The sequence below is a fragment of the Neoarius graeffei genome, chromosome 1, assembly GCF_027579695.1.
Source record: "Neoarius graeffei isolate fNeoGra1 chromosome 1, fNeoGra1.pri, whole genome shotgun sequence".
Classification (NCBI taxonomy): domain Eukaryota; kingdom Metazoa; phylum Chordata; class Actinopteri; order Siluriformes; family Ariidae; genus Neoarius; species Neoarius graeffei.
The window spans coordinates 107823503-107953761 of NC_083569.1; the positions used below are offsets into that span (position 1 = coordinate 107823503).

The following is a 130259-nucleotide window of genomic DNA, read 5'->3' on the forward strand; positions in this document are numbered from 1 at the left end:
TGAATTCATCAGCTTATTTGTAGTTAAATTTAAAACAATAAAAAGCTCTTTTTATCCTAAAAAGTGTCCTCTTGTTCTTCTGCCCTGTCAACTGTGTTACTCCTGTCAACTGTGTTGCAAGTGTTTTTTGTGCTATAAATCTCTTATGTGTTTGATGAACTGTAAAATAAAAGATTGGGGATTACCTCTGGATAGGGAAGTCTTGTATAAGGAGGGAGAACAACTCTAAATTCGACGTAACAAGGATTTATGTTGAAAAAAGTGTCATTCTGCATCACAGTGAACCATAAAATCCTATTTATGAAGCTCAAAATTCATATTTTCCATAACAGTTGTACAGATTAATTAAAAACATCTTGTTAATGGACTTAAGCACTTTCAAACAAATGTGTTTTCAAATGTGTAGTATTTTTATATATATTTAAGATGACATAACATTTGTCCGTAACACGGTTGACAAAATAAACAATCAAATGTTCATTTTCATTAAAATATTTTAAAAGTAATTTAAGATTAAGCTTGGCAATTAATTTGTTTAGGAACTTGAGGGTATATACCATGGAAACATATAGGCTATTTATTGAAAAAGAATACTGATATTTTGAGATTTTGCTTTACATGAAATGTACCCCTAATTATAGAATGACTCATACAATTTCCAATAACCAATCAGGTGCGTTTATCTTACATTGACTAATTCCACAAGCAAGCAAGTGGTCCGTCAAGCTGACCTCCAATAAAATTGCAGAATACTGTTTTTACTGTGTAACTATGCACATCAGAACTGAGGGGGCAGAAAGTTAGAGAAGCAGCCTTGGGCTCAAAGCATTGCCGGCTTGATTCCCAGGACCAGCAGGATAAATGTGAGGGGAGTTGAGTGAATGAACAGCACTTTCCCCTTAAGCAAGGTCCCTAACCCCCAACTGCTCCCTGGGCTCTGTAGCATAGCTGCCCACTGCTCTGGGTTTGTGTGTGCTCATTGCTCACTTGTGTGTTCACTGCTTCAGATGGGTTAAATTCAGAGGAGGAATTTCACTGTGCTTGAGTGTACATGTGACGAATAATGGCTTCTTGCTCTTCTCTGAACTGGCCTGCCTACAGTCCTGATAGAGAATGTGTGGCGAATTTTGAAACAGAATAGATGCCGTCGCCGTACTGTTGCACACCTTAAGAATAATGTGAACTGTTTGCAGGAAGAACGTGACAAAATAACACCTGAACACTTCCCTAAACATCTTTTCAGTGTTGTGAGAAGGAACGGCAAAATTATAAATGAGTAAATGCTTTACCGTCCCCACTTTTTTTTTAATGTGCGGCATGAATTAAAATTGAAATGTGTTTATTTTGAAAATAAAATTCATAAGGTAAAACATCAAATAATTAACAGTTATTCCATGAAACTGCGTAGCACCAAGTTGGCTATAATCCATGTACAACGAGATTGAGTGGAATAACTATTTTATTCTATCCACATTCACTGGATTTTGAGAAACAGAGCATTTTCATTTATCTCATCTCATCTCATTATCTGTAGCCGCTTTATCCTGTTCTACAGGGTCGCAGGCAAGCTGGAGCCTATCCCAGCTGACTACAGGCGAAAGGCGGGGTACACCCTGGACAAGTCGCCAGGTCATCACAGGGCTGACACATAGACACAGACAACCATTCACACTCACATTCACACCTACGCTCAATTTAGAGTCACCAGTTAACCTAACCTGCATGTCTTTGGACTGTGGGGGAAACCGGAGCACCCGGAGGAAACCCACGCGGACACGGGGAGAACATGCAAACTCCGCACAGAAAGGCCCTCGCCGGCCACGGGGCTCGAACCCGGACCTTCTTGCTGTGAGGCGACAGCGCTAACCACTACACCACCGTGCCCATTTTCATCTATTTATTTATTTATTTATTTATTGCAAATTTGATAAATAAAAACTTTATACAAAACGTCCAACAAAATCATTTCAGCTCAGAATGTAAACAAACCGGTGAAATGACAAAAGCAATTTATGAAAAATGCGATAATAATAATTATTGAAAATTAAAAAAAAAAAAGATATGTTCCGCCCATCAAATACTTTCATTCCATATTTTGTTGCTTTTTTTGGGGGGGGGGTTTGTATTTTTGGGGTTTTGTTTTTGAGTAGGGTTTTTATTTCGTCTTCGGTTGGTTCAGCAACACGCTCCGCCATTTTGTTTTTCTCTACTCATGGTATATGAGCTGATATCCTAGAAATAGAGTGGCCAATCAGAGCACGTGATTGTTCATATCCAGTGAATGTAGATAGAATAATGTGCTGTTGTATTGTTTTGAGTGCAATACAGGTCAAATATTATTTATGAATAATAATAGAGCAGCGGCTACAATTATCGACAGTTCATAATCATCGACACCTTTTCAGATTTACCAATAAAAAACAATTTTACAAAGGTGAGTTTCAGTTCCAGCAGTTATTATTGGTCAATTAATCAACCGGAAGACCCGCCTCACCCTTTGATCTTGTCGTCTGATGACACAGCTCGTTACCTGAGATGGAAATTTTTTCATCACGATCAGCAATTTTTTGGAAAACCTGGACGTTATCATCGCAGGTAAGTATGATGATGGACATGCATCACGTTCACTGGTGTCCACCATTATCGACACCCTGTGGAATTAAGTGACATTTACAACTGTTATGGATCGATCTTTGTGTAACACTGTTGAAGTAGATGAAGTACTTTAAAAAATAAAAGTGCCGTGATTTATAATAATTTTTTTCTGATTCATAACAGAATGGAATGTTTAGAGTATTTGGAATCAGATTGCAACAAATAGAATTAGACCAGAAATAAATTCCTAGCATATAAAAAATTACATGCTTGAAATATTCAGATTTTTCTATTTAATATATATTGCTGTGGCGGCACGGTGGTGTAGTGGTTAGCGCTGTCGCCTCACAGCAAGAAGGTCCTGGGTTCGAGCCCCGGGGCCGGCGAGGGCCTTTCTGTGTGGAGTTTGCATGTTCTCCCCGTGTCCGTGTGGGTTTCCTCTGGGTGCTCCGGTTTCCCCCACAGTCCAAAGACATGCAGGTTAGGTTAACTGATGATTCTAAATTGACCGTAGGTGTGAATGTGAGTGTGAATGGTTGTCTGTGTCTATGTGTCAGCCCTGTGATGACCTGGCGACTTGTCCAGGGTGTACCCCGCCTTTCGCCCGTAGTCAGCTGGGATAGGCTCCAGCTTGCCTGCGACCCTGTAGAAGGATAAAGCGGCTAGAGATAATGAGATGAGATGAGATATATTGCTGTGAGGCTGCTACAATCACTAGGGTGAGAGCCGCCTGGGGCAAATTCAGGGAGCTGCTGCCTATACTGTCTTGCAAGAGCTTGTCATTTCAAACACGGGGTAGAGTGTATGGTAGCTGTGTTAGGGGTGCCATGCTGTATGCCAGTGAGTGCTGGGCCCCTAGGAAGATCGACATGGCAAGGCTGGAGAGAAACGAGCGGGTGATGCTAAGGTAGATGTGTGGTGTCAAACCTGATGATGCTACCAGCGTGAGTGACCTACGCGCAAGGCTCGAGATGGTTGACCTCATGACTGCTATCAGATTTAAGCGGCTGCGATGGTTTGGACATATAGAAAGGGCTGAGAACGGTATTAAAACCATAAAGAATATCCAGGTTGATGGGCAGAAAAGAAGGGCTAAGCCACGCAAAACATGATGTGAAGTGGTCACAAATGACTTAAAGGTGACCAACCTCACTGCAAATGACACAAGGGACCGAACAGCATGGAAAATGAGGGTGAAAGCCTATCATGCAACGTCACACCTGCCGGCTGGTGGAAACTGCATGTGTATATATATATATATATATATATATATATATATATATATATATATATTTGCAGTTTGTTGTAAATATCTACCATATATATTACAATATCAGTAGACACTTTATAATTTGGTTCGAGGAATGACATGCGACCTTTGACCTGGATTTTCCTGTGCTTACAATGTCAATTACCTGTTGACATTTACTGATAAACTACAAAACTAGAAATTAATACAAAACGAATGATGAACAAAATGTGATCTACGAAAATACTTAGAAAGTGGAACAAAAAGATTTTCTGACAGGTTAAATATTATCAATTCATTTGTTTGCAAACATTAGAATTACTTCTGGCGGCACGGTGGTGTAGTGGTTAGCGCTGTCGCCTCACAGCAAGAAGGTCCTGGGTTCGAGCCCCGTGGCCGGTGAGGGCCTTTCTGTGCGGAGTTTGCATGTTCTCCCCGTGTCCGCGTGGGTTTCCTCCGGGTGCTCCGGTTTCCCCCACAGTCCAAAGGCATGCAGGTTAGGTTAACTGGTGACTCTAAATTGACCGTAGGTGTGAATGTGAGTGTGAATGGTTGTCTGTGTCTATGTGTCGGCCCTGTGATGACCTGGCGACTTGTCCAGGGTGTACCCCGCCTTTCGCCCGTAGTCAGCTGGGATAGGCTCCAGGTTGCTTGCGACCCTGTAGAACAGGATAAAGCGGCTACAGATAATGAGATGAGAATGACTTCCTTATTTACATAAACACCAACACTGATATATTTATATAAAATATATTTTATACTAAATATAAGTCTGTTATGTTTTATGAACTTACTACCGCATACTGTTTATTTATTTATTTTTTTAATATAAATAATCTGGATGTCGATAATTGTGGACAAAAATGTCGATAATTGTGGAACAGTGTCAATAACTGTGGACAAAGGCATTGATAACTGTGGAACAGTGTCGATAACCGTGGACAAAGGTATCGATAATTATGGAATGGTGTCGATAACCATGGACAAAGGTATCGATAATTATGGAATGGTGTCGATAACCATGGACAAAGGTATCCATAATTGTGGAACGGTGTTGATAACCGTAGACAAAGGTGTCGATAATTGTGGGACAGTGTCGATAACCATGGACAAAGGTGTCGATAATTGTGGAACAGTGTCGATAAACGTGGACAAAGATGTCAATAATTGTGGAACAGTGTCAATAACCGTGGACAAAGATGTCGATAATTGTGGAACAGTGTCGATAACTGTGGACAAAGATGTCGATAATTGTGGAACAGTGTTGATAAACATGGAAAAAGGTGTCGATAATTGTGGAACGGTGTCGATAACCATGGACAAAGGTGTCGATAATTGTGGAACGGTGTCTTTAACCGTGGACAAAGACGTCGATAATTGTGAAACGGTGTAGATAACCGTGGACAAAGGTGTCGAAAATTGTGGAACGGTTTGAGTAATTATACATGCACAATTTACATATTGAAAGTCTTTTCTACTGTTGCAACGGACAAAAGATTGTTAAGGTGTGGATAATTGTGGAACAGTATCAATAAACGTGGAGAAAGATGTCAATAATTGTGGAACGGTGTCGATAACCATGGACAAAGGTGTTTATAATTGTTGAACGGTGTTGATAACAGTGGACAAAGATCTCGATAATTGTAGAATGGTGTCGATAACCATGGACAAAGATGTCGATAATTGTGGAATGGTGTAGATAACCATGGACAAAGGTGTCGATAATTGTGGAACGGTGTCGATAACCATGGACAAAGTTGTCAATAATTGTGGAACGGTGTTGATAACTGTGGACGAAGGCATTGATCACTGTGGAACGGTGTCGATAACCATGGACAAAGGTGTCGATAATTGTGGAATGGTGTATTTAACCATGGACAAAGGTGTCGATAATTGTGGAACAGTGTCCTTAACCGTGGACAAAAGTGTCAATAATTGTGGAACGGTGTCGATAATCGTGGGCAAAGTTGTCAATAATCATGGAACGGTGTCGATAACCATGGACAAAGGTGTCCATAATTGTGGAACAGTGTCGATAACTGTGGACAAAGATGTCGATAATTGTGGAACGGTGTTGATAAACATGGACAAAGGTGTCCATAATTGTGGAACGGTGTCGATAACCATGGACAAAGGTATCGATAATTGTGGAACAGTGTCTTTAACCATGGACAAAGGTGTCGATAATTGTGGAACGGTGTCTTTAACCGTGGACAAAGATGTCAATAATTGTGAAACGGTGTAGATAACCATGGACAAAGGTGTCGCTAATTGTGGAACGGTGTCGATAACCGTGCACAAAGATGTCGATAATTGTGGAACAGTGTTGATAAACATGGACAAAGGCATCAATAATTGTGGAACGGTGTCTTTAACCGTGGACAAAGGTGTCGATAATTGTGGAACAGTGTCTTTAACCATGGACAAAGATGTCAATAATTGTGAAACGGTGTAGATAACCGTGGACAAAGGTGTTGATAATTATGGAACAGTTTGAGTAATTATTCATGCACAATTTACATATTGAAAGTCTTTTCTACTTTTGCAATGGACAAAAGATTGTTAAGGTGTCGATAATTGTGGAATGGTGTCGATAAACGTGGACAAAGATGTCAATAATTGTGGAATGCTGTCGATAAGTGTGGACAAAGGTGTTTATAATTGTGGAACGGTGTCAATAACCATGGACAAAGATCTCGATAATTGTAGAATGGTGTAGATAACCGTGGCCAAAGATGTCGATAATTGAGGAACAGTGTAGATAACTGTGGACAAAGGTGTCGATAATTGTGGAATGGTGTCAATAACCGTGGACAAAGGTGTCGATAATTGTGGAACATTGTCGATAACCGTGGACAAAGATGTCGATAATTGTGGAACGGTGCCGATAACTGTGCACAAGGATGTCGATAATTGTGGAATGGTGTCGATAACCGTGGACAAAGATGTCGATAATTGTGGAACGGTGTCGATAACCGTGGACAAAGATGTCGATAATTGTGGAACGGTGCTGATAACCGTGCACAAGGATGTCGATAATTGTGGAATGGTGTCAATAACCGTGGACAAAGGTGTCGATAATTGTGGAACATTGTCGATAACCGTGGACAAAGATGTCGATAATTGTGGAACGGTGCCGATAACTGTGCACAAGGATGTCGATAATTGTGGAATGGTGTCGATAACCGTGGACAAAGATGTCGATAATTGTGGAACGGTGTTGATAACCGTGGACAAAGATGTCGATAATTGTGGAACGGTGCTGATAACCGTGCACAAGGATGTCGATAATTGTGGAATGGTGTCAATAACCGTGGACAAAGGTGTCGATAATTGTGGAACATTGTCGATAACCGTGGACAAAGATGTCGATAATTGTGGAACGGTGCCGATAACTGTGCACAAGGATGTCGATAATTGTGGAACAGTGTCGATTACCGTGGACAAAGATGTCGATAATTGTGGAACGGTGTAGATAACCGTGGACAAAGATGTCGATAATTGTGGAACAGTGTCGATAACCATGGACAAAGATGTCGATAATTGTGGAACAGTGTCGATAACCATGGACAAAGATGTCGATAATTGTGGAATGGTGTAAATAACCGTGGACAAAGGTGTCGATAATTGTGGAACGATTTGAATAATTATTCATGCACAATTTACATATTGAAAGTCTTTTCTACTTTTGCAATGGCCAAAAGATCGTCGATAAACGTGGACAAAGATGTCAACGGTGTCGATAACCGTGGACAAAGGTGTTGATAATTGTGGAACGGTGTCGATAACTGTGCACAAAGATGTCAATAATTGTGGAACAGTGTCGATAACCATGGACAAAGATGTCGATAATTGAGGAACAGTGTAGATAACTGTGGACAAAGGTGTCGATAATTGTGGAATGGTGTCAATAACCGTGGACAAAGATGTCGATAATTGTGGAACGGTGCCGATAACTGTGCACAAGGATGTCGATAATTGTGGAATGTTGTCGATAACCGTGGACAAAGATGTCGATAATTGTGGAACGGTGTCGATAACCGTGGACAAAGATGTCGATAATTGTGGAACGGTGCTGATAACCGTGGACAAAGATGTCGAAAATTGTGGAACGGTGTCGATAACCATGGACAAAGGTGTCAATAATTGTTGAATGGTGTCGATAAACATGGACAAAGATGTTGATAATTGTGGAACGGTGTCGATAACCATGGACAAAGGTGTCGATAATTGTTGAACGGTGTCGATAACCATGGACAAAGATGTCGATAATTGTGGAACAGTGTCGATTACCGTGGACAAAGATGTCGATAATTGTGGAACGGTGTAGATAACCGTGGACAAAGGTGTCGATAATTGTGGAACGGTGCAGATAACCGTGGACAAAGATGTCGATAATTGTGGAAAGGTGTCGATAACTGTGGACAAGGGTGTCGATAATTGTGGAACAGTGTCGATAACCGTGGACAAAGATGTCGATAATTGAGGAACAGTGTCGATAACTGTGGACAAAGGTGTCGATAATTGTGGAATGGTGTCAATAACCGTGGACAAAGGTGTCGATAATTCTGGAACGGTGTCGATAAACATGGACAAAGATGTCGATAATTGTGGAACGGTGTCGATAACCATGGACAAAGGTGTCGATAATTGTTGAACGGTGTCGATAACCGTGGACAAAGATGTCGATAATTGTGGAACAGTGTCGATAACCATGGACAAAGATGTCGATAATTGTGGAACAGTGTCGATAACCATGGACAAAGATGTCGATAATTTTGGAATGGTGTAAATAACCGTGGACAAAGGTGTCGATAATTGTGGAACGATTTGAATAATTATTCATGCACAATTTACATATTGAAAGTCTTTTCTACTTTTGCAATGGCCAAAAGATCATTAAGGTGTCAATATTGTGGAACGGTGTCGATAAACGTGGACAAATATTTCAATAATTGTGGAACGGTGTCGATAACCGTGGACAAAGGTGTTGATAATTGTGGAACGGTGTCGATAACAGTGCACAGAGACGTCGATAATTGTGGAACGGTGTTGATAACCGTGGACAAAGATGTCAATAATTGTGGAACAGTGTCGATAACTGTTGACAAAGGTGTCGATAATTGTGGAATGGTGTCGATAATTGTGGACAAAGGTGTCGATAATTGTGGAACGGTGTCTTTAATCGTGGACAAAGGTGTCGATAATTGTGGAACGGTGTCTTTAACCGTGGACAAAGGTGTCGATAATTGTGGAACGGTGTCTTTAACCATGGACAAAGATGTCAATAATTGTGAAATGGTGTAGATAACCGTGGACAAAGGTGTTGATAATTATGGAATAGTTTGAGTAATTATTCATTCACAATTTACATATTGAAAGTCTTTTCTACTTTTGCAATGACCAAAAGATCGTTACGGTGTCGATAATTGTGGAATGGTGTCAATAAACGTGGACAAAGATGTCAATAATTGTGGAACGGTGTCGATAACCTTGGACAAAAGTGTTGATAATTGTGGAACGGTGTCGATAACAGTGCACAAAGATGTCGATAATTGTGGAACGGTGTTGATAACCGTGGAGAAAGATGTTAATAATTGTGGAACAGTGTCGATAACCATGGATAAAGGTGTCGATAATTGTGGAATGGTGTCGATAATCGTGGACAAAGTTGTCGATAATTGTGGACCGGTTTGAGTAATTATTCATGCACAATTTACATATTGAAAGTCTTTTCTACTTTTGCAATGGCCAAAAGATCGTTAAGGTGTCGATAATTGTGGAACGGTGTCAATAAACGTGGACAAAGATGTCAATAATTGTGGAACGGTGTCGATAACTGTGGACAAAGGTGTTGATAATTGTGGTACGGTGTCGATAACAGTGCACAAAGATGTCGATAATTGTGGAAAGGTGTCGATAGCCGTGGACAAAGATGTCGATAATTGTGGAACGGTGTCGATAACCGTGGACAAAGGTGTTGATAATTGTGGAACGGTGTCAATAACAGTGCACAAAGATGTCGATAATTGTGGAACGGTGTTGATAATCGTGGACAAAGTTGTCGATAATTGTGGAACAGTTTGAGTAATTATTCATGCACAATTTACGTATTGAAAGTCTTTTCTACTTTTGCAATGGCCAAAAGATCATTAAGGTGTCAATAATTGTGGCCGCCGCTCTAATTGTTTTCAGTTTTCATTTCAAGTTCAACATACTATCCAAATCTTTTTCTGATTTGGTGCTGTAGTAGGGGCACCTATAGGGTAGTTTCACAAGATTTTTCACATTGAGATAATCATGAAACATTTGGAAACCAGAAGTGGGCCCTTTTAATTATTGACAAATAGTTATTTAACATCAAAATTATTATTTTATTTACATTTTATGCGTCATTCTTTAAATCCTACTCCAGCCATCAGCATGTTTAATATGTAATATATGATGAAATAAGGTGGTTTTCCTGATTTGGCCCTCACCCAGCCCTACCCGTGCGTCCTGCGCGGCCCCGCGGTGCGCACGACTGAGGCGCAGGTGGCGGAAGAAGGGGGTGGGTTTGTTTTCTCTCCCATTTCAGCCTATAGGATCGGTCAGGAAAGGCTTGTTTGCTCTGTGATTGGTCAGACTGCGTGTCAGTCACGGCACAGCGTCATGCGTCATCAGTGCGGCTGCGTTAAAGGGGCGATTAATGTGTCATTGGAGAATTACATAGTCTCAGGTTTGGGACGCGATGTCCCTCTGACGCGCAGATGCGCCCGCGGTTTAACCCGTTCCCAACAAACCCAGGGACAGGCCTTGATCAAATCCCACTGTAGCTGTCCATCTGCATCCTGCCTCATTCTGGAAACAGGATTAATCTTTGGGAATTAAGCGTGTGCGGTGCCGGAATAACGGTAAGGGGGTTGTTTTGTTTTGTTTGTTTGTTTGTTTTTTCTTGGATGTGGGATTATGTCGGATGCGCATCCATCCATCCTTGGGCATCCTTTGGCAATCAAATCGCAGAATATCCTTCTGATATTTCTTTTCAGTGCTAAGCATTTCAGGAATGGTTGTCGTTCGAATCGTCTGGTAGTGCATCCTTTATAATGATCCTGATTTCAATGCCCTTGAAAAAGGAGGAACAGTGTGAACTGACTGCGCAGTTACATCCTTCTGCGTCTTTCTCTTCCACAGCGGAATCGACGCTCACTGGCCTCTTGATGCGCAGAGGTCAGCATCAGCATCAACATCAGCATCCTCACTAGCCCACCATCACCTCATCCCTGCATCCCCAAATCTCTCTCTCTCTCTCTCTCCTCTGTGAGTGTGCACCATGGGGAACCGAGGCATGGAGGAGCTGATCCCGCTGGTGAACCGTTTACAGGATGCCTTCAGCAGCATCGGGCAAAGCTGTAACCTCGACCTGCCGCAGATCGCCGTAGTCGGAGGCCAGAGTGCTGGGAAGAGCTCCGTGCTGGAGAACTTCGTGGGAAAGTAAGCTGTATTCCAGCTCTGTTTCATGTATAAATAATCCTTTGAAAAAAATGTTGCAAGAACATCATGGGAAGGTCATAGAAGCTCTTTGCGCTCTGTCTGTCTTTAAAAAACGAATGAAACGGGTGGGGGGCGGCACGGTGGTGTAGTGGTTAGCGCTGTCGCCTCACAGCAAGAAGGTCCTGGGTTCGAGCCCCGGGGCCGGCGAGGGCCTTTCTGTGCGGAGTTTGCATGTTCTCCCCGTGTCCGCGTGGGTTTCCTCCGGGTGCTCCGGTTTCCCCCACAGTCCAAAGACATGCAGGTTAGGTTAATTGGTGACTCTAAATTGACCGTAGGTGTGAATGTGAGTGTGAATGGTTGTCTGTGTCTATGTGTCAGTCCTGTGATGACCTGGCGACTTGTCCAGGGTGTACCCCGCCTTTCGCCCATAGTCAGCTGGGATAGGCTCCAGCTTGCCTGCGACCCTGTAGAAGGATAAAGCGGCTAGAGATAATGAGATGAGATGAAACGGGTGGTGCAGTGGTCAGCACAACTCCTCAGGTTTCCTCCAGGTGCTCCGGTTTCCTCCTACAGGCCAAAGACATGCTGATAAGTCCAAAGATAACTGCCTACTCTGAGTTGTCTATAGGTGTGAATGTAAGTGTCTGTCTCTCTCACGCTAGAGTATAGGAGCCTGTCCAGGGTGTACCCTGCCTCTCACCCAATGTCAGCTGGGATCGGTTCCAGCTCACCGGCGACCCGTACTGAAATATCGAATGAAAGATTTATTTATTTATTTATTTCCTACACTGTCAGAAATAGAGCTACAGGAGTAGGAGTTCGTTTCTGTCCCCCAAGGTACAGTCTACACCAATGTACCCCCTAGGGCTCATTATTGGACCTCAAGGTAACTATGTGTATCTTTTTAGGGTCAAAAAGTGAAAATTCAATCCAAATTGCTTGAAACTGCTCTCACTGAATTCAGAATTGAATGCAGAACGGCATACTGTTTACAGAATTAAAATATCTTTATCCATTCTTGAGATATTACAATCAAAGTTTGGGGGGGGGGAGGCTTAATTTTTAGAAAATGGCCGTAATATTATGTATAAGGATCACATGGTCCAAAATGGGCCTCAATAACCAATGAGATCAAATGTGTTTATTTTTTTTCTTCATCACTTTTTTTTTTTATTATTCAAAATATTTACATGGAAATTGGCAGGCACATAGATGGTTGTATACTGAATACAAAGTTTAAAAATTAGTTAAAAAACAATTATGGAAATTAGTATTGAATTAGTACTAATTATGCTAATGAGGTAAATCCGTGCACTCACAGCTTTCAAGGCTAACCTTGAAAAAATTGTGTGAGCCACCTCCAGTAAACAATTCCAGTTAATTGAATTGAAATTGACACTTGCGTTTCTGACTTTTTTTTAAATATCATTCCAACCTCTAAGATCTCAATATTTTTCATTGAAACAACTCCAGTTATGGGCGGCGCGGTGGTGTAGTGGTTAGCGCTGTCACCTCACAGCAAGAAGGTCCGGGTTCAAGCCCCGTGGCCTGCGAGGGCCTTTCTTTGCGGAGTTTGCATGTTCTCCCCGTGTCCGCGTGGGTTTCCTCCGGGTGCTCCGGTTTCCCCCACAGTCCAAAGACATGCAGGTTAGGTTAACTGGTGACTCTAAATTGACCATAGGTGTGAATGTGAGTGTGAATGGTTGTCTGTGTCTATGTGTCAGCCCTGTGATGACCTGGCGACTTGTCCAGGGTGTACCCCGCCTTTCGCCTGTAGTCAGCTGGGATAGGCTTCAGCTTGCCTGCGACCCTGTAGAAGGATAAAGCGGCTAGAGATGATGAGATGAGAACTCCAGTTATATTCTAAAATGGTTATTTATTTACAGGAATCGGTCTGATTTGAAAAAATAAGTAGGTAAAGCTACGAAAACTCGCTTCAAAGTCTCCCGTGAATCAGAACATCAGAACTATCAGACAGAAAATTTTGCTGAATCAGAAACCGTGAGAGTGAGAGAACATCCCTATAAAAGTTATCTGACTGATATTGACGAGTAATCCAGTGGGAAACTGATCAGGGGAGAGAGAGAGAGAGAGCGAGCACCTGAGCGCTTTCCCGTGACTCAAAAAGAAAAGCACCGGCAGTTTCCCAACATCACGCGAGCAGAGTTTTTACTCTGTTGTACTGACTTCAAGGAGCGCAGGTGGCCAAGTGGTTAGAGCGCTTGACCGCTAAGCGAACGGTCCCTGGGTCGAGCCTCGGCTCGACGGGGATCTGGGGCTCACTCCCTGTCCACCCAGCAGTGAATGGGGACCTGGTGGAAACACTGGGGAAGTTAAAGGCGGCGAGGAAAGGAACTGGCCACCCTACCTCACTATGCCGATGGCCCAGGACAAGTGCGCTCTCTAACAGGCACTCCCCCAATGTACGAATCGTATATGGGACTCCCCTTTGCTTTTGCTTTACTGACTTCAATCTGCCGTTACTCCCAAAGTACTGAACAGATCTTAACCAGATACAATTCTTTGGAAAGCAGAGATTATAAGCTTTTTAATGATCGTATTCATGCTAGAAAATATTCAAGAGTTAAGCAATGACCAATTTGAAAACTTAGATAAGCGTCTGCATGGACAATTGTCACAGCACAGCCAGCGAGCGTCTGGTACACCTAATAAAGGGTACAAATGAGTACCTTAGAGGGTACTGATCCAGTGACGAGCCATTGTACCCCAAAAGGTACAATGATATACTTTATTTTCTGAGAGTGCAGTTAGAAGTTTATTTTCAAAAAAGTGTAGATCAGTCTATAATTTACATTTCTGTTTGGCTTATATGTTTATCCAGAGCGACACACAAACCCATTGAAGGTTAAAGTGGAAAAATCCATCACAGAAAATGTAACCGTTAAGAAAAGGTGCCCTTTTACATCGATTTTTCTTACACAGGTTGCCACAAAGGTTTGGCATCACCTTCTGTTTCCTTACAGAAAATTCAGAAGGACTTTACACACATGATTTTTCAACACATCACACTTTTTTTCACAGGTCCCCGTGTGAGAACTGATAAGTTATTAGAACGAGCGTATTGATATAAGCCTGTGGTTTGCAGCTGTGATTCGAGAAAATGAATAATACAAGCATTCAGCTACAGCGCTGTGTTTTGCGATGTGATGGACATCGAATTGAGAATTCAGTACTTGATTGGTTGGAAGGTGCTATTTATTTATTTATTTATTTATTTATTTTCCGTCGCAGCAGCTCTGACAAAACAGTGCAACTCAGAAATCACAGCTTTATATCAGTGTGCTACTTCTAATATGTTAAGAGACACTCTATATTAAAAACAAAACATATAATTGTTGAATTGATATGATGACGTTCTTTGTAAGGAGATTTACATTCACATCACATAATATCCATGGAAGAAGTCTCCAGTGTCAGCACTTTGTCAGAGGTCAAAGGTAAAGCTGTAACTTTGAGTCTAATTTTCCAATACAGACGTTTCCATAGCAGTAATAACACAATTCATGAAATAAATGCTGTAATAGGAAAATAATCAACGTCCGAGCAATAACCGTGAATCTGCTTCATCACCACCTCCTTTGTTGATTATTTTTCTGTAACAGAATGACATGCAGGGTTTAATTCCTTACCGACAAACCTGAGAACTTTTCGAATTACCTGGATGTATCTAAACAAGTGGGCAGCGTAATCGCAGTAACAGGCGACTGTCCTTAAAATATTTTCTAATTTGCCCACTGGTTTGTGTCAGTGGTGAGAAACTGTGCAGCTTCTGCTGTGATAAAATCTCACTTCATGTTTCACTGCTGATGGAAATTACACAGAATAGACCTCCTACTCATCACCACACTCAACACTCAGCAGACACACACACACACACACACACACAGAGAAGCCTGTGTGTGTGTGGGACAAGCTTTATTTCTTTTCTTTATAGTATATTATGTAAGGATGAAAACACTTGGGGGTGTTTTAAAGAACTTCAAACACGACACATCATACATTTAATGTCGGTTCATCTGCAAGACAAGTTCGTTCCTGTTCTCATGTATGTTATAGCAGCTGTAAACATTCGTCCGCTCATTAGCATCTCAAATTTCTCTCTTGATGTTAATGAGAAAAATCACAGCTTGTCACGTCACTACCGCGAGTTGGCCTTGTGGTTAGCGTGTCCGCCTGTTGATCAGGAGATTACAAGTTCTACTTACGGTCGGGTCATACCAAAAGGCCATCATAAAAATGGTACCTACTGCCATCTGGCGAGGCATGCTGCAATACAGATGCGAGTGGGGAGTCAAACTCTTGTGGTTACCAGAGGACCAGCCCCCTACTGTAACCCGAGGTGTATAGGCGAGAGGCCGAGGGCTATAGAAGCGGAGATCGGCACTGCCCAATGCATCTTAAGGCAGTGTTGTAGTCGAGTCACTAAACCTTGAGTCTGAGAACAAGACTCCAACCGTACCATTTGACAGTGGCTGTTGCTGCCTTTATGTGAAACTGTCTCTGCTACTCTGTTGGAATAGCGTTACTACTTGACTGCCCCATTGTAGTTAACAGGCTACAGATAAAAAGCTCATTCATCGCTCAATAAGCAAGCCCCACCCACTATCAACAGAGCAATGAACATAGCATGTCACTTCCTTCTCTGGGTGGAGTCTCGCCAAATGAAGATTGAAGTCCGAGGTTGCCCCCGTCGTCTCCTCGATAGTTCTTCTACATATGGAACACATAACAGTGCTTTTTTTTTTTTTTTTCCCCACTGCACAAGAAGTCTGTATAAGCAAAGCGGACAATCCTAGGGGCGTTCTCTCCAGGCATTTTGGTGCCATTAACGTTAGTTTGTTCCTGAACATGATGTATGAACAGGTGAATGTGCATTATCTTGCATGAAATTGGTGTAAAAATTAATGTAGATATAAATATCTTGTACCAAATTATTATGGCCTGTTGCAAAAAAAAAAAAGAAGAAAAAATCCAAGTCCTTGTCTCCAATTTACGAGTCTGAATGCTGTTAATGCATGAGTCCAAGTCTGAGTCATCAGTGCTCAAGTCCAAGTCAAGTTACGAGTCCTTAAAATTAGGGCACGAGTCGGACTCGAGCCCGAGTCCTGGACTCGAGTATTACAAGCTTGCCTTAAGGGCCTGGTTAGTACTGGGACAGGAGACTGCCTGGGAAGACCAGGTCCTGGCACAGGAAGGAGTTTGACTTGTCATGTCAGTCAGAAACTCCAGACGGTGGAAAACGTCTTTCTGCGACATGCACCGGGCCTGGTGCGATGGGCGAGCCTTTGGGGGCCGGGCCCGCCCATTTAGTCACGTGGGCCCGCCCGCCCTGTCATAGGCTAGGGCCAACAGCTTAACACAATATTTAAAATAAATAAATAAATAAATCGCAGGCTACTACAATTAAATGCTTTTTTTTTTTTTTAAAAAGGGCATAATATTGAAGAAAAAGTCCTTAATTTAAAATGTGTATACATGACACACTGTTTTCTTAACGTTTCGGCCTGTGCCCATCTCGTCAGCCCTGCGCTGTCATGCACTTGGCGTTTGATTTGCAAACTAAGCACTGGAGGTAAGAAACTGGTTTTGACGTTTCAGTTAACCGACAAAACACATCTGTATTAAAGATTAATGTTGTCATGCTTCACAAAACTAGATTTGAGACATAAAACTTTTAATGCGCATGGTTTCACTTAGAAGGGATTCAGTTACTGCAGTTAGGCTTTGTGCAGGGAGGATGAGTGTGGCACGGGGGTATGAGTGTGATGTAATCTTCTGTTGTGCACTCTTAATTGTAAATATCAATCTTAATTTGCTGTCAACATTGATCACAATCATCCGTTTGCGCATTCAGTGTTGGGTATTCGGAACGAGTTTACAACATGACTCGTGCGCAAACGGAATACTGCCAATATTCCGTATGAAACGGAATATTCCCTGCAAATGCGCTCAGTGACGGACAATATATAGCAGCAGAACAGGGTGTCTGAAGAGCTCAAAATACACCATTTTAGAGTGGTTTTTTTCAAAAATTTCTTCTGGGGGAGCATGCCCCCGGACCCCCCTAGTAAAATTGGGTTCGCCGATGCATGCCCACCCCCAACCAGTGCAATGTCCAGCTACTAGACCGCTTCTGCCGTTGGGTCTGCTCCTCCCACAAATCTTATCAAAACATCTCCAGACAGACCTGATTGTGATTTTATATTTCTTTGTTAATCAATAATACCACATTTAAAAATGAAATCTCTTCATTATAATCCAACTTTTGACCAATCAGAATTGAGAATTTAAAAACGTCCTGGTATAAAACTGATCTAAATGCTTTTGCCAAGTGAACAAGTTGCTTTGTTAGCTCAGTGGCTGTAGGGCGATGAGCTATTGCCATCACGCGATGTCCCTCCGTCCAGAATTCACAAAAATTGCTACTCCTCCCTGAGTTTTCAATGGATTTTGATTCTGATTGTTTGTTTTGTTTGGAAGATCTAATCAGTCTGCATAAAAGTTACTCCCTGGTTTTGTGATTTCTCATTAACAAGTTGCTAATTAGGCCGGTTAACGAACTTTGAGGAAAACCGCTACTCCTCCCTGAGTTTTCAATGGATTTTGATTCGGATTGTTTTGTTTGGAAGACCCGATTGTTCTGATTTGTTCTCATGAAGAGCAACTTGGCTAATTATAAACAAGTCTGGTTTCTCAACATATGGCTTTGTGAGCTACTGCATCGCTGATGCTCTGGTTTGTCTTTGATATCAAAAGAGCATCTAAAATTGACCTCCCTTCAGGAAGCTCCTCCACAGCGATGGTCCTCGTTCGGCTATCTCCAGCACTCACCTTAATGCCTTTCAAGTTCCTTTTTCATCTCGGCTAATTGCTTTGTAGCCGATCAATACCTACGGTCAGATAAAAGATACGTCTAGTCTGTGAGTTCATACGGAATAAACTCTGTCTCATCATTTAGCACCTGTTTGCTCGTTCTCATTTTCTTTACTGCTGAATTCATTCTAAATTGGTGTCATTTTCTTTCTATTTTTGAAGGGATTTTCTTCCCCGAGGCTCTGGAATCGTTACCCGCAGGCCTCTGGTGCTGCAGCTAATCAACTCTAACACAGGTGGGCAGCCTGGCCTACATAAAGACACACACACACACACACACACACACACACACACACACACACACACACTCTCTCTTCTGGAAAACACACATTTAGCTTACTGTTCAGATTTCTCTGATATATTAGTAACTTCAGGTAATATATTACCTTAATCTGTACTGTCTGTGTTTTTTTTATTTATTTTTTTTATTTTTTATTTTTTTTATTCCTGGACACAATATTAATCTTTGGTGAAAAGTCTTACTTTTACAGTCTTGGGCTATAAAGTTGGGCTCGCTATTAACCGGCATACACTCACCGGCCACTTTATTAGGAACACCCACCCATCCATCTGCTGTTTGATGCAGTTCTCTAATCAGCCGATCGCTTGATGCATAAAATCATGCAGATACAAATCAAGAGCTTCAGTTAATGTTCACTCGCATCAAACATCAGAATGGGAAAAATTGTGATCTCAGAGTGTGACTTTCTTTCACTGTGGCATGGGTGTTGGTTTGAGCCAGATGGACTGGTTTGAGTATTTCAGAAACTGCTGATCTCCTGGGGGTTTCACACACAACAGTCTCTAGAGTTTACACAGGATGGTACAAAAAACATCAAGTGAGTTACAGTTCTGTGGGTGGAAACAAACACCTTGTTGATAAGACAGGTCAGAGGAAAATGGACAGATTCATGGTTCGAGCTGACAGGAAGGAAATGTATAGTAACTCATATAATCACCCTTTACAACCGTGGTGAGCAGAAAAGCATCTCCGCATGCAACAGCAGGAGAACACATTGGGTTCCGTTCCTGCAGCCAAGAACAGGGATCTTAGAATCAAGAACAAGTTCCTATTAAAGTGGCTGGTAAGTGTATATTAACTAGAAGGGCACTCGGTAGAGCGTGTACCACATATTCGGATTTGTATCAAAACCTAATTGGTTGTTCCTTGGCCCATGACTCCTCCATCCATCCATTATCTATAGCCGCTTATCCTGTTCAGGGTCGCAGGCAAGCTGGAGCCTATCCCAGCTGACTATGGGCGAGAGGTGGGGTACACCCTGGACAAGTCGCCAGGTCATCACAGGGCTGACACATAGGCCAAGTTTACATTAGACCGTATCTGTCTCGTTTTCTTCGCAGATGCACTGTCCGTTTACATTAAAACGCCTGGAAACGCCGGGAAACGGGAATCCGCCAGGGTCCACGTATTCAATCCAGATCGTGTCTGGTCCGGTGCTGTGTAAACATTGAGAATACGCGGATACGCTGTGCTGAGCTCTAGCTGGCGTCGTCATTGGACAACGTCACTGTGACATCCACCTTCCTGATTCGCTGGCGTTGGTCATGTGACGCGACTGCTGAAAAACGGCACGGACTTCCGCCTTGTATCACCTTTCATTAAAGAGTATAAAAGTATGAAAATACTGCAAATACTGATGCAAATACTGCCCATTGTGTAGTTATGATTGTCTTTAGGCTTGCTATCCTTCCACTTGCAAGTGGTAAGTGACGCGCATGCCCGACATGCACTGAGATCACACACACAGCGGCTCAGTCCCGAATCACTGCTCGTGTGCTTCACTCGCGCGCTCTGTGAGCTGTGCAGGGCCAGAGTGCGCACCCTCCAGAGGGCACTCGCTGTTCAGGGCGGAGTGATTTGGAGTGCAGGATGCCTGCGGAGCCGAGCGTATCCGTGTATTGGCGTTGCTGTGTGCACGCTAATCGTTTTAAAAACGTTAATCTGATGATCCGCTGATACGGTCTAATGTAAACCCCACCATAGACACAGACAACCATTCACACCTACGGTCAATTTAGTCACCAGTTAACCTAACCTTCATGTCTTTGGACTGTGGGGGAAACCGGAGCACCCGGAGGAAACCCACGCAGACACTGGGAGAACATGCAAACTCCACACAGAAAGGCCCTCGCTGGCCACTGGGCTTGAACCCAGAACCTTCTTGCTGTGAGGCGACAGTGCTAACCACTACACCACCGTGCCGCCCCCCATGACTCATCTTTCCTCAAAATTTCATCAAAATCCGTTCACTCCTTTTTGAGTTACGTGGGGAACAGCCAAACAAACGGAGGCGAAAACATAACCTCCTCCAGCAAAGTTGGCAGAGGTAATAATCAAATGATTACACGTTTGAGTTAAGATTATAAAAAATATGCAAAATCATAGGCCTACGGGTACGTGTTCTAGCTAGCTAGTTTCAGTGCTCTAGTGCCACAAGTGGACAGATGAAAGCTACACATGAACCAGTGTAACACTGCAATCAGATATTTCTGAGGTGGTGTCAGAAAATGTCTTGAACATTGGAAATTGTGCCAAACAACCAAATAAATACAACAAATCAAGTTGTGTCGTCTTTTAAAATTGCACTGCAATTTTTTTTTCTTCCAATAATTACTTTGGAAAACATACTGTGAAATGTATTTCAGTGAAATGTTGACCAGGTTTTTATTTGGGACACTTTATAAAAGGTCATGTTGTGAATGGAGCTAGTTTATGCACTGAAGCACATGCAGTCTGCCTAAAGATGTCTAAAACCTAAGTGTGATTTCCTCACACAGTGCATGTCATACTTGAATGAAGTTGTTTTTTATCTATATAAGGTATTCAAAAGTCAAATTCCCTCCTGTGCTAGGCAGTCTCTCATCCCAGTACTAACCAGGCCCTTAAGGCGCATTGGGCGGCGCCAATCTCCACTTCTATAGCCCTCGGCCTCTCGCCTATACAACTAGGGTTACAGTGTGGGGCTGGTCCTCTGCTAACCGCGAGAGTTTGACTCCCCACTCACATCTGTATTACAGCGTGCCTTGCCAGATGGCAGTAGGTACCATTTTTATGATGGTCTTTGCTGTGACCCAACCGCGAGTAGAACTCGCAATCGAGAGGTGGACACACTAACCACTAGGCCAACTTGCGGTACATAAGGTATTGAAACAGACACAATCATAATAATTTCAGTTTGTAATCAGATATTTGTCATTGATATACAATCCCTTCTGAAAGTATTGGAACAGCAAGGCTAAGTCCTTTGTTTTTGCTACACGCTGAAGACATTTGGGTTTGAGATCTAAAGATGAATGAGACAGTAGATCAGAATTTTCTGATAGTTACATCTAGATGTATTAAACAACTTTAGAACATAGCACCTTTGGCAGACCACCCAATCGTTGAGTGAGCAAAAGTATGGAACAAATGGTTTTAACGTTAACATTTGGTTGCATATCTCTTGCTTGTAGTCACTGCATCATTGGGTCATTGTTTTGCTGTCTGATGAAGTTCTTCCCAATTAGACAGGATGCATTTCTCTGTAAATTGGCAGACAGAATGTTTCTATAGACTTCTAAATTCCTTTTTTGTTGCTACCCTAATGACCTAGTACATTGTCATTAAAGGTTAGTGAGCCCGTTTCAGAAGAAGTCATGCTTGACATGCATGACATGACACTTTCTCCACCATGCTTGACTGAAGAGCTGATACGTTTGGTACACTTTGACAGAGGTCAATCTTGGTTCCAGGATACTACTGTATTTCATTTTGCATTCCAATCTGGACATCGGAGTCTTATTGTTAATGAGTGGTATGGCCTCTATATTTCTGCTCTCGAAGATTTTGAATGGTGGATTGCGATACCTTCACCACTGCCCTATGGAGGTTGTTGGTGATGTCACTGACTGTTGTTTTTAGGTTTTTCTTCGCAATTTTCATGATGATTTTCATCATCTCTCTGGTTGTTAGTACACCAGAACTAACAGGACATTCCAAATTGTTGTATTGGCTATGCTCAATGCTTGTGTGATTGCTCTGATTGATTTCCCATCTTTTCTCAGCTTCAAAATGGCTTGGTTTTTTCCTCATAGACAGCTTTCTGGTTTTCATGTTGGTTTATCCTTTTTAACAACAAATGCAGCCTTCACAGGCAAAACCCAGGGCTTTAACCAAGGGTAGACAGTCATAGCTATTAATGGCTTAAACAATAAATCCAACAGGACACCAAGAAAAACCTGTCAGTCACTTGTTCCAGTATTTTTGAGCACTTGAAAAATGGGTGGGTTCAAACAAAAGGTGCCATGTTCTAAGTTGTTTAACACAGCTTGATGTAAATATCAGAAAAATGACAGCTGAAGTTCTGATCTATCATCTCAGATTCATCTTCTGATCTCAAACCCAAATGTCTTTAGTGTACAGCAAAAACAAAAGAATAAGCTTTGCTGTTTCAATACTTTTGGAGGGGACTGTGTATGACTTTGTTAAAATGTATGTTAGCGTGACACAACAGTTACTTCCACTAAGTTGCTTGGTCAAGTGGCTTTCTAAGAGTGCTCATATGTAAGAGTCATACTATGTATCACTTCTGCTTGTCTGTATTTGCCATACAAATTTCCAAATCGAGCAACAGTCCCACTGAAACGTTTACTACAGTAGAGTTAGCAAGATCATCAGTGAGCATGGGTCAAAATATGAAAGCTTGTCAAATGAAGGTGAAAAGGAAGAAGGGAAGCCAATTTCATCAGATGCACCTTTAACAGGAATCAACGTGAGTTATCCACCCAGCTACCTGACTAGCTATCAGTGAGGGTGGGTTCTTCATGATCTGTTTTCATTCGCAAGCAAAAAAATTAATTAATTTAAAAATTGACCATATTGTTTATCAAATGTCAAATAATTGATATAAGACCATGCTGTTATACTAAATATAGACAAGGCTGTGATTAGCTGCGGCTGATATTCAGTATAACCTGTCTTGGTCGTGCAGTATTGCTTCAGTGTTGTTTATTACTTGTGTTTCATGTTAGCAAAATTTTCTTTCCAGCTAGCTTGGGTTGTTTCGTTCATTCAATCTCAACTCGATGACAAATGTAATAGTAGAAATAAAGGCTTTGCACTGTCACGTGACCCCATAGCAATGGTAACTACGCCGCCATGACAGGAAGCACAATTGTAGTGCTTCATTCAGCCGAGCTAGTTGTCATTGATCGGTATGGGAAGGTTTTGCTGCGTTTTTGGATGTTCAGCTCCTTTTGAACGAAACAAAAAAATCTGGAATTCTTACCTTCGTGGAAATGAAATAGGCATACTTTTGGGGTTTTGACCTCTCCATACTATACCGAGTCCTGCCGAATGCCCCCCCCCCCATTTTCCCTTCTACGTTTAGAAATCTCTCTAGTTTTTCCCCCTGCTGATGAGTTACTTTTTGTAAATTAAAAAAATCTGATGTCTTCGTTTCGTTCAAAACGATTTGCACGTCCAAAAACACAGCAAAACCTTCCCATAACGATCAATAACAACTAACTCGTCTGAATGAAGCACGACAAACGTGCCCCCTGTCATGGCAGCCCAGTTACCGTTGCTATGGGGTCACGTGACGGTGCAAAGCCTCTGCACGTGGAAGTAGATACATGGCTGTAGGCCACTATAGATGAAAACCATGATGATCCAAGATGACCTTCGTTGACAGCCGTCACGGAAATTATTCTGGAAAAGTCTTTGAAAATGAAGCTGAAACTGTGTCTGTGCAGTGACTTTACAGTCTTCCAGTCCATGTTGCCTTTATCATGATATGACATGACAAGCCCTGTGTCCAAGTACTAATTTTAATGTTCCCTTGTCGAGTTCCTTTCATACCTACTGATTTCTAAGCTATTTTCGCCGTCCAGCTGTATGTAGAGTACATGGTAGTGAAATTCCCTTCAGCTATTATCTTTGAACAGAGTAGTTTCCTGCTTGATTTCTGTATAACGGACCATACCAGTGTCTTTAAACCCAAGAACTTGCCTTTCAAGATGAAAATTGGGGATAGAAAATGCAGACTGAAGAAGCAGTTCACTTTTTTCCTTTGCTGTGAAATGTAATGTTAAAGGAAGACTTGATTTAAAAATGAACAAGAACAAATTCTGCACTTGTACTGATCACATGAATCACTGCAGATTTGGTTTGATTTAACGATATGGCTTGCAAATTGTTAGAAAATAGCACTTGATTCAGCGCAACCTAAGGAAGCCGCGAGACATTAAACGGAGGTCATGAAATCGTAATGTAAATATGCAAAGGATGCAGGCTGTTTTATCATGCTTTTGAGTTGTTAAATTAATAAGCGTGTATATAGTTATGTGTTGATAAGAAGCTCATCTATTTATTCAGTTCTCAAGATAAGCAACATCTTTGATTAAAATGGTGTCCCTGCCATGCAAAGAAAAAAAGTTTTCATTGACTTTAGAAAAAGGTCAAAGTCCCTCCCAGGACCTGGTTTTTCCAGACAATCTCCCATCCCAGTACTAACCAGGCCCTTAAGGCACATTGGGCAGCACTGATCTCTGCTTCTAAAGCTCTCAGCGTCTCACCTATACAGCTAAGGTTACAGTAGGGGGCTAGCCCTCTGGTAACCGTGAGAGTTTGACTCCCTACTCGCATCTGTATTGCAGCATGCCTTGCCAGATGGCAGTAGGTACCATTTTTATGATGGTCTTTGGTATGACCCAATCACGAGTAGAACTCATGATCTCCCGATCAAGAGGCAGACACGTTAAGCACTAGGCCAACTCGCGATATTAACTTTAGAGGGAAAATAATATTATTTAATTAATTTGTAGTGTTATATATTTACTTAACCATGACCTCAAATTGTTTTCAGTATTTTTCTGAATGTATTTACAGCCTAATATGTGCATTTTAGATTAGATTATTTATGTTGAAAAAGAAATGCAAGCTTTCCAGTCTTTGTAAACTCTCGAGCAAAGTTCGCTTGAGCTGATTAATAAATGAGGCCATAAAATAGCAATTAAAATGAATTTCCCTGAGGGATAATGATAAACGACATTGACAAGGACTTTTCTGTTGACCTGCAATGCAGGGGATTTGTGCTTTACTCCACAAGGTAAAGTAAGTTCAAATATCCAGCGAATGCATCTTCTAAAACCTGTCGATTTTGCCCTTGTGTGGATTTGCAGAATGGGCCGAGTTTCTTCACTGCAAAGGAAAGAAGTTCACAGATTTTGATGAAGTGCGTCAGGAGATCGAGGCTGAGACGGACCGCGTCACTGGAGCCAATAAGGGCATCTCTCCAGTTCCTATCAACTTGAGGGTGTTCTCTCCAAATGGTACGTTCAACTCTTTACACACTTTAAAGTCTTACTGCTATTCCTGCTAATAAACAGTAAAGGATATGAGTATGATATTGCATGGTTGTCAAGACATGACGTCACACGTCAGAGACGTAAAACCTCTGCGCTAGCGAGCGAGTTCATACTTTATTAGCTATGCTTGTACATGTTATAGCTAATTGAGTAAATAACCTGTTGGGTAAATCATTTTAAAAAAAATGGTATAAAAAGATCTGAGAACTGAAAGAGAAGAATAAACGCAGGGAAGTATTTTGGAAAGTGGTGTGCCAGTTTGAAGAATACAGCTCTTGGCACTCTGCCCACATCACACTGGCTAAAATATAAACCCAGTCAGTACACTTCCTCCCATTTGCCACTGAACAAAACAGAAAATAACAGGGTTTATTTTAGGTAATGGAAGTCAGTTTCTTAAAGGTTATTTAATATCATGGGCCTCAGTGGAGGCGTCATGCTGTGTGGTGGGTGATCTGGCCAAAATACTGGATATGGTACCAAGATACTTGAAGATATTTTCACACATACAGTATATCATATTATTATAATACTTTATTCCACTTTTTCGATGGAATAAAAACATGTTCTATTCCCTTATAGTGAGTTTCATTCATTTGGTTCGATAGCGTGCAATATTGTTAGCATATCGCTTACACTACATGTATTACGTCACTCTACCCAATGGAGAATGAGCGTTGAATATGAGTATGATATTGCATGGTTGTCAAGACAACATGACGTCACACGCCAGAGACGTAAAACTTCTGCGCTAGCGAGCGACTGGGACAATTTGTAAGCAAACATGGCCGCCAGGTTTGCTGGCGGAAGATTTTGAGAGAATTTTGAAAGAGGACGACGCGTTGAACACCTGAAAGGAATGCATAATAATAATAATGGCTTTTTTTCATGGTCTATCAGGTGTATTCCATTCAGCTACTCGTCTTTGACTTGTTCAGTATCATGCTAGCTGAATGGAATATATCTGATATACCACTCAACACCAGCCAATATTATTTAAATATTTAGGATTGCTTACAAGGTAGTAGATTTAGATTTATAAATCTCATCTCATTATCTCTAGCCGCTTTATCCTTCTACAGGGTCGCAGGCAAGCTGGAGCCTATCCCAGCTGACTATGGGCGAAAGGCGGGGTACACCCTGGACAAGTCGCCAGGTCATCACAGGGCCGACACATAGACACAGACAACCATTCACACTCACATTCACACCTACGGTCAATTTAGAGTCACCAGTTAACCTAACCTGCATGTCTTTGGACTGTGGGGGAAACCGGAGCACCCGGAGGAAACCCACGCGGACACGGGGAGAACATGCAAACTCCACACAGAAAGGCCCTCGCCGGCCCCGGGGCTCGAACCCAGGACCTTCTTGCTGTGAGGTGACAGCGCTAACCACTACACCACCGTGCCGCCCAGATTTATAAATTATTCAATAAATAAATAAGGCTTGAATATTTCAATGGTATATGTTAGCAATCTGTATTATATTATGCCATTTTATAACACCATAATGTTACCTCAAATCCAGTTCAGGTTGTATAAATTTGCCAATGCCGATGCTTGTTTTACTCATCAGGTGTCCAGAGCCTAGACATCGGTTGTTGTGTTACACTGCTGAGTCAGAAAGCTGGTAAAATAAATGTAATTGGGTAATAAATTGAAATGAGGATCTCCTTTCATGTGTGCAGTGTTGAATCTGACTTTGATCGATCTGCCGGGGATCACCAAGGTGCCCGTGGGAGACCAGCCTCCAGACATCGAGCAGCAGATCCGTGACATGATCATGCAATTCATCAGCCGAGAGAGCTGCCTCATCCTTGCCGTCACACCCGCCAACACTGACCTGGCCAACTCCGACGCCCTCAAACTGGCTAAAGATGTGGATCCTCAGGGTGAGACAGCTACGACTGGAGACACACAGTACTGCGCAAAAGTCTTAGACACGTGAAGAAATGCTGTCGGCCAAAAATGGCTTAAAAATACTATAAACAGTAATCAGTAAGCCATTATAAATCAATATAATACAGTCAGTGTTTAGTGTAAGATGACCCTTTGTTTAAAAAAAAATTGTATAGTAGTCTCAGGTCCAATGAGTGCAGTTTTATGCGGAAATGAGCTGTAGGTTTTACTGAGCATCTTACAGAACCAGCCACAGATCTTCTGGACACCTTTGACTGTCGCATTTGCTTCTTCATTTTGCACCAAAACCCAGTAGCCTTCATTGTTTTCTTTTTTTAATCTGAAAAGTGGGCTCTTATGGAATATGCTGCTCAGATACAAACTTTTCTGTGATGAAAAAAACAAACAAAAAACCGAACGTTTGGAACTCTAAAATGATTTTGTAATGTCTTGACTTGATAATGTAGAAGTCGTAAAATATAAGTCAATAACAAAGTTTGCATGGAAAAAAATAGGTGGCTGAAGACTTTTGCACAGTACTGTATATTATTAATGAGCTCAATCTGTGGTGCATGTTAGATCTCACGACCTAAAAGAATGAGGAAATGCTCTTTTATATAAAATGTGAGTTTGCTTAATGGTTGCACCTGTAACATATTGACAACACTGACAACTGTCTGCCAGTTTGATGTAACCACATTATGTTACTGACGGTTTTCAAAAGGTTTTAAACCATCACTGTGTCTAATGGAGCAGGGTGTTCAGCTGACGAGCGGTTGAATGTGATCGATCAGACTTGTTTATTGTGGAAAAATGGCCACAAATGTCAAAACATATTGCCTCCAGTAATCCAAAATACATCTGGAATGTGAAATGCTGATGGTTTCCATAATAGTTAGCTCGTCTGTCTACGAGGCCGATTAGCTATTGCCATGGTATGGCGTCCGTCATACACGATTCAGTTAAATCGTATCTCCTCCATCAGTTTTCCACGGATTTCTGTTCTGATTGTTTTGTTTGAAAGAACTCATCACTACGCATAAAACTTGGTCATTGTTTTGTCAAATTTTTTGCTAACGAGTTAATAATTAGGCCAAATTAATGAATTTTCCAGACCTTACTACAATTTTATCTCCTCTATCATTTCTCATCTGATTCCAGTTCTTTTTTTTTTTTTTTGAACTTATGATCATAGACAGTCAGCACAAACATTCAGAAACACGAAATTGGAGTTACTAAAATGACAAGATGAAAAATCTACAGCATATATACTCACACACACATAAGACAGTAGTAAAACAAAACATGACAAAAAAAAGGGGAAGCGTAATCTGTGGTTGGTAGAAGAGAGCAACTGGACTTGCTTGAAAAGTCTTGAAGACGTTTCGCCTCTCGTCCGAAAGGCATCCTCAGTTCTGTCTGTCTAATAGGGAGTATCAAGTATTTATCCTCTCATGGATCATCATAGAATCCGAATCAGAATGCTGATTGCTGCATTGAAGGTGGCTGATAGAGGTCATAGACACCCACCTCTGTTCAGTGATGGTCGTTCCAGGTTGACAAAAATGAACGATCCTCTCTGGCTAAGATGTCTGCCAGTTTTCTGGAAGTCCTCTCATACTCCCGCACTAGTCGAAGGGAACTCATCCCAAAGTGCGTAGAAACATATCTGTGAAGATACTCAGTCGTCCAGGTACATAGTAATCTGTGGTTGGTAGAAGAGAGCAACTGGACTTGCTTCAAAAGTCTTGAAGACGTTTCGCCTCTTGTCCGAAAAAAAGGGGACGAGTGGGCAGGGGGATGACTTGCTCTCTTGTCTTAAAACATTATTCGCAAGACCGGGCTCCCTCTCTTCAAGAGTTTCTCCCTCTGGAGCCTCAATTTGTGAGTTATGTGTTCCATTCTATAAAGCTCCCATACCCACTCCTTCCACAACTAAAATGTTGGGACAGTGGGCTTCAGCCAATTTACAGTGATTCCCTTAATGGCTGCTGGATGACAGGAGGATTTGCAGAAAGTACATATCATCCCTATGCTCAAAGCTCTGAAGGGCAACTCCCAACAAAGCAACCAGTGGAGCTTGGGGGATCTCTATTCTAAAAATATCGACCAGTACTGAGTAAATATCATTCCAGTATTTCTTCAGTTTCTCACAAGACCAAACAGTATGAACAAAGTTTGAGTCAGTTTCTCCACAGTTCCTCCAACAATTACTGGTGGCTGATGTTCCATACGTTCCTGTTATGTGCGGTCTCCTGAAGTATCTATCATTTTCCATTTGAATTCTCTCCACTATTGGAGCAAGTCACCTTGTGTGTTTCAGAGCAAATTTCTGCCCAGGTTTCCAGAGAGATATCCTGTTTAAGCTCTGCTTCCCATTTTGTTTTAATGTACAGAGTATCATGTTTCTCCATACTCTGGAGACTATTGTAAAGACTAGAAATAGTCTTTCTCCCATAAATACCAAGTTGAACCCCAATGAAATACTGTTCTATTGCAGATGGTGAGCGAATTTTATCAATGACTTTATGCCATTTGATTGAACTAGCTGGTGGATGTAAAGAAGACCATATCTAGCCCAGTGTTTGAAGCCTGCGTCCAATTGTAGCAGTGTAAAATGGGAGTGAATTTAGTTGCCGTTAAGGCTGATATGGAGTTTGGTAGTTTGTGTTTTTTCTGTATTTCTATCCAAATTTGAGCTGTATTGGTGTTTTTGTCCATATATTTACCCTACAGGATCTCAATGATCTATTTGAGAATGATATCTGTTCTAGCTGGCGGCATGGTGGTGTAGTGGTTAGTACTGTCGCCTCACAGCAAGAAGGTCCTGGGTTTGAGCCCAGCGGCCGACAAGGGCCTTTCTGTGTGGTGTTTGCATGTTCTCCCCGTGTCCGCATGGGTTTGCTCCGGTTTTCCCCACAGTCCAAAGGCATGCAGGTTAGGCTAATTGGTGGCTCTAAATTGACCGTGAGTATGAATGGTTGTCTGTGTCAGCCCTGATGACCTGGCGACTTGTCCAGGGTGTACCCCACCTTTCGCTCGTAGTCAGTTGGAATAGGCTCCAGCTTGCCTGCGATCCTGTAGGACAGGATAAGTGGCTACAGATAATGGATGGATCTGTTCTAGCTGATTCCAGTTCTGATCAATGTTTTGGGTAGCTCTTCCCTTGAGGAACAAAACTCTGTTGTTTGTTAATTTTCTTGTTGTAAACGATTTGTTTACAACTTTGTTTATTTTCAGTTAAATTGTGCCTCCTCCCACAGTTCTGAATGGATTTCAGTTCTGGTTGTTTTATTTGAAAGAACTGGACCTTCTGCACAACACTTGGTCATTGTATTGTCAATTATTTTGCTAACAAATTAGTAATTAGGCCAACTTAACTAATTCTCTTCTGACTAGAATTGTATCATTTACCATGCGAATTCAGTTCTGATTGATTGTTTTGGGTTGATGTTCCCTGAGGGAAGAAAATTTAGTCCTTTTGTTGGTTTTCCTGTTGTAAACAATTTGTCGTGGAGGTTGGTCCTCTCTTGCATCGTCACATTTCAGTTCTGTTTGATGTTTTGGTCGTCATGGTTGTTTTGATGGCAGGCCAGATGAGCGACTATGCCCTTGACATTCTGATTTTCACAATTCTTCTGTACCTACTTCATCGCTAGTGACCTCACCTGACTCCACCCCTTCCTCCCTCCTCTTCCAATCATACACATACCTGTCATAAACATTAACAGTAAAACAATTTCCAGAAACATTAGTAAACAGTATAAATCACAATCTATATAAGAGCAATTCCAGCGTTATGGACGTGACACTTGAACTCAAAATGGCAACAAATGACCCAGTGCATGTTTTATTGTCTCCCAGTATTTAAACAGGTGTTGCATATTTTAAAGCTGTACCATACTGGAGAAGTGATAGAACAAGAACAATTCCCATAGTACATCTAGGGCATGCCAGAAAACGCCAATAAAAGATGCGTTATGGATGTGACAGAAAAAGTATCACTTTTCTTGGGTGACTGTACATTTTTATCAAACTCTGTGAAATTGTAAACCTAATGTCGAAATGGAGATATCCATTTGATAGAGGGGTCCAAGGTGAATATTAAAAAATCTTTGTTTAAAATATTTTGTATTTCATGCAGAGTTTCGGAAGGAAAAGTCAGCGTTATGGATGTGACGAAATTCCGTTATGGATGTGACGCGTCTGAAATAGACATGGCATATGTTTAGAAAATCAGCAATTTAACCACCATAACCCTTTGAAAAACTCTCTAAATATCAGCTAAAACTATCAAAGTTCTTAAATAATATTTAGGATGGCTATTGTTTTGCTGTTTTGTGGATTTTAGCATACATTTCTGTGGCTTGTGGCAATAATATAGAATTGTACATCATCAAAGTTGGTTTTAGCTTGGGTTTTACATTATAAGAAAGAAAGACTGACAGTGACATATTAGGTTGGTTACAAATTGGTTCAACTTATTCACATCTGTAAAATACAGGCCTAGGTGAGATCTCTGGGAGCGGTTTTGATGTATTACATGTTGCTTTAATTTTGCATGGTGAGGTTGACATTTACATGGAATTGCCCATAATAAGCAGCAAAGTTTGTTTGTCTTGAGCTAACGTTGCCATTTCTCAACGGATTTTCACCAAATTTGGCAAGTAGGTCCGGGTCTAAAGTCTTAATAATAATTAATAATTTCAATTTATATAGCGCCTTTCTCAAAACCCAAGGTCACTTTACAATAAAGTCCTTCCCGCACCATATGACGCATTAGGCAGCGCCGATCTCTGTTTCTATAGCCCTTGGCCTCTCGCCTATTACATAGCTAGGGTTACAGTGGGGGGCTGGTCCTCTGGTAACCACAAGAGTTTGGTTGTAGGTCCAGGGGTGACCTGGAATTTTGCAGATATAAACAAAATTCATGTATGGGCCCCAGGGAGCTCCCTGGGGGACACAACATCCACCCACCCCCTCCCTCAATGCCTTTCATGTGACATTTATCAACACAAACTCTTGACAGATCTTCATTAAACTTGGTACGTAGGTACAGGAGATGGCCACAATTTGGCAGAACTCAGAAATTCCATATTTGGGCCCCAAGGGGTCCCTGGTGGGCCCCTGGGTGGTGGATGTTTGGATTATTGTTTGTCTTGGGTTAACATCACCATTTCTTGATGGCGCTTCAACAAATTTGACATGGAAGTCTGGGGGCAACCAAGAATTTTGCAAAACCCGGGCAATGCCGGGTAACCTGCTAGTATAATGATAATTATGAACACTATGAGATGCATTATAATAATTTAGAGATGTTAGCATTTATATTAACAAATCATTACAGAAAAGTCCAGCATAACTATACATTTCCATTTTTAATACAAAAGTGGAATTTTCATAAAATGGTTGAAACATAGTAAAATCCATTTTAAGCTGTCAGTGCACTCACAAACACTGTGGAATACCATTCGAGGTCAATATTAAAGGTAGACTGCCTTTCAGATTTTTCAAGTGTAGGTCATAAAAATAATTTTCCCTGACACCCAGTTATTTTTGTTTAGTGGACCGAAAACTACTGAATTCGAATCACAGACTTCCAATTTTATTAGTTTTTTTTTTAACAGAACAATTAATGAGTTTAGAGCCATGTGGTCCTAAATTCGCCGCTATTTTTTCCTGCTGCACCATGACCCAATTCAAGCTACTACCTCATGCATCACATGCTGGGCTTTCCCTGTTTGCGCAAGGCATTGTGGGATACAAATTTGAAACAGGAGAGAAAAATGGAGGATGTGAGTGTGCGAATGAAACGTGAAAGAGTGACTGACTGCAGTAACGGAAAGCCAGAAGAAAAGACGTTATGTTATATACGAAGGAAAGGAAATGCAGGACGAAACTAATAAATATCGGTGGTCAGCGAGCACCTTGGTGTGATCAACTTTCGTTTAGCGACAGAATGATGGAACTGGGGGCAGCACGGTGGTGTAGTGATTAGCACTGTCGCCTCACAGCAAGAAGGTCCTGGATTTGAGCCCAGCGGCCAACGAGGGCCTTTCTGTGTGGAGTTTGCATGTTCTCCCCGTGTCTGCGTGGGTTTCCTCTGGGTGTTCCGGTGTCCCCCACAGTCCAGAGACATGCAGGTTAGGTTAATTGGTGGCTCTAAATTGACCGTAGGCGTGAATGGTTGTTTGTCTCTGTGTTAGCCCTGCGATGACCTGGCGACTTGTTCAGGGCTCTCGCCCATAGTCAGCTGGGATGGGCTCCAGCTTGCCTGCAACCCTGTAGAACAGAATAAGCAGCTACAGATAATGGATGGATGGATGGATGGATGGATGGATGGATGGATGGCTGATGGAACTGTCAGTGCATGGTCAAAGGTAAACCTGTAGATGGCAGTAATGTAACACTGTGGATGCCAGCTGCCATAAAACCCAAAAGAAAAATATGAAGGTAAACCTGCGCATGCACACACAGACTTCCTCTGTCAAGTCAAGTTTATTTGTATAGCGCTTTTAACAATAAACATTGTCGCAAAGCAGCTTTACAGAATTTGAACGACTTAAAATATGAACTAATTTTATCCCTAATCTGTCCCCAATGAGCAAGCCTGTGGCGACGGTGGCAAGGAAAAACTCCCTCAGACGACACGAGGAAGAAACCTCGAGAGGAACCAGACTCAAAAGGGAACCCATCCTCATTTGGGCAACAACAGACAACATGACTATAACATTAACAGTTTTAACATGAAGTCAGTTTCGTTGATGTTATAACTCTCTTCATTGATGGAAACTTGAATGTAAAACTGTTCATGACAACTGCAATCCTAAAGTTAGCAACTCAACTGTAGTCCTCAGCCATAAAAGCATTACTGTAAGTGTCCAGAGCGTCCTCCAGGTGTGACTTTCAACTGTCTACATGGGGCCGTCCTCCACAGGAGCGATGCGATGAGACTTCAACCAGACACAGGGCACCAGGATGGATCAGGCAGGTCCGAGGAGCAGAAGAGGTCAGCATCTCGATCTCAGGATTTACATGTAACTCAGACAGACAGATCTGGGGGAGAGAGAAAACACGGGTTGTTAGGTATGCCCAATGTCACCTGAATAAGTAGGAACAGTATACGTATTGTACTGAGTACAAGCAGGGACTCTGGCAACTAACTATGACAGCATAACTAAAAGGAGAGAGCCAGAGGGTAACACAGGCATGAGGGAGCCCCGGGACATAAAGTAGCCAGCCAATACACAGTCAACAAACTCGAGTGAGCAAGCGAGTGGGGACTGACAGCATCCATACATCCCAGTTTACCAAAACACTCTGTCTGAGAACCCTCCAGATCTACACCTTTACCTCATAAACACCATTAACAAAAGGCTTGACTAAACAGACTTAAACGCTGAGACTGTGTCTGATTCCCAAATACTACTTGGAAGGCTGTTCCATAACTGTGGGGCTTTGTAAGAAAAGACTCTGCCCCCTGATGTAGCCTTCACTATACGAGGTACCAGCAGATAGCCTGCGCCTTTTGATCTAAGTAGGCGTGGCGGGTCATAGAGGAGCAGAAGTTCGCTCAGGTACTGTGGTGCGAGACCATTCAGTGCTTTTAAAGGTCAATAATAGTATTTTATAATCAATACTAAATTTGATTGGGAGCCTATGCAGTGTGGATAAGACAGGGGTGATGGGGTCATATTTTCTAGTTCTAGTAAGGACTCTTGCTGCTGCATTTTGAACTAACTGGAGCTTGTTTATGCACTTATTGGAACATCCAGACACTAAGGCATTACAATAATCCAACCTGGACGTAACGAAAGCATGAACTAGTTTTTCTGCATCATGTAGTGACATTACATTTCTTATCTTAGCAATATTTCTGAGATGAAAGAAAGTTATCCGGGTAATGTTATTGATATGAGTTTCAAATGAAAGACTGGAGTCACTGATCACACCAAGGTCTTTTTCCTGCTGCATGTGAAGAAACAGAAAGGTCATTCAGAGTTACTGTGTAATCAGAAAATTTACTTCTAGCTGCATGTGGTCCGAGTACAAGTACTTCTGTCTTGTCAGAGTTAAGACTTAGACTTAGACTTTCTTTATTGTCATTCAGATTTGCATCAAACAATATGCATCAGAACGAGATTTCATTGCTTTGGCTCAGTGTAGTGCAGAACGAAACATGTATATATCATCTCATTATCTCTAGCCCCTTTATCCTGTTCTACAGGGTCGCAAGCTGGGCGAAAGGCGGGGTACACCCTGGACAAGTCGCCAGGTCATCACAGGGCTGACACATAGACACCGACAACCATTCACACTTGCATTCACACCTACGGTCAATTTAGTCACCAGTTAACCTAACCTGCATGTCTTTGGACTGTGGGGGAAACCGGAGCACCCGGAGGAAACCCGCCCTGATCAGATGCCAACAGTAGGTTGTTTACTACTTTAACCAGTGCTGTCTCTGTGCTATGATGAGGTCTAAATCCTGACTGATCCATTTCATGGATGTTATTCCAATGTAAATATGAGCGTAACTGCTGTGACACAGCTTTTTCAAGGATCTTGGAGATAAAGGGGAAGTTTGATATCTCATTATCTCTAGCCGCTTTATCCTTCTACAGGGTCGCAGGCAAGCTGGAGCCTATCCCAGCTGACTACGGGCGAAAGGCGGGGTACACCCTGGACAAGTCGCCAGGTCATCACAGGGCTGATACATAGACACAGACAACCATTCACACTCACATTCACACCTACGGTCAATTTAGAGTCACCAGTTAACCTAACCTGCATGTCTTTGGACTGTGGGGGAAACCAGAGCACCCGGAGGAAACCCACGCGGACACGGGGAGAACATGCAAACTCCACACAGAAAGGCCCTCGCCGGCCCCGGGGCTCGAACCCAGGACCTTCTTGCTGTGAGGCGACAGCGCTAACCACTACACCACCGTGCCGCCGAGGTTTGATATTGGCTGATAATTTGACAGCGATCAAGGTCAGGTTTTTTTTTTAAATCAGGGGTTTGATAACTGCTAGTTTAAAGGATTTGGGTACATACCCAATCCTAAGAGAAGAATTTATTATTTTTAGAAGCGGTTCAATTACTTCAGGTATTATTTGTTTTTGAATAGACGTGTAGGTAAGGGATCTAGTACACAAGTTGAGGCTTTTGATGCCGAGATTAATGAAAGTAATTCAGTTTCTCTAAGGGGAGTAAAACATTCTAATTGATGATCTGATACAGTTATATTGTTAACTACAGGGTCACTTACATTGTCTGACCTTAAATTAGTAGTTTGAATTTTTTATCAGATATTCTCAATTTTGTCATTTAAAAAAATTCATGAAGTCGTTGCTACTACTGTACATACTGCAGGTGTGCATGTGTCTATAGTGGACTTATTCCTGGTTAATTTTGCTACAGTATTAAATAGGAATCTAGGATTATTTTTGTTATCTTCTATTAGGGAGGCGAGATATGTTGATCTAGCAGCACTAAGAGCTTTTCTATACTTCAGGAAGCTCTCCTTCCACGCTAATTTGAACACTACCAATTTTGTTTGACGCCATTTACGTTCCAATTTGAGTGGTCTGTTTTAAAGTGCGAGTGTCATCATTATACCAGGGTGCTAATTTTTTTTTGTCTCTGACCATTTTCCTTTTAAGAGGAGCTACATTATCTAAGGTATGGCGGAATGTTGACTCTAAGCATTCAGTTGCCTGATCAAGTTCTGCCGGGGCTGACAGTGACCCAAAGTTGATAACTCTGGGAGATCATTTACAAAGCTCTGTGCAGTAGTTGACGTGAATGTACGTTTAATACAGTAGCGTGGTGAGGTGCATATATTATTACTCAGACGTATTTTGAATGAGATGGGATAATGATCTGAGGTAACTTCAGACTGTGGAACTATGACTATATTTTCTACGTTTAACCCAAATGTTAGTATTAGATTGAGGGTGTGACCACCATTATGGGTCGGTCCTATGACATTCTGATTTAACCTCTACTGAATCTAAAATGGACACAAACGCTGTTGTCAAAGGGTCTTCTGGGTTATCAAAGTGAATATTAAAATCTCCAACAACTAAAGCTTTGTCTAAGGAAATAACCAGGTCTGAAATAAAATCTGCAAATTCAGAAAGAAACTCAGAATATGGCCCCGGGGGCCTGTAAACAAGAAGTAATGGAATTAACTGGGTAGACCTATTTTTCGAAGCTACATACATTATATGAGTATGAAGAACTTCAGATGTATTAAATTTATATCTAGGTTTGTGTTACACCTAGATCAGGGGTTTTCAAAGTGTGGGAGAGTCAGCCCCCCCTCAGAGAGCAAATAAACAACAGCGCCCCCCCCCCTTACAGTTTTTGTTGTTGCTATACTTGATGTTCCATTCATATTTTAAAAAATGGTTGTTGTACACATTTTAATTTTTTTCTTTTACACATTTTAAACATCTGTGCTTTTTGAAAACATCTTTTTTTACACATTTAAAATGTATGAGCTTTATTAAAACATCTTTTTTTTTTTTACACATTTTAAACATCTGTGCTTTTTAAAAACCTCTTTTTTACACATTTTAAACATCTCATAGCATCGTTAGCTAGCACCTCTTGGCAGACAACACACTGTGGCAGTGGAGCATCTTCAGATCCAGTCCATGAAAATCCAAACTTTAAATAATCATGGTCATACTTCCTTCTTTTTTTACCTGGCCCAGACTCTGTCTCCTCACTCACTGTAGCTTTAGGTACTAAAAATCGATCCATTTTGTCTCTGGCAAAGGCTAGCTGAAGTTCGCTAAATGTCCGCAATAGTAACTTATTCTGGTTTATTTTTCCTCACGTTGCGCCCCCCCCCGAAGAACTCTGGCGCCCCCTAGGGGAGGCGCGCCCCACACTTTGAAAAGCCCTGACCTACCGGTAGATAATCATTATAAATAACCTCGACGCCTCCTCCTCTGCCAGTTAGACGAGGCTGGTGTGTATAACTGTATCGAGGAGGACTCGCTTCATTTAATGCTATATATATTCAGAAGAAGAAGAAACTTTTATTTGGTCACATGCACACTTCAAGCACAGTGAAATTCATCCTCTGCATTTAACCCATCTGAAGCAGTGAACGTGCACACACACACACACTCAGTGGGCAGCCACACCAGAGCACCCGGGGAGCAGTCAGGGGTCCAGTACCTTGCTCAAGGGCACTTCAGCCCAAGGCCGCCCCACGTTAACCAAACTCCATGTCTTTGGGTTGTGGGGGAAACCAGAGCACCCAGAGGAAACCCATGCAGACACGGGGAGAACATGCAAACTCCACACAGAAAGGCCCTCGCCAGCCACTGGGTTCAAACCTGGAACCTTCTTGCTGTGAGGCGACCATGCTAACCACTACACCACCGTGCTGCCCATTCATTTGGCTTAATCCATGTTTCAGTTAACCAAAGTACATTAAACTCCTGATCAGTAGTAAGTTCATTAACCATTAGCGCTTTAGATGTAAGAGATCTAATATTTAATAGCCTCACCTTTAGATCAAAGGTGCTGGCAGCAGCTGTACAGTCAGTATGATCTAATTTTATATTGATTAGGTTACTGGAACAAACTCTGAATATTTCTACTTTTTTGTTGAGCTCGGGGAACAGACAGTCTCGATATAGTGAACCCTGAGTGACGACTCTGTGCAGCTAGCAGACAGTCAGTTTAGCCTGTTCGTCTGCTCCCTGGCCTTGGTTCTGGATTGTCAGAAATTAACTAGGCCTGTTCTGAGACTATGACCTATGCTGTAGGAAATGAGAGCAGCACCTTCCCGAGTGGGATGGATACCGTCCCGCCCTAACAGGCCAGCAGTGCCCTCAAAATTAGCCCAATTATCTATAAAGCCCATACTGTTTTCTGTCTGACTGCACCAAGCGAGCAATTTCATGCACATTATTTGATTTAATCCCCTCAAATTAAATAACTTCCCAGCCACAGAATGGCCTGATATTTTGTGAGATATTACAGAAATTAACATGTATCACAATGACCACATTTCAGAGGGAACTAAATTTCACCAATTTTATGAAATCGAAAGGTCATCTCACTTTAAGCCATAAATATTACCCTGTGTGATTCACTGGTGGGTGTGAGGAAACTGAGGAGGCAGATATAAGAGACTGGTTCAGTATTTATTCAGATTTTTTTTTCTCTCGGTGCTTTTCAGTGCAGCACTCAAATCAAAAAGCCAAGCAAAAGAAAACATGATTCAACTAAATAACAGAGAAATTGCTCATGGAGACAGTGATCATCTCAAAGATTGAATTTTTAACACATTTTTTAAAACGCATTCTATTTTCATGACTTTTTTTTTTTTTTTAAATCTCATGGCTACATTAAATTGTGCACATGAGTAACTGTCAGAGTTATATTTTATAAGCTTCACTTTAGTTGATTCTATATTCTAATGAGAGTAGGAGCCATGTTGTTCATCCATACCACTTATCCACCAGGGTCACAGGAGAAGCTGGAACCAATCCAGCTGACTTCAGGTGAGGGATGAGGTACATATTGGGAAGGTTGCCAATCTATAATCGGACAAACACAGAGATGAACAACCATTCACACTCACATTCACACCTATGGGCAATTTAGAGTAGCCAGTTGACCTTATCCACATGTCTTTGGACTGTGGGAGGAAACCAGAGCACCCAGAGGAAACCTATGCAAGCATGAGGAGAGCATGCAAACGCCACACAGGAAGGCCCACATCAGTTACGAGGTTCAAACCCAGAACCTTCTTACTGTGAGGCAACAGCGCTAACCACTACACCACCCCCATGTTGTTCAGTTAAGCCAAATTTAGAGTCGTTAACGTCATAATTACAACCAGGACTATAAGATATTACTTAATTTTTAGATTGTCTCTTGCTTTTATGATACATAATTTTACATTTAACAGCAAAGAAATACAAAGCAATTTGCTTTCTTCAGTCCGCATTTTCTATCCCTGACTTTTTTTTTTTGGTGGTGGTGTTTAAATTTGGTTTTCACACAAGTTCTAAAAGTACAGTAGATAAAGATAACCCAGTTAAACAAATGAGACAAAAATATTCTGCATGGTCATTTATTTATTGAGGAAAATGATCTAATATTACATATCTGCAAGTGGCAAAAGTATGTGAACCTTTGCTTTCAGTATCTGGTGTGACCCCCTTGTGCAGCAATAACTGCAAGTAAACGTTTCCGGTAACTGTTGATCAGTCCTGCACACCAGCTTGGAGGAATTTTAGCCCGTTCCTCCGTACAGAACAGCTTCAACTCTGGGATGTTGGTGGGTTTCCTCACATGAACTGCTCACTTCAGGTCCTTCCACAACATTTCGATTGGATTAAGGTCAGGACTTTGACTTGGCCATTCCAAAACATTATTCTTCTTTAACCATTCTTTTGGTCGAACGACTTGTGTGCTTAGGGTTGTTGTCTTGCTGCATGACCCACCTTCTCTTGAGATTCAGTTCATGGACAGATGTCCTGATATTTTCCTTTAGAATTCTCTGATATAATTCAGAATTCATTGTTCCATCAATGATGGCAAGCTGTCCTGGCCCAGATGCAGCAAAATAGGCCCGAACCACGATACTACCACCACCATGTTTCACAGATGGGATAAGGTTCTTATGCTGGAATGCAGTGTTTTTCCTTTCTCCAAACATAACGCTTCTCATTTCAACCAAAAAGGTCTATTTTGGTCTCATCTGTCCACAGAACATTTTTCCAGTAGCCTTCTGGCTTGTCCACGTGATCTAGAAACTGCAGATGAGCAGCAGTGTTCTTTATGGAGAGCAGTGGCTTTCTCCTTGCAACCCTGCCATGCACACCATTTGTTGTTCAGTGTTCTCCTGATTGTGGACTCATGAACATTAGCCAATGTGAGAGAGGCCTTCAGTTGCTTAGAAGTTACCCTGGGGCCCTCTGTGACCTCGCCAACTATTACACGCTTTGCTCTTGGAGTGATCTTTGTTGGTCGACCACTCCTGGGGAGGGTAACAATGGTTTTGAATTTTCTCCATTTGTGCACAATCTGTCTGACTGTGGATTGGTGGAGTCCAAACTCTTTAGAGATGGTTTGGTAACCTTTTCCAGCCTGATGAGCATCCACAACGCTTTTTCTGAGGTCCTCAGAAATCTCCTTTGTTCGTGCCATGATTCACTTCCACAAATGTGTTGTGAAGATCAGACTTTGATAGATGCATGTTCTTTAAATAAAACAGGGTGCCCACTCACACCTAATTGTCATCCCATTGATTGAAAACACCTGACTCTAATTTCACCTTCAAATTAACTGCTAATCCTAGAGGTTCACATACTTTTGCCACTCAGATATGTAATATTGAATCATTTTCCTCAATAAATAAATGGCCAAGTATAATTTTTTTTTGGCTCATTCGTTTCACTGGGTTGTCTTTTATCTACTTTAAAGACTTTTGTGAATATCTGATGATTTTTAGGTCATATTTATGCAGAAATATAGAAAATTCTAAAGGGTTCACAAACTTTCAAGCACCACTGTATGTATCTATAGATGGCTCTATCCATCCAAAACCTGGCACTCTTATAGACGTGCACGAAATGCAGTTGACTTTAATATTCTGAATGGCACATCCAGAAAGTCAACTTAAAGTTTCTGACTGCAAAGTTGAATTCTGGGCAAAATGTTCTATTTCTGGACGGCACGGTGGTGTAATGGTTAGCACTGTCGCCTCACAGCAAGAAGGTTCTGGGTTTGAGCCCAGCGGCCAGTGAGGGCCTTTCTGTGTGGAGTTTGCATATTCTTCCCGTGTCCGCGTGGGTTTCCTCCGGGTGCTCCGGTTTCCCCCACAGTCCAAAGACATGCAGGTTAGGTTAACTGGTGACTCTAAATTGACCGTAGGTGTGAATGTGAGTGTGAATGGTTGTCTGTGTCTATGTGTCAGCCCTGTGATGACCTGGCGACTTGTCCAGGGTGTACCCTGCCTCTCGCCCATAGTCAATTGGGATAGGCTCCAGCTTGCCTGCGACCCTGTAGGACAGGATAAGCAGCTACAGATAATGGATGGATGTTCTGTTGCTGTTGGAATTTTGAGATGTTTTACTCCTGCACACACACCGTGTATCCTATGTGTAAATGCTTTACAGAGATAAAAAGCATCCCATATTTTATGAATCTGAAAATCGCCAAAGCAAGTGACTAACAATATCATGTGACCACCGGGGGCCTGTTTGTCTGAGCTACTTTTAACCAAAACAAGTCGGCGTGGGCAAACATGGTGGACTCTGCTTTCCCGCCAGGGAAAAGAAAAAGAAAGCCTGCCTCATGAGTGCAACTGCAAGATAGAGCAAGGTTAGATGATGTGTCATTTTTCTGGACAGATAACTAAATCATTCTAGCGAATGCTTAGCTATCTTAGCTTTAGAGTGCATGGGCTCGACTCCACAGGAGTGAGTATGGAGTTATAGACCTAATGCTTTGGTCTTACAGAGAAGTTAACGATGGCACAAAAGCAGTAACAGAGAAAAGATATATTCGTCTATTGTCTGTTTCATGGATCTGTTTCGCAAATATCAACCACAAATTACATCCCTGCGACTCAAAACTCTCCGAGGTCAAGGTAGAGTCACAAGGGTTTTTTTGTGCATCGCCATCTTGGTGTGACACAGTTACATAAGTCATGCTAATTAGTTAAAGCTTCTCGTGTTTGGCTGTTTCCTTAGGGCCAGACTGTTTATCTCAAGAGGGAGGAAAATGGTCCCAAAATGGGGGGAAAAAGCGACCTTTGGCACATCAAAATGAACACATCTCGTCTGCATGATCTTGTTCTTGTGAGACATAGAAAAATGTTTTAAAACTAAAGCCATGATTAAAACCATGTAAGATATTGTGACACTGTTCCTAACCTGTGGCTTTTTCCTGCTGTAGGTCTGAGGACGATTGGCGTGATCACTAAACTGGACTTGATGGATGAGGGCACTGATGCTCGAGAAGTTTTGGAGAATAAGCTGCTTCCTTTGCGGAGGGGTGAGACCAAGACCATACTTCAGTTTTATGGGCGATTCTGTAATTCCCAAGATTTAGAAATGAGCAAAATTTTCTGAAGTGACCCGGGATAGGTAAAATCCTGTTTTGTTATTGCTGTAGGTTTTATTAATAGTCTAACGCAACACTAATGACACTCCAGTTGTAGAATCACTCTTATGTACCCTCAATCATTTTACATATTGTGTCTTGCTTTATTACCTGTTTTTGGATTATATAATACAACCCCAGTTCCAAAAAAAGTTGAGACACTGTGTACAACATGAATAAAAACAGAATGTGATAATTTGCAAATCATGGAAACCCTATATTTCATTGAAAATAGTACAAAGACAACATATCAAATGTTGAAACTGAAATGTTTTTGTTTTTTGAAAAATACATGCTCATCTCATCTCATTATCTCTAGCCGCTTTATCCTTCTACAGGGTCGCAGGCAAGCTGGAGCCTATCCCAGCTGACTACGGGCGAAAGGCGGGGTACACCCTGGACAAGTCGCCAGGTCATCACAGGGCTGACACATAGACACAGACAACCATTCACACTCACATTCACACCTACGCTCAATTTAGAGTCACCAGTTAACCTAACCTGCATGTCTTTGGACTGTGGGGGAAACCGGAGCACCCGGAGGAAACCCACGCGGACACGGGGAGAACATGCAAACTCCACACAGAAAGGCCCTCACCGGCCCCGGGGCTCGAACCCAGGACCTTCTTGCTGTGAGGCGACAGCGCTAACCACTACACCACCGTGCCACCCCAAAAATACATGCTCATTTTTTAATTTGATATCAACAGCACATTGCAAAAAAAGTTGGGACAGGGGCATGTTTACCACTCTGTTGCATCACCTCTACTTTTATCAACACTCTGTAAATGTTTGGGAACTGAGGAGACCAATTGCTGTAGTTCTGAAAGAGAAATGTCCCATTCTTGCCTGATGTACAGTTTCAGTTGCTCAACAGTTCGGGGTCTCCTTTGTCAAATTTTGCACTTCATAATGCACCAAATGTTTTAAATAGGAGACAGGTCTGGACTGCAGCAAGCCAGTTTAGCACCCGGACTCTTTTACTACGAAAGAAGGAAGGCCTTCGCTGAAAAAGATTTTGTCTGGAAGGCAGCACAATACTCTGAAACGTGTCTATATCATTCAGCATTAATGATGCCTTCCCAGATGTACAAGCTACCAATGTCATGTGCACTAATGCACCCTCATACCATCACAGATGCTGGCTTTTGAGCTGTGCACTGATAACAAGCCGGATGGTCCCTCTCCTCTTTAGCCTGGAGGACATGGTGTCCATGATTTCTAAAAAGAATTTCTACTTTTGATTCATCAGACCTCAGGACAGTTTTCCACTTCTCCTCAGTCCATCGTAAAAGAGCTCGGGCCCAGAGAAGGTGGCGGTGTTTCTGGATACTGTTTAGATCTGGTTTTAACTTGCATTTGTGGATGCAGTAATTAACTGTTTTCACAGACGATGGTTTCCTGAAGTGTTCCTGAGCCCATGCAGTGATTTCCACTACAGACACGTGTCTGCTTTTAATGCAGCGTCTCCTGAGGGCCTGAAGATCACAGGCATCCAGTGTCAGTTTTCAGCCTTGTCTCTTGCATACAGAGATTTCTCCAGATTCTCTGAATCTTTTAATGATGTTATAAACCATAAATGACGTGATCCCCAAATTCTTTGCAGTTTTACATTGAGGAACGTTATTCTTAAATTGTTGCATTGTTTGCCCCCGCAGTCTTTCACAGAGCGGTGAACCCCTCCCCATCTTTACTTCTGAGAGACTCTGCCTCTCTGGGATGCTCTTTTTATACCCAATCATCTTACTGACCTGTTGACAATTAACTAAATTAGTGTTGTTTTTAACATTACACAACTTTTCAGTCTTTTGTTGCCCCTGTCCCAACTTTTCTGAAACGTGTTGCTGACATGAGGCGGCACGGTGGTGTAGTGGTTAGCGCTGTCGCCTCACAGCAAGAAGGTCCGGGTTCGAGCCCCGTGGCCTGTGAGGGCCTTTCTGTGTGGAGTTTGCATGTTCTCCCCGTGTCTGCGTGGGTTTCCTCCGGGTGCTCCGGTTTCCCCCACAGTCCAAAGACATGCAGGTTAGGTTAACTGGTGACTCTAAATTGACCGTAGGTGTGAATGTGAGTGTGAATGGTTGTCTGTGTCTATGTGTCAGCCCTGTGATGACCTGGCGACTTGCCCAGGGTGTACCCCACCTTTCGCCCGTAGTCAGCTGGGATAGGCTCCAGCTTGCCTGCGACCCTGTAGAACAGGATAAAGCGGCTAGAGATAATGAGATGAGATGAGGTGTTGCTAACATCAAATTCAAAATGAGGATATATTTTTCAAAAAACAATAAAATTTCTCAGTTTCAACATTTGATATCTTGTATGTCTTTGCCTTTGTACTATTTTCAATGAAATATAGGGTTTCTGTGATTTTGCAAATCTTCACATTCTGTTTTCATTGATGTTTTAGACAGCGTCCCAACTTTTTTTGGAATTGGGGTTGTATAAAGGTTGTAGACACAAATCTCAGCCTCGTACAACTTGTATGTGTATGAGGTACACACGCAAACTTAATATTGTGCACAAAACTCCCCCAAAAAACATTTAAGCTCAATAAGATCAATAAACTTGCTTTGTTGTTTTTCTGCAATTGCTCTTTAATGGTTCTGGGATTTGGGGCATCTCAACAACATAAAATACAAGGTTGACTCAATACCAATTAATGAATTACAGCTTTCAGATCACTTGGGGACATGCTGTTAAAGATAAGTAATAAGATAATAGGATCAAAGATGTTACAGAGAAGCCACCAACAGCAAAGCCCTGATGATTCAATTTCAGCAAACACAGAGCCGAGTTAACGCAGTGAATTCGTTTAGCACCTGCTGTGTGATTTACTGCAGCATGAAAATCACTTTGGGTAATATTTTGCATGCGCATATTAGTAAAGAAGCTTGACTTCATCAGTTGAAGACAAATGATTCCGTTTCCTAATCCTTAATACTGTAATGAGGGATTTTTATCTAAAAGGATGCCTTTGTGTCTCAAAAATGTCATGTTTCTCTAAATGGTTTCATGTTGGACACTTTCACACCTTGGACTCCCAACAGCATTTAAACACAACTTCACCAAAAATCATAATTACTCTGAGCTTATTAGTAAAATGTATATTCATTGTGTTTTATGTTTTAATTGTTGGTGTGTTTGAAAAGTTTGAGTGGCGTCATGAACATGCTTTCTACCTCTATTCTGCTTTAATCTTTAAGTATACGCCTAAGTCAGCATAACTGTACTTTGAGTTCAAAATGATAATAAAATAATAATTATTATAATTAATTATAAATGAGACAGGTTGTCTGTGTCTGTGTCAGCCCTGTGATGACCTGGCGACTTGTCCAGGGTGTACCCCGCCTTTCGCCCATAGTCAGCTGGGATAGGCTCCAGCTTGCCTGCGACCCTGTAGAAGGATAAAGCGGCTAGAGATAATGAGATGAGATGAGATAAATGAGACAGTCAGTGACGGTGTAGCTCACTCCGGCCCCATCTAGTTCAGAAAGAACGATCTAAAGTGGGCCACCTTGTGCAATAAATGTTGCAAGCTATATATAGAAGCGATTATATCCACCCTAGGAATACCGACCTATTTGCCAGAAAGAATCCAAAATGGCAAGGAATTGACCGAGAAGAAGTGATTTTTGTTGAACTGCTCATTAAGGCTTAATTAGTCCATAACTTCATTAATAACTGCAATGAAGCAAATCTGGGTAGAAGTTATATGCACTCTAGGTACCCCTACCTTCATGCCAGAAAGAATCAAAATCAGTGAAGAATTGAGGGAGAAGTGATTTGTGTGGAAACTACTCGATAGGGATTGATTAATTACTCCATATCTGCATTATTAATTGCAATTATGCAAATTTGGGTAGAAGTTACAGTATATGCACCCCAGGCAGACCTACTTTCCTGCCAAAAAGAATAAAAATCATTGAAGAACTGAGAGAGAAGAAGCAATTTTTGTGAAACGTGGACGCCGCCGGATGGACAACGGACAACGTGATGGCATAAACTCATCACCTGTCGGCTGGATGAGCTAACGGTCAAGTAACATTTGATTCATTTAGACTAGAATAATAATCCAATAATGTAAAATGAAAGCTAAAATATGAGATCACATCATACTTGGCTTTAAATTTATCAAGAGTCTCAGGAATTGTGGATGCAGGTAAATTATTCCAAGTCTTTATCGTTCTCAGGTAAAAGGAGTATTTTAAATATATTGTTCGATGTACTAAGTTGGTCAAAAAGCTGACAGTTAGGCCATCTGGATGCTCTTGTGTTACAAGACACTTCGGGTGGAAGACGAATGCCAAGATACCCTCGATCGGTCTTGTAGAACGTACACAATTGGTTGACAGATCTACGATGTTCCAAAGTGTCCCAACCCAGTGCTTTGATCATGGATGATACATAGCTGAAACGGGAATAATCACTAGAAACAAATTTAGCTGTGCTGCATTGAACCATTTCAATCTTATCGACATTGCACTGTGTGTAGGGATTCCATACACTACAAGCATACACGCCGCATGTCATTCATGCATTAATTCTTTGTAATTTCCTCAACACATGACTCAAATTAGTGCTTGTTATGTGCAATCTATTCTAATTAAAATCCTGCTCTTTTTCTTGCCTTCACACACCTCACACCTCATGCTGTTCTCTTTCTTGCCCGCTGTCTCAGGTTATATCGGGGTGGTGAACCGCAGTCAGAAGGACATTGAAGGAAAGAAGGACATTAAAGCAGCTCTGGCTGCAGAGAGGAAGTTCTTCCTATCTCATCCTTCATACAGACACCTGGCTGACAGCATGGGGACACCACATCTGCAAAAAACCCTCAACCAGGTAGCATCTAAAACGCCCTCCCAGCATGGTGATTTATGATATGACCTGTCTGTCCTGAAGACTTTGTCAGAAAACTTAAACCTCTGACTGTTACAAAGCTCTGACACTGGAGACTCCTTCCATAAATGTTAAATGTTTCCTTGCAGAAAACTTCACCATGTCACAGATTGCAGGTTTATGTCGCACGTCTGCTGGACAAGTCCCTGAGCTGTTACTATAGAAACGACAACATATTAGGATGAGTGCGTTTAATATTTATCAGTTATTCACCAAAGGCAAAGTGAATATTGGTCAATAATAACCGAGATGAAGTTGAGGTTATTATTAACTACTTATTAACTGAGTGTGAGGTCTTTGTAAGAAAATACCAGACCAAGGTCTTGACAGTATGGAACAGGCCGTACAAAAAGATCTCTGTCTGATATTTTCCTGTAAAGACTGAGCAGGCGAGGTCAATAAGTTTATTATATGGCTGCTTTTTTTATTTCTAAGATTAAAATAGACGGTCATTATAATGAGGCGTGACGCTGTTTTCAGTCACAGTAGATTTGTATGCAGTAGAATGTTACAATAGTGCTTTACTGCAGAACTTTACAGTAGAGCTTTGCAGTAGAACTTTCCAATATCACTTTACAGTAGAATCTTACAACAAAACTTTGCTGTAGAACTATACAGGAAAACTTTATAGTACAACTTTGCAGTAGAACTTTACAGGAGAACTATACAATAAAACTTTGCAGTAGAATGTTACACTAGTGCTTTACAGTAGAACTTTGCAGTAGAACTTTACAATATGACTTTACATTAGAATCTTACAACAAAACTTTGCTGTAGAACTTTCCAATATCACTTTACAGTAGAATCTTGCAACAAAACTTTTTGCAGTACAACTTTGCTGTAGAACTTTGCAGTAGAATCTTACAACAAAACTTTGCTGTAGAACTTTGCAGTAGAACATTCCAATATCACTTTATAGTAGAATCTTACAACAAAACTTTGCTATAGAACTATACAGTAAAACTATAGGGTACAACTTTGCAGTAGAACTTTACAGGAGAACTACAATAAAACTTTGCAGTAGGATGTTACAGTAGTGCTTTACAGTAGAACTTTACAGTAGTGCACTGCAAGAGAACTTTTCAGTATCACTTTACAGTTTCAGTCACAACATATTAACATAGCTGAGTCACGCATGCAGAATAAACAGCTAGCTGACTCTTGTTTGTCTTTTGTGTTTCTCACATTTTGGATTCCATTGTTATTTCCAATTCATCCTTTTTTTCTTTTTTTTTGTTGTTTTGTTTGTTTTGCAAGATTGAAAGCTGGCACCTTGGAAAGACAGTCCGTAATCACCCACGGGCATTATGGGAAAATATTGACCACCACGGAACCAGTCAGAGCACACGATTTTACCGGAAGTAGCTCATGCCTTATATAAATCACCTATATTCACTGAGCCTAAGGCGGATAATTATTTTAGTATAAATACACTGGTGGTTATTAATTTAATTTAATTTTATTTTTTTTAAATCACATTAAAAAAAAATTTATTTAAACTTCAAAAGCGGAATGTAAATGTAATAACGGTGTGGCGCAGACGCTAAGTCACACTTTGTTTTGAAATTGATAAATAAACCACAATTTCACCTTACATTTGAATAGCTTTAGACCAAACTTCGTAGCATCTCTAGCGCTTTTAGGAACAGAATTTTCTTTCCTAATTTGTAATTCTTCCTGACTTACTGTACAGTGACGAAGCGATCGGCCACCATTTTGCTGAGTCGCCCGAGGTGATTATCGAGAAATCGTCCAAATTTCTCAACCAATCAGCATGCGCGATTTCCTTTAATCATGTCCATATTTATACTAAAAACCTGTTATTTCGGTCAGAGCTGCTCTTATAGAAAACTAATCACCTTTTGCGATCCAGTAGCTCTGTGGTATCACAAATAAACTCAGTGCTAGGCTTCCATAAAAACAGAATTTTACATAATTGTTCTGAACATGAATCAGGTTTTCTGGATTTATTTATTTATTTTTTTATCTCCACAGCAACTGACCAATCACATCCGGGACACGCTGCCTGCGTTTCGGAGTAAACTTCAATCTCAGCTTCTCGCTCTGGACAAGGAGGCCGAGGAATATCGGCACTTCAGACCTGATGATCCGTCACGCAAGACTAAAGCCCTGCTACAGTAGGTTCCTTAAAACACTTTTTAATTTAGATTTTACAGCTTAGCAGTATTTTGTTTTTTATATTATCGTTAGGATATCATTTCATATTCTTTTAATTTATGTATGATATTTTAAGTGCATTTGATCATATATGCATGTAAAACAAAGACAAAGACAACCATTCACACTCGCGGTCAATTTAGAGTCACCAGTTAACCTAACCTGCATGTCTTTGGACTGTGGGGGAAACCGGAGCACCCGGAGGAAACCCACGCGGACACGGGGAGAACATGCAAACTCCGCACAGAAAGGCCCTCGCCAGCCACGGGGCTTGAACCCGGACCTTCTTGCTGTGAGGCGACAGCACTAACCAGTACACCACCGTGCCGCCCAATAAACTTTTATTATTATTATTATTATTATTCCTCCTACACAGGACTGTTCACATACATTCACCATGTGCTGTTACTATACAAACAGTGTACAGATACATGTACTGAATATACAGTTGAGAGTATAATATTGTAGTAGTAGTCGTTATCCACTGAGACTCCCATGATGCACTGTGGCTATTGAATCCTGTATATAGTGATAAATAATGTGATATCGTTTCAGTTCAAGGTTAATATAACAATGTAATTATACTAAGTTTTTAAAATGTGGTATTAAGATATGCTTGAGAAAATGGTGTGTGGGGGGTGTTGTTTTCTTAGCAGGTTGCAGTTTCTGTGTTGAAGGTTTTTAAGGCGTATTAACTTTCGACTTTCTTGGCGGAATCCGAGCAGACAGGTCACACTTCCAATAATAGACGACTATTCAGTTACTAAGTGGCCATTTCTTCCAGGAAACTAGCCAAAGTTGTTAGAAATTGTTAAACGAAATCTCCATGTGATGATCAAAACACTTTAGATTGTGTTTGTGTTTATTAAATCGATTTAAATACTTGTAAACAGCTACATAAAGTGCTACATACAATATCTTGCAAAAGTATTCATCCCCCTTGATGTTCGTCCTGTTTACACGCTGGAATTAAAATGGATTTTTGGAGGGTTAGCACCATTTGATTTCCACAACATGCCGACCACTTTAAAGGTGCACATTATTATTTTTTTTTATTGTGACACAAACAATAATTAAGATGAAAAAACAGAAATCTGGAGTGTGCATATGTATTCACCCCCAAGTCAATACTTTGTAGAGCCACCTTTTGCTGTAATTACAGCTGCAAGTCTCATCTGTGTTAGCTTGGCACATCTAGCCACTGGGATTTTTGCCCATTCCTCAAGGCAAAACCGCTCCAACTCCTTCAAGTTTAGATGGATTGCGTTGGTGTACAGCAATCTTCAAGTTATGCTACAGGTTCTCAATTGGACTGAGGTCTGGGCTTTAACTAGGGCCTAGTTAAAGCCCAGACCTCAGTCCAATTGAGTTTCCCAAACTTTTTTGGCCGCGCACCCCCTTCTATACTCCAACCAGGTTGACGCACCCCCAGTTCCCCAGTTTCAAAAAACACACGCTTTCTTATAAAGGCAGCATCTTTAATCGTGCTAAAATGATAACGAACATCATTTGCCACACCTGCAGAAAACCACAAAAGCAAAAAAAAAACCCACCAAAGCTTTCTTACAAAGGCAGCACGTCGTGCTCGAATGAGAACATCGAATCACATTAACATATTATGCGCTCTCGTATTTGAATTAGATAGAATTTGATTGAAATGTAACAGTTTTAAAACATTGCAACACGGTAAATGCGCAAATTCATTACAAAGGGAGATCACATCAAGGCATGTAGTCTACCAGCCAGATATGGGGAAAATATATGATTTTCATCCGTGTTTAAAACACTAGCAACACAACCCTGTCATTACAAGGTTATGAAAATGAATTGAGGGCCGGCAGAACAAAAAATCCTCTTGCACCGTTCCTTCAAAAATGTACCGGACATGGACCAGAAGATTGGCCAGATTTGCCACATCTGTAGACTTGTCAATTTGCAGGGAGTAAAATTCATTTTGTCTCACACGGCTGACCAAAGTGGCCAGGATGTCTTCAGACATTGCATCAATGCGCCTTGACACAGTGTTATTTGACACTGGAATGAGACCTAATTTTTTTGCTTCTCTCACGCCAATCACGCACCCCACAATATCTTTGGCGATGTCCAAACACACATCTTCAGGAAGTGTGTGAGGCAGCCCCTTCTTCGCTATTCTGTAGCTGACCAAATATGGCGCTCTTAACCTTCATCCTACCAAGTGGGGTCCATCTGGACCCCACACCTATATGTTTGTTTGCCATTTTAAAAATATGTGACATACTGCCTCACCGTTTTATGAATTTGTCGGAATTTATGTCTTAATTAAAACACTAAAGCACTGGAAGATCAGCTTTTTGCATTGTGAAGGTATAATTAATTTGTTACTGGGGTCCAACCGGACCCCAGAGTAAAGTTTATCTGTCTTTCATTTTATAATTGAATAGCACACTGAAAGTTAACTTCATTTATTTCTTTTATGTTCCATAATGAAACTACCAAGGCATTCCTTCTTGGGGTCCGTGTGGACCCCACTGCTGCAATAAGCACAGGCTGCAAAACAAAAGCCCTAAATTATTTTACAATTACTTTTTTGTTTTAAATTCTGTAAGAAAAGACCTAAGTTGTAATCCAGAATGTTTTACAGCTGCATGAGCTGCAAAAATCATGTATATAATGCCAATTTTTTTTGTGGCGCTATAATTTGCTAGATGTATGCTAGTTATTGCAATATTATTGCAATGTTATTGTATTTATAATACATCATTGATATTCAGCCATAGTGGATTTTGTTCTTCAATAAAGTTATGTCTGTTTGCTGCATTGAATTGGTTCTTACTGCATTGATTTCAAGGTATTCCCTCCTGGGGTCCATACGGACCCCGCCTGGTAGTTTGTGTATGTAAAATTGGCTGGTAGGATGAAGGTTAAGTGTGTTCTTTATGCCTTGGGCCTTTTAGTGTATTGCTGTTATTAATACAAGATGTTCTGAACAAAACTTATCTGGTGATTTTTGTCTTTATAAGCTTTAATTTTAAAGAAAAGTATTGGGGTCCAAACGGACCCCACATGGTAAGATTAAGGTGTAAAATAGCATGGTAGGATGAGGGTAATGCATCTTTTGTAGAGCCACATGAATGAAACTCTATTTGTTTTTGGCCGTTTTGTAACTCCTCCAATTTATTTCTGAAAAACGTAAGTGGTTTTTGACTTGCGTGTGCATGCTTTGTGTGAAGGTGGCGACACATAATACCTTGGTCACAACCGGCTGTACGTGCTCCTACGGCCGGTCTACGTGCAAGAAACGCACAGAGGGCGTGCGTGTGACGTGCTGATTTTCGAGCCGTAGACTGGCCGCAGACCGGCCGCAGAGGTTCTTTGTCATGTCAAACAAACTCTACGGGCGCTTACATTTTTTTCAGGTTGCAAGACAAACTTACGGCCAATGTGCATCTTTCTCCATGAACAAAAAAAAAACGCAGCGATTTGGGAAACACCAAAAATCGCACGGCCAAAAAATCGTACGTCCGGTTGTGACCTAGGCTTAAGAGGGCTTCAGGCAGCTGTTCGCTAGCACTTCGCCGCACACTACACACTGTGGTTTGGGACAGTGTGTGTCGCCGATCCAAGTGAAGCCCAGACCCAGATAATTGTCATCGTATTTCCTCCTTTTTTTCCCTGTCTGATTTTCATCTTCACGTCATTTACCCTGCTGCAATCTCCTTTACTCCCTTTCCTCCGTCTCTTTGCCTGCACTCCGAATTTCTTCTCCCACATCCGCTGCAATCCCGTCTCCCTCTCTTCTCTCCTCCTCACCAATTGCCCCCGATTCCTCCCTATCTGTTGGGGTTTCTCCTCCTTCATCCCTGATTTGTGGTGGCGCATTTAGTTTTGCCGATTTCAACCAGTTGAGCATCGCGAATGAATGAATGAATGAATGAATGAAGCCACAAACTACTGCAAAACCGTTATGGTGTAGAAGAAGAGTTAAAAATTGCCATTACATTTTTTATCTTGCGCACCCCCTAGTGGCAGCTCGCGCACCCCCGGGGGTGCGCACACCACACTTTGGGAAACCCTGAACTAGGCCATTCCAAGACATTTAAATGTTTCCCTTTAAACCACTTCAGTGTAGCTTTAGCAGTATGTTTCAGGTCATTGTCCTGCTGGAATGTGAACCTTCATCCCAGTTTTAAACCTCTGGCCGACTCAAACAGATTTTCCTCCAGAATTGCCCTGTATTTAGTGTTCTCTATCTTTCCTTAAGTCCTGACCAGCTTTCCAGTCCCTGCAGATGAAAAATATCCCCCCAGCATGATGCTGCCACCACCATGCTTCATGGTGTTCTCAGGGTGTTTGGTTTGTGTCACACATCGTATTTCCCATGATGGCTAAAAAGATCAATTTTAGTCTTATTTGACCAGAGACTCTTCTTCCATATGTTTGGGGAGTCTGCTACATTCTGTTGGGCAAACTCCAAACGTGTTTTCCTATTTTTTCTATAAGCAGTGGATTTTTTTCTGGCCACTCTTCCATAAAGCCCCACTCTGTGGAGTGTAGGGCTTAAAGTGGTCCTATGGACAGATACTCCCATCTCCACTGTGGATCTTTGCAGCTCCTTCAATGTTATCTTTGGTGTCTTTGTTGCATCTCTGATTTAATGCCCTCCTTGCCCAGTCTGTGAGTTTTAGTGGGCAGGGCCTTCTCTTGTCAGGTTTGTAGTGGTGCCATATTCTTTCCATTTTGCTTTAATGGATTTAACGGTGCTCCATGGGATATTCAAAGTTTGGGATATTGTTTTAATGACCGAACCCTGATCTTTACATCTCCACAACTTTGTCTCTGACCTGTTTGGAGGCTCCTTGGTTTTCATGTTGCTTGCTTAATAGTGTTGCAGAGTCAGGGTCCTTCCAGAACAGGTTGATTTATACAGACATCATGCGACAGATCATGCAGCACTTTGATTGCACACAGGTGGACCTTACTCAACTAATTGTGACTTATGAAGTTAATTGGTTGGACCAGCTCATATTTAGGGGATTCATACGAAAGGGGGCGAATACCTATGCACACTCCAGATTTCTGTTTTAATATCTTAATTATTGTTTGTGTCACAATAAAAAAAAATAAAAATTCACCTTTTAAATCTGTAGGCATGTTGTGTAAATCAAATGGTGCTAACCCCCCAAAAATCCATTTTAATTCCAGTTTGTAATGCAACAAAACGGGACAAACACCAAGGGGGATGAATACTTTTGCAGGACACTGTACATGTAATACAGTAGTCATTCGTTCATTAATATTATTGTCCAAGACCTTCATGCTGTCTCAGTAAAACAGGGAAGTGAGTGAGGTAGATTACTTTCTCAAGATATTATTCAATTACAGATGCACTGGATGTTATTAAAGGTGTTACAGAAACATGAATACTGAATACTGATTAATTTTCAGGGAGAGTGTCGCAGGATCTGTTTGCCTTCTCATTTAAATAATAATTTAAAAAAAAAAGTTATTCAGTAATATGAATTGCCTCCCAATGTCCACATAAGCGAGCCGAATCAAAGAGTCAACTCCTATATAGACACGTAGACGAGAGGTAAAACTGAGGATTCGTGTTATCATGCTGCACTTCTGACCTCACACAGAGTCAGTGTAAAGATACTGTGTTATATTGAAATGAAAGCAAGATAATTCATCTAAACATTTTCAAGATCTTTAGTGATAAAGCAGGGGTCCTCAACCTTTTCTACTTTAAGGCCCACCTATTCACAAATTGGGGCCCACTGGAAAAAGATCCCCAATTATTTTGGCTCATCTATTCTATTAGAATCTAATAATCTATTGTAAAGTGTATTAATGGGATGCAACATAACTCCCTGTTACAGATGGGAGTCCAGGAATTAAATAAATGCAATAAAAACAAACTGTTTGTAGATATCATATTTAAAACTGTATGGATGTACCAGAGGCCAAAATAAAACCATACATGCAGGACATTCTCAGTCAAAAGGGATTAATGATCCAAAAGTGGAGTCTGGTCGATTAACACAAGAACTTATTGCCATGTTTGTGTCCAGTAAACAAGCAAGTTATTAAAATTAAGAAGTGGATATAGAAAGCACTTAATGGGGTAGATCCAGTGCCCCCCCCCCCCGCCGGCGCCGACCCCCCCCCCCCCCCCCGCCCGTCTTGTTTTTTTTTTCAGGGTTTTTTTTTTGGGGGACCTTTTTTTTTGTGGGACCGGGGTTTTTTTTTCGCGCTCGTGCTCCCCCCCCCCCCCCCCCCCCCGTGTTGGGCTCTGTATTAGCCAACAGAATGTTAACAGCTTTACATGGTCGTTTAAACATTTTTCGTCATGTGTTGTACTTCGCGGACACGGCCCGTTATAAATTTGCTGTTACCAGAATGGCAATGATCAAGTCGTAATGTATTACTTAAGACTCTGTGTAATGTCATAGTAGTGCAGTACTATGCACGGGCGCAGATAGAGGGTGGGACGGGTGGGATTCGTCCCACCCAGATTTAAATTCACCTCGTTCTGTCCCCCCCACTTATAGGGAGGAAAAAATGTCTATGCTGTCTTTCTTTGCATAAGGCAAACCTCACGGAAAAATCAAAAGACTAATTACCATTCGGTTTATTGAGGTGCACAGCAGTGTATACATAGTTGCAACAACTCGCATAAAACAAAACAAAGACTGATATTCGGTTGGTTGAGCTGCGCAGACTGCACAGGTTGCGAGCTCGAGCTTGGTTGCTATGGTTACCCACAACAAGTTTGACAGGCATATCGGGGTTGGGGTTGGTTTGCTGGCAGCTTTGTCCCCCCCAGTTCAAAAGCGTATCTGCGCCCCTGGTACTATGGTAGTAAAGTCTTTTTGATGACTAGTACAACGTTCCGCTGGCGGGATTGTGCATATTATGGGGCTACGACAAGTTAGGCGCACACACACACTGATGACGTCACCCGCGCAACTTTGGTATTGGGCTTCCCCATCCAAAATGTTCACACACACCCCCACCCACCCGTCTTGTTTTTTCTTTCGGGGGGTTTTTTGGGGGGACCTTTTTTTTGGGGGGGGACAGTCCGTTCCCCCCCCCGCGCGATACCGCCCTGGGCGGCTGCCCGGTCGGCAGATCCTTATATGCTAACAAAGAAGGATTTTTCTTATGAGTTGGAAAGTTATCCATCCGTTGAGTTCCCCGACATTTCAAACTACCTGTTGCTGCAGACATTGTTCTACACGGACACACAGATGAAAACCTGGAAGAGCATGGAGGAGAACAACTTTTTATATGTGTGACTGGGTTAAAGATCTGGAGATCAGGACAGTACAAGATAAATCCTGTATTGTATTGTATATACCCAGGTACGGAGGCATTTCTGGGCTTTTTGTATGCGTCTTTGTGAGGGTTGCTACTGTAGAACGCTACAAGTTTTAGTATCAGGTGTAAACAAACCACAGCCGCTCAATTCTCAATCTTCCCTGCTCTTCTCTTCCAGGTAAATCATTCACGAAGATCCACAGAAACACCTTTAAAGACCTGGGTATTACACGTATTAGTTTACAATACGGCAACTGCAATCAGACAGGAAATAAAAACACACCTGATGACTTAAGCGGCTCCTGAACTTCAAAACATCATGAAATAACAGAAAATGGTGAAAAACATAATTTGTAAATCCAAATGAAATAAATCGGAGGAAGTTACAAACCTTTCACGAAGTGATCACTGCAAACTCGAGCGTTCTTCAACTCCATCACAGTGAAAGATTCAAGAGCCACCTTTCTCGTCATCTGTTTGGTAAAATCCTTTTCCCTTTCACCCTTTATTACTTCACGGGGAACCCGGAAGAAACTTTTATCAGTTTCACGGTTTGTTTGATTCAAGCAGCACAAAACAGCACAAGCGTAGGGCATTTTAACGGCTAGCAAGGCATCCCAGTGATAGTAACACTTTGTGAACAGTGAGCTCAGCTGACCACCACTTCATGTCTTGCATACCTAATGAGGTGGATGTGACGTCGGCTGCAACCCAGCAATTGTACCCGACTAAAAATTAGCTTCAACTTGGAAAAAAGATCCACGGCACACTAGATGGTGCTTTGTGGCCCACTAATGGGCCGTGGCCCAGTGGTTGAGAAACACTGACTTCAAGGACGTAGGGGAGAGTGAGAATTATCCTAAAACTGCATGTATACTTTATTATAAACATGAAAGAGTTACAAGTGCACTTTTATCATTCACTATGTGGAATTTTATTTGAAGGTATCTGAGGTGTGTGTGTTTATTCCAGAATGGTGCAGCAGTTTGCAGTGGACTTTGAGAAGCGGATTGAAGGATCAGGTGATCAGGTGGACACAGTTGAACTGTCAGGAGGAGCCAAGATCAACCGCATCTTCCACGAACGCTTCCCTTTTGAACTGGTCAAGGTAAGTCACTTCAATCTTTTCATGTCCATGTGATCAAAGCCTTCGGGAAGTGAAATGTGAGAAATCTGTATCTGGGAACTCTGGCTCTGAAGAATGAATCTGAGAATGTACAAGATGGAAAGAAAAGTACAATGTGAAGCATCCAGAATCAAAATCAGTTAATAATAATAATCATAACCTCATGAGCATTTACTCGATGATGATGATGATGATCTCCTGCTGTTAAATGAGATGAGACCTGTTTGTTCTATGATTGTCTGAAATCTTGTCTGTGCATCCGCACTTGACCCACAGATGGAGTGTGATGACAAAGAGATGCGCCGGGAGATCAGCTACGCTATCAAAAACATTCATGGCATCAGGTGATGAATGAATAAAGTTTATCTTGAAATGTTCAGGCATCAAATTAATCCTGTTACTAGCAAGCGACAGTAATAAAATCCACCTATTAGTGAAGTTGCATCATCTCACGCTGAAAAAATGAGAAAAATCCAACCTTTAATTGAAATGAATTTATTCAGAAAAAAAACCCCAGATCCCTTATCAAGAAATAATTAGTTTCAACAAAGGTTTATGTGCCAAAAATATTGGCATCCCTGCAATTTAATACTTTGTACACCCTCCCTTTGCCAGTAAAACAGCACTGAGTCTCTCCTATAACATTTTATAATGTTGGAGATACAGAGCAGGGCGTCTGAGACTGCTCCTCTTTACACAGTTTCTCCAGATCATCCAGGGTCCTCGGCCCTCTCTTGTGCTTTCTCCTCTTCAGCTAACCCCATAGGTTTTCACTGGGGTTCAGCTCAGGGGATTGAGATGGCCAGGGCAGAAGCTTGATTCTGTGCTCAGCAAGCCATTTTTGTGTTGATTTGGACATCCTGCTGGAAGATTCAGTGATGACCCAGGTTTAGTTTCCTGGCAGAGGCAGCCAGATTCTGATTTAAAATGTTCTAGTATTTCATGGGGCGACATGGTGGTGTAGTGGTTAGCACTGTCACCTCACAGAAAGAAGGTTCTGGACTTGAGCCCAGCAACCGGCGAGGGCCTTTCTGTGTGGAGTTTGCATGTTCTCCCCGTGTCTGCGTGGGTTTCCTCCGGGTTTCTTCCGGTTTCCCTCACAGTCCAAAGGCATGCAGGTTCAGCTAATTGGTGGCTCTAAATTGACCGTAGGTGTGAATGTGAGCGTGAATGGTTGTCTGTGTCTGTCAGCCCTGCGATGACCTGGTGACTTGTCCAGGGTGTACCCCGCCTCTCGCCCATAGTCAGCTGAGATAGGCTCCAGCTTGCCTGCGACCCTGTAGGACAGGAAAAGTGGCTACAGATAATGGATGGATGGATAGTATTTCATGGAGCCCATGATGCCATGGACCCCAAAGGCTTTTTTTCTGGCACCTTCCAAATAATCTGTTGGCATGGAGGTGGAGTCTGATGGTGGTTTTGGAGACTTGAAAACCCCAAGACACTACTTTTTCTTGTAATTCACCAACAGTGATCCTTGGGGATTTTTTTTTCCTCTTACCCTCCTCCTCACTGTATGTGGGGGCAAAATAAACTTTGCTCCTCTTCCAGGTGAGTCTGTAACAGTTCCAGTTGGTGTCCACTTTTTTTATTATTGCCCTAACAATAGAAATGGACATTTTCAGGCAAGTAGCTATTTTTTATCACCGTTCCCTGACTTATGAAGGTCAACACACTTCTCCCTCATTTGGTTTATGTGTCTGTTATCTTTCCCATGCTGATGTTGAGGGAATTTGACCTCTGTGTCACCTCGTATTTGTTCCCCAGTTAACCAAGAAGTCATGGATTGCAGCTTGAAAGTTCCTACACACTCCAACTCAAAAATATTGTATAATTTAAATAGGAAACATGTTTCAGATACATTGTGTTCACAATCATTTCCAGGGGTGCCAATAATAGTGGTACATATGTTTTTGTTGAAAAATGTATTTCTTGATAAGGGATTTGTTTTACTCTGAATACATTTATTTTAGTTAAAGGTTGGATTTTTCCCATTTTTTCAGTGTCCGATGAAACGACTTCACCAAAAGGTGGATTTTTTTTTTCCTGACCCTTTTTACTAATCTTTACAAGGGGTCTAATAATCATGGAGGGCCCTGTATGTATAATAGCTAAAAGTGTACACTTTTGGTAAGCACATGTCCTGTTCTATCTTGATGATATTTTCTGTTTTTTTTTTTCTGTCTTCGGGTTTCCAGGACGGGCCTCTTCACTCCAGATATGGCGTTCGAGGCGATTGTGAAGAAACAGGTCGTGAAGCTGAAGGAACCCTGCATTAAATGTATTGATCTGGTCATTCAGGAGCTGATCAACACAGTGCGTCAGTGTGCTAATAAGGTACAGTCCTTCTTATTTCTGTAAGATTATGTAAAGCCAGACACAGATATGCACTCTGGCCTTAAGTTCATTCTTTATCTGTTTTGTTTTTGTTAGCCTGGAGGTTTTTTGCTTGTTTTTTTTTTTAGTTTTAAACACAATGAGGTTAGGCGGCACGGTGGTGTAGTGGTTAGCGCTGTCGCCTCACAGCAAGAAGGTCCTGGGTTCGAGCCCCGGGGTCAGCGAGGGCCTTTCTGTGCGGAGTTTGCATGTTCTCCCCGTGTCCGCGTGGGTTTCCTCCGGGTGCTCCGGTTTCCCCCACAGTCCAAAGACATGCAGGTTAGGTTAACTGGTGACTCTAAATTGACCGTAGGTGTGAATGTGAGTGTGAATGGTTGTCTATGTGTCAGCCCTGTGATGACCTGGCGACTTGTCCAGGGTGTACCCTGCCTTTCGCCCGTAGTCAGCTGGGATAGGCTCCAGCTTGCCTGCGACCCTGTAGAAGGATAAAGCGGCTAGAGATAATGAGATGAGATGAGACAATGAGGTTATTGCAATTGAAGCTTCATTTAAAACTTTTTCCATAAATAAATGCAAAAATATTTATGTACCCGTTTCACAAGACATTGCTCTCATTTCTATGAGCACAGAAAGAAAGAAAGAAAGAAACTTTGAAGCTTACAGTGTAACTTTACCTGGTTTTTTTTTTTTAATTATCTGCTACTTTATTCTCAGTAAAGTAGGCGGGGCCCAGAGGGTCGGGGGGAAAAAAGTGACTCCAGTTGTCCAAGATGGGCATCCCTATAACTTTACAATGCTTATCGTGTTTATAACTAAAGACTAGAGCATGTTATTATAGAACGGGGGTCTGTGCTGCATTTCATGTTGTGGAACATCCTGAATACTTTATAGCAGCTACAAATAGCCATTCTCTCACACGCCTTTCTTTTCTTTCCCCCTCTAAATAATGCAGCTTTCCCTTTTACTGAGACATAACAAAGTCCTGAAGATTTTCACATGTTGTAAAACTTTTTTTGCAGCTTTACCTCTGACTGTTCCAAAGTGCTCACGCTGGAGACTCACTCGATAAATACAACCCCAATTCCACAAAATGTGTAAAATGTAAATAAAAACAGAATGCAATGATTTGCAAATCTTGTCAACCCATATTTCTTTTTTCAAAATAGAACCTAGACAACATATCAAATGTTTAAACTGAGAAATTTTACTATTTCATGAAAAAAATATGCTCATTTTGAATTTGATGGTAGCAACACGTCTCAAAAAAGTTGGGATGGGGCAAAAAAAGTCTGGAAAAGTAAGTGGTACTAAAAAGAACATTGTGCAACTAATTTGGTTAATTGGCAACGGGTCAGTAGCATGATTGGGTATGAAAGAGCATCTGAGAGAGGCTGAGTTTTTCAGGAGTAAAGATGGGCAAAGGTTCACCAATCTGCGAAAAACTGCATCCACAGATTGTGGAACAGTTTCAGAATAATGTTCCTCAATGTAAAATTGCAAAGACTTTGAATATCTCATCATCTACAGTGCATAACATAATCAAAAGATTCCGAGAATCTGGAGAAATCTCCGTGCGCAAGGGACAAGGCCGAAAATCAATATTGGATGCCCATGATCTTCAGGCGGCACTGCATTAAAAGCAGGCATGATTCAGTAATGGAGATCACTGCATGGGCTCAGGAATAGTTCCAGAAATCATGGTGTGTGAACACAATTCGCCATGCCATCCACAAATGCAGGTTCAAGCTCTGTCGTGCAAAGAAGAAGCCATATATGAACATAATCCAGAAACGCCCCCGTCTTCTCTGGGCCAAAGCTCATTTAAAATGGATTGAGGCAAAGTGGAAAACTATTCTCTGGTCAGGCAAATTGAAATTTTAAATTCTTTTTGGAAATCATGGAGGCTGTGTCCACCAGGCTAAAGAGGAGAGGGACCATCTGCCTTATCAGCGCTCAGTTCAAAAGCCAGCATCTCTGATGGTATCGGGGTGCATTGGTGCCTATGGCATGGGCAGCTTGCACATCTGGAAAGGCACCATCAATGTTGAAAGGTATGTACAGGTTTTAAAGTAACACATGCTTTCATCCAGATGACGTCTTTTTCCAGGAAGCCCTTGCATATTTCAGCAAGACAGTGCTAAACTGCATCTGTTACAACTGCATGGCTTTGTAGCAGAAGAGTACAGGTGCTGAACTGGCCTGCCTGCAATCCAGACCCTTCATCGATCCATCCATCATCCATAACCGCTTATCCTGTGCAGGGTTGCAGGCAAGCTGGAGCCTATCCCAGCTGACTATGGGCGAGAGGTAGGGTACACCCTGGACAAGTCGACAGGTCATTGCAGGGCTGACACATAGAGACAAACAACCATTCACACTCTCATTTACACCTACGATCAATTTAGAGCCACCAATTAGCCTAACCTGCATGTCTTTGGACTGTGGGGGAAACCGGAGCACCCGGAGGAAACCCACACAGACACGTGGAGAACATGCAAACTTCACACAGAAAGGCCGCTGTCAGCCACTAGGCTTGAACCCAGGACCTTCTTGCTGTGAGGCGACAGTGCTAACCACTACACCACCATGCCCCTTCAGACCTTTCACCAATTGAAAATGTTTGGTGCATCATGAAATGCAAAATATGACAAAGAAGATCCAGGACTGTTGAGCAGCTATATCAGGCAAGAATGGGACAACATTTCTCTCCCAAAACTCCAGCAACTGGTCTCCTCATTTGCTAGACCTTTACAGACTGTTGTTAAAAGAAGAGGGAATGCTACACAGTGGTAAACATGGCCTTGTCCCAACTTTTTTGAGACATGTCGCTGCCATCAAATTCAAAATTACCTTTTTTTTTTTCTTAAAATGGTACATTTTCTAAGTTTAAACATTTTGATATGTTGTCTATTGTGAAAAATATATGGGTTTATGAGATTTGCATTCATTTATATTTACATTTCACACAGCGTCCCAACTTTTTTGGAATTGGGGTTCTGTTAAATTAAATAAATACTGTAACTCCTCAGAGAATACTTCGTCCGCCATCCATACAAGTCCCTGTGTAATGATGAAGACAATTTACAATGAGCAAATTAATATAAAACTGTGACCTGCAGCTGAACTACTATCATAAAATTTAATCAACACCTTCTGACCAATCAGAATTGTGAATTTGACAGTGCTGTGGTGCAACATACAGTAAGCATCACTGTGTCCTAAATTACACTGTTACCCCATTTCCACCAACGTGAACTAGGTGCTAGTTCTTGTCTGGTGCGAGTGCCAGTTTGCAAACCTTCTGACCCACCATAGAGCCACAGGTGCTTATCTTTATGCATCTCCACTTTCCCATCAATGCAAGTGCCAAACACAATGACAACAATGATGGACTACATCATCTCTTTACAAGTGTTGTTCCTGGCTTTACGCTTTACATTGGCATCCAAATATGACTGGTCCAAATCATTTCTATCATGATAATCCACCCCCAGCCCCTGACCCAAGTCATTCTTGGTTCTAGACCAGCAAAGCATTGTTGTTGCTCTTGAACCAGTTTTCCTTGTTGAGAGGCAGTTCTTTGGTTGTCAAAATGTGAAGAACTGGTTCGAGATTAGGCACCGGCTCCAAACTGGCCCCCGACCTACCTTAGTGGAAAAGGGGGGATTGCACAACATCACTGAAGCACTGTATGTGGTTAATAGCAGATATTTCTGCAGTGTGGTACTGTACTCGTGCGTTTTATGTCTCTGTAGCTGGGTACGTTCCCCATGCTGAGGGAGGAGACGGAGCGAATTGTCACTTCACACATCCGCGAGCGCGAGAGCCGGGCAAAAGAGCAGGTAATGACCACTTTCACACAGCAGCATATGAACAAACAGCGCACTGCTCTGTGTAGGGTTTTTCCTCCAACAAAGCACAGAACAAAAAGACACAAACGTAAAAGTTCTCAAGATCATTTAAGAATTTAGATTTTTTTTTTATATCTTTCCACAGATTCTGTTACTCATTGATGTACAGCTCGCATACATCAACACCAACCATGAGGATTTCATTGGATTTGCCAAGTAGGTGTTCACTTTAATGATGGTGTTAATGTCATGTTACGCTGCCTTCACATGCTCTCCAGATTGTTCCTATTTGCGATGTCGGACTACTGCTGATGTTAGCCAGCTGCCTAGCCTGATCTAGTTTGGTATTTTCCGAATCCATACCCCTATTTTAAAAATGTACACAATGCAACCAGGGTTCAAAGATGTATGCAAGTGTCTGTGGCCTGATCAGTGACTGCTAAATGTACAACTCCAATTCCAAAAAAGTTGGGACACTGTATAAAACATAAATAAAAACAGAATGTGAAGATTTGCAAATCACAGAAACCCTATATTTCATTGAAAATAGTACAAAGACAACAGATCAAATGTTGAAACTGAGAAATTTTATTGTTGTTTGAAAAATATATGCTCATTTTGAATTTGATGTCAGCAACACATTTCAGAAAAGTTGGGACAGGGGCAACAAAAGACTGAAAAAGTTGTGTAATGCTTAAAAAAACTAATTTGGTTAATTGGCAACAGGTCAGTAACATGATTGGGTATAAAAAAAAAGAGCATCCCAGAGAGGCGGAGTCTCTCAAAAGTAAGATGGGGAGGGGTTCACCGCTCTGTGAAAGACTGCGTGGGCAAACAGTACAAGAATTTAAGAATAACGTTCCTCAGTGTAAAACTGCATAGAATTTGGGGATCACATCATCTATGGTCCATAATATCATTAAAAGATTCAGAGAATCTGGAGAAATCTCTGTATGCAAGAGACAAGGCTGAAAACTGACATTGGATGCCTGTGATCTTCAGGCCCTCAGGTGACACTGCATTAAAAGCAGACACGTGTCTGTAGTGGAAATCACTATATGGGCTCAGGAACACTTCAGAAAACCATCGTCTGTGAAAACAGTTCATTACTGCATCCACAAATGCAAGTTAACCCTTTGGGGTTGAGAGCTTCGCCAGCAAAGCTCGGCAGGTTTAGAATGAGTGGGTCATGTATTTAGATAAATATCTTTGTGAGTATTTCATCATACAAGCATGATAAACAAATTGATAGAAACTTTATACTTTACACTTTCCTATGTGCCCATTGCCAAATAATATTATAGTTTTTAAATTACCTAAATTAGATGAAACAAACTTGTCACAGGTGGCACGGTGGTGTAGTGGTTAGCGCTGTCGCCTCACAGCAAGAAGGTCCGGGTTCGAGCCCCGTGGCCGGCAAGGGCCTTTCTGTGCGGAGTTTACATGTTCTCCCCGTGTCTGCGTGGGTTTCCTCCGGGTGCTCCGGTTTCCCCCACAGTCCAAAGACATGCAGGTTAGGTTAACTGGTGACTCTAAATTGACCGTAGGTGTGAATGTGAGTGTGAATGGTTGTCTGTGTCTATGTGTCAGCCCTGTGATGACCTGGCGACTTGTCCAGGGTGTACCCCGCCTTTCGCCCGTAGTCAGCTGGGATAGGCTCCAGCTTGCCTGCGACCCTGTAGAAGGATAAAGCGGCTAGAGATGATGAGATGAGACAAACTTGTCACCTTACTCAGTCACACCGGCATTGGAGCGCTGAGCGCCCACTTGCACATTCAGAAAAGACTATTCACATGGTAATGGGATGATAATGACTTTGGGTTTCCTTTGGTTTCTCTTTCACGGTGGGAACGCCCACTATAAGCAGGATAAAATCTGTCAGACAGAGTTTAGGTTATTTGGAGGTAAAACTTGTCGTGAGATGGCACACGGATTTTATGCGCTTCGGATGATTCAGGACAATTATTTCATTTCGTGATTTCATTTCATGATTTCAGGACAGCGATTCAGTTCAATCTTGAGAACTGCGATGCGGTGCCTTTTTTATTATTATTATTATTACTACTATTTTAAACTTCGACTCAATCCAACCAAAGATCAACTCAAGTAAGTGCAAATTCTATTTCTGCTGAGCAGATCAGTTGATATGCGTGCGCTGTAGTGCAAACACAGGAAAAATGACTGAACAATTTTTCCAGAGTTAAAAGTATTTTCCTCAAAAATAGTTGATTTTGCTCGATTTTGATTTTAGAGAGTAAAATTTGGCACTGGAATGAGTGCAAAATTACAGAGTAATTGTGTAACAGAGTTGGTTGTGGCTCTGAACTGAGCAAAATAGTACAAGAGTTAATTTCAAGACACACTGAATCGAGTCAAATAACAGGTAAATGAAACTGTTGTATAAAGCAGTTTTAGAACTGTGTTAAATTGTGTGAAAAAACCATTATCTTATCCATTGTGACTTGACCTGATGGGATTAAGAGTTAATCTGATGGGATTAAGAGTTGGCAGTGGGAGGGGTTTTCATTCTTCTCACTGGAATGGAATGGAAATTTTTACCCTTCTCATTGAATACCCCTCCCACTGCCAACCCTTTATCCCAACACAATAGGACATTAAATTTTTTGATGGCCAATTAACTATCCAAATCAATGGAGCAGATTTAATTTTTTTATGCTTGATACATTCCTAAGACTGAACAGAATCACATCAAGTGACCAAAACGGTTCGACAGAATGGGTAAGGTCATGTTTTGTTTTGTTTTTCACACATTCCAACACAGTTCTAAAACTGCTTTTTACAACATCTTCATTTACCTGTTATTTTTTATTCAAGTACAAGAATGACATACCTACTACAGCTGTATTATTGTAGCTGAACTTGTGCTGAATACAAAAAAGTCATATGACTTTGAAAATACTACTTAGATTTGTTGAAATTGACAACAAAATCAGAGCATGCCAAGATCATTAGAATGCCAGAAAAGACCTTCAGACCCCAGAGGGTTAAAACAAGATATAAACAATATCCAGAAGCACTGCCACCTTCTTTGGGCCCGAGCTCTTTTACGATGGACTGAGGCAAAGTGGAAGATTGTCCCGAGGTCTGACGAAGGTCTGTCCCAAGCCAGCATCTGTGATGGTATCAGGGTGTATTAGGGCACATGACATGGGTAGCTTGTACATCTGGGAAGGCATCATTAATGCTGAGTGATATCTACACGTTTCAGAGCAATATGCTGCCATCCAGACATAATCTTTTTCAGGGAAGGCCTTCCTTCTTTCAGCAAGACAATGCCAAACCACTTTCCACACATATATTAAAATTGCATGGCTCCATAGTAAGAGTCCGGGTGCTAAACTGGCCTGCTGCAGTCCAGACCTGTCTCCCATTTAAAACATTTGGTGCATTATGAAGCACAAAATGCAACAAAGGAAACCCCGACCTGTTGAGCAACTGAAATTGCACATCAGGCAAGAATGGGACAACAGTTCTTTTTCAAAACCACAGCAACTGCAGTGGTCTCCTCAGTTCCCAAATGTTTACATTTGCACTGTGATGCAACACAGTGGTAAACGTGCCCCTGTCCCATCTTTATTGAAACATGTTGCTGACATCAAATTCAAAATGAGCATGTATTTTTCAAAAAACAATAAAATTTCAGTTTCAACATTTGATATGTTGTCTTTGTACTATTTTCAATGAAATATAGGGTTTCCATGATATTTGCAAATTCTTGCATTCTGTTTTTATTTAGTTTACACAGTGTCCCAACTTTTTTGGAATTGGGGTTATATGTTATGAATGTGGCTGCATGCAAAGAAGTAACACTAAAGTTGATTATTTTCCTACAACAGCGCAATCCATAGTGTATTATTCCTCTTGCATGAGATTAATTTGCCAACAATTTCAGTTTTGATATATGAAAAAATGATACTTCTTAAATTTTGTCCTTTTATATTTAGATTTAATGTTGTTGTACATTCTAAAAACAAGTTAGTTATTGCTTGCATTATAGCAGCTATAAACATCCTTTCTCTCCTTTTTTTATCGCTCTCTCAAAGCTTGTCATGTTTATGGAAAACTGCAAAGTGTAAATCCCTCTGTCCTGAAAACTTTGCCCTGACAGGAAACTTACAGCTTTACCTCTGACTGCTATAAGGACACTGGAGATTCCTTCCATAAATGTAAACTAAACATCTCTTCATAGAAAATGTCATCAAATGAAACATTTTACTTTAACAATATAATTGATAATGTATTAGAACGAGTGCATTAATATAAAGCTGGAATTTGCTTCAAAAGCTGGAATATAAAGCTTCAATAGCTTCCTCCAGGCAGCATGGTGGCATAGTATTTAGCACTGTTGCCTCACAGCAAGAGGGTTCTCGGTTCAAGCCCAGCGGCTGATGAGGGCCTTTCTGTGTGGAGTTTGCATGTTCTCCCTATGTCTGTGTGGGTTTCCCCCCACAGTCCAAAGACATGCAGATCAGGTTAATTGGTGGCTCTAAATTAACTGTAGGTGTGAATGGTTGTTTGTTTCTGTGTCAGCCCTGCGATGATTTGGCAACTTGTCCAGGGTGTACCCTGCCTCTTGCCCATAGACAGCTGGGATTGGCTCCAGCTTGCCTGCGACCCTGCAAAGGATAAGTGGCTACGGATAATGGATGGATAGCTTCCTCCATGTCTGAAGTTTATTTTCTGGGAATTTCAGGAGTTAGTAGCAATACCAATACTTGGTAAAAGCTAAATTACACTATAGGCATTTAGCAGATGTACAATGTACCGAGAGCAGCCTGGGGAGCAGTTGGGGGTTAGGTGCCTTGGTCAAGGATACTTCAGCCATTCCTGCTGGTCCAGGGAATCAAACCAGCTACCTTTTGGTCTCAAAGCTGCTTCTCTAACCTTCTGACCATGGCCTTCCCCAAGTTGCTGCTTTTAAACCATTTTGTGGTTTGTGGATTTATTATCTCCGCCAACTTTGTTTGAGGAGGTTAGTGAATGTATTTTGATGACATTTTGAGGAATGGTGAGCCATGGGCCAAGGAACAATTGATTAGATTTTGATCTAAATCCAGATATGTGGCTTGGTGGAGGTATGTTCTCTACTGAGTGCCCTTTGAGTTCTTGTATTATTTCAACAACTTCCATACTTTTTAGAAGAATGATGATTTCACATTGTATGAATGATTGAACAGAAGAAGAATATTTATGAATTATAGAATAAGTTCTTCTTCTTAAATTTCAGTCCAAATCTCTGAGAATGGTTAAAATATTATCAGCATGATAATATTTGGCGGAGATAATTAGCCTGATACAGTTAACCTAATGTTAGCTTGCTTGTTAGCAAATCTGGCTATTTGTTTACACACTATAATATTTAGTCTGAGGTTAGCATGAGTTTATGACGATACGTCATGTATGTCTGAGGTAAAATGAACGGCACAATCCCACTTTGTGTTTTATTCAGCATTATATTGTTCAATAAGGGACAGTCCTGTATTATGGTGACATAATTGAATAAGCTGGACAAGCTCATGTTCAAAGACATCCTGTAAACCTGTGCTGTGTTTTCTTTAAAGCGAGTTTGGGACCTGGTGGTGTATTTCAGCTACAGCCTCATGAGATGGTTCAGAAACAGAAATAGCCGCAAGTCTCTGAGTCCCCCTCGTAGCTGAGGCCTAGAACTGCAGCTCTTGTACTCCAGTGGAGGAACCGCGGCACAGGTTTAGCCGGAAATAGCACTCCAAAGTCGGCTATGACGCGCAAAATACTTCGTTTTCAATCATTTTTTGTTTTACTCAGGGTACAGGTTCTCCTCGAGAAAACTGTGGTCATGTGATCAATTATAACACGCTCTCATTGCAATCATGTGATCAGTGCAGAACCCTCACGCCCACCCCTTCCTCCTTTATTCCGTCACAATGTTCGACAGTGTTGCCAGATGGGGCGGTTTTGAATTCTACTTTGCGGGCAAAAAATGGCTTGGGCTGGTTGACAAAAATTGGGCGGGTTTGACGTTAGTTCAGCGGGTTTTTATCAGATGTTTATATAGTTTCACTCCCACTAGAAAGCAGAGATGGGAGAGAATGTAAACACCTAAGCTGAATGATGTTCTTGAATATGCGAAGGAAATCAGGAAAAACAGCTCTCTTTGGTCAACTGAGGCAAGTCATAGACCTAGTTTACCCAGCACCCCTTAAGTATTTTAAACAACTAAAATCGAGCATTGGCCTAAATTAATCATTAACAATAAACATTAATCTCATTAAGTATTATTTAAACAAAAAAAATGTCGATGTAACTGTAAGACTAATATGAATGTGTGTAATGTAGTGCAGAAACTGAACTCATAAACTAGTAAATAAGAATGACGCAATCCATTCTCCATTTTCTCTTCTCATGTTACATTCAGCCATGCATCGTAGCCTAACTTTTTCTTTTTTTTTAATTGAAGTATATAAAATTGGTACAATCTAACAAATCCACAAAAATCAGGATAACATGAAGAAAATACATGGATGTAGACAAAAATAAATTAAGCAGAATAGCTAGGCCTATAAAATTAATAAAACAAACAGGATAAATAAAAAGATAAATAAATAAAGGACAAATAAAAAATAAATAACCTCAGCAACGCAGATGTTAGATATGCATCGTAGCCTAACATAGCCTACACACTATAATGCGTGTGCGTCACCTACTGGTGCATGTAGGATTCAGAACACAGCAGATGATTGCAGAGTTATAATCTGATTCAACCACACGGAGCCGAGTACCAGACAGCAGATTTTTCACCTCCAGCACTGACGGGCTCATGTTGCCATTTAGAAGTTGTTTGCATTGTTGTTCGATTTACAAATAGTATACTGGTCTTTAGCTGCATATTTTTACTTTACAAGATAGGCATCAAGTACATTTTACATTTTGGGCGGTTTTAAGTGCATTTTGGCGGGTTTTGAACATATTTTGGGCTGGAAAACGTCAGCAGTATCTGGCAACTCTGATGTTCGAGGATACCAAAAAGGGACAGGCCTTGGTGAAACGGAAGGTTTCAGATTAAACTTCATCGTCTGTGTACACAGAGTGCTTTTTGTTTATTTATCCTGTATTTATAACACTCATGTGAAGAAATAGCTGAGATTGGAAAGGGAGAGCCAAGTAAAGGGTTCCTGCAAAACACTGGAGACAGATTCCCTCTTTTTTAACTATGCAGAGTGTGCAGGAAAGCACAGAGGACAATGTAGCAAGAAAGAGGGAGGAATGTAAGAAAGAGGTCAACATGGCCGAGCAAAAGAGAATGGAAGTCAGGTGTGAGATGATGGTGAACAGAAAGAGAGAAATAAGACGGTAACAGTTAGAGAAGTAACTTTGGGACCAAAAGGTCGCTGGTTTGATTCCCTGGACCAGCAGGAATGGCTGAAGTGCCCTTGAGTAAGGCACCGAACCCCCAAGTGCTCCCCAGGCTGCTCTGGGTATGTTGTATGTCATTCTGGATAAGAGCATCCGCTAAATGCCTGTAATGTGTGAATCCATGTAAGCACTCATGAGTTACAACTGTTGGAGTAAATCAGGCTCCACCTCATTCTTTTTCTTCTTGGTTGTCCTTCGTTTTTGATAATGACGCTTCGTGTTTGCACAGTTCATCTGTTGTGGACTCTCATGTGTCTGTGGAGTCCAATTCTTGAGCGTCATGAACGTTCACAGTGTGGGCAAGTGAACTGCATACATGTCAACCTTTGGTCAATCAAACCTGTATAACCAACCTCCAAAATCCGTATTTCCCTTATAAAATCCTTATAAGATGCAAATTAAAATAATTTACCTAAAATTTGAATGATAATTAACAATGATCTATCCCAGTTACATTTTATTCAATATTAATAACAATGAACCTTCAGAATGAATACAAAGCTCCAATGTTTGACAAAAACACAAAGTGTTATCAGCGTAGTTACGAAGGAAATACTTCGTTGTTTGGAGACAGGTTTCACCGAGCGGCTATTATGCGCGAGACTTCATATTAGCCACAAAGTCAGGAAAATCTGTTCGTAAAATTACGTTATAATGACCAAATACAATGAAAAGTATTTTTCCAGTCTCACCTGTGAAAGGTAATCCCTTGTGATCTCGTTTGGACGGTAAACCTGTTGGTACAGTTAAACGCAGCACATGAATGAGGCATCTTTATTCTCCGCTACTGTCTAGACGCTATACCAGAGACGGTTGAAGAATCTCCACTTTGCCACATCCAATATGGCGGCGAGGATGACGTATGATTCTACGCAGAAGGCGGCGTCTATGTTTATATGTCTATGACTTCACAGTTGGCGGGATTCTCGCAATGCGGTGTGCGCATGATCAAAAGTGGAACGAAGTCTCGCTACCACAAGATAACACGCGATTTCATAAGACTCTTTACTGGCTATCTGTGGTGTACAGTACGTTTGTAAATGTTATGCGCTCTTTTATCATCGTGGGAATTGATTATAGCTCTAAATAAATATTGAAGTTTTTTTAAAGAATCCATATAACTTTATTTATACGCCCGTATAATACATTTATTGAATCAAATCCGTATAAAATACGGACATTCCGTATAGGTTGACATGTATGGAACTGCCCTGGCTCAGCTGGTGCGGCAGCAGCAGCCTTCCGTCGTGCTTGAGCGTCAGCAAGGCTTGTTCGCCAGGCTTCCTCAAAGCTGTCATGGGTTTGTCTCGTTAGTGCACACCAACCAATTCTGTCTTGTGCACACTGCTCCAGCTGCTTCGGAGTGATCTTAGCATGGGCGATGTTGGCCTTCACACAGTCCTTGAATCGCTTGCGAGGCCTGCTTCAGTTTCGCTTCCCATTTTCAAAGAATTTTCAAAGTGTCATTTGTGAATATAAATCAGGCTCCACCTCATTAATTAACAATTATTCACCAAAAGCGAAGTGAGCCTGAGGTGGATAATTGTTTTAGTATAAATACAATGGGTGGTTTATTAAAAAACCAAATTCAAAAGCAGCATGCAAATGTAATAACGGCACGGCGCAGACTTGTCACTTATCTCTGCTGACTCGCATAAAATACTTTTGTTTTGAAATCGATAAAATAAATCACAATTCCACCTTACCTTTTGAATAGTTTTTAGACCAAACTTCATAGCATCTTTTAGGAACAGCATTTTCTTTCATAATTTGTAATTCATCCTCACTTACTGTGACAAAGCGATTGGTCACCATTTTGCCAAGTCGCTCGAGGTGATTATCGAGAAATAGTCCGAATCTCTTGACTAATCAGCCCATGCGATTTTCTATAATTATTTGCGTATTTGTAGTAATATCAATTAACAAATGGCGGCCATGTCGTTTAATAATTTATTGAGGTTCACACTCTACTGAGTAGTTTGCAAAAGTAGGTTTTGCATATTATGCAAATGAGTGGGCCAATTGCTTTTTGAGGCTTTTTTTTGTTTGGGAGAAACCACAAAATTAATGGAAAAAAAATGTTGGTTTGTAGGTGTCATGGATCAATTTTGCTACCAATGATGATTTAAAACGGCTTTTCTTTATTCAAAGTGCACAACAGCGGAGCAGCCAAGCAAACAAGACGAGTTCTGCTGGAAATCAGGTGTGTGTGTGTGTGTGTAATCTACATAATTCAAGAGTGAGGTCCTCTTCTCATATTCTATCAAACCGAAAGCATTTTCACTGCCTAGTAGCATATTCTGCTCCCCCCTCCCCTTTTGTTATTTCATTCTTTCTTTTGTTCTTTGACAATCCTCGTATCAGTCTCTCTAGCGTACACACGTTGTATTATTGTGCGTACATGTATGAACTAATTTGAGTTCTGCTTCTGTTCATTTTTCATTCTGGTGCTTGCATGATTGTTTCTGATTTCAGTTAGGAGTGGGCGATATAACCATATATCAATATTGTGATACAGGATATTACAATACAATGGACCTGTAATGCAGGTATAACTGTGGTACATATCACATGGCCGGGTACTTTAATGCCATCACTGAATGCCAAGCTAGTGAAGATAGCATAATCTTACAGCACAGTTCTTTACACTGTCTATGGAAACGTTTATACATGGATTATAAGGCATTTTAGGAAATTGGCTTAATAGAGAGATTTGATTTAATATGGAATGAATTGGGGCGGCACGGTGGTGTAGTGGTTAGCACTGTTGCCTCACAGCAAGAAGGTTCTGGGTTTGAGCCCAGCGGCTGATGAGGGCCTTTCTGTGTGGAGTTTGCATGTTCTCCCAGTCAGTGCGTTTCCATGCACATAGAGAAAATCGACTTTCTGCCGTTGCTCGACTGAAATCGAAGTTCTAAATGCCATGGAAACACCTTAGCTAGGCTGAAATTGAACCGAACTTGATTTCTCGTAATCGAGCTACGCGACCTAGATTATGCGATTTTTGCCGAGCTACTTAGTGCATGTATACCCTATCAAGCTACGTAGTCGAGCTACTTACTTCAGCACTGCCCCTTCCGGAAGTGACGAGTGACGAGACCACAAGCGGGAAACACGACAGCCTCGGTCGGCATGACAACAGTAGTAGCGAGCAGCTGAAGAGGTCAGGAGGAACAAACGAAGAAGAGAAAATGGCAAGCAGAAACGTGCACTTCTGGAGCAATGAGGAGACAGAGTTCATGCTCATTCAGCTTAAGGAGTTGAATATATTAAAATTCATGGACGGGAGAAAAACGCGCAATGGAGAACACGGAACTGATAACTTTGTTTACACTCTTGAATAGCTCTTCTTCATGACGACAACCGGAAGTGTACCAACACGATGGGGCGTGTAGCGCCACCTGTGGCTCGGGTGCACAATGTACCTCACACAATAACTCGATTTCCTTGTGTGCATGTAGGATTGGATTTCTCTGGCACCCCTGCTGGGACCCTTTGCTCGATTACCGACAGCAGCTCGATTTGGATGTGCATGTAAACGTACTGCATGTCTGTGTGGGTTTCCTTCGGGTGCTCCGGTTTCCCCCACAGTCCAAAGGCATGCAGGATAGGCTAATTGGTGGCTCTAAATTGATCGTAGGTGTGAGTGTGAATGGTTGTTCACACTCACATCCATTATCTGTAGCAGCTTGCCTGCAGAACAGGATAAGCGGCTACAGATAATGGATGGATGGAATGACTTGAAATGGGCGCTTAAACATCCATCCGTCCATCCATTATCTGTAGCCGCTTATCCTGTACAGAGTCGCAGGCAAGCTGGAGCCTGTCCCAGCTGACTATGGGTGAGAGGCGGTGTACGACGTCAATTTAGAGCCACCAATTAGCCTAACCTGCATGTCTTTGGACTGTGAGGGAAACCGGAGCACCCGGAGGAAACCCACACAGACACTGGGAGAACATGCAAACTCCACACAGAAAGGCCCTCGTCGGCCACTAGGCTCAAACCCAGAACCTTCTTGCTGTGAGGCGACAGCGCTAACCACTACACCACCGTGCCGCCCACGATTAAACATAGTAAAACTAAAACAATGCAACCCAGTGATTGGGTTTGGATGAAAGTATGAAAAATCAGGGAAATCAATGTACCAATTATGTATGTCAGTTATATTATCCATTTCTTTGAAATACCATGACGGTAAATATAACACTATAACAATATGATGATTTTTTTTTTTTGCCATATCTCCCACTCCTAAAGTCAGTTATGTTTTCATGAACTGTTTTTATGTTATCATGGCCAGCATCTTGTTTTCCACCCCTACTCCCTCTCTCTGTGAGCAAGCCGATCTCATGCATGTCCCTGTTTATGGAGCTCTGCCATGTGTCCTGTTCTGACAGGACATCCAGGTAAGAAAGGACCGATTCTCAGGCTTGGTTTCAAAAAACATGGTTTAAACCTAGCCCTAGAAGTAAGTGGGTCTCAAAGCAGAGTCAGTGTGGACAGAGTGAAATGGATGGAGTGAGATTCCTCACTATGGTGAGCACGCATATTAGGGGTGTGACTGAATATGAATATATCATTAAGACTGAACAGATAAGGCGTCCTAATCAAATACAGGTACAGATCCGAGCTATTCTTTTAGGCTTTTTAAAAATTTTAAGGAAGCTTTAGACTAGATGTGTGCATCTGAAACCCACAGGATGAAACACAGAAAGTCATGCAAACACAAGGTTTTTACTTAAATGTGCAGATTTACAGGATGCACATTTTCAAGGAAGTTCATAGGGTGGAGTTATCACATTTCAGAGTTTGCACCACACAAAATTATCCCTTTGCACATGGATTTTTCTTTTTCTCAGTCTGTTCATGGGGAACAAGTGGTTTTTTTTTTTTTTAAGTGGTGCGTGTTTATGATTTGCAGTGTCTACCTGCAATACGCAGATATGATGCGTAGAACCTGGAAACCTTGTTCGTGGAATAAATATTATTGATGTTACATGAATCGAAGATCCACAATCAATTTTTCCATCGGTGGTTTGCTCCGACAGCCTGAATTAAACACTGCCTTACTGAGATCCAAATTAAAACCATATTTTGGACGAACAAATAATAGAAATGCTTTTATTGATGGAGCTGCTCCTATAGATAGCCCATGAAGACCACACAGTGTGCACAGAGAAGTGTATCTGCTGAAAGAATTCCAAAAATTATCATATAATTAATTTGGGAAAATAATAGCTAATATATTTGGGGGGGGAAAGCTTTTTGTTTTGAAATGTAGTTAAAAGTTAGAAAGCTTGCCAGAAAGTAGCAGCTGAACATCTGGTTCAGAAGTGGTCCAAGGAAGGACAACTGGTTAACCGGTGACAGGGTCATGGGTGTCGAGGGATCATTGATTCACATGGGGCACGAAGGCTAGCCCATATGGTCCAATCCTATAGAAGAGCTACTGTAGCACAAACTGCTGAAAAAGTGAATGCTGGCTAAAACAGAGAGGTGTCATCATTAACTTTTTCATTAGTTTGTGCTACAGTGGCTCTTCTGTAGGATTGAACCATATGAGCTAGCCTTCGTGCCCCATGCAAATCAATGAGCCTTCAACACCCATGACCCTGTCATCGGTTCACCAGTCGTCCTTCCTTGGACCACTTTTGGTAGGTACTAACCACTGAATACCAGGAACACCCCACAAGCTGTGCCATTTTGGAGATGCTCAGACCCGTTGTAATGAGAATTAATGTTATTCTATCCACATTCACTGGATATGATCAATCATGCACTCTGATCAGCTTTCTAGTACGAGGCTATCAGCTCATATACCGTGAGTAGAGAAAAAGAAAATGGCAGCTCGTTTTGCTGAACCAACCGAGGATGAAATAAAAACGCTACTTGAAAACAAAACCCCCAAAAATACAAAAAAAAGCAACAAAATATGGAGTAAAAGTATTTGATGGTAAGAATGTATCTTTTTTTATTTTTCAAGAATTATTATCGCATTTTCCACAAATTGCGCCTGTCATTTTGCCGGTTTGTGTACATTCTAAGCGGAAATTATCTTGTCGGACGTTTTGTATAAAGTTTTTATTTATCAAATTTGCAAAAAATTTAAATATAAATGCTCTCTTTCTTAAAATCCAGTGAATGTGGATAGAATAAAACAGTTATTCCACTCAATCTGGTCGTACATGGATTATAGACAACTCGGTGCTACGTGCCTCGTCAGCTATCAGCTCGTACAACTCAATTTTTTATATATATATATATATATATATATATATATATATATATATATATATATATATATATATATTATAAAATGTATGTATGTATGTGTAATTACACTAAACAGATACAAATACAATGGCATTACATCCCCAGTCTATATGTCTCAAAGCTGATTGAGTCAGATTAATTCTGGGATTTGCTCAGGAAAAAGGGAAATGTATCTTTAAATATTTAGTTCATTTTTTTTCATTTACGATCATCTAACATCATGCACTTTGCCTTTTCTTTCCCCAGAGGAGTGGTATAAAAGACATTCTGGAGATTATCCAGACTTATGATTTAAAATCAGCTGAATTAAGCTGAATTCACGATTCTCTGTATGTTAAACTCCTCTATGATTATCATTAGATCAGCAGCAGCAGGTGTTTTCAGGGTTACGACCAGGCGAGCCATGTTCATGCAGTGTTTACGTGTGCTTGTGTTGTCATTCTGTTCTGGGGCATTGGGTTTTAAACAGAAGACACTGCATTGTGCCAGATATTCTCATTTCCAAATGCTTTCACATTTATGCTATTTCAGGCCACGTCTCCTACAGCCTCGGGTATAATCGTAAGCAATGAGTCTAGTTTTGTATGATTCTGTTGTAGGAAAAGCCATTTAATGTACATTAAGGATTTGGTCAGCTGTAGTGCATGGAGCCTGGATCACTTTAATGAGTCCTAACTGTAGTGCACCACACACTCACACATGCTTTCTGTCATTCTGACTTTAAGCTAGTGTTCAGTTTGTTCCTATGGTTCTTTGGAAACCACGCGCACTGCTTTAGGATGTCTGTTTTCTGCTTTGCTCTGTGTGGCTTCTACAAAATGCCCACAATTCACCACTTGGGCATCTCTGTATTATGTGTGAATGATCAAAGTGGGAAAAGCCACATGACTATTTCACAAACATCACCCTAGCTGCAGCCTTGATGTCAAAATGCTTTATTAAATCACTCTATAGTCACGGAAATGGCTTGCTTTTCAAGGAAATGCCTGTGAAATTCAACTATCTGTCGCTCGATTTGACCTTTGACCTTTCACCATTCATTAGGTCATTCGCAAAGGATGGTTGACCATCAACAACATCAGCATCATGAAAGGAGGAGCTAAGGAGTACTGGTTCGTGCTGACGGCTGAGAGCTTGTCCTGGTTCAAGGATGATGAGGTGAGCACAGTCTTCTGTCCTGAAACGAAGCCCCAACATGTAGTTTGTGATTTTCAGCGTCCTTTGGTGCCTGTGAGGTGAATTGCAACTGTAATTTATACATCCACATGCAGTCCTCTTTCCACAATCAAAGATGTCACTACTGGCTCTGGTGAAACTATGGTTTCCTTTTAAGTTTAAAAAAAAAAAAAGGGTACAGTTAAGTGGATCTATTCTGTCCAGGGGTGGAGCTAATTTCAGGGTCAGAAAAATGTGAACAAAAGTTCTCATTAAACTCCGATTCATGGGAATATCAAAAACTTTTCTGAGGTACAGTACACAGTGCCGTCCATGATTATTGGCGCCCCCTTGTGAAGATCAGTAAGAAGAGTTAGAAAACAATCCACGTTTTGGTGAAGTTGCTTCATCTCACACTGGGAAAAAAAAAGAGAAAAATCCAACCTTTTTAATTTAAACAAATTTATTCAGAGAAAAACAAATCTCTCATCAAGAAATAATTATTTTCAACAAAAGCTCATGTGCCACTATTATTGGCAACCCTGGAAATTTTAGTGAACACAATGCACCTGAAGCATGTTTCCCATTTAAATTATACAGTGTGTTTGAGTTGATTGGAGTGTTTAGGAACTTTCAAGCTGTAATCCATGACTTCCTGATTAACTGGGGAACAAATATGAGGTGACACAGAGGCCAAATTCCCTTCAGTCATCCATCAACATGGGAAAGATCAGAGAACACACAATCCAAATGAGGGAGAAGTGTGTTGACCTTCATAAGTCAGGGAATGGTTACAAAAAATATCTACTCACCTGAAAATGTCCATTAGGGCAATAATAATAATAATAATTTTAAAAAATGGACACCAACTGGAACTGTTACAAACTCACCTGGAAGAGGACCCAATTTTATTTTGCCCCCATGTACAGTGAGGAGGAGTAGCGTAAAAGAAGAATGAATGAATAAATAAATACACATACGTACCCACCCAAGGATCACTGTTGGTGAATTACAAGGAAAGGTAAAGTCTTGGGGTTTCCAAGTCTCCAAAACTCCAAATCGGACTCCCACCTCCATACCAACAGATTATTTGAAAGGTTCCAGAAAAAAGCCTTTTCTGTCAGTTGACCTGAAGTTTGTGAAATGCTATGGCAACTTTGACTGGAACCATGTTCTATGGTCTGATGGAGCTCCCCCCCCCCCCCCCCCCCCCCCAATAAACACTCGCGGTGGATTTGGTGTAAAAAGAAGGATGGCTATAATGAAAAGAACCTGATCCCAACTGTAAAGTATGGTGGAGGTTTTGGGGCTTATGTGATTAAAGCTGGGTTTTCTCCTTTCGTGATGGCTCTCACAGAGCGCACACTCTGCTCTACTAAAGGGCACTGTATCGTACCATTTAGGTGCACCACATTTGGACAAACTGTTCCATCAGTAAAGGGTAACAAATTTTGGAACTGTCCACCACTTACAATAAGGGTGTACCCTACATAGCACCAATTCAAGACTCATCTCAAACTATCAAAGTCCCTCTCACACCTTAATCTGGTCTTCCCAGGCAGTCTCTTGTCCCAGTACTAACCAACTCTTGAAGGCGTATGGGTGTGGTGCTGATTTCCACTTCGATAGCCTTTAGCCTCTCTCCTATACAGCTAGGGTTACAGTGGGGGCGGGTCCTCTGGTAACCACAAGAGTTTGACTTCCCCACTCGCATCTGTATTGCAGTGTGCCTTGCCAGACAGTAGTAGGTACCATTTTTATGATGGTCTTTGGTATGACCCAACCGCGAGTAGAACTTTTGATCCCCCAGTTGAGAGGCAGACATGTTAACCACTAGGTCAACTCGTGGTTGTATGAGAGTAAATTGAATAAAAACCTTTAAAGTGAGACAATTAAATGTGCAGCTTTTTAATAGAAGAAAACGAACACTCGGAAAGCTCTGGAACATTGAAGAAAAGAGAGATTGTATGGAAAAATTATACACTTTTTAATGACACACATTTGCATTAAACAATGCAAACTAGTCTTTCATAACATTGCAGGCATTTAGCAGACACGCTTACCCAAAGCACCATATCTAGAGCAATTGGCGGTTAGGTGCCTTGCTCAAGGGCACTTCAGCCATTCCTGCTAGTCCAGGGAATCAAACCAGCAACCTTTTAGTCCCAGAACTGCTTCTCTAACCATTAGGCCATGGCTTCATTTGATTCATAAATGGGGAAAAAAAAAGATGAACTTGAAAACATCACCAGTGCTCTTTTTCCCCCTAGAAATGGGGAATGTTTTACTTGACTTTGAGTGAATAGGTTGATATGTTGGTGAGCCCGAGGCCAGTCCGTCTGTCCTTCCTGGTGGGTTGCCGTCTGTCTGCCTGTCTGTGCCTGCTGTACAGGCTCCCTGATGTTCTGCACAGCAAGTGTAGACAGGCAGACACACCACAACTCAGCTTTCACACAACTTTCCACAGCTTCAGCCCTTACGTACACTGTAGTGCGTACCATACAGTTAAACTGCTCCTGAAGAGTCGGATTTGATTATGCCTATGCTTACTTAAATGTCAGCTAATACATTTTAACATGGTTTACTATGTGTAATACTTCTCATTGTGCGATTTTTTTCACTTATTCACAAATAAGTAAGGAATAAATAAAATGCTTGGTTTTGTGCTGTTTTTAGAAAATTACCAAGTGTGATGAAGCAGGGTTACTGCTCCTACTCTGATGTTGATTATTTTCCAAGAACAGCATGTCCTGAAGTGTTTTCTTCCCCTTACACCACAGCAACTTACCAAAGATATATATATATATTTTTTTACAATTTACTGAAAACTGAAATGTGATACATTTTATAGTTATAGTATATCCATTTACAGTGGTGCTTGAAAGTTTGTGAACCCTTTTAGAATTTTCTATATTTCTGCATAAATATGACCTAAAACATCATCAGATTTTCACACAAGTCCTAAAAGTAGATAAAGAGAACCCAGTTAAACAAATGAGACAAAAATATTATACTTGGTCATTTATGAAGGGTTCACAAACTTTCAAGCACCACTGTATATGTAGTTATTACCTCCACCAACATTGTTAAAGGACGTTGTGTTTTTGCCTCCGTTTGTTTGTCTGTTACCAGAATAACTCAAGTAGTTGAACGGATTTTGATTAACTTTTGAGGAAAAGTACACCATGGGCCAAGGAACAGTTGATTAGATTTTGATGCAAATCTGAATATGTGGCTTGGCGGAGGTACGGTATGCGCTCTACTGAGTGCCCTTTTAGTATTTAATATTGTGGAACATCTTCAAAACAGGCTCCTGGTCTCACTTATGTTACAGCAGCTTTACGTTAAACAGTCATTCCTTCAGCAGCCTCTCATTTTTTTTTTTCCTCTCTTGAAATTAATCCATTTTTTTAAAAAGCAGCATGGCATGTTATTGAATGACTGACTTTCCTGTGTTGGAAAACGTACAGAGACCATATCAACAATTAAAAGGCATTTGTTGTTGTGGTTGTTTTAAATTCCAACGTTAGCCTTAGGTAGCTTGGAACATACAGTATGCATGCCCCGGTGTAAGTTGTTACTATAGAAACGTGAATGTTTTAGAACGAATGCATTAATATAAGCCTGTGATTTGGAGCTGCGCTACTGTCTGAGCTGCATTTTAGTTCTTTATAAACAAATGCTTGACATAAGTAGCATTAGCTGATTTAATAATCTTATTGTATAATTGTAATCTCATAATGAGAAATACAAGATACATTTGGGAATATTTAAAGTATGTTCACTTGCTAAGATTTTTTTTTTTTTTTTAGTGTGGCTACAGTTTCATTTACAGGAATGCACTTTTCAGGAATATGTTTTCTTCTTATTAAATCTCTCTGTGCTTTCTGAGTCCATTTGGGGGTTGAAGCATTTGGTTTGGGTCTTTAACACAGCTGGAGTCTTTCCAAGTCAAACTAGCAGTCTCTCTCTCTCTCTCTCTCTATCTATCTATCTGTTCTGTTCTGTTCTGTTCTGTTCTGTTCTATTCACACACGTCTCAAAATCCTTGTGAGGACCGTCCACTGATCTAATTATTATTGCAGTTAATTCATGCTGTGCCTGCACCTAAACCTATCCCTAACCTTAACCTTTGTGATGAAAAGGAAACTTTTTGGCTCTTTTTTTTTTTGTTTAAAAAACACAACAGCAATTTCCTTGTGGGGACCATCCAACAGTCCCCACAAGGCCAATATTGTCAGATTTTACTATCCTTGTGGGGACATTTGGTCCTCAGTAGTATATAAACCACACACGCACACAGAGTAAGCAACACACTTTTGCATCTAATGTTAATTATCTAATTGGCTACAATTATTTTCTTCATCTAATTTATTTGACCTTTGTAATTTCAATATAGTAAAATTTATCAAATTATCGGTTTGCATCTTAATTTGATTCTATAACATTTGCGCGCACACACACACACACACACACACACACACACACACACACACACACACACACACACACACACACACAAAAAAAATTCTTTTTTTTTTCTTAAAAATCCACCTCTGCCAAAGACTTGTGCACATTCTTGGCCAGAAAAGCAAGGCTTGTGTGTGTGCGCGCACATGAAAACACAGGCAGCCAATCAGATCGCTTCGAGCAAACCCTACTCAGCTCTGTGCATTTCCTTGTGTCTGCCCCTCAGAGCTCTGAAATCCTCTCTCACACTCCTGTACATGCTGAACACACACTCTGAAATCAGTGTCCGCAGGCAGATAACATAAAATAAACCATCGGAAAACTCCAGTAAGGTATTTCGCTTAGACGATGAGATCTGATTAGCATGCGGGCATCGAGTGAGGCAGAAATGCTTCGGCTTTTACAGCAACCCGCTGCTGGATGTGTGCGGTCATAGAGGAATCCTTCACCCTAAACACTGTAAACCCTTAACCATGAGCTTATAGATGAGAAGTTATACTATTTAAAGTGTTTATTTAAAATAAGTTTCGCGAAACATCCTATCGAACTCCATTTGAGTCACGTAATACAATTTCGTCTTTAAGCGACTCCATCGAAGGTGTATTTGTACGTCGTAATACAACAGAAGTGCTTTCCATGACTTGCTTTTGAGATTCCTATTGCGCTGAAAAATCCAAGCCAAAAGTGTCAAAGGAATGAAACATCAAATCTGTTTTTTTTTCATCAGCTAATTCAACAAACCATCTTCTAATAACCTCCTATTTACACTATTAGAAAGAAATACTGATACACACACACACACACACACACACACACACACATGCCAAATACCGCCAGGATATTTACTTATCTGACTCTTAATAAATCACAGCATAACTGCGTCTGGAGATACTGATAAACGCAGAGTGGATTTACTGTCCACAAAGACTGGGAGTAACTATAAACTTGAGATGAGTATTATAACAGAAAATCTCCCTGCGCAGAGTTATTGTTCTGTTTGTTGAGAACAATGCATTATACAGATCCTAAGAAGACACTTTTAAGGCATTTAGGAATCATAGCAAAGCCACGTTGCGCTCGTCTTTTCATCTTTATACGTTTTTGTATATTTTAATCATATAAATCTAATATTGTTCAGCACTTTATATCTACACTACAGTAAATAGCTAAGCTACAGTAATAACTGAGGAAATGTGAATCTTTGATGTGAGTAGATTTACAAGTGGCTTTGCATATGTTGCAAATGTTATTCATAACTGTGGTTTAGGACGCAATTAGTTGCTCTTTGGTAGCAATAAATTTTTCCTGCGTTTGAGTTGGCTCTAAAATTGGCTCAGCTCGCTGACATTTGTGAAACCGCAGCATTCCGAGGCGCTTTTTTTTCTTCTTTTGAACCGATGCTCAAACCAGTGTGTATTTCAAGCCTGAGAAGCTTGTGTGCTTTGAGACTTAATTAGATTTTTAATTGTATTTCAAAAAAGAGTGATAGATTCTCTTTTAAATGCATCCATGCATCGTTTACGAAATTAGTCGCATATTTGGTATGTTAATTTCTGCTCAGTATTGATTGCAAAATAAAGCTTAAAGAAAAAAAAAACAAAAAACAAAGCAGCGCCATACTGTTTGGCAGGTTAAAATAAAAACTAAAAAAAGAACTACAAAAGGTTGACATACAGTTTTGACACAGTGAAGAGGAGAATGAACGCAGGACTCATGGATTAGAGCTTAGCGATTAGCGACGTGCATCCTCGCCCAGTCTAACCAATGTGCAGACTACTGTACACTCACATATCCATGAACAGGTAGTCTGAACACTGGGCAGACGGAGGAGAGCAATAAAACGCTGCCCTTTCAGTTGAGAGAGATAGATATGTCTCCTTCGTCCTCCCTCCTCCTCCTCCTCCTCTTGCCAAGGAGTTGGAAAAATCCCTTTAGTAGTCCGTTATTTTCAGATGTAGCTGCGCTCTGTTTTTTTTTTTTTTTTTTTTGCTTCCTGGCCTCTGAATCACATTTGTTTGTTTGTTTTGTTCTGCAGCAACAGAATACTTATTTTTTTGTCTCGGTCCTCACAGCGTCCCATGTTGCAAGAGCCGTATCCAGCCTTGACGTGGCACATTCGTTCAGAAGACCGCCGGGAATTTGGGGCGTGCTTTCGTGGAAGAGATATTAGCGGGAAAGAAAGTCCAAGAAGCAGTGAGGGAAGAGGAGAAAAGAGGAAAGGGAGGGACCCTGGGCTCCATATATGGGATGAACATTTCGGGGTCCTCCTAGATGCTGGATGTTTTTTTGCGGAGCATTAGAGTTGCGCGCTTGCTGGTGTGAATCAGTTGGTGAGGTCAAATCCCAGATCACCATAGTCTCTGAGGTCTGGATGCCTTCAGCCTGAGTTTAGAGGAGTTTCTGGTGGCTTCTCTTGTGTTCTTCTCTCAAACCTCAGCACTCGTCCTCTGCCTGCTCTCTTTCTCCTCCTCTTTCTCGTTCCTCCTGCTGTTAAGTACTACCAGATGTTTAGACTTAATGCCAGGCTGTCATTTAATCTCTCTCCCTTTCTCGCTCTCTCTCTCTCCTCGTTCTCTTCAAGAAAAATTTGAGGCAGGAAGTGGGGCCCTCTGGAATGGGGGAAAATATGTGAGAAATAAATAAAGCGGGTGGAGGAGAATATTTCAAAACTGCACAGCGTCACTAATATTTTCAGAAGGACCTCAAAAGCTTTCTTTTTAGCAGTGATCTGTGCAGCCCAGTCCCCAAAAATAAAAACTCTTCTATTTGCTGTGTGGCATTCTTTACCTCCATCCTCATAAGCACAGTAAATTCAGAAGGCTTAACCTGAGCCTTCAAATACACGGAGGGGAAATAATGGTGTTCCTGAACCACAGCATGTTTTAATGTCTTCCATATGTGCTACTTCTCTTAGTTGGTTCCCTGCCTTTTATCTCACTGCCATAGCTCACCCTTTGTTTCCTTTGCTTCCATTTCATACTTCTTGTCCAAATCGATCTTTATTTCTCACACTTTCCCTCTGCCTGGCTGCATACCTCTTCATACACTATGTGGCCAAAAGTATGTGGACACCGGGCTGTCAAGTCAAGTTTATTTGTATAGCATTTTTAACAGACATTGTCACAAAGTAGCATTACAGAAAATAAGAGTTTAAACATGAGCTAATTTTATTCCTAATTTATCCCCAATGACCAACCCTGTGGCGACGGAAGCGAGGAAAAACTCCCTCAGACGACATGAGGAAGAAACCTCGAGAGGAACCAGACTCAAAAGGGAACCCATCCTCATCTGTGTGATAACAGATAACGTGATTTATAAATAACTTGCTCCTATAACTGTGTCCTATAGAGTAACAAAGTATAACTGTGAAACCAGGAAATTCATTATAGTTTTAACATGAAGTCTGTTTTGTTGAAGTTATAAACTGTTCATGACAACTGCAGTCCTAAAGTTAGCAAATCAACTGTCATCCTCAGTGATAAATGTATTACTGTAAGTATCCAGAGCCATCTTCCAAGTGAGACATTTGACTGTCCATATGGGGCTGTCCTCTTCAGGAGCAATGAGATGAGACTCCAGCCAGACGTAGGGCATCAGGATGGATCAGGCAAGTCTGAGGAGCAGAAGAGGTCAGCATCTTACTGGTGTCTCAGGATCGACATGTAACTCAATCATACCCATTTTGTTTTGTTTTTTTTCCCCAAAACTGTTGCCACAAAGTTGGAAGCACGCGATTGTATGGAACATCTTTGTATGATGTAGCTTTACAATTTCCCTTTGCTGGAACTGAACCCTGTTCCAGTATGGCAGTGTCCCTGTACACAAAGCAAGCTTCATGAAGACATGGTTTGCCAACGTTGGACTGGAAGAACTCCTGCACAGAGCCCTGACTTCAACACCACTGAACACCTTTGGGATGAACTGGAACACTGTGTGCTTGACCTTGCTAATGCTTTTGTGGCTGAATGGCTATAATCCATAATCTAGTGAAAAGCCTTCCCAGGTTTGGAGAGTAGGGGTTAGCCACGGGGAAGCCTAACGGTTTGAGAAGCAACTTTGGGACCAAAAGGTCGCTGGATCAGCAGTAATGGCTGAAGTGCCCTTGAGCAAGGCACCAAACCTACAATTGCTCCCCGGGCTGGCCACTGCTGTGGATATGTCAGAGTCCTGTTGTACGTCGCTCTTGATAAGAGCATCTGCTAAATGCCAGGAATGTAATGTAAAGGTTATTATAACAGAAAATAAGTAAACAAATCTGGAATGGGATGTTGAACAAGTGTAATTGGTCAGGTGTCTACATACTTTTGGCTATATAGTGTATTTTTATTTCCCTTTCTTTTTACAGTGTAGCTGCTGCTCTATAGTGTCCAAAAACACCATTCAACAAATCATGCTCATTTTTAATCAAATCATTCGGAAGCCATAGCCTAATGGTTAGGGAAACAGCTTTGGGACCAAAAGGTTGCTGGTTTGATTCCCTGGACCAGCAGGACTGGCTTAAGTGCCCTTGAGCAAGGCACCTAATCCCCAACCGACTGCTCTGGCAAGAGTGGTGGCGTACCTTGTGTCTGATTGGCCAAAGAAAAACTGATGATGCAGATTATCAGTTCAGGCATTTAATCAAATTATTTCAGTGTTTGGCTGAAAAAAAAATGCACTGAATTTCTGCAGAGGTTGACAATGGGCAAACTGAACTAGAAAAATAATAGATGGAAAAAAACAAAGGCCCTCCTTCAGGGATACTAGATTTCTCAACATGATCCAACTATGGCTTCTCTGTAGCAGATCCTCTATCATGGCCAATCATGTACGTTTATGCAAATTATTGTCTTTAGTTGAAAGGAGCTCATCAAGAAAGGGAAGATTCGCAATGTTTCATCCCTTTTTTTCCATTTCATTTTCCCTCTTCTGGTCTGATTAGTAACAGAAAAACAGAATGCTTAAAGGTTGTAGAGGCCATATGTGAAATAGGGGTGGTGCATTGGTTAGCATGGTCACCTCACAGCAAGAAGGTTCTGGGTTTGAACCTCATGGTCGATGGGGGTCTTTCTGTGTGGGTTTCCTCTGGGTGCTCCAGTTTCCCTCACAGTTCAAAGACATGCAGATTAGGTAAAATATCCAGCCACTGGGGATGTGCAAGTCAGTGTACCTTTAGTACCAGTCCCAAGCCCAGGTAGACTGGGGAGGGTTGCATCAGGAAGGGCATCCAGTGTAAAACCTATGCCAAATCAAATATGCGGATCATGATGATCTGTGGTGGTGACCCCTAATGGGAGCAGCTGGAGGAAGAGAGTACACACATGAAATACAACCCCAATTCCAAAAAAGTTGGGACATAATGCAAATAAAAACAGGATGAAATATGCAATGATTTGCAAATTCTTTTAACCTATATTCAATTGAATACAATACAAAGACAAGATATTTAATTTTCAAACTGATAAGCTTTTATTGTTTTTTGTGAATATACACTCGTTCTGAGGGCGGCACGGTGGTGTAGTGGTTAGTGCTGTCGCCTCACAGCAAGAAGGTCCGGGTTTGAGCCCCGTGGCCGGCGAGGGCCTTTCTGTGCGGAGTTTGCATGTTCTCCCCGTGTCTGCGTGGGTTTCCTCTGGGTGCTCTGGTTTCCCCCACAGTCCAAAGACATGCAGGTTAGGTTAACTGGTGACTCTAAATTGACCGTAGGTGTGAATGTGAGTGTGAATGGCTCTGTGTCAGCCCTGTGATGACCTGGCAACTTGTCCAGGGTGTACCCCGTCTTTCACCCGTAGTCAGCTGGGATAGGCTCCAGCTTGCCTGCGACCCTGTAGAACAGGATAAAGTGGCTAGAGATAATGAGATGAGATGAGACACTCATTCTGAAGTTAATGCCTGCAACATGATCCAAAAAAGTTTGGGACAGGGACAACAAAAGACTGGGAAATTTGTGGAATGTACAAAAAAAAAAAACACCTGTTGGATCATTCTTCAGGTAAACAGATTAATCGGTACAGTTATTGGAAAGGCTCAGTCATTCACAAGCAAGGATGGGGCGAGGTTCACCACTTTATGAAAAACTGTGTGGGCAAATAATCCAACAGTTTAAGAACAATGTTTCAAGGAATTTATGGATTTCACCATCAGCAATTCATAATATCATCAAAAGATTCAGAGAATCCAGCAATATCTCTACATGTAAAGGGAAGGCCAAAAACCAACATTGAACGCCTGTGACCATTGAGCCCTCAGATGTAGCATCAAGAATAAATCATAGATGTTGCGTCCTCTGGGATAAAGAGGAAAAGGACCGTCAAGATTGTTACCAGCAAAGTTTAAAAGCCAGCATCTGTGATGGTATGGGGTGTGTTAGTGCCCATGGCATGGGCAAATTGCATATCTGTGAAGGCACCATTAATGCTGAAAGGTACATACAGGTTTTGGAGCAACATATGCTGCCATCCAGATCGTGTCTTTTTCAGGGATGTCCCTGCTTATTCCAGTAAAAACAATGCCAAGACGCATTCAGCGTGGCTTTGCAGTAAAAGAGTGCAGGTGCTAAACTGGCCTGCCTGCAGTCCACACCTGTCTCCCATTGAAAACGTGTGGTGCATTATTAAGCGCAAAATACAGTTGTAATGGTAGTGGAGACCCCGGACTGTTGAGCAACTGATGTCATATATCAAGCAAGAATGGGAAAGAATTTCACATTCAAAACTTCAGCAATTGGTGTCTTGAGTTTGCAAACGCTTACGGAATGTTGTTTAAAGAAAAGGTGATGTAACACAGTGGTAAACATGCCCCTGTCCCAACTTTTTTGGAATGTGTTGCAGGCATCAAATTCAGAATGAGTGTATATGTATAAAAAAAAAAAACAATAAAATTTATCAGTTTGAACATGAAATATTTTGTCTTTGTATTGTATTCAGTTGAAGATAGGTCAAAAAGGATTTTCAAATCATTGCATTTTATATGTATTTACGTTTTACACCTACAAAATAAAAACCTTTATTTGTCACATGCACACTTCAAGCACAGTGAAATTCATCCTCTGCATTTAACCCATCTGAAGCAGTGAACACACTCAGAGCAGTGGGCAGCCACACCAGAGCACCCAGGGAGCAGGTACCTTGCTCAAGGGCACCTCAGCCCAAGGCTGCCCCACGTCAACCTAGCTGCATGTCTTTGGACTGTGGGGGAAACCGGAGCACCCGGAGGAAACCCACACAGACATGGGGAGAACATGCAAACTCCACACAGAAAGGCCCTCGCCGGCCACTGGGTTCGAACCTGGAACCTCTTGCTGTGAAGCAACCGTGCTAACCACTACACCACCGTGCCGCCCGTAATCACTCGTAGTTAAGCATTAAAAGGTAAATGTCATCACCATTTTCTCAGATTAGTTGCCTTTCCAGGTAATTTGATGCATCTTGACCTTCACATACTCATGTTCTAGAGTATGGGCAAGATGCCGCACTGATTGCATTTCAGTGTGGTACAATTGCAACACACTGATGAGAGTGAAATGCAATGCAGCGTGGAATTACAATCCCTTCTGCTGCAAAGTCAGCATTGAATTATTAACTAGCAATCTACTGCTGTTACTACAGACCAAGGAATGTAAAAGCAATTCACTGAAGGTGTTGCTATTTGACATCCTCATGTCACAAATGAAAAGTAATACCATCTGTGCATTTCCCAATTTTCCCTTGTGTGATTCTGGCACAGAATCTTCTCCATGCTAGAGGGATTGTCCAGAGCAATCATGTCTTCAGACTTTCATGCCTGACCGATACTGTAGAGGAAACACCTGGTAGTCATTAGAAGACCAAGATCAATTGATGAAATGAGTGAAATCACATGTGACTTCCACTTGGCTGGAATGAAAACCTGCAGCAACACTGAATCTGTGGATAAAAACAGAGATGTCTGTTTGAGACTTTTAATTTAGATCAAGAGCTCTTAAATATTTTTCCTTTCAGAGTCTCTTACCCAGATAAAAAACAGAAGTAAAAATCACACAGATTCACTTATTCGGACCGTATTAGGACCGTTAGGCAAAAAATGTAACATTATATTTATCCATTAACGCCATTACAACCTTTGCATTTGTGAACTTACAACCAAGAATTAAAATGTATTGGATCGTATTAAAAATGCATATTTCCATGTTTTAAAAAAGTAGTTGTATTTAAGGTGACATTATTTAAACTTGTTTTGAGCTACTAAGCTTTAGATTAGCAAACAAACAATCAGTTGATCTGAATAATAGTGAAAAAAATAATTAATCTCCACCGTGGAAATCCCCCTTTTGTCTCCAGAGGGTGAAATTTGACACTGAAATTGAGATGGAAATATAATTTATATGTAAATAATTTTATAATAAATGGCAGACTGTATCAGTCTGTAAAATGACAGAGGTGCCAACATCTGTGGAAGAGCAGTAGCATTTATGATTTTAAGCCATTGCTATAGTGATACTGTCGCGGTCAGAGCTGCAGTCAGAGAAATTGAGAATAAAATTCAGATTTCACTCATTAAATTGAGGTAGAAAAGGCAATTCACTGAAGGAGAAAGGACGCTTGGTAGTGGTTAATTTCACTTCACATTAACTTTACCGGGCGGCACAGTGGTGTAGTGGTTAGCGCTGTCGCCTCACAGCAAGAAGGTCCGGGTTCGAGCCCCGTGGCCGGCGAGGGCCTTTCTGTGTGGAGTTTGCATGTTCTCCCCGTGTCCGCGTGGGTTTCCTCCGGGTGCTCCGGTTTCCTCCACAGTCCAAAGACATGCAGGTTAGGTTAACTGGTGACTCTAAATTGACTGTAGGTGTGAATGTGAGTGTGAATGGTTGTCTGTGTCTATGTGTCAGTCCTGTGATGACCTGGCGACTTGTCCAGGGTGTACCCCGCCTTTCGCCCGTAGTCAGCTGGGATAGGCTCCAGCTTGCCTGCGACCCTGTAGAACAGGATAAAGCGGCTAGAGATAATGAGATGAGATTAACTTTACCTGAGTAACTTTGACTGATTACTTATTCACAAACCTCAGTCTTGTAAACAAATAGAAAGGAAGAAGCCTGGACCATGGGCTGTTTGGTTGGTAAAAACTAGTATTATACCAAACTGTTGCTTTACTTTGTTCTGACTTGCTTTGCAAAAAATAGGGGAGAGCACGGAGACGTGGGACAGTTTGTATTCCCATAAATTAATTTCAACCAATCAGGTTTTAGATGACATCAGAAGTTAGATGTTGCCCTTGAGAGTAACTGACTTCCTTTGGAGCCATGAAGCTGGACACTGCAGTAAGGTTCCGTAGTCAGCCGGGATAGGTTCCAGCTTGCCTGCGACCCTGTAGAACAGGATAAAGCGGCTAGAGATAATGAGATGAGATCACTCAGGAGTCTATAAATCTTATCATGTGGCCCAGGTATAATCAGGATGTTTTTAAAGCCTTTCTCTGTCATTCTCGCTGAGGCGCCTGATTTTTAATCTGCAGGAGAAAGAAAAGAAATACATGCTGCCCCTGGACAACCTGAAAGTCAGAGACGTGGAAAAAGGCTTCATGTCCAGCAAGCACATGTTCGCCATCTTCAATACAGAACAACGGTAAGCCTACAGAACGGGTTCTGGTTTCTAATGACATGTAGAGGGGATGATATTGTTTGGGCCATGTGCTTTATAATTTCTTTTTATATATAATTAAAAAAATATATTAAAAGTCTGAAAGTACTTGACTTTATGCTTTTTGTAGACATTATAAAACCTCAAACTCTTTTTAAAGGTTCGTTTTTCAATTAAATACAACCGTTTTGATGACACTTTGTTAGCAAAACTATATATCGTGATTTATTCTATCCACATTCACTGGATATGAGCAATCTTTCGCTCTAATTGGCTACTCTACTACTAGGATATCAGCTCATATACTGTGAGTACAGAAAAACAAAATGGCGGATCATGTTGCTGAACCAACCCAGGATGAAATAAAAACTCTACTTGAAAACAAAACCCCCCAAAATAAAAATAAAATAAGCAACAAAATATGGAATAAAAGTATTTGATGGTAAGAACATTATCTGTTTTTTTTTTTAAAGAATTGTTAATATTGCATTTTTCACAAATTGCTCCTGTCATTTCGCCGGTTTGCTTACATTCTAAGTGGAAATGATTTTGTCAGACGTTTTATATAAAGTTTTTACACTGCAAAAAACTGAACTGAATTTGAGGAGAAAACTCCTTAATACTAGTGAAAAATTTCTTGCTGCATGGACAGATAATTTTACTTGACAAGATATCTTGGAATAAATTGGTTACAGTCGAGAACTAGTTTTAATAATCTCAGAGTTGGTGTCTTGTATTCTTCTAATAGGAAATGCTAGATCACTTCAAGTATATTCAAGATATTCTAACTTGTTAAGATATCATTTTTGCAGTATATTTATCAAATTTGCAAAAAATAAAAATATAAATGCTCTGTTTCTCAAAATCCTGTGAATGTGGATGGAATAAAACAGTTATTCCACTCAATCTCATTGTACATGGCCTATAGCTAACTCAGTGCTAGACACCTCATTGGCTATCAGCTCATGTACGACTCAATTTCATGGAATAACTGTTAAATATATATATACATATAGTACCATGTACCGGTATAATAAGAACATTAAATATAGTGAGATTTTGTTTTCCACATTGCTGACCATCAATGGCACTGAAATTGTTCACCTTAATGCAGAATTCTGGCAGGGATTCAGTGTAGTACTATGTTTTGTATTGCACAATGGTGCTTGAAGGTTTGTGAACCCTTTAGAATTTTCTGCATAAATATGACCTAAAACATCATCAGATTTTCACACAAGTCCTAAAAGTAGATAAAGAGAACCCAGTTAAACAACTGAGACAAAAATATTATACTTGGTCATTTATTTATTGAGGAAAATGATCCAATATTACATATCTGTGAGTGGCGAAAGTATATGAACCTTTGCTTTCAGTATCTGGTGTGACCCCCTTGTGCAGCAAGAACTGCAACGAAACATTTCCAGTAACTGTTGATCAGTCCTGCACACCAGCTTGGAGGAATTTTAGCCCGTTCCTCCATACAGAGCAGTTTCATCTCTGGGATGTTGGTGGATTTTCTCACATGAACTGCTCGCTTCAGGTCCTTCCACAACATTTCGATTGGATGAAGGTCAGGACTTTGTCTTGGCCATTCCAAAACATTAACTTTATTCTTCTTTAACCATTCTTTAGTAGAAAGACTTGAGTGCTTAGGGCCATTGTCTTGCTGCATGACTCGCCTTCTCTTGAGATTCAGTTCATGGACAGATGTCCTGACATTTTCCTTTAGAATTCGCTGGTATAATTCAGAGTTCATTGTTCCATCAATGATGGCAAGCCGTCCTGGCCCAGATGCAGCAAAACAGGCCCAAACCATGACACTACCACCACCGTGTTTCACAGATGGGATAAGGTTCTTATGCTGGAATGCAGTGTTTTCCTTTCTCCAAACATAACGCTTCTCATTTAAACCAAAAAGGTCTATTTTGGTCTCATCCGTCCACAAAACATTTTTCCAATAGCCTTCTGGCTTGTCCACGTGATCTTTAGCAAACTGCAGACGAGCAGCAATGTTCTTTTTGGAGAGCAGTGGCTTTCTCCTTGCAACCCTGCCATGCACACCATTGTTGTTCAGTGTTCTCCTGATGGTGGAATCATGAACATTAGCCAATGTGAGAGAGGCCTTCAGTTGCTTAGAAGTTACCCTGGGGTCCTTTGTGACTTCGCCAACTATTACACACCTTGCTCTTGGAGTGATCTTTGTTGGTCGACCACTCCTGAGGAGGGTAAAAATGGTCTTGAATTTCCTCCATTTGTACACAATCTGTCTGACTGTGGACTGGTGGAGTCCAAACTCTTTAGAGATGGTTTTGTAACCTTTTCCAGCCTGATGAGCATCAACAACGCTTTTTCTGAGGTCCTCAGAAATCTCCTTTGTTCATGCCATGATACACTTCCATGAACATGTTGTGAAGATCAGACTTTGATAGATCCCTGTTCTTTAAATAAAACAGGGTGCCCACTCACACCTGATTGTCATCCCATTGATTGAAAACACCTGACTCTAAGTTCACCTTCAAACTAACTGCTAATCCTAGAGGTTCACATACTTTTGCCACTCACAGATATGTAATATTGGATCATTTTCCTCAATAAATAAATGACCAAGTATAATATTTTTGTCTCAGTTGTTTAACTGGGTTCTCTTTATCTACTTTTAGGACTTGTGTGAAAATCTGATGATGTTTTAGGTCATATTTATGAAGAAATATAGAAAATTCTAAAGGGTTCACAAACCTTCAAGCACCACTGTATAGGACATTACATTAATGGTATTTAGCAGACGCTCTTATCCAGAGCAACGTGTAACATACCCAGAGCAGCCTGAGGGTTGGGGATTACTGAAGGTGCCTTGCTCAAGAGCACTTCAGCCATTCCTGCTGGTCCAGGGAATCAAACCAGCAACCTTTTGGTCCTAAAGCTCCTTCTCTAACCATTAGGCCATGGCTTCCCCACAGTCATTGGCAATTGGCATTAATGTTTTCCATGAGTCACTTCATTAGTTCTTGTTACCCAAGTCATTCTAAACTTTTCACGATACATTATATATATTTTCTTACTATATATACATGAAATATTTATTTTATTATGGTCTTCAACCCGACTGAGCATCTGGAATAGGAATAGGTTTCTCAGGGGCTTTAACCCTGGTGCTGTCGTCATGTTTCTTCTTTGGAGTTTCTAGTGTGCAAAAAAAAAAAAAAACATACATGCAGCACCACTCGACAAGAATGCATAGTAACTTAATGATGACGCTTATTGACCACAGCAATTGACAGATGATTGTTCATCTGCCAGACATCATGTGAAGTACACCATTGGTCTCTTCATGTAAACTCTTCCGCTGATTCACAACCACTGTGCTGCTGCCCACAGTTTCACCGTAACCCCAGCAGGGTGGCTTCCGGGTGCTATGCCTTGCCAAAAGGCAACCCGTGTTTTGTCCGGTACTGCTTATTAGTTATTCGCAGCTAACCTCTATATCTGGAGGCCGTTCCCCTATCTGCAACCTGGGGACCCGGTGGATGGGAGTTGTCTCTCTACTCTCGCAACCAATCAAAGGTAAAATCAACAGAGGACAAAGACGATTCACGTATATAGACAACCTACTGAATGACTCTGGAATAACGAACACTCAGGAACTGTGAACTGTAATGATGGACAGAGAACAAGTCGTGTCTTGTCAGCAGGGCGTCCTGGCAGACGACATGCATACATGCGTACATACATAGATAGATAGTCTTCAAGTTGTGGGTCACTTTAGAGCTAATTGTTAGTGTTGACCAATCTCTATTTTTCAGAAACGTCTTCAAGGATAATCGCTTCCTAGAGCTGGCATGCAACACACAGGAAGAAGTGGACAGCTGGAGAGCATCCCTGCTCCGTGCTGGTGTTTACCCCGAGAAATCGTCGGTCAGTGACCACTGATGATGCCCAGGTCTAGAAGCAATACAGCTGATGCAGCTCCTTAATCTTCCACAGCAGATGAGAAAATGTATTAAGTCTGAAAGGCAAAAATTTCAATATTACACGATATACTACAGTACATCACCTGCTTTCAGTTAGTTCCCTACTTTTAATGAGTAGATTTGAAAATGGTGCTGTGTGGAATTATAAATTCCTGAAGACATTTTTTTTGGCAAGGTTCCTCCTTTTCTAAAAGCATTCTACCTTCTCTTGCTTCACATCAATCTTTCTTATTATTATTATTAGGTGGAGAGTGAGAGCTCTGGTGCCACTGAGAACTTCTCCATGGATCCTCAGCTGGAGAGAAAGGTGGAGACCATCCGGAACCTGGTGGACTCCTATATGGCCATCGTTAACAAGTGCATCCGGGATCTCATGCCCAAAACTATTATGCACCTTATGATCAATAATGTAAGGGCCTTTCTTACAGGCTGTACAACCGTGACTGTGTAGCATTTAAAATAGACACTGCATTATGGAATAATGATCGGAGATGGGTTTTCTGACAGGATTTAAATGACGAGTAAAATTGATATTAGTAATGGGCTGGTGAAGTGAAATGAAGTGAAGTCCACAGTCTTGAAGCTAAACCAAAAGCTTTATAATGTATGGAGGTTAGTCTGAAATTAGGGACCTTGAGAAGCTCAGTGAAGTAGGGTGGAGGAAGTCCAAATTGCAGCTAAATGTTATTCTTCATGAATAAATAACAATACTACTGGAACTTGGAGGATTCCCACATAGTGATTATTAGCAAGTGCGTCCGGGACGTCATGCCCAATACCATCATGCACCTTATGATCAATAGCATAAGGTCCTTTTGAAACTATAGAGTGGATTGTTTCTAGACTGGTCATAATCCTGGTTTTATATAGACTGTAAGTGGTGGTTGTGTGTGTGTGTGTATATATATATATATATATATATATATATATATATATATATATATGTATATGTGTGTGTGTATATATATATATATATATATATATATGTATATGTGTGTGTATATATATATATATATATATATATATATATATATATATATATATATATATACACACACACATATACATACATATATATATATATATATATATATATATATATATATGTATATGTGTGTGTGTGTATATATATATATATATATATATATATATATATATATATATATATATATATATATATAATAAAATCGGTGTGTTATTGTGAGCCATTTAGATTCGGGTTGATGAGCTAGCATTTTTCTCCTGTAATGTCCCTGACTGAATTAAGTCTTTTAGCCTTTAGTCATTTAGTCTTTCATAGGATTCCTCGATGACGTGCTGTAAGTTCACGTAAACAGATCCTTGAAATGAAGAAACCAGTGGGAACTTTTGCATTTCAATATTGCAAACCAAATACTTTGAGAGGTTCTTCTGAGAAAACTTCTGGCAATATAAAGACTATAAAAGCTGTACTGACTTTTTGGCAGGTGAAGGACTTCATCAATGCAGAGCTGCTGGCTCAGCTATACTCGGCTGGGGACCAGAACACACTGATGGACGAGTCTCAGGAGCAGGTACAGCGCAGGGAAGAGGTGTTGCGGACCCACCACGCACTGAAGGAGGCACTAGCCATCATTGGAGATATCTCCACCACTACTATCTCCACCCCTCTTCCTCCTCCTGTGGACAGCTCCTGGCTTCAGGCTGGTTCTGGAGGCTCCCGCAGGTGACCACACGACTCAATCAGTAGCAGTAAAGCCCATATAACAGTATATTCTCCATATAACCCAGAGCTTTTGCCAAAATTATTTATTTGATGACAGATTATTTTTACAGGAATAGCTTTCCAACAATGCTATATCTGATTTTTCTCTGTTTTGCTCAGTGGACAGTTATTGACTTCTGTCTTAGTAAAGCAGTTTTAATTAGATGTGAAGAGAATATTAAGTGAAAACCAACTCAGTGATTCATTGTTTTTGTTAAAATAAGCAGAAAAGGCAATGGTAAAATTATGTTAAAATCATTAAAATCGACAACTTCATTGCAGTACTAGTATGGGACACTAGAGGCCACAATTCAGACTGTCACTCCGGCCCCGTCTAGTCCAGAAGGAACGATCTAAAGTGGGCCACCTTACGCAATAAATGTTGCAAACTATATACAAGCTATATATAGAAGCTATATACACCCTAGGAATACTGACCTATTTGCCAGAAAGAATCCAAAATGGCAAGGAATTGACCTAGAAGAAGCCATTTTTGTTGAACTGCTCATTAAGGCTTAATTAGTCCATAACTTCATTAATAATTGTAATGAAGCAAATCTGTGTAGAAGTTATATACACCCTAGGTACCCCTACCTTCATGCCAGAAAGAATCAAAATTAGTGAAGATTTGAGGGAGAAGACGCGATTTGTGTGGAAACTGCTCGTTAGGGCTTAATTACTCCATATCTTCATTATTAACTGCAATTAATCAAATTTGGGTAGAAGCCATATGCATCCAGGCAGACCTACCTTCCTGCCAAGAAGAATAAAAATCAATGAAGAATTGAGAGAGAAGTGATTTTCATGAAATGTTGACAATGCTGGACGGATGACGGACAACACATGATGGCATAAACTAAACTCATCGCCTGTTGGCCGGATGAGCGAATAATAGCAATACAATTTGTGAAAAACTGTATTTCCGTAATTCTGAATCTATCTTAGCGGAATAAGCATTATATTGGTGGTAATTCCAGGTTATTGATAGCCACAGAAAAGCCCTTTACCTGCTTTGAGTTACTTCCCATGCTAGCACTGTGTACAGGATAATGGAGTACCGCGATTATCTTTAATCAAATTTTTGTTCCATATTTACAAACACTGTTTACTTTTAGTCCTTTATTTCACCATGTTACTCAGGACAATACTTAATGCAAGTTTTAAACATATTTTTAAGGAATATAACATTTCATGTTGTTCCATGAAATGATCCTTTTGAACAGAACATACAGGTAAAAGCTGCCTTTAGCCAAAATATGATTCAAGTCCTTAATTTGAAGTACATTACTCATGGTTCATCATTCAAATCACGTAATGGCTTCCATTAAAGGACATGGGACATGGATTTTTTTCTGGGTATAATTATGTATAAAGGACATAAGAAATGCCATCTAAATCACTGCAGGGCGTCAAAAATGTGAAAATCATCACATTATTCAACTTTTTTATACATCAGCGTAAAACAATGATTCGTTAATTAGCTAAGCGGTCACGTGACCCGTGACATCACAAAAACTTTTCAAGGAGCCAGCGCTTGGGTATCTAATGTAAACAGGTTACCGAAATGGACACCATCGGCAGTGACATTCCCGATGTTTCACAGAGATGTGAAGTTAGACCCTATCAATTCGAACCGATAGCTGGAAATTCACATGAACATGGATCTTGTCTTTACTCTGACGGGTCAGATGATTCTGAGAGTGAGAGTTCATTCAATCCCCATGAAACTGAAAGCGGTCGGCTCGATAACACATCCTGGTAAGTTAAAACAATTCTGCTCAAAGGCTAATGATCTGTTGAAAGAAGTATTATTTTTGTATCATACATTGAAAGTTCATCATAGATCTAGCTAAAGTCGTTGCAAGCTAGTTTTTTTTTGCTGATATTTTTCGAGATTGATTGAGATACAATGCTTCCAGAGTCCGAGATGAAAACATTCAAAATGGCGAAACGAGTCAGAATTATGATAATCAATAATTGATACACCCAAAATTATAATACTAATCCTTACCGCATGAGGCCCATGGTAAAACCACACTTCCAGGAGGGGCTGCCGTCTGCCTCCCAAGCCGGCCGAGAGTGCTCCTCGTCGGGCACGGCCAGGCGGGCGAATGCCCTGGTCTGTCCGCCCTGTCTAAAAAATAATGGTACAACTCCGAGTGAAGGTATCAATGCGCTGTCGAAGCGCGCAGAAGGTGTTAGTACGCCTGTCATTATAGTGCGGACATTCCATAGCATAGAAAATTGCTACGTTTCAATTTGTGTAACTGAACTTTGTTTCATGTCACTGGTTATATAAACCTATGTAAACAGGAAAAACGTGGAAGAGTTTGGTCGCATCTAACTACAGCCCCAAAAAATACCATTGGCCATGCTGAGCCTAGCTACATTGCTAACAGGAGTAACAGCGCGTCTGACTGACTGGGAGGTCGCAATACACCATGATGTTCAATGTACGTTAAACACTCTAAAAACGAAACAATTTTCTTGTCATCCAAGACACAAAAACTATTTTGTCGCATTCGTCATCATCACGATTCACACTTCTCCATATTCATCTACCCGCTTGTGCTGTACCTGAAAGTTTTTGTGACGTATGATCACGTGACAGCGGCTCTTCCGGTTGTAAAATATGCATATCGGAGCTCGAGCAGAAATGCCATATAATCATCACGAATATAACGATTTTGCTGAATTTAATAGATAATTTTGTATTTGTTGATGCAATTATTTCGTATTTTTAATGGAAAGAAACTGATATAGCGTGCATTTATGTTTCATGTCCCATGTCCTTTAAACATACTTTATCTCTGACAGTAAAGCTGCTTCTTCAATTCTATCACATGCTATCCACATACATTTAGGTCTTACCCTCACTGACGGCCCTTTTGCCCCCTCAGGTCTCCCCCTCCAAGTCCCACTGCCCCACGCAGAATGTCTGCAGGTCAGAGGCCAGCAGGCCGGGGTGCTCCGCCTCCTCCATCACGCCCAGGGCCTCTTGGGCCCTTTAACAACAGCGGTGATGGTCCACAGGTGCCCAACCGCCCGAACCGTGCTCCTCCCAGCATTCCCAGGTGAGATCTTACCTGAGTCACAGGCATGGAAAGGAGTACTATCACTGTAAAATGATTGATTGGTTCGGGTATCATCTGATTAATTTAAACATGATCGTTTGGCCAAAGATAAAATTGCCACATTTGTTCCCCATATGTAGTCAATCAGCCATGGCATGTTTTATTATCAAGATGTTTGATTTGTTTGACTGGACAAAAGCGGTTTCAAACAAACCTGCTTATGTGGTTTCTGATCCTGAATAACACCATGTTCTCTATAAAATTTGACAAGCACAGGACTCAGATGCAGGAATTGTGGATGAAAGGCTGAAGGAGTAACTGTTTGTCAGAAATTCTCCAGATGATAATATATTTTGATTTGTATATGCACATTTTAGTACACAATTAGTCAGCTATTTATCTGCCTTGAAGCAGATGATGCTTTTGGAGGCGAGTGTTCACTAAAGACGTGAACTTCACACACCAAACATGTCCTGGCTGACTTTACATTCGAGAGTATTGTGAAAATTAATTACATTTTTGTGCAAAATGTATATTCAAACCAATAATGTAGCAAATACTCTAGCATATGCAAGATGATAATAATGACCTCTTTTTTTCCTGCATAGTCATATTCCACATTAGCTATTCTTGAATGTTTCTTCTAAGCTGATGTTACAGCTGTAACCCGTTTGTGGAAACCTGTTCCTGTACAACAGAAATGTTGTTTTACAATGATTTGTCAACATTCAGAGATGAGCTGAGACGAAGTAAGTATTGAAGAAGAAGCAGAATGAATGAACAGAAGCATTAAATAATTGAGCAGTATAAATTAAACTGTTGATTTAATTGGGTGGAAATCAAAATCCATGCGTTTCAAGTCATGAAAGGCAACGAAATGACAACTTTGGTGACATCTGGCTTTGTAAAATGGCCGTTTCAAAATATTCAGAGGACTTGGCTGCATGTTTAAGAGGCCATGAAAGTAACTGCCTTGGGCTCAAACATCATAAGAGCGCTCTCTTGTGGAATTTTTGGGGAATTAATTTTAGTGAATACTTTTATTCTCCTTCAAAAATGTTGTGCTAATATGCAACAAAAATGCACAATTTTGACATAAACCTGTTGGCTTGTCTGTCAAGGCTGTTAATGCTACATTTTTAAAACACTCCTTTTTTTTTTTTTTTGCCCTCGAGGGGGAAAGGGAAAAAAAAAACAATGGCAAACTTATACAGCTTTGTAGGAGTATACTAGAGGGAGGGGAAACATTTAGAAAACCATGTTAAATCCTACCACCTGGCCAGGTTTACTTGTTAGCTATTGAAATAAATAAGCAGAAGTGAAAATTATGCATCTCTTCCCCACCTTATGCTCTCTTAAAGGGCATATTCTGGACCAATTTTGTTGTTTTTTTATATGAAAGTATGTCCCTTTACACACTCATCCAGAAGGGTAATTTTGCACAAGGCCATCTGTCTACAGCAGAAAAAAAAAAATAATAATAACAAAACGTGTCTGGAAAAATCCCAAGGGAGTCTGGAGCCAGATTCGTGACGTTACCTGCGGAAGCGCCAGCAGGCTGCGAGAGCTTTGCACGGTTTCAGTGCACAGCCTGTGTAGACCAAGCGCTCGCATTTCTCTCTCATTGTCCGGTCTTTTGGGAAACGATGAGTACTAATCCCATCAAGATTGGTGTTGCTACACCCTCCTACGATACATCTGTTAACCATTTTTAATAATTACGTGATAACGTTGAAGAAATTTGCAGAAAACCACCAGGTCATTTTCTCATAAACAAACCAGCGCTGACGTAGGATTCAGAGGGAGGCGTCCCGCAGATGACGTCACGAAAGTCGACGTTTCCCGGGAAATCCAAATGCAAAGTTTTTTCAGAGGCGGACCAATTCGCCTCAAATGGCTTGATTTCAACTGAATTTTTCTGGTATTGCGCAAGGTAAAAAAAAATTGCAGAGAATATAGAATGTTACAGATATTTGACCAAAGTTTAATATAAAATAGGAGAATTACATTGATCTTGCTCCTGAACTTACCCGTGATATGCACTTTAAGTGCAGGCACAGCCGATATTTGTCATAAAACTTTATTCCCATGTGCAATTCCCTCTATTCCTACAGTAAATACATCACAGACAGTTTTAAAGAATTGACATTCATTTACCTTTTTGTTTGTTTGTTTGTTTGTTTGTTTGTTTCAAGTATTTCACAGACTACTCATATTTACATCTGCTTTCTCTGGATTGTTTTTTCCATTCTCCCAAAATCACTGGTTAGTTAGATTAATGCTTACTGCAGTGATGGATTTTGCAAAACAGTCTGAATCTGAAAGTTATTGTGTTTAACAGCTGGTAGCTGGCTAACTATAATAATAATAATAATAATAATAATAATAATTAGTAGTAGTAGTACCTGTCTTCCCCCTAGTGGTGAATGTGAACTATGCCTATGGGTAGGCATGTGGGTGTGTTTATGTATTTGGCACAGATTTGCATATTTGCTCTAGTTATCGCTCAGTAAGTAATCCACTTAATTCAGATAACAATTTAAAAATAAAGATAAATCTTCCCTTAATTCCCCTTTTAGGGGAACGCGGATCATATCTGTAATCTTCTCCAGCCAAGCAAGTGGTTTTCATCACATTAGTTTAATATGAAAGGCTTAAAACTATATAACTAACAAACTGAATGTCAAAAGAAATAAACATGTCATGCATATAAAGTGTATAATGGGTTAGTTTTCAATATTTTGTTCAAATGGCTGAATTTAAGGGGCGGCATGGTGGTGTAGTGGTTGGCACTGTCGCCTCCTGGGTTCGAGCCCAGCGGCCGACGAGGGCCTTTCTGTGCGGAGTTTGCATGTTCTCCCCGTGTCCGCGTGGGTTTCCTCCGGGTGCTCCGGTTTCCCCCACAGTCCAAAGACATGCAGGTTAGGTTAACTGGTGACTCTAAATTGACCGTAGGTGTGAATGTGAGTGTGAATGGTTGTCTGTGTCTATGTGTCAGCCCTGTGATGACCTGGCGACTTGTCCAGGGTGTACCCCGCCTCTCGCCCGTAGTCAGCTGGGATAGGCTCCAGCTTGCCTGCGACCCTGTAGAACAGGATAAGCGGTTACAGATAATGGATAGATGGATGGTCTGAATTTAAGCAGGCTATTGCATGTAATAATAATAATAATCTGTGAGTAGAATCACTGTGAAAATGGTTGACCTCACTTTGAGATGTGTAGTTGAAGTTTATTATAAGAGCAATGCCAATCAAAATACATGCCAAAAAAATATGGTTTCTATGGTGATATAATATTACAGCCAGTGCTTAGTAAAAGCATGTTAGAGTAACTCTTACAGAATTAAGTTACATATAACTTTCTAGAAGTATAACCATTTTAAGTGTTTTTGAGATTTGTTCCCTGCACTTTTTTCTGTGCCTTACCTTTCTAACTCTATTTCTTTATATCCTTTGTATTTTGCTTCTCTGCATTTTTGTTCAACTTTGATGTCTTAAGTTTGTTTCTTTACATTAGCCTTTAGTTAAAAACTAACTAGTAGTCTCATCTAAATTTTTTTCTAAAATACATTCCCAAATCTTCAAATCTGGCTTGAAACAGAATGGTTAGGATCCATAATCTGAATCATGAGAATAATATAAAATAGTAGAGAATTGTCTGTATGCACAAGAAACCACAAGCCATTATTCATAGAAAGAAAGCCATTATGTCACACATACTGTACAGTACAATGAAACAGTTTTCTTCACATATCACAGCTTGGAACAGAGAGAGTAAAGTTGCTTGAGGGCCCAACAGGGGTAGCTTGGTGGGGCTGGAACCCAAGATCTTCTGATGAGTAACCCAGAGCATTTACTGAGCCGCCAGTGAAACATATCATATCTGATTATGTAAAAAAACAATAGAATAAACAAACATAGATTATTACTAGCATAAGTGTTATGATTATGAGCAGAATAGTACTTAATTGTGCTAAGGGAAAACCATGATTCTGGTTTTCCAAGATGGTGGCCTCTATAACATAAAAATAAGTTTTGTTCATTTACTGTCCTTGGCTTGAGGCAAATATTTACACAAGAGATTTTGGGTGAGCATGAGTTCCATTGCTTCTTAGCTCCATTGGCCAACGAATGTCTTTTGTCTGATTGACTACATTAGAGTTAAGGGAACAAATATATAAATAATATTTTCCCCTTTAAAATCAGTCAAAAACTGAACATTGGAAGTATCTTTCTATATTGTTATAAAAATGCACTTTGGTGTGTTTCAGGTTGCATTAATTGAAGACATCATATTTGTCCTACAATCCCATTTGCAAAAAAGTTGGGACGCTGTGTAAAACGTAAATAAAAAGCAGAATGTGATCATTTGCAAATCATGGAAACCCTATACTTCACTGAATATAGTACAAAGACAGCACATCAAATGTGAAAACTGACAAATTTTAGTTTTTTTGTTTGTTGGCTTTTTTTTTTAAATATATGCTCATTTTGAATTTAATGCAGTGGCATTTCAAAAAAGTTGGGACAGAGGCATATTCTTCTCTACTTTTAAGAACACCCTAAACATTTGGAAACTGAGGAGACCAGTTGCTGTAGTTTTGAAAGAGCAATATTGTCCCATTCTTGGCTGATATACAATTTAATTTGCTCGACAGTTTGGAGTTTCCTTTGTTATATTTTTCACTTCATAATGCACCAAATGTTTTCAATGGCAGACAGGTCTGGACTGCAGGCAGGCCAGTTTAGCATCTGGACTCTCTTACTATGGAGCAGTTGTACCATAATATGTGCAAAATGCAGTTTGGCATTGTCTTACTGAAATAAGCAAGGCTGTCCCTGAAAAACACATCATCTGGATAGTAGCATATTGCTCCAAAACCTGTATATATCATTCAGTTTTAATGGAGCCTTCCCATATGTGCAAGCTGCCTATGTCATGTGCACTAATGCACCCTCATACCATCACAGGTGCTGGTTTTTGAACTGTGCACTGATAACAAGCAGGATGGTCCCTCTCCTCTTTAGCCTGGAGGACGTGGTGTCCATGAGTTCTAAAAAGAATTTCTAATTTTGATTCATCAGACCACAGGACAGTTTTCCACTTCACCTTGGTCCATCGTAAAAGAGCTCGGGCCCAGAGAAGGGGGTGGTGTTTCTGGATATTGTTTATATCTGGTTTTAATTTGCATTTGTGGATGCAGTAATGAACTGTTTTCACAGATGATGGTTTTCTGAAGTGTTCCTGAGCCCATACAGTGATTTCCGCGACAGACACATGTCTGCTTCTAATGCAGTGTAGCTTTAGGGCCTGAAGATCACAGGCATCCAGTATTGGTTTTCATCCTTGTCCCATGTGTACAGAGATTTCTCTGGATTTTCTGAGTCTTTTAATGATATTATGGACCACAGATGATGTGATCCCCAAATTCTTTGCAATTTTACATTGAGGAACGTTATTCTTAAATTGTTGCACTGTTTGCCCATGCAGTCTTCCACAGAGCAGTGAACCCCTCCCCATCTTTACTTCTGAGAGACTCCGCTTCTCTGGGATGCTCTTTTTATACCCAATCATCTTAACAACCTGTTGCCAATTAACCTGATTCTGTGTTTTTTTTTAGCATTAAAATTTCTCAGGTTCAGCACTTGATGTGTCTTTGTATTATTTTCAATAAAATAAGTTTTCCATGATTTGCAAACCCTGGCGACTTGTCCAGGGTGTACCCTGCCTTTCGCCCGTAGTCAGCTGGGATAGGCTCCAGCTTGCCTGTGACCCTGTAGAACAGGATAAAGCAGCTAGAGATAATGAGATGAGATGAGATGATTTGCAAACATCACATTCTGTTTTTATTTATGTTTCACAGTATCCCAACTTTCTTGAAATTGGGGTTGTGTTTATAAACTGTTTCCTGTGGTTTTACTAATTTACTCACTATCATGGAAAGCTGTATGTGTGTGAACTGAAAATAATCTCACTGTAAATCGTTACTGCTTCAGCTGACTACTTTCCAGCCCACACTTACTAATTCTCTCCTCTTTTTCTCTTTTCCCCATCTCACATTTTCTCACTATCTTCTGTCCTCATTCATTCTTGTCTATCTTTTAGCCGCCGACCCCCACCTTCCCCTACCAGACAGGTCCCATAAGCTGCCCAGCGGGATCCCCTCCTCCTGGACCAAGCACTCACACACTCCTCAGCTTTTACATCTCATAACCCTCTGATCCCTTAGCGTCAGCTCCTGCATGTCCCAGTCCTTTTCTTCACTGCTCCCAGATCATTCTTAGACTCGCCTTGTGTGTGCAGATTCTGCTGCAGTGCTAGTGTCCATGTTAGCCATGCTTGTTTCATACTGTGTCTCTTCGCCTGTGATCTGGATTGGCCAAGCAAGACTCAAAGTGGTGTTCTCATCACAACCTCTAAAACACATGCTTTTTAGCTTCATTTCTCTAGTCTGTGAAATCCATCGTGAACATGCTATGCTTGCTGAGCTCTGATCAGAACAATGAGGCTCCTCACAGTGCATGTTTTGTTTTTAAGAGTGTCTATTTTTATGCGACTGTCCCCGCTCAGGTGTGTGCAGGTCTTGCTACGTGAATAATATTTTTAGTGAGAGTGTGTGTATGTGTGCTTGCATCACAGTCTCCCCTGAATGAAAAGTCAATGAAAACAATAGTGTGTGTGCCCGAGTTGGAGTTAAGACTAGTTTTGTGAATGCACAGTCCAAGACTACATTGTCTAAAGACAAATGGTTTTGTTTGTTTGTTTGTTTGTTTTTTAACCTGAATGAAAAATGAATTATGATAACGTCTACCTGACAGGTCAACTTGCAAGATTCTTTATTTGATTAATTATGGGATTAATTAAGCAAAGAGGGACTAAAATTGCCACCAAGTTCTAGGTCTGATAAACTTCTCATGTTGTATCAGTGGTTAGAAAGTTAAGGCTGGGGATAAAATCTTAATAATCTACAATTTCTGAAGTAAAGCCTTTTGAGCATTATTAAAAATAATTGGAAAATATTTTTATAAAATAGGTAGCTTGCTGTAATTATCCATCTTGCAGCTATTAACTGGTTGCTAAGGATTGCACATGGATACAAATGGGTGACAAAGGAAAAACCTGAACAAATGAGTGGAGAATCCATAATTGCTGGAAGCTTCTGAACTCCTTATGCATCACGGTACAATTAACTTCCTACTCATGCTCTGTGACATATATAACAAATGCCGAGAATGCCCATTTGATTTAATTTTTGGACCAAGAACAGTCGAGGAATTTTGAACCAAGAGGAAAAGTCATTTTGAAAGAAGGCACAGAGTCATGACTGACTCAGGAATAGTGATGTCAAATGACTGTAGGGACCAATCCACAGGGTATAAGGGCTCACTGAATGGTTAATGAGGAAGAAAATTATATCCATCATATGCTATGACCTTTACGGTAACCACGTCTCAACCCAAATGAACACGGGAAGTGTTCAACAGAGTTCTCCATGACCATCATCAAACATGAGGAAGTTTTTTTTTTATTATAGTGTTTGTCTCTCTAGTACAATTCGACAGACTTGTAGAACCAATAGCATGGTGCATTGAAGCTGTTCTGGCACCTCCTGGTGGCCCAACACTTTATTAAGACACTATGTTGGCATTTTCCTTGCATTTGCCTTCCGTCTGTATATGTTTGGTTGCACTGTAATTTGTGTACTTTTTGGATGTAGTGGGACTGGTTGATATAGTGTCTTGCAAAAGTATTCATCCCCCTTGGTGTTTGTCCTGTTTTGTCACATCACAAGCTGGAATTAAAATGGATTCTGGGGGGCTTAGCACCATTTCATTTACACAACATGCCATGGCAAACTCCAAACATGTTTTCTTTAAGCAATGGCTTTTTTCTGGCCACTCTTCCATAAAGCCCCACCCACTCTGTGGAGTGTATGGCTTAAAGTGGTCCTATGGACAGATACTCCCATCTCGACTGTGGATCTTTGCAGTTCGCTCAGTGTCATCTTTGGTGTCTTGGTTGCATCTCTGATTAATGCCCTCCTTGCCCAGTCTGTGAGTTTTGGTGGGCGTCCTTCTCTTGTCAGGTTTGTAGTGGTGACATATTCTTTCCATTTTGCTATAATGGATTTATTGGTGCTCTGTGGGATATTCAAAGTTTGGGATATTTTTTAATGACCGAACCCTGATCTATACTTCTCCACAACTTTGACCTGTTTGGAGGCTCCTTGGTTTTCATGTTGCTTGCTTAGTAGTGTTGCAGAGTCAGGGTCCTTCCAGAACAGATTGATTTATACAGACATCATGTGACAGATCATGTGACACTTTGATTGCACACAGTTGGATCTTAGGGTGTATTCAGACCAGGATAGTTCGAGAGTTCACTTGCTTTGGTCCGAACCAAATGTTTTTTTTTATTTTTTCATTTTGGTGCGGTTCGCTTTCACACTGTACATTTTAGTAAGCGGACCAAAATCTGTCAACAAAGCCACGCGCCCTGAGGTCGTTCAGCTATTGGTCAGAGACGACACGCGCACAAAGCGTTAAGTTCAAAAGTAGTCATGGAGGCTTTCCGTGCTGTTATTCTTTTTAATGTCATCAAAGCTATATGTTTTTTCCAGTTTTTACTGTTTTCACAATTGTGCGATTACTATGCTGTTGTACAAGTAATTTATCAACGACGACTTCAAAGGGCAAGACGGCTACGGAGGATAGCGCTGATGAGCGCACATCATGTTGTGACAGTTCTGGCTCTTCACGCAAGACGGAGGAGGTATGTGTCGGGATATTTGCCTTATCCATCGTAATAGATGAATTTCTTTTTTGCGTCGCTAGTACCGCCACTTTTTGAAAGAATGTCCCTGATTTTAATGTAGGTCTGACGGAGTTTCTTCACTTTTAGCCGACATTGTTCTGGGGAGCGCGTGAACCCCTTCTCCTTCATTTTCTCACTGAATACAGCAAACACGTCGGCATTTTTGTGTGTTCTCTCCAAAAGCTCAGATATGTGGACATCTGCCCATATATCCACAAGGGTACGCGTTTCTTCCTCGGCCCACGTTTGCCCCCTACTCATTTTTTGTACTCTGTAGTCTAGCCTACCACTGGTCTGAATGACTGAACGACTGTTGTAAGGTTCCCTTGACAACCGAAACAGTGTTTGCACTTTGCGGTGGAGTGTCAAGACTCTGTTTCCCATAATGCTCAACAAACGACGGAAGCTCCCGAGGTACAAAAAAGCAAAACTGTCGGATTAGGTCCGGTCTGCTTTCACACCTCCAAAAGATCCGCACCAGGGTTCCTCTGGTCCGGACCGAGTCCGACCTTGCAGCTCGGTCTCGGTCCGCTTGTTTGGTCCGGACCAGAGTTCGGTGGTTTGTATTCAGACCAACCCAAAAGGTCCGGACCAAGGGAAATTTGGGTCGTTTGGTCCGGACCAAACAACGTAGGTGTGAATACGCCCTTAATCAAATAATTGTGACTTATGAAGTGAATTGGTTGGACCAGCTCATATTTGGGGGATTCATACGAAAGGGGGTGAATACCTATGCACACTCCAGATTTCTGTTTTTTTCATCTTAATTATTGTTGGTCACAATAAAAACAAAATGAAAAAGTAAAAAACAATTTGGACCTTAAGTTGTAGGGATGTTGTGTCAATCAAGTGGTGATAATCCCCACCCCCCCAAAAAAATCCATTTTAATTCCAGCTTGTAATGCGACAAAACAGGACAAACACCAATGGGGGTTAATACTTTTTTGTAAGACACTGTAGTGATCTCAACATTCAGACCAAGGTGTGGAGTGTAGAAGCCAAGGTCCAGGCCAAAACTCTGAGTAATGATACCAAAAGATACCAGACCAAGCTTCAAAGCATCAAGGCTACAAGCAATGTCACCTATCCAGACAGAGACCTCTGTCAAATTCTGAATAATGAGACTGAGGCCCAAATCTGTATTCAATATAATGAGGCAGGCATCCAGACCAAGATTGAAAATAATGAAACTGAGATCCAGATGAAAATTGAAAAGTGAGAAGACCAAGATACAGACCAAAATTCAGAGTAATGAGACTAAAATCAAGACCAGTGCTGTGGGTAAGGAGACAGAGTTCCAGGCCTGTATTGACCAAGTCTGAGATCCAGATCAACATTCACAAGGCATAAGACTGAGATCCAGAAAAAAAAAGATTTGGTGTAGTGAGACCAAGATCCAGAGCACAATTGGGAGTAAAGACACTAAGAACCAGACCAAAATTGAGTAATCTGACAAACATCCAGACAATGAAAAACACATCTGAAAGAAGAAGCCTGAATGAATAATAAGTCTGAAATCCAGACTTCATGAGTAATGAGATGGCGATCGAGACTAAAATTCAGAGTAATGAGTTGAACATCCAGACCCAGAGTCTGAGTAATGAGACTGAGACCCAGACCAAAATAGTGAGGGGGATCAGGCCAAGACTTGGTGTCAGATCAAGACCATGAGATCTCAACTCCAGCTCTGGTGTGTATGTGTTCTGTGTGTTGATTCATGGTGTGCATGTTTTGTTTGATGGTATATCAGTTTTAGCGGGGTGTTTTGTTTTTGCCGTCAAAGATCAGCACTGCTGCTGATGTACCTCTTCGCGTCATTATTCTGTCTATGTGCCTGTGTCTTCGAAGCAGCCCAGTCTAAAGGCAGGCTGATTAGCAAATCCTGGGACAACCTAACTTTCCAACTGAACACATACACACATACATACATACATACATACATACATACATACATACAGCCATACACACACTTCATAGCTCCAGAAAAGAGTTAACGGTGAACATCACAAGAGCTTAATAAAATACAATATCCTCTCTGCTATACAGTATCTGTGCAGTGTGGCAATGTGTGTTTGTTACTAAAAGTGTAAAAAGTAATAATAGTGATTTTTTTTTTTTAAGACGTTGGATAGGTAATTAATTTTTGAACAGACTGCCATAAAGTCTTCAGGCTGGATATACAGGAAGTGAGCGAATGTTATTTATGTTCTGACGTTCTTTAACAAAGATGTTTGAATGTTGTCAGTGAAATTCTTGACATCGTGTCAAATATTCACCTGATTTTCAGCATCCTATCTGTTCAAAATCTACATTCATTCCGCAGTGGCATTCCTAGACTTTCATGATGTAAGATGAAAAAAAAAAAAATTCAATAAAACGTGTACTAGAAGTTAAATTAGATTTGTACCCCTTTCAGTGGGCAGTTAATGTGTTGTTTCTGTGGGTCTCTGTCCATTTAGTGTACTGCCGAGTCAAGCAGGTGATTTTGTTTGTACTTGAAATCTGTTTTGTTCTTATTGTCTCTTACTGTATCTCAGAACTCTGATTCATACTACTCTAATGGCATGAATAAATCTGTATTGCCAAAGCTAGTCATAGGATCAATCTGTATACAATATGCAACAGAACATAACAGTGTTACATACACACATGCATATATATATATATAAATATATACATTATATAAAGTAATAATATTGTTCACTGGAGGAAATCAAGACACTGACCTCCATTTTGTAAATGTGGTTCTTTTGAGGGATATGTAAACTGTATTAGTGATTATATTCCTTATGTAATTCAATAAAACGTGTTGAAGACCATTGTTTTCCTGACTTTGTCCATTTCAATATTTAGAGAACACCACCACAGCTCAAAAACGAGGTGTTTGCCCAAGACTTGGTGACTTTTTTTGTTGTAGATGCAAATTTGATGTTCAACATCCAAACTTTATTAAGACAGGATAAGAACTCTGGCTACACAGTCAACCCAAAGTGAAATCAAGGGTAAACAAATCTCACTCAGTCTGGTCTCCCAGTAAATATTGGGGATAGTGCAGTTCCCACCTCAAGTTGTTCTGCAAATAGCTTCAACTTTTCCACTATTTCCACCTCCCAAGTTCACAAGGTCTTGTTAAACCTGGACTGCAAATAGTCTGCTGGCCCAGACCAGATTGAGCCTTATTTCTTAAAGATGGCGGCAGATCTGATTGTTAGGCCCATTGCCTTGATTTTTAATCTTAGTCTATGCAGTGGGTCAATTCCCAGCTCTTGGAAGTCAGCGTTTGTCCTCCCACTATTAAAAAGAGGTGATCTCTCTCTACTTTGGATAACTATCACCCCATTTCTAGATTGTCTGTTACAGCTAAACTGTTTAAGTTGTTCATTTACAAAAGATTCAAACACTTTATCTGAAAATAATATTTTAAATCCTACACAGTCAGGCTTTAGACAAGGCCACAGCACTACAACCGCTGTAACTTCAGTTACACATGATATTATTACTGCATTGGATAACAAAAAATCATGCGCTGTGCTTTTCATTGATTTATCTAAAGCATTTGATACTGTAGATTATGGTCTTCTTTTGCAAAGACTGCAAAGCATAGGTTTCAATGAGACTGTTTTGAACTGGTTTTCCAATTATTTGACTGGGCAAACTCAGTTTGTATCTATAGATAATTGTAGCTCTGCCTCTCTAATAGTGAAAAGTGGTGGTCCTCAAGGACCAATCTTGGGACCCATTTTATTTTCTATTTATATAAATAATCTTGGCATGGGTTTAGATCCAGCAAAAGTACACCTTTATGCAGATGACACAATTCTTTATATTACTGCATCACACTACAAGAGGCAATGGATTCTTTATAGTCTGTTTTTTAATCTACTACAGATGTCTTTAGTCAAGTTAAAACTGGTATTAAACGCCAAAAAGACCAAATTCACAGTATTTACACCTTCACACTTTTTGACACTAGATGGCACTCATTGAGAGAGGGTAACCTCTTATAAATACCTTGGCATCTGGATTGACGATAAGTTATCCTTTGGAGTCAATATACATAGCCTTTTGAAAAAAAACTTCGACCAAAGCTAAGTTTTTATTTTTGTTTAAAGAAATGTTTTCCTTTTACTGCTAGAAAAAGATTAGATCAAATTACCTTCCTATCAGTATTAGATTATGGTGATGCAATATACATGAACGCATCCTATTTGAAGAAACTGGGTGTTATCATTCTGCTTTGAGGTTTGTAACTGCTGCTACCGCAAGAACACATCACTGTAAACTATATGAAATGGTTCAATGGACATCATTACATCTTAGAAGGAAAATTCATAGCCTAGTTTTTATTGCAAAAGCTTTAATGGGCAAATTACCTCAATACATATGCAGTCTACTGACACTTCGCCCTAATACATACAGCACTCGGTCATCAGTCAAACTTCTCCTTCAGTCTCCAACCACACAGACAGAACTGGGGAAATCTGCCTTTTGTTCATATGCACCACATGAATGGAATTAGTTACAAAACATTCTGAATTTGGATTCCTTGCCTTCTATGAATGTGTTTAAAAATCTCTTAAACTCCGTCTTCATAGAAGTGTCATTGTTTCAAATAAGTGTCTTTTTTTTAAATCTTTTCCATGGTTCATTTTAGTCATTGACTCAATGGGACCTTCCTGGTAAAATAAAGGATGGATGGATGGATGAATGAATGAATGAAATCAATCACCCACCCTCCCCAGGAATTCATATACTCATTTGTTTCTCTTATCTTATTCTGTATTATGACCAAATAAGATTCAGAATCAGACACAAGTATTTCAGTGATTTCAGCAACAACCAACATTTGATTGATTGATGTCACAGTAAAATAATAACTTTACAAATTATAACACAAATAATAACAAATAATACCAATTTGCCAAACATAACTTGATACAACCCCTGAACAAAACACCCTGTGCACCTTTCTGGAAAGATTTTGACCTTCTGTCTAATGTTAGCAAGCTAACATTCAAAACAACAATGTACACTGAGTGCAGAATTATTAGGCAAGTGAGTATTTTGACCACAACATCCTTTTAATGCATGTTGTCCCACTCCAAGCTGTTTAGGCTTGAAAGCCTACTACCAATTAAGTATATCAGGTGCTGTGCATCTGTGTAATGAGAGGGGGTGTGGTCTAATGACATCAACACGCTATATCAGGTGTGCATAATTATTAGGCAACCTCTTTTCCTCTGGCAAAATGGGTCAGAAGAGAGATCTGACAGACTTTGAAAAGTATAAAATTGTGAGATGTCTTGCAGACGGATGCAGCACTCTTGAAATTGTGAAGATGTTGAAACGTGATCACCGAACAATCAAGCGTTTCATTGCAAATAGTCAACAGGGTCGAAAGAAGCGTGTGGGGAAAAAAAGGCGCAAAATAACTGCACATGATCTGCGGAAAATCAAGCGTGAAGCTAACAAGCAGCCATTAGCATCCAGTTCTGCCATATTCCAGAGTTGCAACATTCCTGGAGTGTCAAAGAGTACAAGGTGTGCAATACTGAGGGACATGGCCAAGGTAAGGAAGGCTGAAAAACGACCACCACTGAGTAAGGCACACAAGATAAAACGTCAAGACTGGGCCAAGAAATATCTTAAGACTGATTTTTCTAAGGTGCTGTGGTCTGATGAGATGAGAGTGACTCTTGATGGGCCAGATGAATGGGCCTGTGGCTGGATCAGTAATGGGCACAGAGCTCCACTCCGACTCAGACGCCAGCAAGGTGGAGGTGGAGTACTGCTATGGGCTGGTATCATCAAAGACGAGCTTGTTGGACCTTTTCGAGTTGAGGATGGACTCAAACTCAACTCCCAGACCTACTGCCAGTTCCTGGAAGAAACCTTCTTCAAGCAGTGGTATAGGAAAAAGTCAGCATCTTTCAAGAAGAACATGATTTTCATGCAGGATAATGCTCCATCTCATGCGTCCAAATACTCCACTGCATGGCTAGCCAGTAAAGGTCTGAAAGGTGAAAAAAATAATGACATGGCCCCCTTGTTCACCTGACCTAAACCCCATAGAGAACCTGTGGTCCATTATAAAACGTGAGGTCTACAAAGAGGGAAAACAGTACACCTCTCTGAACAGCGTCTGGGAGGCCGTGGTTGCTGCTGCACACAATGTTGGTCGTGAACAGATAAAGAAATTGACAGAATCTATGGATGGAAGGCTTTTGAGTGTCCTCATGAAGAAGGGTGGCTATATTGGTCACTGATTTGTTTTTGTTTTGTGTTTGAATGTCAGATATGTTTATTTGCAAATCTGGAGGTGTCATATCAGTGTACCTGGTGAAAATAAATAAGTGAAATGGCTACATATTTGGTTTTTATTAAGTTGCCTAATAATTCTGCACAGTGAAAGTTACCTGAACACATACATATTCTCCTAAAATGGCCAAAACTAAAAACACCCCACTCTAACTTCCATACATATTTAGCTTTGATATTTATGAGTCTTTTTGTTTGATTGAGAACATAGTTGTTGTTCAATAATAAAACTAATCCTCAAAAATACAACTTGCCTAATAATTCTGCACTCCGTGTATTTCCCAAATCAAGAAACTATTATACAACTGCCAAAAATAGCAATCTAAAGGATTTTTTTCTTTGTTTGTTTGTTTTTAAACATTCCAGAGTTGTTCACACCATCAAAATCCATTACAAAACTGGGATGCACTTAGAGTGCTACTGTGAGTCAACTGAGATCCTTGAAGTAGCATTTCATTATAATACCTATATGATTTGTACAGGCTAGGTTCTAGGTTGATCGAACATTTTCTATTAGCATCACTGGAGAACTCTCATTTAAGGATATCAAAAAATATGCACAACGAACATAACACCTCATGTTAACTGTGTCCAGAAGTGATGTCAACTTCTCTGGCCTCGGAGGCATCTGGGATGGACCATCACACAGTGGAAATGTGAATCGTGGCCAGACAAATCCATATTCCGGATCTTTTTTGTAAGAAATGGATGCCACGTGCTCCGGCCCAAAGAAAAAAAAATGGACCATCCAGACTGTTACCAGCAACAAGTCTAAAAGATTAAGATAAGATAACCTTTTATTATCCCACAAGGGGAAATTTACATTGTTACAGCAGCAAAATAAAATAAAGCCTGGGTCTGTCATGGTATGGGGTTGTGTTAGTGCCCTTAGCAAACTTACACTTCTGTAATGGCAGCATTAAGATTTTTTTTTTTGTGTGTGTGTACAATTGTGAACAATAGCAAGATAGAATACAATTCCACTTGGCCAATCATCTGGTTCACTGTAGCTCATCTGGTAGTGGGAGGAGTGGTCAGAAGATGCCTGTGGACCCTGCATTTAAAGGCCTAGGGGCCAGTGTCTACAGGTCCAGCTACATGTTCTGGAAGGCTATTCCATACCCGGACAGCAGTGTGTAGGAAGATTCTGTCCAGGGTGCGAGTATTAGAGGCTGGGAGGTCCAGGGCATGATCTGGCATAGCTGTGCATAGGCGGGTGGTTCACCGTTTTTTGGAGCAATGTATGCTGCTTTCAAGATGATATTGTTTCAAGGGATATTTCAACAAGACAATGCAGGACACATTCTGCACACATTACAAAGGAATGGCTGTGGAAGAAGAGGGTGCAAAAAAAAGATCAATTAGAGGACAAAATTTCCCATATTACCTGTAATACTACACACAATAATGCACTGAGCATCTGGGTTCAGCAGCACTCCCAGCTGACCTTTACAATTCTAATCTAAAATTTTAGAAATGCTAAAAATATTAAAATTAGCAACTGACAACACAAATAACAACTAGTATAATAATGCAACAGTGGTCCCAAATCATTGTTCTCTGGACATTGAGTTTTTGACTGTTAAATGCAGACCATTTTATCTGCTCAGGGAATTTACAACTATTATCATCACAGCTGTGTACATTCACCCCAGTGTAAACACCAAAGAGGCCCTACATGTGCTTTACCACTCCATCAGTGATCTGCAAACCATAAATCCGGAGGGTTTCTTCATTGTAGCAGAGGATTTTAACCAGGCCAACATGAAGACAGTCCTCCCTCATTTCCATCAGTATGTGGATTTTACAACTAGAGGCACAAGCACACTGGGCCTAGCCTACACAAATGTTAAGAAAGCATTTAAGGCGGTTCCCCACCCACATCTAGACTCCTTGGACCATATTTCTGTGATGTTGATCCCCGCATATGGGCCCATGCTCACCAGGAAAAAAAACCCACCAGGAAGCAGGTGAGAGTCTGGCCCAAGGGTGCTATGTCAGCATTACAGGACTGTTTTGAGTACACAGATTGGGGCATGTTTAGGGAGGCGGCGACTGAAAATCAACACATCAATGTGGAAGATTATGCTGTATCTGTGTCTGCATACATTTGGAAGTGCATGGAGGAGGTCTGTGTCACTAAGTTTATCCCCACATGAGCCAATCAGAAGCCATTGGATGACCAGTGATGTACGGGCAATGCTGAAGGCATCGAAATGCCGCATTCAAAGCCTGGGATGTGGTGGCATTCAGATCAGCACGAGCCAACCTGAACCGTACCATCAGAGATGCAAAGTGTGCCTATAGCCAGAAAATCAAGAGCTTCTTCCATGACCCTATGAACACCAGGCACATGTGGCAGGGCATACAGACTATCACAGACTATTAGGCTGATCCACCATCCTCTGAGGATAACATAGACTTTCTAAATGAACTCAAACATTTTGCACATTTTGAGGCACAAAATAACATTCCTGCAAGAAAAACCATCCCTAATTTAGATGAGCAGGTGCCCAGTCTTCACCCAACTGATGTACGCAGGATCCTGAGAGGATTCAACTTCCAGAAGGCAGTGGGTCCCAATAACATTCTAGGATGGGTGTTCAAAGAATCTGCAGATCAGGTGGCTCTGGTCCTCACAGACATCTTTAACACCTGGCTGAGCCAGGCTGTAGTTCCATCATGCTTCAAGGTGGCTACTATAATCCAAGTGCCAAAAAAATCCCACAATTACATGTTTAAATGATTACTGCCTGGTTCCACTCACACCCATAATAATGAAATGCTTCGAGAGACTGGTTAAAGCCCATATCATCTCCATCCACCCACCCCCCATTTGGCCCGTTCCAGTTTGCCTACTGTCCCAACTGCTCCACAGAGGACACTATATCCACTGTACTCCATCTGAGCCTGGCACATCTGGAGGAGAACAACACTTATGTGTGAATGCTGTTTCTGGGCTTCAGTTTGGCGTTCAACACAATCATCCCCCAGCATCTGGTAGGAAAACTAGGCCTCTTGAGCCTTAGCACACCCCTGTGTAATTGGCTACTGGACTTTCTAACAAACAGACCCCAATCTGTACAGGCTGGAAACAACATCTCCAGCACTATCTCCCTGAGTACCGGCTCCCCTCAGGACTGTGTCCTGAGTCCATTACTGTTCACCCTGATGACTCACGACTGCTTTGCCAGGTTCAGTACAAATCACATTGTGAAATATGCAGATGACACAACAGTGGTGGGCCTCATTCAGGATGACAACGAACAGGTCTACAGGGAGGAGGTCAGACAGCTGGTGGACTGGTGCAGTGGAAACAACCTGGTCCTGAATGTTGAAAAAACAAAAGAGATCATTGTGGACTTAAAGGAGATATGCAGAACCATGGCCTCACTTTTTGTTTATAAATGCCTTGAGACCTCAAGAATGGCATAGGAATAGTTTTAAGCATTAACAATAAATCTAATATGGTAATTTTTACAATTAAAGTGATTCATATAGGTAGCGATCTGAGTGAATGACCTTGACATCCATGACATCACAGCAGGAAGGCTATCGGTCTCATCGCCATTTCCGCTATACTAAAACACAGAGCTGACTGCAACTCCGATCCTCCATTTTGAGCTAATTTATCACCATGCCACACAGATGTGTTGCTGGCGGGTGCAGCAACATGACAGAAGGTGGATTTATGTTGCCTTCAAGAATGTTCAAACTGCAAAGATTTGGACACATTTTGCGAGAAATTCACGGATTGGGCGCCTACGAAGTGGTCTCTCCTCTGCTCTGCACATTTTACTGAGGACTCGTATGAAACCTCTGATCTGTAGAGGAGCATTGGCTATAAGCCCATATTGAAAGAGGGTGCAGTACCAACAATTAAAGGAAAAGAAAACTACAAGAAAAGGAAAGCAAGTTCAGTTGTACCAATTCTCTCAGAGTGTGAGCCGAGCAGTAATGATGGAGTACTCCGTATGGAGAATGAGTGGACCAGTCATCAGACTTCTCCGCTGGATATACACTGTACAGCCAGTCATATTCATATCTGTTATAGTGAATTGGGCCCACCTATACCATTTATTTAATAATGCTTCTACCCGCTGAGACTCATCAATGTCTGTGTACTGACTTTCTGACTCCCTTTTACCCTTCACATATGATTGTCTAGGTCTCTGTTAGTCAGTACGTCAGTCAAAAATGAAGTCAATCATAGGGGACTTTGGTTCCCTTGGCTCTTCTATCTACAGTGGTGCTTGAAAGTTTGTGAACCCTTTAGAATTGTCTATATTTCTGCATACATATGACCTAAAACAACATCAGATTTTCACACAAGTCCTAAAACTTGATAAAGAGAACCCAGTTAAACAAATGAGACAAAAATATTATACTTGGTCATTTATTTATTGAGGAAAATGATCCAATATTACAAATCTGTGAGTGGCAAAAGTACAACATATGTGAACCTTTGTTTTCAGTATCTGGTGTGACCCCCTTGTGCAGCAATAACTGCAACTAAACGTTTCCGGTAACTGTTGATCAGTCCTGCACACCGGCTTGGAGGAATTTTAGCCTATTTAGCGCTATTAGTTCTGAGCAGCAAATCACATCCTGCTTCAGAAATAAGGGAGAGTAAACATTGTACCGGAGAAACATGCACATGGGATGCAGATTTATTGCTTTGTTCGGGGTCCTTCATCCCCCTTGGTATTTGTCCTGTTTTGTTACATTACAAGCTGGAATTAAAATGGATTTTTGGAGGGTCAGCACCATTTGATTTACACAAGATGCCTACCACTTTTGAGGTGCAAGTTGTTGTTTTATTGTGACACAAACAATAATTAAGATGAAAAAACAGAAATCTAGAGTGTGCATAGGAATTCACCCCCTTTCATATGAAACCCCTACATAAGAGCTGGTCTAACTAATTCACTTCATAAGTCACATAATTAGTTGATTAAGATCTACCTGTGTGCAATCAAAGTGTCACATGATCTGTCACATGATGTCTGTATAAATCAACCTGTTCTGCAACACTACTAAGCAAGCAACGACCCTGACTATGCAACACTACTAAGCAAGCAACATGAAAACCCCAAACAGGTCAAAGACAAAGTTGTAAAGAAGTATGGATCAGGGTTGGGTTATAAAAAATATCCCAAACTTTGAATATCCCACGGAGCATCATTAAATCCATTATAGAAAAATGGAAAGAATATGTCACCACTACAAACCTGACAAGAGAAGGACGCCCACCAAAACTCACAGATTGGGCAAGGAGGGCATTAATCAGAGATGCAAAAAAGACACCAAAGAGAACACTGAAGGAACTGCAAAGATCCACAGCAGAGATGGGAGTATCTGTCCATAGGACCACTTTAAGCCATACACTCCAGAGAACAGGGCTTTATGGAAGAGTGGCCAGAAAAAAAGCCATTGCTTAAGAAAACATGTTTGGAGTTTGCCCAACAGCTTGTGGCAGACTCCCCAAAATCATGGAAGAAGATTCTCTGGTCAAATGAGACTAAAATTGATCTTTTTGGCCATCATGGGAAATGCTGTGTGCGACACAAACCCAACACCCTGAGAACACCATTCCTACAGTGAAGCATGGTGGTGGCAGCATCATGCTGGGGGGATATTTTTCATCTGCAGGGACAGGAAAGCTGGTCAGGACTGAAAGAAAGATGGATGGCACTAAATACAGGGCAGTTCTGGAGGAAAACCTATTTGAGTCAGCCAGAGGTTTGAGACTGGGATGAAGGTTCATGTTCCAGCAGGATACTGACCCTAAACATACTGCTAAAGCTACACTGAAGTGGTTTAAAGGGAAACATTTAAATGTCTTGGAATGGCTTAGTCAAAGCCCAGACCTCAATCCAATTGAGAATCTGTCGCATAACTTGAAGATTGCTGTATACCAACACAACCCATCAAACTTGGAGTTGGAGCAGTTTTACCTTGAGGAATGGGCAAAAATCTCAGTAGCTAGATGTGCTAAGCTAATAGAGACATAGCCCAAGAGACTTGCAGCTGTAATTGCAGCAGAAGGTGGTGCTACAAATATTGACTTTGGAGGGTGAATATCTATGCACACTCCAGATTTCTGTTTTTTCATCTTAATTATTGTTTAAGTCACAATAAAAACAATTTTCACCTTTAAAGTTGTAGACATGTTTTGTAAATCAAATGGTGCTAACCCCCCAAAAATCCATTTTAATTCCAGCTTGTAATGCGACAAAACAGGACAAACACAAAGGGGGACGAATACTTTTGCAAGACACTGTACAGTACATTTGGGGATCCTTCGGAGCATGTTTTGCAAATGCTTGGGATCCAGTCATTATGGGAAACACCTGATACTGATTTGAGCACAATCAGCACACGTATATAAAAGACAAAGAGGCTTTGAGAAGTATTATCATTGTCACATTTGTTTGTAGCCATGTTTATGACTCTGCATTCAGTTTCATTTTTGTAAATATCACACCTGGTAATACACTCTTCCTGCACTTAAACCCGTCTACCACCGCAAACCTGACAGAATACTTCCCAAAGTCTCTGTGAAACCAGCATGCTGATTACGGTCAAATCAGCATCAGGTGTTTCTCATAATGACTGGGGCCCAAGCGTATGCACACAACATGCTTTGAAGGATCACCGAATGGGAATTTTAAAGCCCATCGTTGCAGAACATTACCTGTTGACTTCTAGTATTGGCTGTCGAAAAGACGGGTCGATGAGTCTCTAGATAACACTATGTCAAGGACCCTAGTAAAGAGTGTCCCATCTACAAAAATACCCATGCACTCAAAAAAATTAATTAAGGGCATTCCAAGAGAAGTCTCTGGAAGATAACAAGCCTTACCTGAAGTAGAATCACATATGATCCTCCATACCAGAACCAGTCAGAAGTTGCAAGTCATGATTTTGAGATAAATTGGGAAAGACAATGTGTGGGCAAAAATACTCAAATTGTAGCATAATGTCAGAATATAATATCTGCACTTTCATGTTTAAAATAATTTTGCAGAAATTCATACTTATGACCTTGAAAACATGCTTTTATTTCAAAGTGATAGTCAAATCCTGGTAGAACTTTGTTCTTTAAAAAAAACACCACAATACAACACACCCTTCAGACTTTGTACCACTGATCGTGCATTTCTGAGGAAAACACTTCATGTCTGGTATCAAAATACACTGGAGAGTTCTCACTTACTTACTTCAGATATTCATTTTGACGCCATTTCAATGAGTAACCAACAAAAAAATGGTACACTGCAACCCCGCTATAATGAACTCCTTGGAGAACATCCAAATAGTTTGTTATACTGAAATGGACCCACTTGTCACACCAAACACTCACTCTTACATGAAACAAGACCAACTGTGTTTAATTTATAATTATGCTTAATTTGCTTGCATATTTACGAAGTAAAGGAAATAAGTCACTATTTTCAGTGTCATAAAAAATAATTTGAGTATTGTAAACTTTCAGTTAGTATGATAGTAACGTCCCATCAGTTTTACTTGCTGAAGAAACTTGAAATCCTGGACTGCTTTTTCTTCAATGTTGCGTTTTCTTTATGTGCATAAGAAATCAACTAGCGAAGCTGTAGATCCTTGCTGCTGTCCACAAGATGTGATTCTAACCAATGCAAGCAGTTTCAAGTCCTGTAATGACATCTGAATTTTTAAGGCATATCCTCCTCATCACAAATTTCTCCTTTTGAGTCACTATCACAGTTCATTGACTGAATTAAAGGATCATGAATGGAAGCAATGATTTCTTTGTCCATTATGGAAATTTTACCAGTGTGTTGTTGTCCATATCCACTCACTGACTTGCTACATTTGCTAAGGCTACATCCACACGACAACGGCAATGAGATTTTTTATTTTTTTTTAAATATCGCATCCACATGGGCAACGGATCAGTAAAATATCAGGTACATATGGCAATGCAACGCTTGCTGAAAACTATGCAATACACATGCCACACCTCTACGTGCGCTGTAAGACGGTCCCATCGGAGACACCAGAACAATAGAAGAAGTATGACGCATGCACATAAACCCCTTCTTCTGTAGCATCAGCCACATAAAGTTTTGATTATTAATCAGTAGCGTAAAATAGTATCTATTGTCTAAGACACTTATTTATATTTCATATTAAAACGTCTATGTAAATTAATACATAGAAAGCCTGGCCAGGCGCTGAACGTTCTTCTGCCTTCACTTTAAGAGAAATTCAGGACGAGCATGAGCCTAGGTTCTTCCCTGTCACTCACCCTGTCACTGTCACACGCACACACCTTCTCACTCCCTATCCTATGGATATAGTCCTTTTAAATCACGTGCTCATTTTTTGAATGGAGACGCGGAAAGAGGAATGAATGGGGTAGATGGAAGCCGGTACGCCAACATTCTGATATCCTCCAGAATTCTTTAATGGTCCGGAATAAATTGAATGCTACGCGTTGATGGATTACTTTGTTCTTCTACGTCCTTTTTGAGGAATGTATTGTCGGACTTAAACCAACATCTGAAGAGGTGAGATCGCTCCTTTTTTTTCCTTTTTATTTGTTGACAACTCGCATCGAGTTCGTTACACTTCTACCCAGCGTGAAGCACTCACAGTCATGTGGTTGTGACGTCATCGTAAACAAATCCGTTCTACTCATCCAGACGACTTTGCAATGGTGCCATTGCCAGATTTTTCCACTCTGGAACCCGTTCTCAAAAGATTTCGTTTTGGGGCACCCAAAACGCCGGTGCCGTGTGGATGCCAGGCCGAAACGATAAACAATTTTATCAGATTCACCTGAATCCGTTGCCGTGTGGACAGGGCCTAAATCTTCACTATTCAGTTCAGTCCTATGTTGCAAATCACCAATGTCATGTATGTTGTGCTATGGGGCTGGGCAGGGTGTATAAAAATGCAGATGGTATGTTTTAACTAGGTGTTAAATTTCACTGCATCAGCAGTCATTTCATCCTTTTATTGATTCTTTGATCACCGTTCTTGTTAGTGATTGACACCTAAGCTGGGCTAGTTAAGCCTTTGTTTCATGGTGTTAACATGTATTGTTAACTTGACTGCGGACTTGATGACTTATCGTTTGTCTCCAGTTCTTTGTCAGTGGAAACAGAAAACCCAGTTCCAAATTAAGCACTGGCCCCGAACCAGCCCTGGAACTGATTTGGTGGAAAAGGGGCAAGTGATGTTTTCTGAAGACTCAAACTCTGTGTTATTAAAGGCAGGGGACACAAACTTATGTGAAAGTTCGTAGAAACTGAGCGTTGTAGCGGGGTTGCAACATATAAAACAAATTCATGTTTGTGGAAAAATCTCTTTGTTACTATGCAGGCATCTATAAGAAGGCTTCTGATTGGTTGTGTACACATGAGAAAAGTAGGGCAATCTTTAAATAGATAAATGCATAGCATAGTTCCTGCATGATTCATAGCAGGAGAAATTGCAGCGCTCTTAAATTACAACGATAGTTAAAAGTTGAGTGATTTAAGTTGCAGATTTCTTTGCATAACTCTGAAAAGAGGGTATTATTAACTGATATCAGTGAGGGGCATCATAAAGACAATAGGAATTGGAGTTAATTTCACGAGTATGAGTATACATTTCAGTGTCTTCCAGAAGCCTAAAATTACATCATTACATTTATATTTACTGTGTGGACAAGCACTGAAGGCACCTAAAATCATAAACCAGGAAGAGAAGCTTCAGTTACATTCACTTCCAAAACTCTGACAGAGAACTGACATGCAATTAATGTGTACAGGCCTTTCTTTTTCATGCCCTTTTACTTTTAAATTGACAAAAATGGGTTCTGTCGCCAAGTGCCAACAGTGGCTGCACATGACAGACTAGGCTAAATGTAATGAAAGAAGCCTGATATCTTTTGTTGTATGGGTTTCTGATAGTTCAATAAACTCTTCTTTTTTCCAGCTGCGCATGCCAGGTCTGGCCTGATGGAACATTGTGATATCACCTTTTTGTGTTGTACTGGTTAAACCCTAAATTGCCCCTAATTTAAGATTTATTCATGGCTTTGAATTAGCTACAGCATCATAGAGAAGTTTTACTACAGAATTACAAGTATAGACCCTTTTCAGACACGTGACCTTCGTAAACGCGACCGCCATTTTGGACATGTAGTGGACTTCGGCTCGAATCGGTTTGAATGCGAGGAAGGCGACAAACATAAAAGAAAAAGGAGCGAGATGCAGAAAACTGTATTTATTATTTTACTGTAATTATGATCTGGCAGCTATTTACACCGGATCCAGTGTAAATAACTGCTGGAGCCAACGTCCGAGCTTGCCGGAGCGCGCTCCGGCCGGCCACGAGCTAGCGTGCTCCGAAACCTCGGATGTTGGCTCCGGCAGCTATTTACACTGGATCCGGTGTAAATAGCTGCCAGATCATAATTACAGTAAATTAGAATGGAATGTTAACAGCAATGTAATGCCTTTTCTGGCTAATTTTATTCATCTTACCTCCAACAAAGTGGTCACTACACAAGCGTTGGTATGCCGCTATCCATCTTCTCCGTCGGTCAGCATCTACCGGGATCCGATAAAATGATAACCCTTGCCTTGTTTGTTGATGGTTACTACATCCAGGTGCACAACAATATAGTGGCATGATGGAAGTCTTGCTGAAAATAAACACTTTCTTTGCTGCCGTTCCTCAATGTTGGCTGTGGTAAACTATTGGTACTACATGTCCAAAATGGCGGCCGCGTTTGTCGTGACGTCACGTGAAAAGGGTCCATAGGTATCCACTTACAAACTGAGCTGGTCCTGTGTAAAGCCCATGAGAATTTCTTTTCCCCGAATTACAAAAAAAAAAACCTCAACCCAGAGATAAGGTACACGAATCACCCTCTTTTGGGGTTTCGGTTTATTTGATTAAGATTTGCCAAGATATGTATAATAGTTACAAGACATAAAAGTAAGACAAAAAGCACAATAGTGTATCAAAAGCTATCAAAGAGGAGCTGTAATCCTCATATAATCAGCAGAGACTGTGAAACTAAACTACGGTTAAAACAAAGCCAAGAGGGAACCAACCTTTGAGACATCAATGCATTAACACCATCTCTGTGAAATTCTACCCTTTCCATAGGTAGGAGCAAGCAAACAAAAATACCTCCTGTGGTGTAGATCTGCACTCACTTCCACTCCATCAGATTTCCTGCAGTGTCTTCAGCATATGATTGAGCTTCTGACGTAGCCACTCCTTTTGGGGGCTTCCTATCAGCTGGGTTATCTCTGCCTTTAACAGAGTATGGCAGTAGTTCCTCTTCTGTCTCTCATGCCTCTGCACTGACTTCTTTTTCTCTTTGAAGGCCAGGGGCTCATTGGCTGAACACACAATATTTCTTACAGTACCCAAAGAAATGATCCAGCTTCCCCCACCTGGACTTCCACTAGCTAGGCAAGGGTATCTCTACAAACACATCCAAGCCTTTGTTCCTGAGCCCTACCAGGACATAATGTGCCCTAAACAAGATGTGCTGCCTCCAGATGGGGCAAAGGATGAAAAGTTACAGATGCAGGTAGATAAAGGACAAGAATGACAGAGTCGAGGTAATGGATGTGAGCAAGGCGGCAGAAGTGGGCGTAGTTATGGATATGGCCATGGCAGAGGGATTGAAGCGGGGGGGTCTTTTATTGTTCTACATTTTATTTTTTTTACATATACATTATTTACCTATAGACAATATTTTCAAGGAACTTTATAATTTTGGAACTTTTAAACTGTAGACTGGGGGGGGGGGATACATGGAGGATACAAGGGGGAAAAGTCCTGTAAAAAAAAAAAATCTACATTTTGTACATAATGTTAACATGTTCCAAAAAAAGTACAGTGAAAAAAAATTGGTGTGTACATCTGTGAAGCCATAATGTGTGTCCCAAATTTCATTCTAATTTTTTTAATATGCATTGCTAAGGAGTTTTATATAGCAAACTTTAAAAGTAGATTTCTTAATTTCTGATCTTTCAGAAAAAGTAAAATCCGACTACTTCAAAATACTCACATCTCAGCGGTATATCTGTCAAATTTCTTGGTCTATTCATTATTAGAAAGCTTTTTTAAATGGC

The 130259-nt window shown here is 40.9% G+C and overlaps 1 protein-coding gene across 1 annotated transcript; it reads left to right on the forward strand.

The window, feature by feature from the left end:
* The first annotated feature begins 11125 nt into the window (after positions 1–11125).
* dnm3b (dynamin 3b) lies at positions 11126–109515 on the forward strand. The gene is made up of 20 exons (XM_060914232.1): positions 11126–11317; positions 18374–18447; positions 25394–25543; positions 27270–27473; positions 43421–43519; positions 48300–48460; positions 50513–50655; positions 58970–59105; positions 59400–59467; positions 61322–61460; positions 65216–65302; positions 65457–65527; positions 74876–74927; positions 80043–80156; positions 94089–94198; positions 98014–98125; positions 98426–98590; positions 99648–99886; positions 102826–102999; positions 109105–109515. The coding sequence occupies exons 1-20, from the start codon at positions 11157–11159 to the stop codon at positions 109142–109144; spliced, it is 2499 nt and encodes an 832-aa protein (XP_060770215.1). The 5' UTR covers positions 11126–11156; the 3' UTR covers positions 109145–109515.
* The last annotated feature ends 20744 nt before the right edge of the window (positions 109516–130259 follow it).

Bases quoted from the DNA above. Each gene is read 5' to 3' on its own strand.
- dnm3b (XM_060914232.1), top strand. From the start codon at position 11,157: ATGGGGAACCGAGGCATGGAGGAGCTGATCCCGCTGGTGAACCGTTTA. The intron at 18,448-25,393 runs GTGGGCAGCCTG...GTGGATTTGCAG, and splicing joins GCTAATCAACTCTAACACAG to AATGGGCCGAGTTTCTTCAC. The intron at 59,468-61,321 runs GTGATGAATGAA...TCGGGTTTCCAG, and splicing joins AAAAACATTCATGGCATCAG to GACGGGCCTCTTCACTCCAG.